We start from the raw sequence: 144179 nt of genomic DNA on the forward strand, positions 1-144179 counted from the left end.
GGGCTCGCCCAGCTCAATCCCCATCTTCCCACCTGTTTCCCAGGGGTTACCCTTCCAAACCGCCTGCACCCCTGACTCTGTCGCAGCTTCTGCTCTTTGGGGCCTGAGATGAGCCACGCCCATTTCCTCCTGTCTCCCTCCCCAGGTGTGTGGCTCTCCCAGGCCAAGCAACATCATCATACCCAGGTGACTGCGCAACTTCCAGGCCCACCCAGGAACACCCACGGGTGGAGCAGAGAAACGCAGAGATGTGGACGGTCTCTCTTCAGAAGCTTTATTCTCCCTGGGAGGGGCACACCTCACCCAGCGAAGGGCTGCTTCTGACTGGACAGAGGGCGTCCGAGATTCAGACATGGGGTGCAGGCAGGAGGGCTTCCACTAGCCCCCCAGGTGGGAGGTGCTGTGCACCCAGGCTCAAGAGGGAGGGGGCCCCAGCCACGAGGGAGGGGCAGGACTTTCTTCTCACAAAGACCTTTCTTCAGTATTCGAAGGTCACTGTCTTGACCCGCAGGTACTCGTTCAGAGCCGCCTCTCCTGTGAGACATCACAAAGGTCACATCAGCTCCCACCACAGGCAGGGCACTGCTCGGGGCTGCAAGTGTCTTATTCCTCAGCAACTGCGTGGGGGCAGCTCTGGCTCACCCCACTTCCAGGTGAGAAGTCGAGGCCCAGCGAGGTCATGTATCTTACCCAGGTTATCCCTGGCAGTGGATAGTGGGCCAGGACTCCCCAGAATACAAAGCCAATCTGAGGCAGCCATTTAAGAATCTTCCCCGGCTCCCACCGCCTTGTCTGGACAGTGGGAAGCCCCTTCAGGTGGAAGTGGGTGGGGAGACATGGCGTTACTGCCCGGACTCACTGGCCCATCTCTTCTCTCATGGCTGCCCCCAGCTACGTCCGCATCAAGCTGTGGCTGGGAAAAGGGGATGCCTCGCAGGGGCCCTGAGGCCCCAGACCTTGGCAGTGCTATGTGGCTGGTGCGTCTCAGCCCCATGACAAGTGTGAGGCCTGGGGCTGCCTGACAGCTCCCCAGCAGCTCTGGCTGGCCCCAGGAGTGGCATTGCCCCGTCCCTCTGAGGTCCTGGGCCTGCCCAGGCAGGCTGCTTGGAAGGCTTGGCTTGTGGGCCTGTCCCAGGAGGGTGCTGGTCCTCTCAGCAGGATATGGGGACTAGGGTTGGGAGGGAGCTGGGGGAACTCAGGGAGGATTCATAAGGGGCCCAGATCACGTCCTGGGGACTTGGCAGCCACAGCCTTCCCTGGGTGGCCATGGGCCTCATGGATTCCCCTGGTGGACACCAGGAAGGTGGCCTGGGAGAAGGCAGGAAGAGGAGGCCGACAGGGACAGAGGAAGCAGGAGTGTCCAGCCTATACATGTATGCATGTGAGTCCAGCCCTGTGGGCACACATGGGCTCCTCTCACAGGCACCCTTGGGGGCTTCTGCAGGGCTTGAAAGATGGGGGCAGGGGGAGGAGAGAAAACTGGAAACAGTGACCACCCTTTGAGCCCCAGCCTCAGCATGACCTTCCCTGTGGTCTCTGGGCTGGCACAGGAGCCTGGAGAGACAGGTGGGACCTCTGAGACAGCATACAGCTTCCCTGGGCCTTGCCAGCCACCCTTGCCAAGCTTGCCCATCAGACCTGTCTAGTCCCCCCTGCTGAGAGAGCAGGACGAGGCCCAAGGCTTGGAGCAGCCCAGGGAGAGAGGGCCAGAGCAGAACTCCACACCACCCAGCAGGCAGAGCACTGTGGGGGGGGGGGGCCTGTGCTGTGTGCTGGGGGACCCCGCCTGCTGCCGCCTCAGTAACTTCATCTCTACTGGGAGACTTGCAACACCCGTGGTGTTCACCCGGGGGTACATTTGGTCCCATGGCTCCTCTTTACACTAAGGACGCAACCTGAGCCCCTGACCACGGCCCATGGGCCTTCAATCTGGCCCCTACCTGCCTCTCAGGCCTCCTCTCCTCCCTCCTGCTCCCCCTTGGCCCACTCCCACCACTCTGGCCTCTCTGCAGCTCCACAACCAAAGCTGTTACCCCAAGGACCTGCTGAAGCCTCAGCCAGAAACACAGGCTCCTGGGTCTTCACGGCCAACTCCTCTCTGCCATGTAGGTCTGGGTAGCACAGGTGCCACCACACCAGAGAGGCCCCCACTGCCTCCTGGCCGGAGTGTCTCCTCCAGGCCACTCTTCTTGCCTTCTTCCCAGCACCACCCCCCTCTGCAAGCAACTTGCTCACGGACTTGTCACAAGTTCCCTCCCAGTAAGAAGCGAGCCCTGACAGCCATCATGTTCAAGGCTACGTCCCTGCATCTGGGATAGGACCTGACACTAAGTGGTTTTGAACAGATGTTTGTTGAATGAATAAATGAAAGCAACCCCACAGGCAGGAGTAGGTTACCTAGATCTTTGCCAAATCCAGACTGCTTGAATCCTCCGAAGGGAGCGGCCACGTCGGTCTTGTTGTACGTGTTGACAAACACAGTGCCTGCCTGGAGCTTGTCACTGACATACAGGGCCTTGTTGATGTCCCTGGTGAAGACACCAGAAGCCAGGCCAAATTCCGTGGCATTGGCCCGAGACAGCACAGTATCCACGTCCCTGGAGAGAAAGTCCAGGAAGAACTCCCTGAGGGAGGTGCAGAGGAGAGCCTGGCCCACTCCACACCCCAGCTGCATAAGACCTTCCGAGGAGAAAACGTGCTGGGCTGCAGCGCCGGCGGCAAGATGGGGTTGGGCTGGGCTGCGAGCAAGGAGGAAGGGCAGAGGCCCATGGGCAGGGAGCCACCACAGGGGCTCCTGGATCATGGGGTGAGCCCTTTATTCCACAGACTGGGAGCAGGGGCCCAGAGAGGGGCTGCTGGGTCCTCACATGCAGAAGGACCCACATGTGCCCGCTGCAGGTTGGGCATTCACCAGATATCAGTGATTTGGAGACTTACTACAACCATATTTATTGGCTAGGTGGCAGTGAAGTCTCTTATTCTAATACCATTGACATACGATAATTTCTGGGGTTTTTTTTGGTAGTTGGATAGTAAAATGTGAGGACGAGGCACGATTTTGCAATTTGCTCCAAGATGCTACGGAGACAAGGGGCAGGCCTGAGAAGTGACAGCATGGGCCTCAGTGGCCCCACTGTGAGTGGAGTACAGTTTTTCCCTTCCAGCCCAGGCTGGCCTGGGTGACTTGCTTGATCAATAGGCTGTGGTGGAAGGGATGCTCTGGGATTCTAAAGAGCTAGATTATAAAGAGGCTTTTGGCTTCCACCTGGCCTCCGAAGGGAACCAGGTGCCTCGGCAACCCTGAGGCTGCCACGCGGAGGAAGCCTCCCGCGAGACCCCCAGCAGCATCAGGATAGCCACTCTGTCGCCCCAGCTGAGGCCAGAAACTGCATGGAGCAGAGATGGGTTTGCCTCATTGAACCTAGACCATGAGTAAAATAAATCTCTGATTATTCCAAGCCACTCGGTGTGGGGGGTGGTTTAGTGCATGGTAACAGACCTTAGAACAGAGCCCAGTGGGCTGTGAGAAACATGCTGGAGCATGTGACAAGGGACAAGGACAGGGAAGGGAGCTGCCTTTGCTCACAGGGGGGACTCAAAGCCCCAGGTCACTGGGCTCTCTTCTCAGGGGTGTGGAGACTCAGCAGGCGGCACAGGCGGGGTGTCCACGGCTTGCACCCTGCCTGAGTTCTCCTCCTGACCGCCCATAGACTACCTCCCAAAGCCCACGTGAAGACCCCAGTAACACGTGGGAGAGAGTCAGGGCCCTTGAGACATCAGCAGGATTCCCTACCCATCAGCAAACCGAGAGATGATCATGACAGGCCCGAAGGACTCCTCCTTGGCTATGAACATGTGGTCCTCCACATCTGTGAAAACAGTTGGCTCAAAGAAGAACCCTGCAAGAGAGATAGAGGCCCGTTGCACATGGGAGACACAGTGCCTGATGGTCCAGCCTCTCCGTCAGCAGGGCCTGGGCCACACCAGCCACCTGCGGATGACCCGACATAAGCACCGGGTTGTGGCACCCATGTGATGGGTGTCGCCACGCTGCAGATGGCTCTCCCACCTGGCTTGTTCTTTGATGTGGGTCTCACCATGCTTTTAACGGAGTGCTGTTGAGGGAAATGGGGCCGCCGGTTGGCAGGTGACAGAACTGAGACCTGATCCCAAGTCCGTCCAATCCTAGTGCCAGAACCCATGGCCGAAGCAAAGACTTGAGCTTTTCTGGTGACAGCTAATCTAAAACCTCCTAGATTCTTTAGCAGGTGAAACCTCCCAGGCAGCTCTGCCACTGACCCTGGTGGCTACAACCCGTGGAGTAGGAGGAGGTGAGAGGGGAGGAGCTCTGGACACTGGGACCTCCTGGGGCTCCCCGGCTCTGCCCTCCCAGGGTCCCTACCAAGGCCCAGCTTCATGCTCTCCAGTCGAGAAGGGACCACCTACTCCCAACCCTGGATGCAGCCCCTACAGACCCTGGTTGCCAGGGCAGAAGCACTTCTGACAACTGAAATGCTTTCTCTGTTTTCTCTAGAGACAGAGCCCTGAGACCTGCTGCACTGAGGTCAATCCTGCCTGACCTCACTGAGATTCAATCCTGCCTAACTTAGGAATAATCAAGAGACCGGGAATTTTCTCACTCTAGTTTTTAGAGAAATAGAAAATTTCAAACCACATTAAAAAGTTATTTAATAAAATGTTCAATATTTTTCATACATTTATAAATGACGTTTTAACACTGATTACAATTCTGAAAATGTGACTCACGTACATGCACAGTGGTTTATGTGGCCTGTGTTTACTCCACAGTCTTGCACCACTTCTGCCAGGGCATGTGAGCCGTGCTGACCACCCCTCTGTCATCCCCTCCTCATCTACCGTGTACTCTCCCCTGTCCCCTCTAGACCCTGAGAGCTGGTCTCCTGGTCCTTGGGCCACCAGAAGGCAGCCCCATCCCATGCTCTGCCCCTCACTGGGCTGCAGGAATTCTGCTCCTTCTCATACCCACTCCAGGGCGGGGTGATGGCTCCCCACTGTTCCTGGTTCCTGGGTGCTGCTCTACCCCTTGCTGGCTCCCTAGCCCTGCTCCTGGCACAGGGCCTCCATCACACTGTCTCCCACCAATCCTGAACCCGGCCATCCTTGCCCTGCAAGGGCCCTGGTAATGCTCCCCCCACCCCACCTGCCTCATGGAACTCACAGTCCAGCGGGAGTGGGAAGAGGGTAAGTGGACAGTGACAGCAGCAATGCAATGGTCACGAGAGCTCTGTTGAGGTGTGCAGTGCCCGGTGCCCTGTGACACGGGCATGCCCGGGCTTGGATGTCCTGTGAGCTGAAGAAGCAGGAGCTCTCCAGGTGGGGACACTGGAAAGCCTCCACTAAGCCGAGCAGCAGCAAATGCATGGAGCCCAAGAAAGCACGAGAAGCCTCTGGAGAGAATGAAATGCAGCTGCAGTGCAGGTCAAGGGCAAGTCAGGCACAGATCATGAAGGACTCTGGCTGTGAGGTCAAGGAGTCTGAACTTGCACTGCAGGAGGGTGGGTCACTGCTGCGAGGTCTTAACAGAGGAGAGGTCACCAGACCCTGGCAGCTGTGTGAGTAAAGGATCAGCAGGCTCACAAGGCCACTTGGGAGGCTGCTGTGACGCTGAGCGAGGCAAGATGCAGGGAGCCCGCACAGGGTCAGGGAGGCAGAGGAGGCCCAGAGTCGGACAATTCTCAGATTTGACAGAATCAGGCCAATAATTTAAATGGCGGTCACAGGAAGCAAAGAGTCAGGGATTCCTTCTTTCCTTCCCTCCTTCATGCCATCAAATTAACTGAGCACCTGCTCTGTGCAAGGCCCGGTCTAGGCACAAAGGAGCTAGGGGTGAGGAAGACAGTCACGGCACCTGTCCCCCAGCAGCAGCGTCAACAGTCCATCCCTGTGGCTGCTGCACTTCTGGCCTGGACTGCTCGATCAGACAGAGGGTCCTGGAGCAGCAGGTGTGTGTGTCTGGGCTCAACTCTGGCTGGGACATTGCAATGACCATTGAGTTTGAAGGGCCTGGGGGACATCCAGGTGGAAGTGTCCAGTGCCGCTGGCTGTGCGGTCAGGAGCTCTGGGTGGGGTGGAGCCTGGATGCCTGTATCTGGTAGGGTCTGAGCTGCTGCAGGGGAGAGATCCTGCAGGCAAACTGTCCCCCATGAGAGGTGTTCCAAGCTAAGGATAGGCAGGGATGCACCTGCATTGAGAGAACAGGTGAAGCAATGGCTGAGAGGTTAACAGCCAGTCAAGTAGAGGGAAAATCATAAAATCTAGTCTCATGAAATCTATGGGGGAGAGACTCTCAAGGCTGCGGTGACAGTAAGGGCAAGTCAGAGTCCAGTTCAATACTGACTAAACCAGCACCGAATAATGCTTGTCCCATTCCCGGGTCTGGCCAGTGCCCAAATAGCCACAGCCCAGTGCATCCCAGGTCCCAGATGGGGCTGCAGCCTGACTGTGCAGGTACCTGGCCTTCAGCTGTCTCCAGTTCAGCTGGACAGGGAACCAGAGGCCATGGGACCTGCTGCCTCAATTGACCCAAGCGGGCCTGGCACACTCTGACTCACCTGGCCGAGGGACTTGATTCCCGCCGCAGACCAGCGTGGCCCCTTCCTTCACGCCGCGCTGGCAGTACTCCATCAGCTTCATCAGGTGGGCATGGTGATTCTGTGGCCCGTGGTCGGTGTCCCTGTCCAGTGGGTCGCCCACCTTCATCTTCCGTACCTCTTCTACCTGCAGAAAGTCCTCCAAGTCAGGCGTGGCTTGTGCTTGTGCTGCCGCAGTTTCTGACAATGATCCTCACCTGACTCAGCTCTCACAGCTGACCCCTGAGGAAAGTTCACACTCTGTTCTAGCCTCAGGGCTTTCTGAATTCTGACTCTAAATCCACCTTCCAGGCTGAAATCCCAAATGGCTCCTATGCGCAGAGGGACAGAAGTCTCCAAGGAGACAGGAGCCCAGCGACAGATGGGCTGGAAATGGAGGTATACAGGGGTGTGGGTGAGGAGGACAGAGGCCGGTGTATTTGACTAGTTGAGATGGGGCTCAGTACAACATGTATCTGACCCTGGTCCTGCACCAGCCTCATGGACCAAGAAGCTGAAGGAACTGTTTGTCCGGGGGACTCCAGGATGTGCGGTAGGTGGGATAGACCAGCCCTGCTGCAATAGTCCTGGTGCCAAAGTGGGAAAGAAATTAAGTGGAGGGGAGGGGCCCAAGGCTCTAGTCTGCTGACCCTCCTCCTCCAAGGCCAGGGCATCTCACATCTCGCAAACTCTGCACCCCCAATCAGCCCTAATCAGACACAGGTGTGACTCGAGCACCCGGAACACCCCTCTGCCCTTCCCACCAGGGCCCACTGTGTGCCTCTGACTGTCCTGTCTCCACCCTGTAGCCAAGCCCAGTTGCTTTTGTTCCTCATTCTCTGCTCCTGTCCTGTCGACCCAAACCGTGCCCCGATCAAATGGCTTTGTATCTTGGATACAAAGAACAAGCAGCCTACTGAGCCTCCTGAGCCTCCTGAACACTGGCCTCACTTCCTTTATTGGGATTGTCACTGTCCTGAGAATTATCCCTGGGACTCTGGCCCTTGCAGTCACCCTTCTGTGGAAGTCTCATGACTCCCTTAAGACCCCCAGACAGGACCTTGTGTGCACAGCTCTGTGTCCCCCCAGCCACACTCCCCCCATGACTGCCACTTTATCTCCAGTAGTCCCTGGGTCTGTATCCCGGTCCTGCTATTCCTGTGCCGGGCCCATCATGGCAGTGGGCCTTGCTTGGCCGGGCAGGCCAGCTCCCCAACTACAGAAGATGAGCTTGTGCCTCCCATCATGTGGTAGAGTCTGTCTCCTCACCCCTTGAATCTGGGCTGGCCTGTGACTTGCTTAGGCAGCACAATGCATGGAAGCAATGTTTCGTGCATTTCAAGAGGCCTCTCAACTTGCGCTCTCACTCTTAGGAGTCCTGCCACTGTCCACATGAACATGCCCCAGCACACGCTGCAGAATGCAGGCCCCCAGGGCAAGGACAGCTGTCCCACGAAGCCACCCGCTGCCCCGCTGCCCCTGAGACTCACTGCAGATGTTTGGGCAAGCTCTGACAAACCCAGCTGAGCCCCAGCAAACCCCAGCCTAGACTTTCACTGCTGCCCACAGAATCATGAGCTGAGGGCAGGGCTGTCATTTCCAGCCACTCTGTGTTGAGGGTTGTTATATGGCAAAAACTGTTCTAGCCCATCCTAGAAAGTCCTTCCTTTTCCCACTCCTTCCGGACTCTGAGCCACCACCCTGGGTCCAGCACCAGCTCTCCTCCAGGGGCCCCTCCCTCACCCCTCCGCTCATAGGCCCTCTTTTTCTCTGGCTTCCCAGGCACCATCTGTCTGAAACCATGTGTGGAGGTTGCTGGTTGTTTCTCCCACATCCCTGCCGCTACCCACTGAGATTAGATGCTGCTCTCCACAACCTGGGGGTGGGGGGGCTCTTCGCGGAAGCTAAGCCAACCTTAGCTTGCTCCCCACCTGGTATCATGGCCTGGATGAAGGATGGCTGGGGCCTGGCTCATGTCAACCCCACAGTGTTTTCTAACAGAGGTGGTGAGGAAGGAGTCATGTCCCACTCTAGCTGCATGTGGTAAGGTAATGCTGGTGCCGTCAGCCCCATACTCCCACCATATCCGAGCTGCTTGGAGAGGATGAAGCCAACCCGCTGAGGAACTGAGAAGCCAGGCATTACAAACCTCCCAAGGGGACTCAGGACAGCCCATCTGTTCCGAGGCCAGCATCAAGCCTACTCTTCCAGGTGTGGCTGAGTGGATAAACCTGGTGGGAGACACTGTCCTGTGCCCACCAGATCCCCGAGGCCATGCAAGGTGGCTGCGGAGCCTGACGGGAGCTACTCTCCTCTACTGGCGGCCCACAGCCAAGCCTACCTGCCACAGGGGCCCACAGCCTGGCCACTTGGCTCCAGGGGTATGCCTGTATAGGGGGATTCGTGCTCCAGGGCCCCTGTCCATGGTCAGGCCCAGGCTGACCTGAGACCAGGCTCTTGCTCCATTCTGTCCGGTCCTCCCCTGGTCCCTTCTCCTTCCAGGCTTCACCCAAGAGTCCATTCTGAGTAAACCACGTGCACTGAATTCTTGCCCCAGGCTCCACTTCTAGGGGGCCAACCCAAGACGGGCCCTTTTTGGTGATGTCAGTTGAGCTACAGGTCTGCTATCTCTTGGCAAAATAATAAAATCCAGTGAAGACTCAGCACAGCTCCCACTGTGGGTTCCCTGACCCCCGGGGGGAGTGTCCTCCAGGAGGAGCCCAGCCTCACTTGACCCTGCCCTGTCTTGCCTCCTCCAACCCCCTCCAGCCAGGCTGCTGTCCCGGTGAACCAGCCGACCGCAGACCCTGGGGCAGGACTTACCACCCTCCGCACAAACTCATCATGAATGGAGTCCTCCACAAAGAGCCGGCCTGCTGCAATGCAGTTCTCTCCTTTGTTGAAGAAAACAGAGCTCATCCCCTTCAGAGAATGGACAAGAACACCAGGTCACTGCTCCTCCTGGGACACCAGCCCCCAGCTCTGCCAGGGCCCAGCTGCCTCTTCTAATTGGGAAAGGAGGCACCCGTGTGTCCTGATCTCCTCCTGTGGGCCCCACTCAATCCTGTCACCTCAAGAGGAGAGGTGAGAGGAACTGTGTGGGAAGTGAAGACGCTGAGGCCCATGCAGTGACAGAGAGACACCACGCCCCAACTCCCACCACTGGAGGACAAGGCTGCCATCCACACTGGCAGAGCATGGGGACCAAGTGGGAGTGAGCCTCAGCCTGCCTGAGACCCTCCTGCACCCTGGGTGGCTCGCTGGGGTGGCCCAGGAGGTGCCGACTCCTGTTTGAGAGTCTACACTCTCGGGAGCTGACAGGAGAGATGCCAGCCGTGTGTGTAAGCACGGAGCAGGAGGTGGGTGACAGGGCAGAGGGTGGGACACAGGCAGGCAGCCCCGACGTGGGTGGGTGAGGGGTGGGGCAGCCCTGGCCCAGGGAACTCCCGGCAGGAGTCCAGAACAAAGGCCCTCAGAGGCCCCAGGCAGCCAGCTTTTTCAAACTCGCCTGCTGTGGGAGACCCAGGGGAGGACGGAGAGCTATAGTCAAGCCTGGCTCTCCTGGAACCTGGGACTGCACAGCCAATGACAGGGCCCCAACTTCCAGCTCAGCACAGGGCCCAGCTAGATCCCAGGGCTGATGGGTTCACCTGGGCCCGTGAACAAGGCCCTTGCCTCCCTCAGTTTCTCCACCAAATGAGGTTGGACTCCCCTTCACACCCATGCTAGGGTGTTAGGCCACCCTCCATGGCACAGTGGAACTCAGATAGGGCCAGGGGCATATTTGGGGACCTGGCTGAACATGGTCTTACTGGTTTGCTCCCACAGGAGTGAGGACAGGACCAAGGCAACAACAATACCAATGGTGAGAACAAGGACCGACACATGTGTCTCAAGTGGCACTTGCCACTAATCTAAGCCCTTCAGACATATTCATTCTGCAGCCACCCAGAAGGTGGGTATCACCATGGTCCCTATCCACAGGTGGGAGCACAGATGCCACAGAAGTTAGGTAACTTGCTCAAGGCTGCCCACTAAGTCAGTGGTGGACCCGCGGCCACCGGCAGAGGGTCACTGTCAGCAGGGCTGGGCTCAAGTGCTCAGAGTTCTGCTTTGCTCTTTTATTTTAAAAACAAACATTTTATTGTGTATATTTAAGGTTTACAGCATGAAGTTATGGACTACATATAGATGGTAAAATGGTTACTATAGTGAAGCAGATCAACACATCTGATTTGCCCTCTCATCAGACAGAAAAGGCTGCCATGTTTATTTCAGAACAGATGGAGCTGTGGCGTGTGTTTCCTGATTTCATATTTATATGTAATACACACACACACGTTATAGGCAGTTGATCTCAGCTATCCTGGCAGCTATGAAACTTCTTGGGAAGTATGTTTGGAGGGCACACGTCATTCTTCCCTAAGCCTGCTGCCTGCCATGCTATGCTTGTGGCGACACTATGGACTCCACCAGGGCTACATGTGTGAGTGTGGCTGTGGAATCAGAGACAGGGCCTCCTGGTCCCCACAGTCCCTGTTCCCGCTCACTGTCCCTGCCCCCTCCAGGCCCGGCCCTCACCATCTGCACAGCCTTGTTGAGGTCACAGTCAGCAAAGATGATGAGGGGTGACTTCCCGCCCAGTTCCAGGGACACCTTCTTCACGTTACTTATGGCACAGCTGCAAGGAACAGATGGCTGGTGGGGCCGGTCCCTCCAGGGCAGGTAGGGGCATTGGGCCCCCAGGTGACAGGGACCTGGGTAGGCCCAAAGCATGCTTTGCTGCAAGAAGCAAGACCCGGCCAGTGCCTCCCCACTCCCCCCAACCCCTTGCGGCTTCACACGGCCACCTGCCTTTCTTTCCTGGCCTGTACACACCGGGCCTGTGCCCCGCTGCCCCCTGGACTGCCCTTCCTGCTGTCCACTCCACACCTCATTTCCTGCAGGCCTGTGTTCCCTTCTCTGGGGTGCCTCCCTGATCGCCCTGTATAAAACCACAGCCTGCCCGTGCACCCCATCTGCTGTCTTTTGCTCTACTGCATGTTGACCTCTGACCCCATCTGCAGAGCATGAGCCTGGCCAGGGCAGGCACGCATCTATCTGGGTCCTATTACAGCCCTGGTGCCAAGCACAGTGCCTGCACGCAGCTGGTGCTGCACAAATTAAGGAATACAAAACAGCACCATCCACTGCCACAGCTGCAGGGGCCCAGAGGCTGCGGCACCTCCCTGTATTAGCGGCAGAGCAAACAGAGAGAGGCTGGGAGTCATGAACACATCACATCAGTGAGCAAGAAATGCACTGCAGGGATGCTGTCCTCAGCTGGACACTCAGTCAACAGCCAGCAGGAAGGAGGCTCCACTGGGGAGGAGAGGCCTCCTCTGCAGAAGCAACCCAGGGAGATGGCACCCATCTCAGCTGCAGCTCTGGGTGACATGGCTGCCTGGGAAGAAGAAAGCAGCTGAACCAGGGATGCTAGGGCAGGAAGCTGCTCAGAGCTCTGCTTTGCTCTTCTTTTTTTTTTTTTAAATAAATTTTACTGTGTATATTTGAGGTTCATAGCATGATTTTTTTTTAATTTTTTGTTTGTTTATTTTGTTTTGTTTTGTTTTTAGATGGAGTCCCACTCTTGTCGCCCCAGCTGGGGTGCAATGGCATGATCTTGGCTCACTGCAACCTCTGCCTCCTGGGTTCAAGCGATTCTTCTACCTCAGCCTCCTGAATAGCTGGGATTACAGGCACGTGCCACCACGCCCGGCTAATTTTTGTATTTTTAGTAGAGATGGGGTTTCACCATGTTGGTCAGGCTGGTCTTGAACTCTTGACCTCAGGTGATCTGCCCGCCTCGGCCTCCCAAAGTGCTGGGATTACAGGCATGAGCCACAGCACCCAGACTTTTTTTTTTTCCCTTTGAGATAGAGTCACACTCTGTTGCCCAGACTGGAGTGCAGTGGTGTGATCTCAGCTTACTGTAATCTCTGCCTTCTGGGTTCAAGCAATTCTCCTGCCTCAGCCTCTAGAGTAGCTGGGAATATAGGCATATGCTACCACACCTGGCTATTTTTTTTTTTTTTTTTGTATTTTTTGTAGAGATGGGGTTTTACCATGTTGGCCAGGGTGGTCTCAAACTCCTGGCCTCAAGTGATCCGCTGGCCTCAGCCTCCCCAAAGTGCTGGGATTCCAGGTGTGAGCCACCATGCCCAGCCTAGTATTTATTGTTTTAAATAAAATGTTCAAATTGAGGTACTTTTGTTTTTTGTTCTATTTATTTATTTAATTAATTAATTTATTTGAGCCAGGCTTTCTTTGTTGCCCAGGCTGGAGTGCAGTGCGTGATCTCTGCTCATTTAGCTTCCGTGTCCCAGGGCTCCTTCCACCTCAGCCTCCCGAGTAGCTGAGACTACAGGCACATGCCACCACACGCCCGGCTATAGCATGATGTCATGAACTACATATCGATGGTAAAATGGTTACCATGGTGAGGCAGATCAACATATCTTGCCCCCCAAACCCTCTGTCCAGCTCTGGAGTACTCAGAGCTGACATTTCCTGAGCCCTCACCCTGGACTTGACTCACATGTGCTCAGACATGACTACAACCTACACACCTCAGAGGAAGAGACCAGCTAGCTTTCGAATTAGGAGAGGCAAACCTGCTGTGACTACTTATAGTTACCCCATTCCCCTACCCACATCACTCAATGTGCAGGTGCCAAAACCCACCCCCAGAAGTTCAGTGTCAGGGCTGGGGCAGGCTCCAGTGCCAGTCAGGGCTCCATCTGTGGTCTGGCCCTGGCTGGCTCTCCCAGCTTGTCGGTGATGGAGACCAGAACCCCTGCACTGTCAAACTGCTATAATGGAATTGGTGGGGGACCCAAGTCATGGGTGTGGCCCAGGTCATATTGTGGTTTAGTGACAGAGTCTGGGAGATGACACCAGTCAGTTTGAGGCCAAAGTCCAAGGATGAAGACATGAGTTGACCTAGATCACTTCTGTCCATAGAAATACAATGAAAGCTTCAAACACTAGCCACAGAGACGATGGGACTTTTTTTGATGGTAGCTACATTAGAGTTCGAGACCAGGCTGGGCAACATAGCAAAACCCCATCTCTACAAAAAATTTAAAAACTTATCCAGGTATGGTGGCATATGTCTGTAGTCCCAGCTACTCGGGAGGCTAAGGTGGGAGGATCGCATGAGCCAGGGAGGCAGAGGCTGCAGCCCTGATCACGACACTGCACTCCAGCCTGGGAGACACTGTGAGACTCCATTGAAAAAAAAAAAAAAAAAACCTGAAAAGAAACAGGTGAAATTAATCCTAATAGTATAATTTATTTAACCCAACTAATCAAGAATATTATCATTTCAACTTGAAATCAGTATAAAAACTTGATGAAGGCAGAGCACAGTGGCTCACGTCTGTCATCCCAGCACGAAGATGGGAGGTCGAGTCAGGTGGATTGCTTGAGCCCAGGAGTTTGAGACCAGTCTGGGCAACACAGTGAGACCCCGTCTCTATGAAAAACACAAAAAATTAGCTGGGCTCGGTGGTGCATGCCTGTAGTCCCAGCTACTTGGGAGGCTGAGGTGGGAGCATCACTTGAGCCCAGGAAGTCAAGGCTACAGTGAGCTATGATGGTGCCACTGCACTCCACCATGCGTGACAGATCAAGTCTCAAAAAAACAACAACAACAAAACAAAACAAAAAAACCCCAAACATCCTATTAATGAGCTATTTCACTTTTTTGTGGGTGCTCAGTTCTTGAAATCCACGCGTGTTTTATACTCTCAGCACCTCTCAATCCAGCCCCTTGCTGGTCTGACAGGGCTCTGCAGGTCTCCGCCCAAGCCTCCCCAGGGCTTTGTCAGAAAGGCAGATGCCTCTTCAGCGTTTGCATAGAGCCCAGCAGGGCCGCGGAAGTGGCTGTGCCCTGGAGCCTGGGAAGCAGGACACAGCTCCTGGGACAGCACTGCCATGTCCCAGGCGCAGCCCACAGCAGCCCCTCCTCTGCTCCACCCCCAGCCACGCACCTTTTCATGATGTGCTTGCCCACCTCTGTGGAGCCTGTGAACCCAATTTTCCTCACGTCAGGATGGTCTGAGAGTCTCTGGCCGACCAGGGAACCTGTGGGCGGGAGGGAGCAGGGAATCAGGGTGGTCCCCCTGGTGCTGGGGAGGCAGGAGCCCACCTCCAGGCCTGCACAGGTTCACTGGGGGTCTGGGGCCCTCAAAATGCTCCCCACATGCTTGATCCCCATGATGCCTGGGGCTCATGGAGCCTCGCTCCCTATTAGGGGCTGAACTGTGTCCCCTAAAATTCAAATGCTGAAACCCTCACCCCCTGTACCTCTGAATGGGACTGTGTTTGGAGACATGGCCTTTACGTAGGTGATTAAGGCAAAATGAGGTCATTGAGATGGACCCTAATCCAATCTGACTGGTGTCCTTCTAAGAAGAGGAGATTTGGGCAACGACCATGTGAGGACATAGGGGGTGGAGAGCCGTCTGCAAGCCCAGGAGAGAGGCTGCAGGAGAAGCTGACGCTGCTGACACCCTGATCTTGGACTTCCAGCCTCCAGAACAGAGATATGATAACAGTCTGTTTCTGAAGCCCCAGTCTGCGAAGCTTTGACATGATAGCCCAAGCAAACCAACCCACTCCCCACATGGCTTTTCACCATCAGGGAGACCCCAAGGTGAGGGCACCAAACCTTCAGCTCTTGCAGGGGCTCAAACAGAGACCCAAGGATGCCTGATCAGGTCCCTGAGGGATGTGGCATCCCAAGCATCACAGACTCTAAAACACCCACTCTCAGGTGAGCCAGCCACAGAGGCCTTGCCACCTGCTGTTCCTCCCAGGGAAAGCTGTGATTCCTGCCCCGTCCCACGCCCCCAGCCCCCACTCCGAGCCATGTCCTGCACAAACCCTGTCCCCAACCTGGCTAAGTCCTCTCTGTCCCTCAGGTCTCCATCTCAATGAGACTTCAGAGTGGGCTCCCTGACGCTGCCTCCTCCCAGACTCAGCGTAGCTCCCCACTTAAGCCATTCTCTTGTTTTGGCTTCTGACTCTGCACCCTCCTAATTTGCCTCTTCCTTCTCTGACGGCTCTTTTTCCATCTCCTTTCTCACCTAAACTGAAAATACCCAGCACCTCTGGCTCTGTCCCAGGCCCTCTTCTCTCCTCAGCTTACACTGCGTGCTCAGCTGATCTCACAGGCTTCCAAGGGCCATCTTCAGGTATGTCACCCCCCCAAATCGGCCTCTCCAGCCAAGCTCCTCTGGGATCCAGATCCATTGGTCACTCCTCTACTGCTTGGCTTCTGCACTTGGATGTCTTCTGGCTTCTCAAATTCAACATATTTGAAACTGAACTCTTAATTGCTCCCCTAGACCTGCTCTTCCTCCAGGGTTCTCCATTTCAGTAAACAGCTTCTCCTTGCAGCCAGTTGGTTCAAGCCAAGAACCCAAGAGTCATTCTTGACTCCTTTCTCCATCCCATGACTCGTTCAGTCCAGAGCTCCTGCACCTATCCAGTCCCTCCATCTTCCACCACTCCCCTGCCTCCAGGCTTGTAAAATTCACATGCCCAGGCACACCTGTGAAGGTTCCAGTTTGGCAGGTTTGGAATAAGACCCTTGTATCCTCCCTCTATATACAGTTAAAGCTCTACCAGTGATTTTGATACTAATTCCATTCCACCACTCCCCATTAAATTACTGTTCTGGGGAGAAAACTTTTGCAAAAGATATATCTGACAAAGAACTGGTGTCCAAAATATACAAAGAACTCTCAAAACTCAACAATAAGAAAACAAACAACCACTAAAAACTGGGCAAAAGACAGAAATAGACACATCACCAAAGAAGACAGACAGATGGCAAGTAAGCACATGAAACAGTGCTCAATGTCATTTGTCATTAGAGAATAAAAAACTAAAACAGCAATGAGATACCACTGCACAGCTACTAAACAACAAAAATCCAGAACATTGATGATGCCAGATGCTGGGATGGATGTGGAGCAACAGGAACTCTCAGTCATTGCTGCGGGAACACAAAATGGCACAGCCACTTGGGAAGACAGTTTAGCAGTCAGTTTAGAAACCAAATGCACTCTTACCATATGATCCAGCAACTGTGTTCCTTGGTATTTACCCAAAGGAGTTGAAAACTTATGTCCACACCAAAACCTGCACATGAATGTTTACAGCAGCTTTACTCAGAATTGCCAAAACTTGGAAGCTACCAAGACGTCCTTCAGAAAGTGGATGGATAAGTAACTGACGTGAATCAGACAAGGGAAATTATTCAGTGCTAAAAAGAAATGAGCTATTAAGTCACAAGAAGCCATGGAAGAACCTCAAATGCATATCACTAAGTGAAAGAAGCCAAATGAAAAGCCTGCATATGATTGTAATTACATGACATTCTGGAAAAGGCATAATGATGGAGACAAGAAAAAGATCAGTGGTTGCCAGGGATTGGAGAGAGGAAGAGATAAAAGGTATAGCACAGCAGTGAAACTACTCTGTGTTACACTCTAATGATAGATGCAAGGGATTACACAGTTGTCAAAACCCATAGAATGTACATCCCAAGAGTGACCCCTAAACTATGGACTTTGGGGGATAATGAGATGTCAATGTAGGTCATCGCTTGTAACAAACATGCTCCTCTGGTGCTGGATATTAGTAGTGGAGGGCTGTGTCTGTGTGGGGCAGGTGGTGTATAGGGACTCTGTACTTTCTGCTCAATTTTGCTATCAACCTAAAACTGCTCTAAAATAAAGTCTATTTACTAGTAATAATAATAGTAGTAACAAAAATAACAACACTCTCTTAGGCTATTTAAGAAATATTTGCAAAAAGGGATCATATATCAGACCACGAAAATTCTCCATTTTAGAAAACAAAATTTTTACAAGCTGTTATGTGTTGGACTGTGCCTCCCCCAGACACTCACTAGAAATTCATAGGTCACCATCCTAACCCCCAGCACCTCACAATGTGGCCTTATTTGGGGATGAAGTCAGTACAGGTAAAATTAGTTAAGATGAGGTCACTGGGGTGGTCCCTGATCCAAAATGAACGGTGTTCTTATAAAAATGGGAGATTTGGGCACAGACACCATACCTTCAGGGAAATGCCATGTCAAGAAGAAAGCACAGATTGGGATGATGCTTCTGCAAGCTAGGAGGAGGCAAAGAAGAATTCTTCCCTAGAACCTTTTAGATGGAGCATGGCCCTGCTAACACCTTCCATCCAGACTTGTAGCCTCCAGAGCTGCACGGCGCTGCCTTGCAGTGGTTTATGCCACTCAGTTTGCAGTGCTTGGTGACAGCAGCCCTGGCAAACTCACATACAGGCCATAGTATCTGATCATGACATAATACAATTAGAAATATAAGAACAGAATTTTAAATTTTAGACAAAAAAACAACTTGGCAATTGTTTTTAAATCTCTTTCTACTTACTGCATTAGAGAGAAGACCAAAACTACAACTATATGATATTTAAGAGTAATAAAAAAAATGAATACAACCTGCTCAAAAGCCATGAGGCAGGAGTGCATTTCTGGAAGGCCAGCTTGAGGAGCCCTGCAGACAATTCCCCAGGGAAACCACTATCCTGGTGAAGATGATCTAAAAACAACCACTTAAACTCCCTGGAAATTGTTCTAAGGGCATACGACAAATGGAGAAACATTCTTCAAGAAAATCTGACTCTCAGTAAGAGCAGGGAAAATCTGCGGCACTGAAGGCACAGTCTGCTCCCTCCCCTTGAGGGAAGCTCCACTCCAGGCAGGTGTGGCCAGGAAGGCAGCGCTCCTTTCCCTCTCAGCTCCCAGCGAAGGAAGCTGGCATCCACCAGGAGGTGCAGGCCACCAAGGCCTCTCATCTCCGCCAACTCTCAGTTGCAGAAGCTAAGTTCTTGGTGACTATGGCTAAGATGCTGGGGCCCCTTCCTCCGCCCAGACCGCACTCATAAGGGGAAGACTCTACCTCAGGTGTGCCAGACAGAGAAGACAATGCATGACTGTATTCAAAGTACAAGACAGAGCAAGTGCAAAGAAAGAACAAAACTGTCAACCCAGAATCTTACATCTAGCAATACTGTGTTTCAAAAAGTAGAGGCAATGAGGATATTGCCAGATAAACAAAAACTGAGATAATCTGTTGTTAGCAGACCCACCTTACAGGAAATACGAAAAGAAGTTCTTCAAGCTGAAAGCAAGTGACTACAGACAGTAGTCAGAATCCACAGGAAAAAGCAAGGAGCACTGTAAAGGTAATTAGGTAATTATAAAAGACAGTATCAATGCATATTTTATTTGCTTTCTTCTCTTAACTGATTTAAAAAGTGATTGTATAAAATGATTATATACATTGTATAATTGTGGGGTAACAAATAAAAATGTAACATATTGGACAATAAAAGCAGAAAGGAGGTAGGTGGGAATAAAACTTAAATGGAGTAAGGAAATGACACCAGATAGTAGCTCAAATCCATAGGACCAGCTGAAGAGGACCAGAACTTGTGAGTCAGACAACATATAAACTCTGCACATAGGGACTTGTTCTCCTTTCTTTTCTTAGTTTCTTTAGTAGATGTAAAATTATATAAAGTAATATATATAGCAATGTATTATTGGGTTTGTAACATATATAGATGTTCTATGTGTACAAAAATACGTGATCCTAGCACAAACAGGGAGAAGATAACAGACCTATCCAGAAGTAACATTTGTACATTTCACTGGGATTAAGTTCCTATAAATCTGAAGTTGATTTTGATAAGTATATGATAAGTCCTAGAGTAACCACTAAGAAAATAACTAAAAATGTATACTGAAAATAAATTATTGAAAGCATTAAAATGTTATGCTAGGAAATATTCGCTTAATGCAAAAGAAAGTAGTACAGCAGGAGAAACAGAGGGAAAAAAGACAGGAGATTCATAGAAAATGAAAAGTAAAATGGTAAACCCACTGTATCAATATTAATGTAAAGTCTCCAGTCAAAAGGCAGAGATTATGAGACTGGATAAAAAATAAGATCTGACTATATGTTATATATGGGGCATATTTTAGATTCAAAAGTATGAACGAGTTGAAAGTAAAAGAATGCAAAAATATATATCATGTCAACAGCAACCATTTGAAAGCTAGTGTAGTAATACTAATAACAGACAGAATTGACTTTAACACAAAAACTATCATGAAAGATAAACAGGGGCATTTATAATGAACGATAAAAGTGTCAGTCACAAGGTGCGAGGTGTTACCAAAACTCTTTTTTTTTGGAGACAGAGTCTCACTCTTGTTACCCAGGCTGAAGTGCAGTGGCACAATCTCGGATCACTGCAAACTCCGCCTCCCAGGTTCAAGCGATTCTCCTGCCTCAGCCTCCAGAGTAGCTGGGGTTACAAGTGCCTGCCACCATGCCCAGCTAATTTTTGTATTTTTAATAGAGACGGGGTTTCGCCATGTTGGCCAGGCTGGTCTTGAATTCCTGACCTCAGGTGATCCACTCACCTTGGCCTCCCAAAGTGCTGGGATTACAGGCGTGAGCCACTGCACCTGGCCATCACTAAAACTTTTTCAAATGCTTTCCTTATTTGAATCAGAAAAAAATTAATGAACTAAACTTTCAACCCAAAAAGCTACAAAAAAAAAAAAATAGAAGAACCATTCAGGAGAACACAGAAGGGAATAATAAAAGCAGGGGAAAGTATAAAAATAGCCATGGAAAAGGTAAGGAAATCTAGGAGCTGTATTTGATTTTTTTAGGGTGGAGGATGGAGACAAACAAGCAATAACTTTTCACCAATTTAATCAACTTAAAAAGAGAGAGAGAAAGGAAAAATATAAAGAATGCATTATAACAATCAAAAGGAAAATCCAAAAAGGAGATAAAAATTATGAGATTATTATAACAACTTCACGCTAATACATTTGAAATCTGCACAAGAAGGGACTTTTCCATAAACTAGACCATTAAACACAACAGAAACTTAAAAAGTAATTCATGTATGACCTCCCTAAATGCTCTAAGCCTGAAATGTTCTAAAGAAAAATTATCTCAAACTTCCAAGGGCAGATAATTCCCAAGTAACAAGTTTATTCCAGGGCGCGCGGACACACACACACACACGCACGCACGCACGCACGCACGCACGCACGCGCGCGCGCGAACACATTCAGCTGGGGCATCTGAAGACAAAAGCCCTTCCAGGTGCAGGTGCTCTCCCCAACAGGAGCGGCCTCCTTTGTCACAGGCTGGCCCCCGCCTGGGCTCTCCTAAGGCTGCTCTGCCCTCACGCCCCTATCCAGTAGGGCCTGCTCTGCCCAATGGCATCTCCAGCTGCCAGAAGCCCTAGCCCTGCCCCCGACAATGGCTCTTACCAGATCCTGGGAGGACGTTAACCACACCTTTGGGAATGCCGGCCTTTAATGTCAGCTCTGCAAACTTCAAGGCTGTGAGTGGGGTCACCTGGGTGTGGGGCCAGGAAAGGAGACTGGGTAAGGAGGTTTTTGAAAGTGGGGCTCTGCCTTCCCTCCCTGCCTTCCTCTCCCAGCAGCCCAGCAGCAAGCAGGGAGGAGTAGCTGCAGATTGTGGCACCAGGAAGACCCCAGGAAAGCCACCAGAGGGGGCCCTGCCTGCCCAGCCGGCGTGCCCACAGCACCAGCTGGGAATCAGGGTGGGCCAACCTCTGGTGCCCTAGCTTCTCCTCCTGGCAGGGCTCCAGCCCCCGGCCAGGCCTGGGTTCCCTTCTGCACAGCATAAAGCCAGAGGTTAAGTTCTCCTCAGAGGGTTGTTGTGATGCTTGAATAAGCAAATGCACGTAAATTACTATCTAATTTGTGATACATGTTGAAATGCCTGAGACATGCCTGACTCAGGGTAAATACTATCAATGTCAGCCATCATTATTGTTTTTCATTACGTCAATGCCCTTGCCACGAAATTACCCCAAAGAAGCTGGCGAGTGGGTGCCCTCCTGGGCACACCATCCCTGCCATGTCATGCACCATCCTGGGAGGCAGGCAGCGGGAAGGCTGTCATTGCCAATGTACAGATGAAGAAACTGAGGCTCACTGGGTGTGTCCTCACTCCCAAGGACCTTCCCAGCATGCCTGGGTGACCCTTGATATCCCGCCTCTACTCCCCCACCTACACATCTCAGACACCACACTGTGTAGCTTCTGTGTGCAAGGATGGGGACCACGAATCCCACCGCTCACCCTGCTTCTCTCCATGACTTCTGGTCTCAGAAGCCACATAAGGGACATGGCACCAGCTTTATGGATAGACTACTCAGGCTGTCTTAGAGCATGGGGCCTGGTTTCTGTTCCATGAATCCAGAGTGCAGAAATCCCTGCCTCTGCTGACCCGAGCAGCTGCAAGTTCCAGCACAGCCAGATGGCCTCAAGCAGCCATGGCTGAAAAAGAGTCTGCTTTGGAGAGCTCTGCCTGCCATATACGCCTCTGCCTACTGAGAGCGGGGCCCGTGGAGGGCAGCTGGCATTAGCAGGACCCTTCTTCCAGTGCCCGTGTGGCCAGGAGAGGCCCTTCCCCTCCTCCCTTATAGAGTGAGTTCCTGATCCTCTCTGTGGCCTGCAGGCCCTGTCCAGAGTGAATCCACGCTCACCTGAGCAGGCTTGATCACCACTGTGTTCCCAGCAGCCAGGCAGGCAGCTGTCTTCCAGGACAGCATCATCAGGGGATAGTTCCAGGGGATGATGATGCCACAAACCCTGCCGCACAAAAGAGGTTGCCCTTTGTCCCTCTTCTCCACCAGGCCCACAGTGGACCTGCCAATTCCCTCCACCTCACTCAAGGCGTGACATCCACTCTCAAAGCCAGGCTTCCTGATAAGGCACCCAAGGTCCCTCTGAGAGGCAGCTCATGCCTGCTCTTTCTGTCCTGGATGCTACAGTAAGGATTGGTCTGGCAGCAGCCCCTCTTCCTAGCAGGGCAGGATGGCATGGGACACTGGACCGTTTCTGATGGAAGCTGTGGAACTGTCTGGGGCACAGGCAATGAGAGAGGGTGATGGCAGGCAGGCACAGGTGAGGACACAGGCCAGGGGGAGCTAAAGAGGGTCAGGGGTCACCAGGGGTGGGTCAGGAGGGCCTGGAGAGGGTCCTCCAGAGTGTGAGGCCAGGTGTCAGTCCTCAAGAAGAGAAGACAGAATCAGCAAGGCAGCACTGATGAGGTCAGGGTGCTCTGTGTGAAGCCATGGTGCCCAGTGCCGGTGCCACCCTGGGTTCTAGAGCGACCCTCTGGCTGGGCACAGGTGCCTCATACTCAGAGCACTGTGGGCACTGGGGAGGCTGCAGAGTCCCAGGGACCAGCAGGCACACTGGCCGGGTATGAATCCTGTGTGGCGCTTCCTTCTCCTCATACAGCACCACTCTGGGTGAGCGCTGGACAGTCAGATGAGGACATCCACACAGAGCCCTGTAGACCACAGGCTGTGCTGTCACCACCCCACCACCATCACAGGGTGTTTCCCCAAAAGAAAGCTGCTTAGCCAGACCCAGGCGGTGGGCAGGACCCACGTGAGGCATCAGGGGGGAGCAGCAGGGAGCACTGAGATAGGGGAGCTGCCCCATACCCCACACGCACCCAGGAGATTGGGAGCACAGCACGGACTGCTGAGTGTTCCCAGGGAGCAGGCAAGGCCATTGGTTACAGTGAACGAGGCTGAGGGGAGCTCAGAAAAGAAAACACATCAGAAAAGCCCCACAATTATGTGCTGAATTGTGCCCCCACTCCCCAATTCGTATGCTGAAGCCCTAATCTCTAGAGTCTAAGGGCATGCCCTTGTTTGGAGACCAGATTGCTGTGTTGTAATTAATTAGGATGTGGTAGCACTGGGGTGGGCGGGCCCCTAATCCAGGACGAATGCTGTCCTCATACAAGGAACACCACATGGAGAGACAGACTCTCACAGTGGGAATGCCAAGAGGGCATGAGGCAGAGACAGGGGCTCCCTGCAAGCCAAGGAAGGCCGAAGGTCGCCAGCAGCCACCAGATGCCAGGAGAGAGGTCAGGACAGACCCTCACAGCCCTCATGCAGAACCAGCTCTGCCCACATCTGACCTCAGATTTCCAGCTCCCAGAACCGGGAGACAAGTTTCCATTGATTAAGCCCTGGATTGGTGGTCCCTTCTACAGCAGCCCGAACTGACGCCCACACTCACTGGTTAGGGGAAAGGCCAAGCCCCAGGACTGGAGTGTGCAGAGCCAGCCCTGGCACCGGTTCAAAGGAGCAGGGCTGCAGGACCCAGGCCCAGGTGAATCCTCCCTGCCCAGATGCTGTGAGAACCGACCTTCATTAGCCTTGCTGCCTCTGATTCCTAGTGGCCTTTCTTAGTGGGAGACTGAGTGGACATCCAGTGAGACAACCACCCCGTGGGTCTTAGGCCCATCCCTCCCTCCCTCGGGGCCATTCTCCTGCTGTGCGGCCCTGAGCCCGTGCCTCCTCTGCCCTCTGACACTCCTGGGGAGCTGCGTGGATGGTGAAGGTGGAGTTCCTTCTCTCTCTTGGGAGCATGGAGCCTGGGCAGGGGACACCAAGCAAGGTTTCTTGGTGTCCCCAAGAAATGCTCGGCTCACTAGGGAGCTTGAGTGGCTGTTGGGCCAGGATGCGGCTGAGGACATGAGGGGAAAGGGCCCCCCACAAGGCAGCTGCAGCCTCACTGCTGAGGTTGCTGTGGCACTGGCCAGGGGAGGAGATGGGCAGCCCCTCACCCTGGCCAGGCCCTCCTCTGGCACCGCATGCAGGCACAGTGAGGGTGGACCCAGGGCTGGGGCTCTCTAGGTCTGATCACTGAGTCATTCTGCAGTATTTATGGGACACTGCAGGTGTGCTGGGATGATGACAGGCATGGGCACAGGGCAGCATCAGTCTGAATGCTCACACAGAGAATAAAATGGGATTATAAATTAGAGAGGGCAGGCTGGGAGCAGAGGTCTGGGGGATGCATCACAGATGAGAGCTGGAGGACAGCTGGTGAGGGCTGGAGGTGGGACACAGGTGCAAGTGCTTAGTGGGGCATGAGTGTGGAGGGCCTAGGATCCATGAGGCCAGCACAGCCAACCACAGTGGACTGGGGAGGGGGCCAGGATGCCAGGCCGGGATTGCATGGCCAAGTGAGGAGTTTGATTCCATGTCAAGGGCACTGGGAAGCCACCCAAGAATTCCGAGTGGAGCAGTGACACAGTCTCTTGTAAATTTCCTAATACAAACATCCGAAAGAGCTGGATCCTGCTCCTTATCAGAACCACATACAGAATTCTCCTCTTAGCCCCATCACCCAGGAGGCCCGGCCCTGCATGGCTCCTTCACCAGGCCCTCCTAACTCCTTCACAGCACGCTGTGCTCTAGACACCTGATGCTCACCCATCAAAACAACTCAGTGAGGACAGGACTGTTTTATTACCATTTGACAGTTAGGGAGACTGAGTACAGACAGGCTGGGAGCTTGCCCTAGAAAGGGGAGGAGCTAGGATTCCAACCTTGGGTTCTGGCTCTAGAACATTCCCACTGAGGCGAGGTCCGCTGTGAAGGTGGGGAGGGGTGAAGCCCAGAGGCCCTGGCGGCCTCCCTGCCAGGCAGAGACCATTAGTTCCAGAATCACGGCCCACCAGGTGCGTGGTCAGCAGTGGCCCTGCCTGCCTGCCTTTGGGGGAGCCCTGGTCTGTGTGAGCTGCTGGGACCAGGCCCCAGGGCAGGATGTGTTCACACTGGGGTGCCGACCGGGCGCCCAGAGTCCCAGGTCCAAGGCCAGCCTCACAGGGTGACACAGGGATGCTTCTGGGTGACAGAGTGTCCGTTTCCTCCTCAGTCTGATGGGGGTGGACACCCCCCAACCCCATGCTGGCAGCTGGGAGGGTGGGCAGCCTCACAGACCCAAGTGTGGCTCTGACCTGTGGCCCTAGGTGGGCCATGACCCACCCTGCCCTGCCCAGCCCAGCCCAGCCCAGCCCCTTTCAAATCACGATAAAGTTCTCTGACCACTGCCCCATAGCAGGGTTTCTCAGCTCCCACACTACTGACATTTGGGGCGGGGCAATTCTTTGTTGTGGGGGGCTGTACTGTATTACCCCCTCTGTTGGGACAACCAAAACCATGTGCAGACCTTGCCCAATGTCCTCTGTGGGGACCCTGGAGGCGATGCCTCCACCTGCAGCCTGGCTCCTCTCTGGGGCTCTAGAGTCCACAGCCCACTTTCCCACAGGAGCCTCCTCCAGCCCATGCTTGAGGACTTGGTTGCTCATCTGCATGAGCTGTCAGTGACACAGGGACATTGGAGCATGTTCTCCTTGCAAACACTCCAACATTCAGGTGGAGCTGAGGGGCCTTTGGCCACGCCCACAGCTGTGAGGTCCCCTACCCTGCAAGGGGCACAGAGCAGGCGGGAATGACTGTGGTGCTGATGCCAGCTGGGCCCTGCTCTCAGGTCACCCTGGCCAGGCTCTCCTGTGGCACTGCGTGCAGGTGCAGTGAGGGTGGACCCAGGGCTGAGGCTCTCTAGGTCCAGTTGCAGGCGCATCCTCAGTGCAGATCATGGATCAGGGCTGTACCAGCACCTGCTGCTCTGGTGTTTGCTGTTACCAGCAAAGCACAGTAGCCATGCACTCTTGGGTAAGCTGCCTCAGGCACGCATGTGAGTGACTCACCAGGACTGGGGCCAAATCAGGACGTATGACCTCGAGTGGTCACTGCCCAGTTTCCTCTAGCAGGGAAAACCCAGAGCCCTGTGGCTGTGTTCCGAGCCCTGTGGCTGTGTCCAAGCCCTTCTCCCCACTCTTGCCCTGGGGTCACTGGGTGGCGAGGTGAGGTGCCTCACGCCAGGTTCATTTCCCACGGCGCCTACATGCTTGGCGTCCAGCAGGGTCCGCACTCCTGCTGAGCGGCTCTCATCCTCTGCCTGTTCCTCCTTTGTTCTATGTTTCCTGTTCCTCAGTGTTGTGCAGGAGTTCCTCATCTTTATGAACACTGACCGCCATACCCATTTTGGACATTTTTGGGGTTTACGCTTTTTTTTTTTTTTTTTTTTTGAGACGGAGTCTTGCTGTCTCCCAGGCTGGAGTGCAGTGGTGCAATCTCGGCTCATTGCAAGCTCCGCCTCCTGGGTTCATGCCATTCTCCTGCCTCAGCCTCCCAAGTAGCTGTGACTACAGGTGCCCGCCACCACGCCCGGCTAATTTTTTGTATTTTTAGTAGAGACAGGGTTTCACTGTGTTAGCTAGGCTGGTCTCAATCTCCTGACCTCGTGATCTGCCCGCCGTGGCCTCCCAAAGTGCTGGGATTACAGGCGTGAGCCACTGCGCCCGGCCTGGGTTTACTCTTGTTTTCCACCCTGGACCTGACTGATCCAGTGTTACTGGGAGATTAAATACAATTGTCCTCAAGTCCTTACAACAGTGCCCTGGCACGGAGCAGGTGCTCTAGAAGCACATGGATGGCTGTTTGATAAATGCACGCACAGGGTGCTATGAGCTCCCGCAGGCTGTGCTATAGTTCTGTGTACTGTGTGGAAAGCACCGCGAGGCTGCACCTCGCCCTGGGCAGGAACTCACCCAACAGGCTCCTTCCTGGTCAAGGTCAGGTTGCGGTTGGGTCTGGCCTGGTTGATGGGGATGGTGGAGCCCTGGAAGAGGAACAGGGGCAGTCACCCAGGGGCCCAGGGTCCACACCCCTTCCCCTCTGGGCAGCGAGTCTCCACTAGGGTCTCCAGGAGGAAGTCAAAGCCACCAGCTTAGGTGTGACCTGAGGCTTGAGAGACAGGCAGGGGGGCAGCCGGAGGGGCAAGGTGTTTGCTCCACTCTGAGCCTGGCAGGCAGAGCCCTTGGGTGGAAGCTGGTCCTGGTACAAGCAAAGCCTCTAGCTTTGATATTCAAGCAAGAAAGGGTGAGGGTGGGGGTGGGGCCGGGTGCTCCCCTCCCCACAGCTCTAAGCAGTTGAGCATGTGTAGAAGGCCCAGGCCTTGGGGGGTCCAGCCGCAGCCAGAAGTTACACAGCAGCAGAGTAGGGGTGGGCACCAGGCAGCCCACCTCCCTTGTTGCTGTCATGCCCTGGTGGAGAGGAGGAACCACGGAGCCCAGATCTGATCTGGCAGAGACGCCATAAGCCCTGCAGGGGTGGATCTCCCTAGGGAGCCTCTACAAATGGCCCCCAGGTTCCAAGTGATGGCAGGAGCCTGAAGATACAGTGACACTCCCTCCTGTGAGGTGTTGACTATCCCTGTTGACCTTAAGGTGGGGACATAGTGCCCATGAGCCCAGAATAACTGCAGGAGCCCCCAGAAAAGCAGGCAGAAGAGAGTGTCACAGGGATCCCAAGCCCGAGAGTGACCTGCTGCCGCTGGGAGATAGAGCGCCCTGAGCAGGGACCTGCAGCCAGGAAGGACCTGCGGCCTCAGCCCTGCATCCACATGGAACTGAACTCTGTCAACACCAGAACTCGTCTGGATGCAGGTTCTGTCCCAGAGTCTCCAGATAAGGCGCAGTCCGGCCAGCGCCTTAGCTTTGGCCTTATGAGACCTTGACATGGAACCCAGCCCAGCCCACCTGGAATTCCCACCTGCCGGACCACAAGCTAATAAACAGGTGTTCAAGCCACCAGTTGTGGTCATTTGCTGTGCAGCATGCAGACGACTGTGCTGCCCTTGGAGTTCCCCTATACGGCTGGGCCAGTCTGTGTGTTCTCACACTGGGTGGGAGCCTGGGCCCCACCTGGATCTTGTCACACCAGCCGGCAAAGTAGCGGAAGGTCTGGATGGACATGCCCACGTGGGTCTTCAGGGCCAGCGTGTAGACGGCACCCGCATCCAGGGCTTCGATGGTGGCCAGCTCCTCCTGGTGCTGCTCCATGAGATCTGCCAACCTGGCCAGGGTGAGGGGAGGCAGGAGGTGGCATCAGGCCTGCCATGGCCTCATCTGCCCTCACAAGGCCCTTCTTCAAGGAGCTGGGGCCCTGCCCTCTACCCCAGGTCTGCCACTCTCAGATGTGTGGACCTCCGTTTCTGATCCGTGCAATGGGCCAGCACCGTTTACTCCACCGGATAGCTGTGAGGATGACACCCTCTGTCCCTCTCTCCTTTCCTCGATCTTCCCTCCCTTCCTTCCTGAAGTATTTGTGGATCCACTACTTTATCCTATTCCTCTGAAATTATCCTGCAGAGGCATTCACCCACTTGCTGCAGACAGCAACGGGGTCACGGCCCAAGAGGCCGCCCTTCCTGTCTTCGGAAAGCTTGAACCAGGAGAAAGTCCGTCTGTCTTTCCAGCACCAATAAACCAACCATTCAGTCCAGGATGGTGGGCGCATGCTCCTGAGGCTGGCATCTCCAGAGGTGGAGAGGTGACCCCATCCCCATCACAGGAGGGCTGACTAGGGAGCAACGTGGGGGCTGGTGCATTTACACAGACTGGCTTCAGTCTGAGCATGCCAAGGTCGGGTTGCCCTCCCTTGATTCTGACGGACGTGCAGCTGTGGGCAGCCTGGGAGTTATGAGGGTGCCCCCTCATCCCCTAAGGGGAGGGTGGACAGGGAAAGTGGAGACCACAGGCCCAGAGCAAACTCAGCCTTGCAGACAGGGCAGCTCAGGCCCAGAGGCAAGTGTGGGACCAAAGCCTGCCAGCCGTTTCTCACACTGCTCCCCTCTGCATCCAGGCACCACGAAAAGCCCACATGCACCCCAGGCCTGCTCCAGTCCTCACCTGCCTACACCCACCAGGACCCGTGACAGCTGTCCACGCCACTCAGGATGCATCTGCAACTCTGTGCCTGGCCGAGCAGCTCCTGGCCATTTCCATTTCATTCTGGGGCTACAAGACCCCAGCCCCTCTGCCTCCCTCCTCCTCCTCACATCAGCCTCTTCCAGGTGCTCAGGTCAGTCAGGCCTCCTGCCTTGGGGCTTTTGGGGGCTGTGTTGTATGTCTGGGCCCTCTTTCCACACTCCCGTTTCTCCTCTCAGCCTTCTGTACTTGTTTCAGACACAGACTCAAATGCTGTACTCTCTGGGAAGCCGACCCGAATCCCCACCCATGTTCTGACTGATTGGAGCTCCCTGTTACATCCTCTGATAGCTTCCTCTGCCTTTCTTCACTCCCCCACCACTACAGTTTGTAACAGACATTCAGGTAGATGATAATTTCATCACGATTTGCCTGCCCACTGGAATCCAGGCTGCAGGAGGCAGGGCGTTGTCTGGTTCCCTGCTCTCTGTGGCGCCCAGCTCCGGCACAGCACTGGGAAGCACTCAGCTCAGGTTTGCTGCATAAAACTGACTGAGCGAGGCCACCCTGGGCAAGAAGAGCCCATGCGTAAATCGGTTCCTGAGAAAAACCGATTTTGTACAGCAAATAGTGAAAACACCACCTAGCGGCCGATAGAGGACTGGGCTCCCCAGCTGTGAAGACAGGAGCTGCCTCTGTTAAATAAATGAGAACCATTTGCTCCAAAGCCTGCTGGCACCAAACTCAAATGTTCCCACTCCCAGTTAGGCTTAAAGTAGCCCAAACAGGTGCGTTTTTAGCCACTTAGGGCCTGCTGCTTTGCATACCCAGAGGAACCTCAACCAGCAGTTGTTGCCCATTGATAAAACAGGGCCTTGCAGTGATAAGGTGAAAGCTGCTACTGCCCTTGGCAGCCCTCAGACCCAGAGGCTCCCGCTGCATCACTGTGTCACCTGGATGTGGAAGCCCACACGGCAGCCTCGGGATAGTCTCACTGCTCGTCTCCTGCAACCCTGTTCAACCCGCAGCCCACTAAAGCTTGTGGTGTGCCATGCCTCCCCTGCTCACATCCTTCTCCTTCATCAGCCCCAATCCTTTGAATCCCCCACATTTCTAGATAATTCCACCTGTGTGTGACATGGCTGTGTCATCAATCCAGTTCCCAGGACACACTTTCTAAAGTAGCCATCACCTGAGTGCACTATTCGGGAAGCTCTGAGAGGCTGCCTTGCAGGACTATTCTATTGTCAATTCAGTTAGGCTGCTGAATTCACACCCTGGCACCCATGCTCCCCATAGCCCGGTCCCTGGGTGCCAGGGTAGCAGTGCAGGAGAAGTGAAGCTGCTGCCATCTCCCTCTGAAGGTCTGCAGGGCAGATGCAAGGGTGCCCAGCAGGCTCAGCTGGCCCTACTGACCACCAATAGCCTGGACCACCATCAGATTCTCGACCATGGACCACAGTGGTATCTGGGCAGAGCCAGCAGCTCCCCCACGGTCTTTCTCAGGAGCTCCTCTTTGTGGCCCCACTCAGAAGCTGGATACGGCTGCTCCTACTCCCTGGAGGTTCTATCCTGTCCACCAGGAGTTCAGGGGACTGCCTAGGAACCTTGTCTAACTCTCCCTCTGGATCGTTCTTCCTAGCTTCCACAACTGTGTAATGTCTGATTCCTGCAGTGAATTTCGTGTTCCCTAACACCCACAGTGGTCCCGCCACCCTGGCAGGGTGCTCTGCAGCCATTTATCTGGGAGCTCCTGTACTGCCCCCTCCGGGACACCTAGACCCAGCCTCTGTTGTGCTGAGCTGAGGCAGAACCAGTAATGGGCACTCCCAGGTCTCCACGGGGCCTGAGAGTTTGCACAGGACAGGAACGGGTCCACTTACAGCTGCCCAGGGTGCCCCCATCACTGTCATTGTGGGTGAGTAGGATCTGTTATGACACAAGCCACCAGATGGCAGCAGAGGCCCAGGGAGGGACCCCACACGCGCTGTTGGCCGTGCGGTCCACCAAACGCGCACGCAGGGCCCAGGCCAGAGGTTCTCCCGCCACCTGTCGTGCCTGTCTCACAGCTCTTCCTGACCTCCAGGAGCTCTAGGGACCACTTGGCGCGGCCAGTGCCTTTCTAGAATTGAGGGGCTTGCAAAGGGGACTGGAAAGGGTGGGCATGCCTGGCCCCCACAGCCCTCCCCACCCCAACCTTAATCTCCATTCAGTTTTGCAAACCATGCTCTTGCAACCCCTCTCTCTAGTTTCCTGCTGCTGGGCTGCCCCGGCTTTTCTGGCCTCTGGAGTATAATAGAAACAGAAGCTATTCTGATCGCAAGGCCAAGGCAGGGTCTCTCCTGCCAGGTGCGGAGCTTCGCTGGGACCACACCATAACATGGCTTCGCACCCCTAGAGGTTCCCAGGACCCCAGTGAAAGAGCCAGGCCCCAAGACACCTGTGTTCTCGGCTCATCTGGCCGCACCCTCCCTTCTCCCAGGAACATCACCCCACCTCTGTGAGGGTGACTGCTCCTTCCCACCAGGCCCTGTGGTTCCAGGGGCACAGCACCTCTCTTCCAGGCCTTCCTCTCACTCTAAGGTCATAAGCTAAAGTCATCATAAGTCCTTGCCTAAGACGTCTGAACTGGAACTAAGGAGAGAAGGCCCCTTTCTCCCTGGCTTAATTTTTTTTTTTTTTTTAATAGAAAATGTGAAACCTATAGATTGCAGTAGTCAGAGCCAGGCTGAGCAAGCAGAGACCAGGCCAGCCCCTCTCTGGCCCTTGCTGTCTTCTGCGTGCAGGAGCTAAATCCTCTCCAGCCCAGGCTGGTGAGGGAAGTGCTTTGCCTGCCTGGGAGGCCCAGCCTGCGCCCACTTTGGAAGCATCCCTTGGCTTCCACACCTCCTCACCTCCACCAGGCACCTCCTCTGAGGCTACTCTGCTGAAATGCCTCCTGTTTCTCATATCCCTTCCTCTGAGAAGCCTTTTCTGAGTCTCAGGCAAGGAGCCCCAGCCTAGTCCATCGGATGGCCTCGGTCCCATAGCCTCCCCAGGACCCAGCTCCTCCTGGCAGGTAAAGGGGCCTCCACAGAAGTGCCTCCCCGCCACCCGGAAGCTGATGGTGGCAGTGGCTGGCAGGTACATGTTGGGCTCCCACCTGTACAGCAGCCGGCCCCGGTCCCGCGCGCTGATCTTCCCCCACCGTCCATTCTCAAAGGCATCCTTGGCAGCGGCCACTGCCTTGTCGACGTCGGTGACTTGGGCCAGGGATACTTGGCAGATGACCTATAGTGGAAGCAGAGCCATGACAAGTTCTCCCTAACCCAGTTGCACACAGACACCCCTGCCTGCTTCCTGGTCTCCTCTTGGGGCCCCACCGAGGTGGCCCCCAGCCACATGGGCAGGTGTGGAGAAGCATGGCCAAAGGACAGCCCTGGGAGGGCTTACGCAGGAAGGGAAGACAGGGGCTTGGGAGAGGGCTGTTTGTGTGTCTACACCCCAAGGTCCCCACCCCGTTCCTGCCCTGAGTGTGCCATCCATGCAGGCTCCCTCACCTCGGTGCCTGCTGGGTGTGGTGAGGGGAGCTGGTGGGGTGTGGTGAGGGCAGCCCAGGGAGGGCAAAGCCAGTGCTTCCTGTCTGCTGCCACAAGACAGCCATGCCCCCTCTGCCAAGGCCCCATCCTCAGCCCCTCCTGATGCTCCATCCCAAGGGCACTGCACTGTCCTGTCTGTGTCCCTAACCCCCTCCCTCTCCCTTTGCAGATGAGTCTTTCATTAACTCCCCTCAAATGACTCATTTTGAGTGTGCTCTCTGTCTTCTGCAAGGACTCAGCCGATTCTATAGGATGGACAGGATAGAAAAATGTCAGTGTGCAGCCATAAAAGCAAGCCCTGCTTTGAAACCTGTGTTTCGGATATGTTCATGTGTCTATCTACCATAGGCGTGCTTTGGCTCATGATGCCACAAGGTCACAGTCAAGAGAGAGTGAGAACACAGGACTCAAGTCGAAGAAGAATGTCCTAATGGTGGAGGGCTCAAGTAGTAGACAAGGTAGTCTCACACTGGGACTACTGCTGAAGTGTGGAGGTGTGGCAGTGGCCTAATTTCTTCCTTGGGGTAGGAGGAACTCTGTTCCCAGTCTCTGAAGCAGGTGCAAGACCCTTCTGAGCCCTCCTGCCACCTGCCACCACCCTGCACCTCCTCTCCACTCCACTACAGTAGGGTGGGCTGGAAATGACCTGGCATTCTTTCCCGTCCCTCTCAAAGGCACATGTCCAAGCAGAGACTCTCAGAGTCAGGACCCCCAGAGGCCAGTGGGGGCAGGGAAGGAAGGACAGGGAGGCTGGGGAATGTGGAGAAGGGGTGCTGGGCCTGCACTCACACTTCCATCGGTGGGATTGATGGTCTCATAGGTCTTGGCGCCCTCGGCATCCACAAACTCCCCCCCAATGAAGAGCTGGTGGGGTATGCGGATGGTGCGCTTGTTCACTGCCATTTCCACCTGAAAGAAAGGCGCCAGTGACAAGCACAAACCCATGCAGGGTGCAGGAGGCATACACAGATGGCCACACAGTCACACACGCGCACTGCCCAGGGGCCTCCTGGGGCTTCAGAGTTGCATGTGGGCAACAGCTGAGCAGGGGAGAGACAAAGGACAGGCTCTGAGGCCAGGCTGCCTGGAGGGAGCCCTGCGCCTCCACCTACTCCCTGTGCCACCTTAGGCTGGCTCCTCAGCCTCCTTAGGGTGGGCTAAGAGGACTCTCAGACAGAGGAAAATGCCAGTGGGTAGTGAGGCCCTTGGCAATCCCCAGACATGCCACCACCCACCACTCACATCCCTGTGGATTAGCAATTCCTCCCTGAATGCAGGCTCCTCTGGGATATGATCCTCCTCCTGAAATCTGTTCGTCAGTCATTTGTCCTCAATCCCAAGGACACCCTGGGGTCCACCTTGGCCCCTTACTTTCTTCACCCACTTTTGTTCCAATCTACCAGCCAAACAAACTATGCCAAAGCCCATTCTTATGGGAGGTGGCAATCTACCAAGATAGCTCAGGGAAGATTTCTTAATCTCCTTAAAAAACAGATTTTCAATTACTTGTCACACTTCCATATACACAAGTTGAATGTATAGGATTATTTGTTTCCTTACTGGGAACTAAAAGTCTCTTCTTAATATCTTGATCACATGCCTTGGGACTCAGAGTTTGGCCCATGACCTGAGCATCAGACAGCAACATCCTCTGGCGAGCTGGCCCCACTGTACTGACATCCCCAGGCTATCCCGGGTGCAGGGAGAGTGTGGGAAACTGCAGGGTGGGCTCCTGGGGCCCTGGCTTTCTGAATGCTCAGTTTCCCCTCTTGTCTTATGTAGTCATAGATGCAGCTGCCTGAGGGCTCTGCAGGGCCTGCTGCAGGGAGGGCCCAGCACTCACGTAGTCAATGCTGCACTCGCCCTCCTCATCGTCCCCTCGCAGCTTCCTCACTAACAGCTGGATGAAGTCCCCAAAGGTGGAAGCCATGTACACATCTTCATTTTCTAACTCCAGGCCATCACACAGCTCCTTCACTTCCTCCACCAGCCTGGAGGAAGGAGATGGAAAGATGGGGACATGGGAGGGGCTCAGCAGGCCTGCATCACTAGCAGCAGTGGCAGTGGGGCCAAACACCCCAGAGAGGCTCCATCCCAGCACCGGGAGGTAGCCATGAGCCCAGAACTGGGGAGAAGGGCCCAGGCTGTGGACTCAGATGGTCCTGGGTCCAAACTCTCGCTCCATTACTTTCTAATTTGTGACCTTGGGCAAATGATTAACTCCTCTAAGCCTTAATTTCTTCACCTATAAAACAGAAATAATAATAGCTGCTCTGTCATTTTGCAATGAGTAAATACGACGACCCACCTAATAATAATAATAATAATTAGCAGATTAATAATAATCTCCAAAAAACTCTGTTAAAAGAATGAAAACATAAGCCACAGATTGGAAGAAAATGTTTCCAAATTACATTATCTGATAAAGGACTTGTATTCAGAATAAAGAACCCTCAAAACTCAATACTAAGAAAGCAAACAACCTAATTAAAAATGAGCAAAAGATTGAACAGATGCCTCTCAAAAGGAGAAATATGGATGGCAAATAAGAATATGACAAGACACTCAACATCATTAGGCACTGGGGAAATGCAAATTAAGACCACAATGGAATATAGCTTCATATTTATTAGAATGTCTAAAATTTAAAAGCCTGACCATTCCCACTATTGGGAAAGATGTAGTACGCTGAGCAACTGGAGCTTACACACACTGCTGGCAGGGATGTAAATGGTACTACCACTTTAGAAAGCAGTTTAGCAGTTTCTAAAGAATTAAATATACTTCCTATTTCACTCTTAAGTATTTATCCAAAAGAAATAAAGGCCTATGTCTAGACAGCAGATGGCAGAACAGGAAGCTCCAAAAATGTATCCCCTTACCTAAATAACTATTGAACTTACATGAATCAAATATGTTGGAACTTTGGGGTCTAGTCAAATGCTTTCAGCACCAAGGAGAAAGACTGGTAAAGAAGCTGGTAAATGTCAATCAATTTCAGTGAATTTCAGCCTCTCATAAGATATTGGCTGCCACCCCCCACCTCCCACCTCTGCCACAAAAAGTTGAAGCAGGGCTGGATCATATTCCAGACACAGCTTGCTGAAGCCAGGGTGGGCAATAAGGACCTTGTCCTCTGACCACCAGCATTGTGTCCTGAGCACTCATATTCCTTTTGATTGCTGAGAAGCTATCACAAAAGCTGGCAGTCATTGTTTCAACCCTTACAGGCTGAAGTAGCTTCTAGGAGATTTTAAAAGGCAATACTTTCCCTCCACTTTGGTAGCCAGACATTTATGGAAATCTTTGTTAGGTCACTGGCTGACTGCAGGAACAATGGAACAGAAAGTTCAATGACAACACACAACAAGGAACACACCTTGCAAAAATAATTTGGAAAAGTCACAAACAGATGGTTCTAGCCCTCAACAAGGAAGATTCAATAATCCCTAATAAGTGGGAGAAATATATTTCCAGAATTACCCCAACATAACACTCAAAATGTCCAGTTAGGACCAAGAAAGATCTACAAAACATATGAAGAAATAGGAAAGAAGAGCCCAGTCACAGGAACAAAAAAGAATTTGAAGGTATCCCTGAGGAAGATCAGATATTGGAATTATTGGTCAAAGACATTATGTCAAATGCCTTAAATATGTTCAATGAGCTAAAGGAAATTATGGACAAAAAACCAAAGGAAATCAAGAAAATGATGTATGAACAAAATGAGAATATCAAAGTGACAGAAACTATAATAACAAGTCAAATAGAAATTCTTGAGTACAATAACTGAAACAAACAAACAAAAAACTCACTAAAGGGGTTCAACAGTAGTTTTGAGCAGGCTGAAGGAAAGATAAGCAAACTTGAAATTATCCAGTCTGAGGAGTAGAAAGAAAAAAGAATGAAGAAAAATGAAAAGAGCCTGAAGGATTTATAGCACACCATGAAACATACCAACATACTCACAGGAGCTCCAGAGGAAAAAAGAGAAAAGGGTTTCTCTAAATATGTATTTGAAGAAATAATGGCTCCAAAGTTCCCAAACATGAGGAAAGAAATGAATATAAACATCTAAGACATACAATGAATGAAGTCCAAGCAGGATCAAAGAGATCGACACCAAGGCACATTACACCCAGCTTGTTGAAATCCAGAGACAAAGAAACAATTTGGAGAGTAGCAAGAGAGAAATGGCTTGTTATATACAAGGGATCTTTGATAAGATTAAAAGCTGACTTCCACACCTTAAAGGCCAGAAAGCAGTTGGATAACATATTAAAAGTTTTGGGGAAAAATGGCAACCAAGAATTCCATATCCATCAAAACTATCTTTCAAGAATGAAAGAGAAATTAAGATATATCTATAAAAACAAAAGCTGAAGAAATTCATTACCAGTAGACCTGCCCTAGAAGAAATGCTGAAAAGAGTCTTTCAGGCTGAGATAAAAGTACCACAGACTTGATGACACAATTAAAAATAAAGAACACAGGTAAAGGCCACTACATAGGTAAGTATGAAAGTCCATATTATTGTATTTTATTGTGGTTTGTAGCTTCTCTCTTTTTCCTATATGACAATAGGCAAGTGCATAAAACAGTAATTTTAAATATATATTAATGGGTATACAATGTATAAAAATGTACACTGTGACAGTAACACTATAAAGGGGAAGGAAAAGAGATGTATAGAACGAGAGTGTTTCTATACTATTGAAGCTGGGTTGATATTATTCAAACTACCTTGTTATAAATTTAAGATGTTGATTGTAATCCCTAAGTAACAACCCAGAAATAACTAAAAACATACAGTAAAAGAAAGAAGGGAATCAAAGTGATACACTACAAAAAAAATTACCAAATACAAAAAAGGACAGTATAGAGAAATTGAGGAACAAAAAAATAAGACATGCAGAAAACAAATGGCAGAAATAAATCTTTATTTATTAGTAAGCAAGTTAAATGTAAATGGATTAAACTCTCCTGTTTAATCTATTTAAAGTTTAAACATGAGAAGGCACAAATTGGATGACTGGATAAAACCCAGCATCCATACATATGCTACAAGAGAATCACTTAGATATAAAGATACAAAAGAGCTGGAAGTAAAAGGATGGATAAAATATTCCATGCAAATAGTAACATAAAAGAGACTTTAAATCTAACAAGTTTACAAGAGACAAAGAAGGACATTATATTGATACAAAGTTTGATGCTGCAAGAGGATATAACAATTATAAATTCATACATACCTAACACAGCCCTAAAATATATGAAGCAAAAATGGACATTTCTACAATAGTAGTTAGATACTGAGATGCCCAACTTTCAAAAATGGATAGAACAACTCAAGAGAATAAGACACTTGAACACCACAAACCAATCAGATATGTACAAAACTCTGCTCAAGAAGAGCAGAACACACATTCTTCTCAAGGTCACATGGAACATTCTTCAGGATAAATCATTTGTTAGGCTACACAATAAGTCGTAATACATGTAAAAATATTGAACTCTTACAAAATATCTTTCCTAATCAAAATGGAATGGGACTAGAAATCGATAACAGAAAGAAAACTGGAAAATCCACAAAGATATGCAAATGAGCTAGCACACTCTTAAACAATTAATGGGTCAAAGAAGAACACACAAGAGAAACTAGAAAATACCTTTAGTCAAAGGAAAATAAAAACACAACATACCAAAACTTATGAGAGGCGGGGAAAGTAGTGCTAAGAAAGAAGTTTACAGGTGTAAATACATACATTAGAAAAGAATAAAGTCCTCAAATCAGTAACCTACACTGTACACCTTAAGGAATGGGATTAAAAAGCAATCTAAACCCAAAACTAGCAGAAGGAAGTAATAATAAAGATTAGAACAGAGGTAAATGAAATAGGACCAGAAAAAAATAAAGCAAATCAACAAAATCAAATTTAGATTTGTTGAAAATATCAACAAAATTAACAAACCTTTAGCTGGACTGACCAAGAAACAAAAAGTGAAGGCTCAAATTACTAGAATCAGAAATCAAAGGGAGACATTATACCAATCTTACAGAAATAAAAAGCATCATAAGAAAATATATGATAAATTATATGGCAACAGATTTGATAACTAGGTAAAGTGAACAAATTCCCAGAAACACACAATCTATCAAAACTCACTCATGGAGAAATAGAAAATTTGAATAGATATGTAACTAGTAAGGAAATTGAATCAGTAATCAAAATCTTTCCAGCAAAGAAAAAGCCCAGGGCTGAATGATTTCACTGATGAATTCTACCAAACATTTGAAGGGAAATTAACACCAATTTTTCTCAAACTCTTCCAAAAAACTGAGAAGAGAACACATCTTCAACTCTGTCCATAAGGCCAGCATTTACTCTGACACCAAAGCCAAAGATACTACAGCAAAAGAAAGCTACAAACCAATATCCCTTATGAAAACTGATGCAAAAATCCTCAACAAAATACTAGCAAACTGATTTCAGCAGCATTTTAAGAATATCACATACCATGACCAAGTGGGATTAATTCTTGGAATGCAAGGATAGTTCACCTACGAAAATCAATCAGTGTAACATACCACATTAATGGAATGAAGAGAAAAACACATGGTCATCTCATTTAATGCAGAAAAAGAATTTGACAAAATTCAATAACCTTTCATGATTAAAAAGCACTCAAACTAAGAATAGAAGGGAACATCCTTTATATAATAAAGGCCATATTTGAAAAACCCACAGCTAACATACTCAGTGGTGAAAGACTGAAAGCCTTTCCCCTGAGATCAGCCACAGAATGAGGATGCTTGCTTTCACCACTTCCATTCAATACAGTATAGTAGTTCCTCCTTACCCATGGGCAGGGTCAGGGGCGGGGGTTGTTCCAAGGCTCCCAGTGAATGCCTGAAACCACACATAGGGCTAAACCTTACACTGTGCTCCTTGACTTATGATATGATTACATCCCAAAAACCCATTATAAATTGAAAATGTTAAGTCATGAATGCATTTAATATACCTAACATACTGAACATCAGCACTTAGCCTAGGCTACCTTAAATGTTCTCAGAACATTTACATTAACCTACAGTTGGGCAAACTCATCTAACACAAAGCCTATTTTATACTAAAGTTTTGAATATCTCATACAATTTATTGAATACTGTACTGAATGTGAAAAACAGAATTTTGTAAGGGTACACAAAGCGTAATTTCTACTGAATTTGTATCACTTTCACACCATCATAAAATCAAAAAATCCTAAGCTGAAGCATCATAAGTCTGGGACCATCTATATATTCTATGCTTTTTCTGATAACACCAGTGGCTACTAAGTGACTAATGGGTGGGCATTGCATACACCATGGATATCCTGGACAAAGGGATGATTCACATATCAGGTGGGATGGAGCAGGACAGCATGAGATTTCATCATTCTATCAAATGGCACTCAATTTAAAAACGTATGAATTGTTTATTTCTGGACTTTTCCACTTAATATTTTCCAACCATGATTGACCATGGGTAACTCAAACTTCAGAAAGCAAAACCACAAATAAGGGGAGACTACTGTACTGGAAGTTCCATCCAGGGCAATTAGGCAAGAAAGAAACATTAATCCAAATTGTGAAGGAAGAAGTTAAATCATATCTCGTCACAGATAACATGATCTTACATGTAGAAATCTTTAAATGGGCCAGGTGTAATGCCTCACCCTGTAATTCTAGCACTTTGGGAGGTTAAGGTGGGAGGATCACTTGAGCCTAGGAGTTCAAAATCAGCCTGGGCAACATAGCAAGACTTTGTCTGTAAAAAAAAAATTGTTTTAAGTTAGCTAGGTGTAGTGGTGCATGCCTGCAGTCCTGCTACTCAGGAGGCTGAGGCAGGAGGATCACTTGAGCCCAAGAATCTGAGGCTGCATTGGGCTATGATCAAACCACTGTTCCAGCCTAAGTGACAGAGCGAGACCATGTCTAAAAAACAGAAAAAGAAAACCTTAAATATTCTGCAGCTCCAAAAAACTGTTAGAGCTAATACAGGAATTCAGCAAAATTGCAGGATACAAAAATAACATGCAAAAAAACAGTTGCAACTCCACAAATTAGCAATGAACAATCCAAAAAGGAAATTAATAAAACAATTCCCTTTACAATGGCATCAAAAGAATAAAATAAAAATAAGTCTAACCAAGTAGCCAACAGAATTGTACAATGAAAACTACAGAATACTGCTGAAAGAAATTACAGAAGATCTAAATAAATAGAAAGCCATCTGTGTTCACGGACATGGAGTCAAGATGACAACACTGCCCAAAGTTATCTACAATTTCTATGCCAACTCTATTAAAATCCCAAGTTTTTTGCAGAAATTACAAAAATCATCTTAAAATCATATGGACTATCAAGGGACTGTGAATAGTTAAAACAATCCTGAAAAAGAACAAAGTTAGAGGACTCACATTTCCTGATTTCAAAATTTACTACAAAACTACAATAATCAAAATAGTATGATACTGGCATAAACACAGATATATAGACCAATGAAGAAGATAGCCTAGAAATAAACCTAAACATATATGGCCAACTAATCTTCAACAAGGTTGCCAAGAATACATAATGGGGAAGCGATAGTCCCTTCAACAAGTGGTGTTGGAAAGACTAGATGTCCACATGCAAAATAATTAAATCAGATCCTTATCTTGCCCCACACATAAAAATATTCAACTCAAAATATATGAAAAACTTAAAAGTAAGACTTAAAACTATAAAACTAGAAGAAAGCATAGGGGAAGGTCTCCATGACATTGGTCTTTGCAATGATTTCTTGAATATCACACCAAAAGAACTGGAAACAAAAGCAAAAATATACAAGTCATATGCATCAAAGTAAAAAGCTTCTGCAAAGCAAAGGAAATAATCAGCATGGAATGCGAGAAAACTTCTGCAAACCATATATCTGATAAGAGGTTAATTCCTAAAATATATAAGAAGTTCCTACAACTCAATAGCAAACAAAACAAATAATCCAATTTAAAAATGGGCAAGGACTTGAATAGACATTCCTCCAAAGAAGACATACACATGACCAACAGGTATATGAAAAGATGTTCAACATCACTAATCATCAGGAAAATGAAAATAAAAACTACAATGAGATACCATCTCATCACTGTTGGGACGGTTATTGTTCAAAAGGAAAGAAGAAAAGGGGAGAGGAAGGAAGATAGGAATGAAAGTAAGTACTGGCAAAGATATGGGAAAAATGGAACCTTTGTGCACTGTTGGTGGGAATGTAAAATGGTGCAGCCTCTATGGAGAACAATATGGAGGTTCCTGAAAAAATTAAAAGTAGAACTACCTATGACCCAGTAATCTCACTGTTGGGTATTTGTCCAAAAGAACTGATCTCAAATTCCCATGTACTTCCACATTCATTCACAACAGCCAAGATATGGAAACAACACAAATGTCCATCAACAGATGAGCAGATAATATGGTCTATCTGTACAATGAAATAGGATTCAGCCATAAAAAGAAGGCAGTCCTGCCATGTGCTACAACAGAGCTGAATTTTGAGGACATCATGCTAAGCATAACAAGCCAGTCACAGAAGGACAAATGCTGCATGATTCCGCTTGTATGAAGTACTAGAGTGGCCAAGCTCATCAGAGCAAAAAGAATGGCTGTTGCTGGGGCTGGGGAGAAGGAAATGGGGAGTGGCTGTTCAACGGACAGAAAGGTTTAGTTGTGCGAGAAAAAGTTCTAAAGATCTGCTGACCAACACTGTGCTCATAGTTAACAATCCTACAATATACAGTTATAATTTTAAGAGGGTAGATGTCGTATTATGTGTTTTTTTGCCACTTTTTTTTTAAAGGACATACACTCTTAACTATTTACAGAAAAGTAGTTTTGCTTTCTTTGCATCCTCAGCTCGGTAGCTGTACACAAGGCATGGCCTGGCCTCTGGACACCATTCTCTCAGGTGTCTGGCATTCTTCTTCTCGGCATATTTCTTACAAAACAATTATTCTAAACTGCATACTGCCTCACAGTGAGTTACTAGAGGTCCACAGTGCCCAAGGTTTCCAAGCACATAGGCCCAACTCAGCCCACTCAGCCCCAACTTATATGCATGGTCGATTGCAAAACTGGTCACAGTGCCCACCCCTGCAGTCACAGCCTTGGCCATGTGAAGGTGCAGCACCTGCTAGCAAGATGTGGAGTTTCTTTCCCCACCCCTGGAAGCTGGACCTGTTCTGTGACTCATTTTGGCCAACAGAATGCAATGAACACGATGTGCTCACTCCAAGACCAGGCCTCCCTGGGCTCCCACTCTCCCTCCTGGAACCCACCACCACCACAGGACCAGCCATCCCCCAGCTGACCTGGCAGATCCCGCCCCTATGTGAGCCCAGCTGACAGCAGCTGAATCTGATGCAAATCAGCTGAGCCCAGCACAAACTGTCGAACCATAGAACTGTGAGCTAACGATATGGTGCTGGTTTAAATCTCAATGTTTTGGGGTGCTTTGTTGCACAGCACAAATGATTGGCACAATACATAACCCTAATTCTCCCTATGAACTCAGTACTGTTCTTCTGAATCAACTCCTCCCAAATTCCTTCCTAGAACTTCCCCACGGAGGCTGCATGCAACTGCACCTCCTTAACATTTGCATAAAGACCTGCAACCATTCATTTGTGCTGCCCACCCAGGTGTGCACACAGGAGACCTGCACACTGGCCCTTCCTGGGTCCCTGGCCCACGTGATCCATGAGTGTAACAAATGGTTGTTTCGTGCTGCTCAGTTTTGCAGAGATTTGTGACACAGCACCAAGTACCTGAGACAGGACCCCTCCACTCCTGGCCTTACCTCACAACGTCCACAGACGCGGCCCCTGACTTGAAGAAATCAGTGGAGTCTTCAACCTCCAGGACATTGGGGAGGATCCGCTGCCAAACACTCTGCAAAGCAACACCTGGTGAGAGGCTGGCCCCAGGGGAGCTGGAGACAAGTGCCACTCCAGGACAGCAACCCCTGAACAGACTTGTGGATGGCCTGGGGCCAGGCTGGGCTTCTCTATGTACCTCCAAGTTGTTGCCTTTTCCCAGGAGGCTTAATGGTCCTGGAGTGACCACCTTCTAGGAAAGAAGGAGCTGCCACATCCCAGGCCCCTCTGATACTGGCTGCTGTCCTCATGCCCACCTCACCTCAACCCCCGGCTTCTCTGGGGTCCCCATGACAGTCCAGCTGGTGGAGGACAGCCGTGCCAGGCCTCTAGGCATGGCTGGGGACTAGGAAGGCGGGGCCCAGCTGCTCCTGAGCCCCACTCACCTTGGTGCTAGCACCCAGGTTCTGGTGTCCCCAGTGTGACACCGATGCCCGGGTGTTGTAGCAGCAGGCTGGAGACAGGGTGGGCCTGAGGGTGACTATGAGGCTCACAGATGGGTTCAGGAGACCTGGGTCTTGACCTCACCAAGATGCTAACTGGTCTGTGTCCTGTGAAGGATTCAGTCTGGGACCTATGGAGGGCAGCAGTGCCCAGCCAGCTGGCCCTGTGGATGCGGGTGCTCAGCTCCCGCTAAGGCACCCAGTAAGGCTGTCCAGCAGTCAAGATGGGACGACTGCTCTCTGGGCAGGCTGCTGGTGAGGCCCAGTGGGGCAGGAGCCAGGAGGGGCCCCAGCAATATCAGGCCAGGTCCCCACTCTCTGGATGAACTCCAGGCCATTGTCAATCATGGGCCCAGGTTGGGGATGAGGCATGAGATGCTGGTCCAGGCCCAATCAGAACCAGTTCCCCCAACCCCTGGCACAAGCACCCCCGGCTCTCCTCTTTCTTGGAAAAATGTCATGGATCTGCCCTTCCCATCCTCAGGGTGACCATCAACACCACACCAAGCCACGCACTGTCTGCCACACACCTGCTGCCTGCCCCTCGAGGCCTCTGCTAGGCTCTCACCTGCTGGCGACACCTTCCCCTGACTCCCCAGCTAATATTTAAGTCCTGGGCATCCTTAAGTGTCCAATTCCTGTGTCACCTCTTCCCCAAAACCTTTGCTGGCCACTCTACTGGCAGGATCTACCTGCCTCAGACCACATCGCTTGGGGCCACCAGTCGTCCACTACTGGATGGCACCTGCTAGCGTCCAGGGCCCTTATCAGATGAGAGTGGAGCCACAAAGCGGCAGTGCGGCAGACTGGTCACTGAGTGCACCACAAAGCCAAAGCCCACCAAGCCATGAAAATGCAGGCAGCCCCTCAGTACTGACAGCAGCTGTGTGAGGATTCTGTGTGTGAGGCAGGCAGAGAGTCTGGACTACAGGGAGAGTCAGCAAACACAATGTTTCTGACATGGGCAGCACCTGCCCAGCCTCAGCTCACGAAGGCATAGGGGGTTGTGGCCCACTACCTGCCGAGCCCACAGCGGGCTCTTGGAGTATTCTCCTGAACAGCCACAGGCCAGGCCCCTCCGCCAACACCGGGGAGCTGCACAGCCCCAGACTGGCCTCCCTCATTTCGGCCATGTCCCCTCTACCCCTTCAGTCTCCGGACCACATATCCTGGAGGCCGAGTGCAGCTGTGAGCAAGAGGCCTAATGATAGCCATCCTAGCGATGGCCTTAGGGGGCTGCACGGTGAACAGCTAGAGGAGGACTTGAGCCCAGCCCTCCAGAGCCCGGACTCCACTCCTCAGGCCTTGGCTCCACAGCTGGGACCTGCAGGTACTGAGGGCACCTACTGCATAGAGTTGTTATCATGAATAAACATGCTGCTCTTCCAGGAGGATCTGGAACTCTGAATGTGCATGGTGAACAAATGCAAACCTGAAAGAGCCAATCCTTCAAGATGGATCCCCAGCAGCTAACTGGGCCTAAATTTAAAACAGAGCCAAGTGGACACTTGCTGTCTAGGGGGTCACACATGTACTCTAGGTTCCCCTAAAACCTGCACCTTTTTATTTTTGAGTCTTTCAGAGCTCACCTGAACCAGCCAATCAGGGCTCAGCTGTACCAACCAATTAGAACTGGTTTCAACCCTTCCTTTGCATGGGAACCTGGGTGAGAGCTTTTGCTATAAAACTCCACCCTTCCCATTGTTCTCAGATATGCACCTTCCTGTTACACCAGAAGCTGCCTTTGGACGGTTTGCAAACTGGTCACTAAATAAAGTCTCTCTTCTCCAAATTCATTTTCTGAGAACTTTTGTCCATAGTACACACTCTAGAAGTATCTGCTCTTCTCATGAGATGCTTAGACGTATTGCCAATGTGTACTGAGTTCCTCGAAGATGCCAGCTACTGAACTAAACCTCTTCATGTGTGTTATCTCCTTTACCAATCCTCCATTGAGGAAGGGCTTGTTATTCCCATTTTACAGATTCAGGACTCGGCTGCAGCTGTTGTAAGATAGCATCTTTTGACAGGTCTCCATCTACAAACGATGACCCCAGCTCATCCCCAGAGCCACTCAGCTGTGGGCTCCAGGAGGGCTGTCTGTCCAGCTGGCCCTGCAACCCCAGGGCAGGCCAAGTCAGGGCCAGAGCAACTGCTCCAGGGATATCTTTGGAATAAACAGGATTTTTTTTAAACAGACATTCAAGGTGTTCCACTTTCAAGAAGGAAGTTGCTGGCTCTCAGCGCCTTTGATCACACAAATGCCTCATGTCCATCCTTGCTGAGCCCTGCCGCGCATGTGCTGTTAACACCCAAGGTCCCCAGCTGTGCCCACCTGATTCTGCCCCTCACCTGTGGGCTCCAGCTACAGTGTCCTCCCATGGTGACTCCCTGAACACAGGGAGGCCTCTGCCCTGTTAGGGCCTTGCCATTTGCTGTTCCTTCTCTCTTGAAGGTCTTCCCCCAGATCTCTTCTCTCCACCCAGGGAAGAAGGATACAGTGGGAGGGAGCATGAATGGTCAGGAAGAAATTCCAGGAAGTGAGCGTGGATGGAAATTCATGTTGAGAAGACTGAGTCTCAGAGAGGAAAGCTCCCTACAGCATCATATTGGGGCAAAGCTGGATTGGAGACCAGGTGTGCCTTATGGGCAGCTTGTGTTGGTCACAGCCCGGGATGCTGCCTCTGGTGCAGTCTTTCTGGAAGGCTCCAGTGCCCACATTCTAATCACAGGGACATGGGCTTGACACCTGACTCTTTCAAATATTCCAGGAGCTTCTGTTTCACTTATTAACTGTTGACAACGAGCCCCTAGAAGAGTCAGACTGAACTGGCCAGATCCCAGGGCCCCAGTTGCAGAGGAAGGACCAGCAAGAAGATAACAGAAAGCTCCAAGACGAGATAGAACCAACACTGCACCTGGGGCCAGAACAGACACCCACAGAGGGCTGGCGCTGCCCAACTCTGGGGAGTGTGATTTGCAGAACATATGTGCACGGCACAACCTGCCCAACTGGATGGCAGCCCTGAAGTTGCCTCTTACCCGCACAGCCTCCGCAGTAACCAGCTCTGCCTCCGTCAGCTCAAGGGCACTGCTGGCTGCCCCCTTAAAGAAGTTCGAGGCCAGGATCATTTTGCCATCCTCCAGCTGAATGTTCTTCACCAGCAGCTGCAAAAGGAAGGATTTCTTTTCTTTTCTTTTCTTTTTTTTTTTTTTGAGACGGAGTCTTGCTCTGTCACCCAGGCTGGAGTGCAGTGGTGCGATCTCGGCTCACTACAACCTCCACCTCCTGAGTTGAAGTGATTCTCCTGCCTCAGCTCTCCTGAATAGCTGGAATTACAGGCACGCACCACCACGCCTGACTAATTTTTATTTGTATTTTTAGTAGAGACAGGGTTTCACCACATTGGTCAGGCTGGTCTCGAACTCCTGACCTCATGATCCATCTGCCTCAGCCTCCCAAAGTGCTGGGATTACAGGCGTGAGCCACTGTGCCCGGCCAAAAGGAAGGATTTCACAGTTCCTGTGGTCGGACCTGAGGCAGTGATGAAGGCATCCCACAAGGGGTGCTGTGCTGGGCACTCCAGCCTTATCTCCAACCTTCAGATGAGGAAGAAGCAGGGAGTCTCAGATTAGTGATGAGTTCAGAGTGGGGAGGCCACTATTCCAGGGACACAGAGGAAATTGCAGAGCTTGTGTCCCCTACCAGCTGCTCGATTTTCCATCACCCACTCCCACCACACTTTCACTTTGTTTTTAAGTGTAATGACTTTATTATTTCTATAAAAAAGGATTCCTACTGAACAAAAAAAGAAAACGTCATTCAGGCACCACATAGAAAGTCAACTTAGAAAAACAACTAATCTTGCAATCACCCAGTAGCTCCCAGAACTGCCACAGAAACACCTGGAGAACATCACCAGATACCTGTGTGGGATACAGAGGTGGGAAGAGGACAGGCTGAAAAAGGGTCTGGCCGGCCCTGCAGTCTGCAGCTTCAGGATAGCACTTCAAGCTGGTCCCAGGTAGAGCCTGCGTCCAGCCATCAGTTCAAGGGGATTCTGGCTGCCAGACATGAACTACCCCCATTGCAGCTCATGACTCTGGAATACTCTAGTGTCTGCCTCAGATTTACTGTATTTAATAACATGTTTGAATTGTTTGGGGCCTGCTTGTTTATCAATAGTTTTTCAACAAATGCTTTTGTTAGGGGCCAGGGAAAAAAACACATGTAAAAAAAGAGTTATGGATAAGCTCATGGATGGGTGCATGTCTCTATGTGTTAAGAGTGGCTATGTAAGAATGGTACCCTCTATGCATGCTCTGCCAGAACTGGAACTGGCCTCTCGGCCTGACCCTCGCCCCATTGCCTTTCAAAGATGTTCTGGAGCTTTCTGCAAGCTAAAGCTCAGCCAGACTCCACAGGGTGTGGCTGAGAGATGCTTCAACCCAGGGTCTTCTGGGTTGATCTGTGGGGAGCAGGGTGTGTGTGCTCAGCTGGTCTCTCATCACTCCCCTGCCACCCTGACCACCTCTGGACAGTGGACAAAGCTCTTGTGAGAGAGCCGGTAACCCCAGCTTCCTCTTAAGACACTTAGTTGCCTTCTTTGCATTGCTGTCTTTGCAGGTCTCTGGGCAGATGCTGTGGGTGCCCTGCTCAGGACCCTGTGGCTGGTGTCCTGTCCTCCAGCTGCAGCAAGGGCTGGATGATAACGGCCTGCACTGTCCCATCCTTGCATGCTGTGGATGGATAAGAGCTCCTTACACAAAGAGGCCAAGGGACTATGCCTAGTGGGTCCTCCACCCCACCCCAGGGGCCACTGAAACCAAAGGCTGACAGAGGTGGGGTCAGGCAGGTATAACTGGAGCATGCAGTTAATACTCCAAAACCCACCCTGGGAGCAGCCCCAGGCTAGACTTCTCCTGAACCTTTACTTTTGCTTTGCTTTCCTCTGCCCTTACTGCCTGGCATGATTTTCCGGAACATTCCCTCAATAAATCACTTGCACAAGAATTTTTACCTTAGATGCTGCTTCTAGGGAACCTGACCACAGACAGATATTCTCTTGCAACTGCATATATCAATCTTGGATACCCAAAACACTACATTGCAGACATCAATGGCAGCCTAGACCTTCTGACAGGGGAGCACAGCAGACTGGACACCAAGAGCAAGCAAAGGCCCATACTGCCACGCCTCACTCCGGTAGGCCGGACACAGCAACACGGCTGGTGGTACCGCGCCCATGGGGTTTGTCCAGACCCTGTCAGTGTGTGGGAAGATCCCTGCCTGCCCTCTCCCTATCCCTGGCTGCTCATGTGAGGAGCAGTAGAGTGCATATGAACAGGAAGCTACCATGGCCAAGACCAGCATCACGGCTTTGGAGGCAGAATTTCAGAGTTTGAATCCCAGCTCTGCCACGGGCTAGCTTGGATGATCCTGGACAAGTTATTTAAATCTCTGTTTGTTTCCTCTATAAGGATATAATATTTATACATATCTCATAGTGCTGTTAGGCAGATTAAATTTAATGCGTATACATTGTTCTGGTATAAAAGGTGCTCCATCAGTGTTTGCTGGTACCATGAGTTGTAGTCTGCTAATAATAAGAGCAGGTGGCCGGCATGGCTCCCAAGGCTCTGCACATGCTAAGTCACCATGGCATCCCGGTTCAAAGAGATGGGAGCTGAGGCACAGAGGCTTAATGACACCACACCCAGAGGTGCTTCTGATAGACCAAAGAGAGGCCCTGAGCCCAGGCTCCCTGGGAGGGCTTCTCTCTGATTCTAAGTTGCCTGACACCCACACAGGGCACTCAGCCTGGAGATGGGTGCCTAGCCAGGAAGGGTAGGGAGCCCAGCTTTCCCAGAACAGAAAAGTGGGTAAACTGCCTCGGACACCCTGTGCTCAGGACCAGCCAGGCTGTCAGGGACAGATCAGGGTCAGTGTTCCTTCCTGTGTCTGGTTTTTTCCATTTTCTCCAGAGGAGCCTAGGGTCTTCCTGTGAGGTCTGAGTCCAAGGAGTCCAAGGACGGGAGCATGGGTGGCTTTGAGCAGGCAAGTGACCCACAGCCGTGCCCTTACCATTTTGTCATCATTCCCAAAGAGGATGAGTCCTGCTTTGGTGACCACCCCTGGCCGATGGGCTCCTGGGATGGGCAAAGCATCTCCCTCGGGCACCAGGCCTGAAGTGTTCAGCGTTGAGTTGAAAAATGTCAGTTTCTGTCGAGGGGAGAAAAACCAGAAGATGGTGGGTGAGAAGAAGCCCCCGAAGCCAGTAGCCCAGGCAGGTCTGAGCAGGGCTGGGAGAGGGAAGGGGGCCAGGGGCAGCTGAGACCTGGGAGCCGGCTCAAAGCCCATGTGACCCCTGAGGCCCTTTCTCCTGGGGCACAAACAAGACCTGGAGGAGCCTCAGTGGCCTCAGAGAGCTGATGGCAGGTCTGCCTCAACTCTGCCATAAGACCCTTCTCCTTGGCCCCATAAGACCCTTCTCCTTGGCCCACGGCCTCAGACCTGAGGTGCACAGACTGGGGGAGAATGTGCTCCAGGCATCATGGAGTGAGGCCACCTGCCCTCAGGGTGCTGCCAAGGAGTGGTTGCTTTGATCAGAAGATGCATTTGCTAGTATTTGCTCTGCATTGATGAGGACAGCAGAGAGGCTTCCGGCCACAGTCTGGGCAGTCAGCTGGGGGTCAGGGGTCTGGAGAGTCTGAGACTGTGTGGGGTACAAGACTGCCCTCAAGGTTTGCACAAAGACCACCACACACAGTCCTGCCACCCCTGATGCCTCACTAGAGCCTGTGACCCGCGAGTCTCCCCATCTTCAGCATCTAGCCTGCCCACGGTCAGCCTGGCCCTGAATGTGCTGCTCCACCCTGCCTGAGGCCAAGTCAGAGTCAGCACTGGGCCTGGGGTCTCCGTAAGCCCAGTGGTGAGACTCAAAATATTTCACCACCATTACAGCGGGCCCCAGGGGCACTACAAGGGCTTGGAGGCCTCCAGCTATGCAGGACATTTATCCTTTAGCTACTGCAGGCTGGGTAGGTCTCTCAATCCTGGGGAAAGGCTGGGATGTTTAGAGGGCACCCAGTGGGAATAGGGGCCAGGGCAGTAGCTATTTATTATACCAACCAGTTCAAACGTGTGTGACAGTTTTATGGCCAGTGTGATACACCAATGCACCTGGCTGGATTCCAGCCATGCAGGGACACACCTGTTCACAGGCCTCTGTCCAGGCTCCCGGCACCTTGTCATTCCCGCGGATCCAGTTGTGAATGGCCTCTGCTGGCTGGTCCCAGTTGATCTGTGGGGAACAAGGTGTGCGTGCTCAGCTGGTGTCTCCTCACTCCCCTCCCACCCTGATGACGTATGGACAGTGGACCAAGCTCTTGTGAGACAGCCGGTAACCCCAGCTTCCTCTTAGATACTTGCAGGAGTCCCTGAGCTGGTGCCCCCAGTTCTGGGTGCTCTCTGACCCTCAGTCTCTCATGGGCTGAGCAGACTTCAGAATGGTTTGGGGAAGATAATGTTCTGTTGCTGTCAAGATGGCCCAGACCCTACACAGAGGCCCCAGCACAATGTGCTCAGGCCTGTCCCATAGGGCCCCACCTGCTTCTCCTCACTGGCAGGGCCCCTGTGGGTCCCCACACAGCACCCCATACTCCTGAGCTGAGACAGCCAACAGGCCTCTGAGGCTCCTCCACCGGCTATTGCTCCAGAGACCCGCACTGTCCCTCACACCTTGCCTTGAAGACTGCTCGCACTATGGCTGACGTTTTGCCCCCTAACTCCCACTCTTATCTCCCTGTGGGCTTTGCCTGCCCATTCCTCCTAAAGAGGAACAGGAAAGCACCTGGAATGGACCCTGTTCGCTGCCCTCCCAGGTGCCAGGGTCCTCCTCCTCCACGGCTGTCTTCATGCATCCCTGACCTGGGCTGCCCTGTCTTCTGGCCTCAAAGAACTACAACCTGCACCATCTGGGCTGAACCCCAGCCTCCTCAGGCTGCCCTCTACAACCCGTCTGCTCACAGGCAGGATGAGGGTGTGGAGGGACCCAGCACTCACCTTGGCCGTCTCCTTCTTCTGAATCCCCTCATAGGTGGCTCCTTCCTCAGGCTGAGGGAGTCTGGGGGCTTTGCCCTCAGCGATCAGCCTCACGGCCTGCACCTGGGGAGATCCGGTGGGTTGCTATCCCCAGCAGTAGGACCTTGCCTTCTTCCCAGCCCCAGGGCCCACATTGAGCCTGCACCCTTCCCCAGACTGACCAGACTTGCCTGGCACACAGCAGGCACCCAAGAAACACCTGCCATATGAACAAGGGAGTCAGCATGAACCTAACTTCTATTGCACAACGGACACAGACCCGTCCTCTCTACCTGGCAAGGGTTTAGATTACACAGATATTACATCTTCTGAGATCTTAGAAGATTATATAAACTGTAAAGCCCTGCAGGTATAACACAGACACAAATGTCCATGTTGCAGTCTAAGCCTTCCCTGCCTTTAAAGAGAGTGGGTCCTGAGCCCCGTGGTGGGCTTGAAGGTGGAAGTTTGGAGGTCTGAGAGGAAGCAGGAAGTAGTTTCTCTGTGACAGGAAAGAGGAAGGTGGTGGGAAAGGAATCACGGGAGAGGGAGAAGGAGAGCCAAGGAACCTGGGCCCACGTGAGTAAGAGCCTGAGAGAAGAGACCGGGAGGTGTCAAGAATGGGAAGTGAGCAGGTGTCAGAGCATCTGAAGCAGGGCTGCCCGATGGAGTCCTCTGTGGTGATGGATGAATTCCAAGTCTATACAGTCCAACACGGTGGCCAGGGGACTCAGAATGTGGCTGAGACTGAGGAACTGAATTTTTCAGTATAATTCATTTTAATTAATTTAATAGCTGCATGTTACCAGTGGCTGCCTTGTTGGACAGTGCAGCTTCAAGGAGTATTTGAGTTGCTTGCCTTGGGAAGCACAGGTAAGCCCCTTCTCTGTAAATCTCCAGCAACTCTACTTTGTTCACTATTTTTGTGAGTTGGTCAATCCGTGGGGAAGACAGGTTTAACACAACTGAAAAATAAAAGGCAATGGCCAGGAGCTGAGGAGGATGAGGGGACGGTGGACACCACAGCTGCTCTTCCTGCTGAGCCCAAACAGCAAGGGCTCCCCAGGGCCTCCTTCCCTCCTGCTGCATGCCTGGAGAGCACCTCTGCCTCTGGCCGTCCCTGCCAGCCCACCCTCGGGCAGGGGCAAGCAGCCCTCACATATGATCCCCAGGCCCCTCCTGCAGCTGTGGGCTCAGGCCCATAGCCCGCCACCCTGCCTCTCAGCAGTATCAGCTGCCCAGGTGACTGAGCCACCCTGCCGCTCAGGCCATGTGACCACAGGTCACGGTCTTCCCAGCAGGAAGCACGTGACTGAGACAGCCTATCAGAGCACTCCATCACCCCAGCTGGTGATTGGCTCATGAGGATCACATGATCCCCAAACTGGCCAATCAGAATCTCCCCTGATTTGTGATTGATGAATTCTGGGAGAAAAAGTGTTTCTCTTCCCCTGGAATCAAGAATTAGAATTCTTGAGCTATAGTGGCTATCTTTCCTCTAATTCAGGGCAGCCAAACTGAGAATGAAGCTAATCACACAGAGAAAAGCAGAATCAACGAGTGAAGGAGAGAGAAATAGAATCCTAACGATGTCATAGTTGAAGCTCCTGGATTCAGCAGGGCGTGACCCAGTCCCTGCCTTTAGCCTTGTCTATTGAACGGGCCCCAAAATGTCCCCTTTTTGCCAAACGCTTTTTGAGTTGGGTTCTGTCCGTTGTGAGCAAGAGTCCCTCCTAACACAATACACTGTTTGTCCTAATCCTGCCTCTGAAACCTTGAAGTGAGAGCTGCTCTCCCTCCAGAATCCTGAATTTGGGGAACAGATTCCTGGCCTCCAGGAGCGGTGGGCTGGGTCTAGGGAGGATGCTTGAGGGTGCGTCGGGGCGGGCAGGGCGCGGCCGGTTCCAGGCCCTCACCATCCCTTTGATGCCTTCCGGGAAGAGGAAGCGGTTGTACAGCGTGCTCACGGTATCGTCCGGGAGCACCTCACACTCCTTCTGCAGCAGCAGGTCTCCAGTGTCCAGACCATCGTCCGCCCAGAAGATGGAAAACCCCCCTTTCTTATCTCCGTGAATGAGGGTCCTAGGAAGCAGAAGAGTGAAACCTGGAGTCCGCGACGAAGGGCCACGGAGGATGCCTGGGTACAGGCCCGTGGACCTGCCACCCTCCAGGAGGCCCTTCTTCCCAGGGGTAGGACTGACACCGACTCCGGCGGGAAACGGAAGAAGGAAAACAGCATGTATTGATAACAACCATGGGCCAGGAATTGTGCTAAAAGCTCTATGTGCCTTATGTAACTGAGTCCTCACAGCAGGGATAACAGGTATACTCGGTTTACAGATAGGGAAACTAAGGCCCAGAAAAGTGAAGTGACACCCACAAAGATCAGAGAGCCTGAATCCCAACAGACCAGTCTGACTACAAATCCACTCTCTTTTCTCAACTCAAATGTCTTCCCTCTTTGACCACCCATCTGCCTTGTCACCCCATTTGTTGTCTTCTTGGGAATTCTGTCACCTCAGACTACCTTGTGGAGGCCATCCTTTGTTCCATCTTTATCTCTTTCTACAAAGTGTGCTGCCCAGAGCAGCGGTAGTGGAAGTTAGAGTAGGACCCCCAGCCCACCGCCTGGGGAGGCACCCTGGCCCCTGCGCCTGCTGGTGCCCTCTCTGTCCCTGCGCCTTCTGGTGCCCTCTCTGTCTCAGCTGGGGGATGAGAACACTGACAGTGCCAGCTTCTCCGATAACTGTGGGAATGCAGAGTGCTTAGCAACACCTGCTCCCAGTGCTCTAGAGCCTTCACTCATCGATAACGTTGCACAGCCTGTTCTGTGGCTGACATCTGGCAGCCACAGGACGGGCACCTGCATGATGCCCACTCTGCAGCCCTAGAAATGCTTTGGGCTAATGGAAAGTGACAAGTCAGGCTGATGCAGGGACATGTATGGGGATGGCCCCCTGTGTTTTTGCCCCATCTCACCAGTTGATGGCCGAGGCCCCTCGGTGCCTAGGGAGCAGTGATGGGTGATAGATGATGGAGCCATGCTGGGGAGCATTGATTATCTCCATGGGGATGAACTGGCTGCAGAAGGGCAGGACGTTGAGCTCGGCCCCCAAAGCCTGGTATTTTGCCACCACATCAGGCAAAGCCTGTCCTTTTGCACGCCACCGGGAGAACTTGAATACTGGCACTCCATCCTTCTCAGCTTCCAGACCTGTGGGACAGTGGATAAGAAACTGGCCCCTCTCTATCACCCACCCACACGCAGCCACCTCTGCCTTCCCAGCAGAGTGGCTCATAGGCCTTCTCTCCATTCCTGCCCCCTCACCCACACCCCAGCCAGGCTCCACTGGGCAACACCGACAGACGCACCAGCCAAGCATGAGGCTCTGGGGACTGCCGTGCCTGCACTCTGACTTCTAATGAACCCCAGGACCTCTGAGTGCCTCCCTCTTCCAGACCCCAGATGGCGACCTCTGCCCTCGCTCCTCTCCTGAGGCCTTGCCATTCCCATCACTGAGTTACTGTCTTCCAGCCCCCTCTACTGCTCACTCTGTGATGGGGACTGCCCCCCTGCAGATGGCATTTCTGCTTTGCCAGCTGTTCCCTGATGAAGGAAGAAGGGGAAGAAGGGCAACAGGGCATCCTCACTCCTTTCTGTCCAGTGGGTTCCTGTCCTGTGAGCCTCCTCCAGCCCAGCTTCTTCATCCCAGTCACAGTCGTTCCTTCTCAGAGCTATGGCTAAATCAGTTTTTCCATCATCTGCAGAACTAGCCTCAATATGCACACATACACACACACACACACACACACACACACACACACACCCCAGAGGACCAGATACAGCCTGAAGGTCCCCTCCTCTTGCCCCGTCACCAGCACACCCTCCTCAAAGGTCTGGATTACAGGCCCAAGCTCCCAAGTTTTTGTAGTTAAAGCTTCTGCCTTTATCTCAGCCTTAGAGTGGGCAGCTGCTTCCTACAGTCACTGTCCCCAATAATTTTGGGCTCTCTGCTTTCTACTCTTCAATACCCAAGGAACACTTCTTTGTATTCAGTTCTCTGTTAGAGCCTCTGGTGTGATGTTTGGGCCCTGACTGGACTGGCTCTCCTCTCCGGCCTCCTCCTCTGTCACTCTGTCCTGGTGTCTGGTAGTTTTGAGAGAGGGTGGGATGTGATGTCAGCAGATTGGACTGCACTTGCAAAAGCTGTCCCACAGTGACCAGAGAAATACTGCTGCAGGACATCTGAGATCAAGGTCAAGTAGGAGTCCCAGCCAGGCCTGGTCTGGGTCCAGGGTCAGCAGCTGGGGTCAGTGGTCACTTAGTGGCTGGGTGTAGGACCCAGGCTGTGGTGGGGTCAGGGTATGTCATGGGTCACTTGTGGTCAGGTCCAAGACTGAAGCCTGGCTGGCATTGGGTGTTGGGTGTTGGAGCTGATTCTAGGGCCAGGCTGCAGCTTCCCCACTGAGGGAGACTGGCTGTTCCTTAACAAACCACACCTCTGTGCCCGGCCAGGCCTACAAGCCCCCTTTCCTAATCCTGGCCTTCTATCCTTAAGCCCTGCCCCACAGTCTGCAGCAGGCCTGAGAAGGACCAGTCAGTGTTCCTAGAGGGTGTATTCATCTAAGCTGAGGCCCCTGCATCCTGTCTGCTCAGGTTCCCAGCTCAAAGGCAGTGGCCCAGACCCGTGATTCTCAAAATGTGCTTCTCCTAGTACCAGAGACACCAGTATCTCCCAGGAACTTGTCCCAGGTTAAAAATTTCACCTAATTCTGACTTTGCCACCCCATTCTGAATCAGAAACTCCCAAGGTGGGCTCAGTATTCTCTGTGTTTTTTCTTTTCTTTTTAAAAATTAAAATGCCAGGGGAGAGTGCAAATGCAATTCCCCATTACCACAAATTATGCAGTCGAGTTTCCCAGATTTGGGGAAATTGCAGGGATCAGCACATCCAGAGTACAATGGAGAAGGCCTCCAGAGTACAATGGAGAAGACTCACCCTGGGAAAACCACCTTCGTGATCATGGTCTCTCCCCTGCCAGGTAAGTAGAGCACTGTGTGTTTTGACGGCAGCCCCAACAATGGTGATGCCGCGCATGCCCACCTTTCAGAACATGGACCCCCAGTTCAGAACATGGAGACCTTCCCAAGCATGGGTGCTGGGTCAGAGAAGCTCTGTGTGGGAACTGGGACCAGGCTGGGCTTCTCTATAGCCCTTCTCCAGGACCCTAACGCCACCTCATGATCAGGTGGGGAGGGGATCTCCACTTTATTCCAGGAAAGCCTACCTTGAAGCCTGTGGGCACTGGAGCAGGATTCAAGGTAGACCACTTATTGCTGCCTCCCAGCTAGAGCACAGGCCCTGCAGACTTCTGCTCCCAGACTCCCACCCACTGCTTCCCTTCTACCTGGATGGGCGGGCTGCCCTCCATCAGCTTCCCTGCTCCATTGGCTCACTCACCCAGGGGGTCGGCCTTTCCATCCTTGTCTGGAACAGTGAACACACCCACCACTTCATGGCCCTCCTTCCTCAGGTGGCAGTAAACTTCCTGGCCAAACAGGCTCTGTCCAATCACTGCAATCTTCATGGCAGCAGGAGGGTTGGAAGGACCTGGAGAAGGAATAAGGCAGCAATTAGACAGAGATTGCTCAGAGAAGCCAGCCCTGGTTCAAGACAGGACAGTTCATGGCACCTGGCCTGCTCTACCGTAGTCCCCTCTGTGGCTGTGTGGGTGGCAGGCCACTGAGGGGAGACTGCCACTGTAAGAGAGACCAGAGGAAACATGTACACATGATCCAATGGATCCCTAATGTCAGAATATTCAATGCCACAGCAGGTGAGCTGGAAATGGATTGTAGAATTAGGGGATTTCTTTTTGAAACCTTCCAAACTGGCATGGAATGTTGGGTGTCAAGATGTTTGATATGTATTTGAGCATATTTCTGTAACTAACCAGTTCTATGGCCTTGGTCAAGTCACACTTGTTCAGGAGAAAGATGCCACATCTCTCAAATGGCTTTCAGCCTACAAATTAGGCTTATTCCTCTGAGCCAGGAGTCACAAAAGGAGCAAAGGGAGTCCCCACCAAAGGGGCTGTCCAGCTGAGCTGCAACAGAAAAGGGGCCTGGGTGGGCAGGCCTGAGGATGAAGGTGGTGGAAAGTGGAATGGGATTCCACTAAGGAAGATGTGTAGAATGAAGCCTAGCTAATCATGCACATTCTCCAAAGACTGGTCATTCATTCCCCTCAGGCATATCTGTAAAACCTAAACTATTATTCACTTAATACAGTTCTTTAAATTGTCCATTTACCAAAATAAGAATTTTTTTGGAAAATATTATTAAAGTAATGTATGCTTCGTACATACAGAAAGTGCACAAATCATAGATGTGTAGCTCAATGATTTTCACAAACCAAACACACCACTGTCAACACCACCAGAAAGAGAAAAACTCTAGGAGCTCCTTGAGCCTCTTCTAGTCACTATACTCACTAAGAATGATGGGACTTCTAACAGCATCAAATGGTTTTGCTTGATATATATATCTCCTTTATATGTATTCATTTTACATAAATGGAATCATGCAGTGTTTTGCAGATTTTCTCCCTCAACGTTATCTTTGTGGTTGCATGTAGTTGTACTGAGTTTATTCTCATTGCTGCAGAGTATTTTGATATGTGGATGACCTGTAGTTCATTTATTCATTCTATTGTTAATGGAATTTGGGTAGTTACCAGTTTAAAGGTATTACAAATAGGACGCTACAAAGATTCTTGCACATGGTCTTCATGGTACATATGTACACATCTCTGTCAGGTATGTACTTAGGGTGGAATTCCTGGGTCATAGGTGTGAAAATTTCCAGCTTTAACAGATGCTGCCAGTTTTCCAGAGTGGTTGTATCAGTTTCCACTTCCATGTGCTCTCCATCTTGGCTTGTGTCTTCATTTTAGCTCTTTTCCTAACATGAAATACAGCTGTCTCATTGGGGTTTAATTTGCAATTCCCTGAAGACCAATGAAGTCGAGTGCCTTTTCCTATGTTTCTTGGCTATTTGGATATCCTTTTGTGGGAATCATCTCTTCAAATCTTTTGCCTGATTTTTTCCATTGGGTGGTTTTATTCTTATTGAAAGGGAGTTTTTTTGTATTGTTGCTCTGTTTTGTTTTTTAATCATCTAGACTATGAGTTCTTTGTCAGATATGTGTATGGAAAATATCTTCCCTAATTCCGTAGCTTGCCTTTTTCATCCTCGTATAATGTCTTTCGATGAACAGATGTTCTTAAACTTAATATAGTACATTTTATCAAACATTTCCTTTATGTTCAGTAGTTCTTGTATTCTATTTAAAAAATCTTTGCCTACTCCAAGTTCATGAAGATGTTCTCCTTGTCGTTCAAGATCTTTATTGTTTTGCCTTTTACGTTAGATGTGCAATCCCTCTGGAACTGATTTTTTCATACAATGTAAGGTAGAAGTCCAGAATTTTTTTTCCATATGTATATAAAATTAACCCAGCACTAGTCACTGAAAAGACATTTCTTCATTGAAAAGGATCATACATGTATACATCTATCTTTGAACCTTTGGTCAGTTTGTCTATCTTTGCATTTAGTATAGCTTAAAAATGTTTTTTGTTGTAGTGGTGAAGATACATAACCTAAAGCTTTATTGTAGCTGATCTACCTAGTAGTTGTGAAGTGGTGTTTCATTGTGGTTTTGATTTGTATTTTCCTATTGAATCATGATGTTAAACATCTTTTCATGTGCTTTTTGGCCATTTGTATACCTTCTTTGGAGAAATGTTTATTCGAGTTTTGACCCATTTTAAAAATTGGTTTGTCTTTTTTGTTGCTAGCATATAGAAATACAATTGATTTTGTACATTGATATTGTATTAACTAGCACCTTAATTGCTTCACATATAAATTTTCATACTGTGTAGATTCTTTGTGGTTTTCTAAGTATATAATCATGTTATGATGTTGCTTTTAATTCTTTCTTTCCAATCCTGAAGTCTTTCATTTCATTTACTTTCTTATTGCACTTGCCAATATATCCACTACAATATTGAATACAGATGGTGATAGTAGTTCCTGTCTCATTCCTGTGACCTTGGTAAGAAACCATTCAATATTTGACCATTGGTTAGCTTTGGGGAATTTTGGTAGATAGACTAGCATATTATGAAAGTTGTCTTATTAATATATTTCTGGCTGCCAATCATGACAAGGAGTTGACGTTTACCAAATGTTCTTCCTATAGGTCATGAGATTTTTATCTTATTGTGGTGGATCATAATGATTGATTTTTAAATGTTAAGCCACCTTTGCATCCTTGGAATGAATACCACTTGACCATGATGTATTGCCTTTCTATATATCTCTGAATTTGAAGAGCTAGTATTTTATTTGTTTTTAAATCTACGCTTGTAAGAAATATTGATGTGAACCAGTCCCAGTTGCTCATGACTTCAACCCCAGCACTTTGGGAGGCTGAGGTGGGCAGATTTCTAGAGGCCAGGAGTTCAAGACCAGCCTGGGCAACATGGTGAGACCCCATCTCTACAAAAACAGAAAAATAGCTGGACATGGTAGTGTGTGCCTGTAGTCCCAGCTACTTGGGAGGCTGAGGCAGGAGAATCACTTGAGTCTGGGAGGTTGAGACTGGAGTGAGCTGAGACCCCACCACTACACTGCAGCCTGTGCAACAGAGTGAGACTATGTCTCAAAAAAAAAAAAAAAAAAAAAGGCAAGGCAAGGCCGGGCGGGGCGGGGCAGGGCGGGGTGAGGCAGAAAAGAAATATTGATGTGTCAAATACTTCCTTGTAACAAATGTCCTGTTCAGGTTTTGGTGTAGCTTTCTCTTTCTTTCAACTTCTATTTTAGAAACGGGGGTGCAGGTGCAGGTTTGATATATGAATATATTGCACCCAGGTAGTAAGCACAGTACCCAACAGAGTTTTTTCGACCCATTCCCCTACTCCCTCTAGCGGTCTACAGTGTCTGTTGTTCCCATTTTATGTGCATGTGTGCTCAATGTTGAGCTCCCACTTACAAGTGAGAACATGCAATATCTGGTTTTCTGTTTCTGCCTTAATTCACTTAGGATTATGGCCTCTAGTCCACCCATGTTGCTGCAAAAGACATGCTTTCGCTCTTTTTATGGTTGTGTAATATTCCATGGTGTATATGTACCACATTTTATTTATCCAGTCCACCATTGTTGGGCACCTAAGTTGATTCCCTGTCACTGCTGTTGTGAATAGTCCAACGACGAACATACGAGTGCATGTGTCTTTTTCATATAATGATCTATTTTCCTTTGGGTATATACCCAGTAATGGGATTGCTGGGCAGGATGGTAGTTCTAAGTTCTTTAAGAAATCTCTAAACTTTTCTTTAAGAAACTTCCACAGTGGCTGAACTAGTTTACATGCCCACCAACAGCGTATAAGCGTTGTTTTCTCTATAGCCTCACCAGCACTGTTGTTTATTGACTTTTTAGTAATAGCCATTCTGACCAGTGTAAGATGGTATCTCACTGTGATTTTGATTTGCATTTCTCTAATGATTAGTGATGAGGAACATTTTAATATTTTTGTTGGCTGCTTGTATGTGTTTTTTTGGGGAAGTGTCTTGTTCATGTCCTTTGCCCATTTTTTATTGGGGTTATTTGTTTTTTGCTTATGGAAGGGATGTTGGATTTTATCCAAAGCTTTTTCTGTATCTATTGAGATGATCATATAGCTTTTGCTTTTAATTCTGTTTATGTGGTGAATCACATTTATTGATTTGTGTATGTTAAACCAGCCTTGCATCCCAAGAATAAAGCCTACTTAAGCATAGTATATTAACTTTTTGATGTGCTGCTGGATTTAGTTTGCTAGTATTTTGTTGAGGACTTTTGTGTCTATGTTCATCAGGGATATTGGCCTGAAGTTTTATTTTTTTGTTATGTCTCTGCCAGATTTTGGTATTAGGCAGATGCTGGCTTCACAGAGTGAGTTAGGTAGGATCCCCTCCTTTTCAATTTTTTTGTAATACTTTCAATAGGATTGGTGTCATTACTTATTTGTATGTCTGGTATAATTCAGCGTGAATCCATCTGGCTCTGAGCTTTCCTTGGTTGGTAGTTTTTTTCATTACTGATTCAGTTTCAGAGCTCAGTATTGGTCTATTCAGCATTTCAATCTTTTCCTACTTCAGTCTCGGGAGATTGTGTGTTTCCAGGAATTTATCCATTTCCTTTAGATTTTCTCATTTGTGTGCATATATTTTTTCACAGTATTCTCTAAGAATCTTTTCTAATTTCTGTGGATTGGTTGTAATGTCATCTTTGCCATTTCTGATTATACTTATTTGGATCTTCTCTTTTTGTGTGTTAATGTAGCTAATGGTCTATTGATCTTGTTTATTTTTATTTTTTTGAAAAATCAACTCTTGGTTTCATTGATCTTTTGTATGGATTTTTGCATCTCAATTTCATTCAGCTTTCTAATTTTTACTTCTTTTCTTTGACTGGCTTTGGGGTTGGTTTGTTCTTTTTTTCTAGTTCCTTTAGGTGAAGTTAGTTTGTTAATTTGAGATCTTCCTATCTTCTCGATGAAGCCATTTAGTGCTATAAACTTTCCTCTTAACACTGCTTTAGCAGCATCTCAGAGATTCTGGCAAGAGGTTCTCCATATTCAGGGTTTCTTCTACTTTAAACTGCACCCCTCCTCCTTCTCCACCGGTTCAAAAACTGCTCCAACCAGTCAGACCTCCTCTGCCATTCTCCCTCTCCGGGAAGTGGCCAGGGTTAAAGGCATTGCTCATATTCAAGTCCCCTTCTCCATGTCTGATTTGTGGCATATAGAACAGCTTCTGGGATCTTTCTCTAAAAATCCCTCTCATTATCACAGGGAATTCCTGCACATAACTCAATCCTTTAATTTAACTTGGCATAACATTTATATAATTCCAACCTCCACTCTTACCCTTAATAAAAAAGAGTGCTCAGCTTAATTAAAATGGATATCCAAGAAAGGATATTCAAAAGGCCTTTATGTTTTTCTTTTCATAAATCTTGTTTTCCTGAAAAAAGTTTTTTTCTCAGTCAAAATTACATTTCTCCATGCTGTCTTGCCACTTTTAGTGCATGTTTACAGAAACTTAACAATGTCTTTATTAATAATTTTATTGTAAAATTTCATAAACCATGTTTTTCAAAATAAATTTATATCAAATCCAGGTTCCCAAAAATGCTAATAGTTAAGTATGTCAATGTACTAAATAAATCATTCACTTGTATCCATGGGGAAAATTTAATATTACTGCCCTTCACAGTGAAAAAAAAATCTTTCATTTAAAAAATTAAATTTAAAAATGTTACATAAGTTGGCACTTCAGTAGTGTATACACTAGCATTAGTTTATACACTACTTTTGCCACTGGGGAATTCAAGTTAAAATGTCCCTCTGTCATATAGCTCTAAAATACATCTTTCATTCATAATTTCTGCTCATATAATTAAATAGTTTGGGTCATTTTCATTTATACTATAAAACAAAAGCAAACTAGTCCAGTTTAATTTTTTATACTTAAAATACTGCACATTTTCTATATATGAGTCATTCAGATTAGTAACTACATAGGTTCAGTCAAATCCAACCATAAATTCAAGTTATTATACTATATAAGCCTATAAAATACATAGAAGTATTATTACTTTGCCTTTATAACAAAACCCAAGAGTCTGTTTCAATGTATAAATTCAGCATTTAAGCAAAAAGATTTTAGTTCCCAAAGTTCTAAAACAATGACAAAACAATAAGGAAAAAAGGAACCAGGGCTTAGTGCCGCGTATTTTTCCCTTGGGGTTGTAAGGTAGTCTCCTTCTTTTCAGAACACTTTATTATATTTCACTTATAGACCTAACTTTCTGTGTTGAAGTATAAGTCTCATGCTGAAGCTCTAACCTAAAAAGGCAAAAAAAGTTGTCTTCATTGTACAAACATATTCATCGCTTTAACAAGATAATAAGGGAACAAAATTTAGAATGCAAGCTAAGTAAGAATGCTATCTCTATAAACATGTCCCTAAGATAAACCATAATTGGCAGCTAATTTACCTGTCTAGAAAATCTCAGTTCCCACCAGTAAAAATATCCTCAGTGGCTAGTGCACCTTAAGAAAAATCTGGCATACTAAATAAATAATGTTCACGTGGGAGCCAGAAGCTGGGTAAGCCTTGCCTTTAGACTCCTCTGTGACTACAACAATAAAGCCAGCACTTTTAAAACTAGGAAGCCTTCACTTGTCAGTATCATAAAGAGTATTGCCCAACTAAACTTTGCTCCCACCTGTTCAGTAGTTACTTATTTCTACCTAAGCACTCACCTTGCGATTTTACCCAAGTGTTTAAAATTGAAAAAACAGCATTATATTTCAGAGCTACTTCGCCCAAATTACAAAATGAGTCAGTGTTTTTCGTTTCAAGTCACACACAAAAAAACTTAACACATTTTACATTGAAGTTAAAAATTGCTAAAAGTTACCATTATAACATGTAATTAAAACTGCTAAGCATGGATTTGCATGCAAGGTGTATAAAAACAGTAAAAAGTGTTTTTAGTTAAAAATTATGAAAAGGCATAAAAATGTACATTTTGCTGAAGAATAATAAATTGTCTTAAAATTAAATAAAATAAAGTGAAAGGTTTAAGCAAATTGTAAAAACATCATAAAAATTAATTCTGCAAAGAAAACTCTGTGTGTTAACACATTAACTAAACTCAAAAGGGTATTATATGTTCTTTTTTTCTGTAAATTAAACACTAAAATAAAAGCACCACAAGATTTTCTTAAAATGCTAATCTACTCTTTAGCAAAACTTGTCAAGGGTTATAATGGGCATATAAAAATCTCACTTCATGGTCAAACTCATTAAAATTAAATAAAATTATCTATAAGGTTTCATTAAAATTAAAGTTAACATTAATAGCAAACTAACGAAAGGGTAAAATTTAACTTTCTCTCTTAAACAAAATTTTCATATAATACAAAAGGCTAATAAATGGTTTTTGCTTTTCCAGATTGTTATCTCATCATTTTAGCAAAACAAAACAAACAGAAAAAAAACTTAACGGTAGTCTAAAATTCTATTTCATAATATCGAGGGTTTTAAATTTTAAACATATTTAACAGTCTTCCCCAAATCAAACTTTAGTCTCGAGGTTGTCTTTCCTAACCCCTGGCTTTTCGGTGCTGCACAAAACCCCTAAATCATCCAAAAAGAGGTAAACAGAATTATTTAGCAACATAAAATTTCCAAAATACTGTCTAATAGGTTATATTCTAAGGAATGATATTAACATATGTTCCAAAACTGTATGAGATGTCTAAGGTTCTTATGTCTAAATATGTGCTATTAATCACAATTAAAATTGTTATGTTGGGTTATTGTAAACCACAAAAATAACCAAATTTCTTTGTCAATTGTGTTTCTAACTGTATCCAAATTAGATTTTTTTTTTGTTATTTATAGACAATTTTTATTTTGTTTTAATTATCTTCAAAACATGGTTTATACTCAAGCTGTGAAACTTTAACAAGCGCTCTCAAAGGCAGGTTTCTCACAACAGCAACAACAACAACAAAACATACGGAACTCATGAAAAGCTAAAATGTTTATAAATATCAAGCAAAACAACAATTAAAAAAATGCACTAAACTAATAAAAAACAAAAACAAGTTTTTACCTTTTCCTTAGAATGCTGCTAATCTTTATCTTATTTTTCAGAGTCAAGAAAACTTGTCTTAAGCTAGCTACAGCCTTTAACAACTAAGTACACTCCTGTAAATAGAATTTAAAGCGTGTTTTTTCTCTTTGCCTAGTTCCTCTAGAATTTAAAAACTAGTTATAAGTGTTCTTAAAGGACAAACACTATAGTTGTTTGCATCAGTGTAATAAGAATCTATTTTCTTTTGTAACAGAATACAATTGGAAAAACTGGTTATTTTCCCAAGGCTTTGACTGGAATGGTGTGCTCTCCTCTAAGGAATCAAACTTAAGAAGCCAATGAAACCCTTGGAAAACTGGCCTCATATTTTGTGTGCACAGTCCCTGTACAGGGTTTCTGATGTGTGGTAAGTAAAGAATGTCACTTTCTGACAGGCCAGGAACCCCAACTTATCTTAAAACCTCAAAAGACAAGGAATTCACCCAACTCATAAGTATTTAATGGTACAAATCCATGGCTGAGCTTGGCTTTAACAAGTCTTATCTCAAATTCCTTCTATATAACAAAGTTCCACCAAAGCAGATTTAAAAGGCCTATGTAGCAAATAATTATTATTGCTGCACTGTATACAAATAATTAAGCCAAGTATAATAAAGCCAATCAGTCCTATCATAAATTGTCTTTTAATAAAAATAGGAAACTGCAAAGTAAAAATTATGTTTCAAAAACTATAGCACACCTGTTGTTAAATTCTAGTCTTGCCTAATGTTTTTCAATTTTTATTATCTTTTACAGTTTAAATTATATCCGTTACAGAAATCAACTCCTGGATACATCACGTTCAAGTCAAAGCCTAAAGAGCTGAGAAAGCAATCCCTAATAGCCCAAAAAAAGTCCTATTAATGTAAAAAAAAAAAAATAAGAAATCTTAAGCTAAAAATCATAAAAGTTAAGTAACTAAGTAAAAATTGCTCATCTTACTCAGTCTCAACCCTACCTCACCAAATACTTTTTGTCGTTTCTACCTCTCCTTTTAAGCCAACTATTAAAACCTTTTTTAATGAAAATTATTTACTATGACACACTTGCGGGAATTGCTGTACTCACTCTACTATTTGCAGTAGGACTATTTGCACCCTCAGAGTGGAATATCGGACAGAGAATCTCAATTACTGTAGCATTTTGCTTAATTATTATCCTCATAGCAGGAATAACAGTTACTAACAAAAAATAACACATGAGTCTTTCCAAACATGCACCTCTGCCTGTTATTAAAAAAAAAAAAAAAAAAGTTGCTTCTGTCTCAACCAGTCGGGCCTAATAAAAAACGCTGCTGAAAAGCCTAGGACTAATGTTTTTACTCTGCCTAATTAACCTTTTTCAAAAATTTTTAACTGACAGAATCATGGCCATTTCACAACTACCCAAAAATATCTACAAATGGTGTTGCTCCTACAGTCAATCCAAGACCAAAAAACTCTCCACCCCCACATCAGAAGGAAGTAGCTAGAAAGAACGTCCCCTCTTGTCCTTTTATAACCATAGGGTCTGGAATGATAGAGCAGGAGCACTGTCATCTCAGACAAACACTGCCACTTTAAATTCCAGCTCCCTTTAGCCTCATGCATTTCAAGGAAATCACTTCTCTTCCAACTACAAGCAGCCAGAAAGAGCAGACAGTAAAACAGGATAAGACAGCTGGGACACAAAGGGAAGGAGGGGGGAAAGTATCTTGGGTAACTGCCAAACTTCACCCTCCTACAATGGGCCCCAGTAAAACAGTGAGCCTTAATAATAAGGAATAAGCACATTCCTTTTCCTTCAGGGGCACTAAGATAGGAAAGCTAAAAGCAGACTCTTGGCTGGGTGCGGGGGCTCACGCCTGTAATCCCAGCACTTTGGGAGGCCGAGGCGGGCGGATCACGAGGTAAGGAGATCAAGACCATCCTGGCTAACACGGTGAAACCCCGTCTCTACTAAAAGTACAAAAAATTAGCCAGGCATGGTGGTGCATGCCTGTAGTCCCATCTACTCAGGAGGCTGAGGCAGGAGAATCGCTTGAACCTGGGAGGCGGAGGTTGCAGTGAGCCGAGATGGCGCCACTGCACTCCAGCCTAGCGACAGAGCAAGACTCTGTCTCAATAAATAAATAAATAAATAAGTAAAAGCAGACTCAGGGACTATACCTGCAGCTGCAGGAAAAATGTATGAAAACAGGCACACAACTCTCCCTCCCAGATAAGCACAACAAAGAGACACAGAAGCAGTCCAGGCCTCTGATAAACTCTCCCATCCGGAATCCTTAAAAACTCTTAGTCTGTAAGAGAGTGTGCCTCTGACCTAACTCGGCCAGAAGGCTCCTTTCACGTTGATTTTCTCTAAAATAAATGTCTTAACTGGCAAGCCAGCTTTTGTATTTCTTTCCTCTTTTTAAATTCTTACAGTTCTCACAGTAAGGAATGGAGAAAAATCCCCTTCTGTTTTTGGCAGGAGGCAAGGAAAGCAGTCATTTTTTTCTCAACAAATCTACCCTCATAGAAACTATTATACCAGAGCCTAAGTGAATGGACACCCAGGGCCTAACTAACCTAAGTGATGAGGAAAAACCCAAATCCAACCCCTCTAGCCTTTCTCATCACCTAAAAGGGGTAGGACTGAGAAACACTTGTGAAGGTCACAGCCCAGGGGTGCAGGCTCACTGAAACAGACCTAATTGTAGGACTGTAAAACACTTCCCCGCACCAAAACACCTTACCACTACATCCACAGGGCTCCAGTATAGTAACAAGGGGATTACGGATAAGAGAACTGCAAGCCAGAGCCTATTTAAGGAGTTTCTACGAAAACCCAAAGACAACAGGGTAGACAAAAACAAGAAGATGAAAAGAGAAAATTATATCCTCTGACACCCACAGCTATAGCAAATAGTAAACACATTGTAACTCCTAGACAGGTAAATATCAAACCTCACACTAAAAGCCTATCTGCCTCAGTACTTTTTACCCAATACATTATATCTGATTTTCCACAAAACAATTACAAGATATATAAAAGACAAAAACACAGTTTGCAAAGATGAAACAAGCACCTAAACCACAATCAGATATGGAAGCAATGTTGGAATTTTCAGATGGAAAATTTAAAACAATGATAATTAAAATGCTAAGAGCTCTAATGGAAAAATGTGGAGAACATATAAGAACAAATTGGTCATGTAAGCAGAGAGATGGAAATTAAGAAAAAAATTTTTAAAAGTCTAGAAATAAAAATCATGTGATCAATGCAAAGAATGTCTTTAATAGGTTTATCAATAGACTGGATACAACTGAGGAAATAATCAATGAGATGGATGAAATATCAATAGAAACTTCCCAAACTGAAATGCAAAGGGAAAAATAGAATAAAAAAGACAAAACAATATCCAAGAATGGTGGAACAATTGCAGTAGGTGTAAATCCTTGTAATAGGGATATCAGATGGAATAAAAAGAGAGAAAGGAATAGTAAAAATATTTGAAGTGATAATGACTGAGAATTTTCCAAAATTAAAGACAGATACCAAACCAAGATCCAGGCAGCTCAAAGGAAACCAAATAGGATAAAGATCACCCCCCACCCCCCAAAAAATCTATACTTAGGCATATCATATTCAAACTGCAAAAAATAAAAGACAAAGAGAAAATCTTCAGTGAAGCCAGGGAGAGGCAGGGCACGACACCTTACCTATAGAGGGAGAGAGATGAGGATTACATCATACTTCTCTTCATAAACCATGCAATCAGGAATAGAATAGAAAGAAATATTTAAAGAATTGAAAACATTCCATCAACTTAGAACTAACTAGATTCCATCTGTGTGCAGTAAAATTGTCCTTCAAAAGTGGAGGAGAAAGACTTCTCAAACAAAAATTGAAGGAATTTGTCACCAGTAAACTGCCTTACAAGATATGTTAAAAGAAGTTATTCAGAAAAAAATGAAAATTAAACAAGTCAGAAACTCAAATCAACATACAAAAGAGTATTAGAAATAAAGGTGAAATAATTTTTTTCTTATTCTTAATCTGAGAGAGAACAATTTGTTCAAAATAATAATTTTAACAATGTATTCAGTGATTGTAGCTTATGGATAAGTGAAATGAATGATAACAGTAATAATAAGGCATGGGAGGGAGGAATCAGGAATACTCTGCAATAAGGCCCTTACACTACCCATAAAGTGGTATAGTGTTATTCAAAAGCAGACTTAAATTAGATTTAAGTGTATATTGCAAACTGTAGGTCAACCACTAAAAAAGCAACAACAAAAAAGTAAAATTGATATGCTAAGAAAGAAAAGAAATTGGAATCATACAAAATGCTCAGTTAAGATCAGAAAAGGCAGAAAAAAGTGTGGAAGAAAAAAGAAACAAAGGGCAAATAGAAAACAGTAATAAATATGGTAGATATTAATCCAACTATATAAAAAATCACTTTAAATATCAATGGTCTAAATATACCAATTAAAACATGTGACTATCTAGAGTGAATAAAGAATCATGACCTAACTATATGTTGTCTACAACAAACCCATTTCAACATAAAAACCAGATAGATTAAAAATAAAGGGATGGAGAAAGATATACCCTGCTACCACTAATCAAAAGAAATATGGAGTAGTTCTATTAACTTCAGATAAAGCAGACTTCAGAGAAAGGAAAATTATTAGGAATAAAGAGGAGCACTAAATAATGGTAAAGGAGTCAATTATCCCAGCAGACATAATACTCCTCAGTGTGTATATGCCTAACAACAGAGTGCTAAAATGTGTAAAGCAAAAACTGATAGAATTTCAAGGAGAAATAGATGAATCCACTATTACTACCGTTGGAGACATCAACACCTCTCTGTCAGTCCCCACTAACTTTTTTTTTTTGAGGTGGAGTTTTGCTCTTGTTGCCCAAGCTGGAGTGCAGTGGCGCGATCTCGGCTCACCGCAACCTCCGCCCCTGGGTTCAAGCAATTCTCCTGCCTCAGCCTCCCGAGTAGCTAGGATTACAGGCATGCACCACCGCGCCTGGCTAATTTTGTATTTTTAATAGAGACGGAGTTTCTCCATGTTGGTCAGGCTGGTCTCGAACTCCCGACCTCAGGTGATCTGCCCACCTCTGCCTCCCAAAGTGCTGGGATTACAGGCATGAGCCACCGTACCTGGCCAGTCCCCACTAACTGATAGATCCAGCAGGCTGGAAATCAGTAAGGACCTGAATAGCACCATCAATTAAGTGTATCTAATTGGCATTTATAGAATACTTCATCCAACAGCAGCAGAATACACATTCTTCTCAAGCTCACATAGAATATTCATCAAGACAGACCACATTCTGTGCCATAAAACACACAACAACAAATATCAATGACTTCTATGATGGAGATTACTCAGATCACAACAGAATCACTAGAAATCAATAACAGAAAGATATCTGAAAAACATTTTAAAAATGGAAACTAAATGACACACTTCTAAACAACATGTAAACAAATCAAAGAATAACTTTCAAGAAAAAATTTAAAATATTTCAAACTAAATTAAAATGAAAATGTAACATCAAAATTCATGGGATGCTGCTAAAGTACTGTTTAGAGGGAAATTTAGACCACTGAATGCATATATTATTAAAGAAGAAAGAGCTAAAAGCAAGTTTCCAAATTAGGAAACTAGAAAAAGAAGAGCAAATTAAATCCAAAATAAACAGAAGAAAGGAAATAATAAAAATTACAGCAGGACTTGTGAAATTGAAAACACATTGTCAATAGAGAAAATCAACAAAATCTAAAGCTGGTTCCTTGAAAAGATGAATAAAACTGATACACCTCTAGCCAGGTTAACTAAGAAGAAAAAGAGAGAAGACTCAAATTACTAATATCAAAAATGAAAGAAGGGCCGTCAATACTGATCCTATGGTCATTAAAAGGATAATAGAATACTAGTATGAACAACTCTATATCAACAAATTTGGTAAGTTAAATGAAATGAAACAATCCCTTGAAAGCACAAAAAACTCACACAAAGAGAAATAGATAATCTGAATAGGCCTATACTGATTAAAGAACTGGAGCCAGCAACCAGTAGCCTTCCAAAATAGAAAGCACTAGGGTTAATGAATATGACCAAACATTTAAGAAAGAAATTATGCCAATTCTCTATGATCTCTTTCAAAAACTAGAAGTAGAGGAAATTCTCTAATTTTCTTGGGTCAGAATTACCCTAGTACCAAAACCAGAAACATTACAAGAAAGGAAACTAACAGACCAATATTTCTCATAAACATAGATGTTAAAATCCTCAAAAAAATCAGCAATTGAATCCAACAATGTTTAAAAAGAATTATACATAACCACCACATGGGATTTATTCTAGATTAAACATTTGAAAATCAATTACTGTAATCTATCACATGAACAGGCTAAGGAAGAATTATATGATCACATCACTAGATCCAGAAAATGCATTTGACAAGACTCTAACATTCATTTATGATAAGAGCTTTCAGCAAACTAGTAATAAATGGGAACTTAACTTGGTAAAGAAGATCTATGAAAAACCTACAGCTAACATCATACTTAATGGAGAGAAACTAGAAGCTTTTCCCCTAAGATCAGAAATAAGGCAAGGATGTTCCCTTTCACCCTTTCTATTCAACATTATACTGGAAGTGCTGGCTAATGTAATTAGAAAAGAAAAGAAAATGAAAAGTCTATAGATTGGGAGGGAAGGAAGAAATAAACTGTCCTTGTTCTCAAAAAACATAATTGGCTATGCGGAAAATGCCAACAAGGCAACAGAAAACTGGAAATAATAAGTTATTCTACCAAAGTTGCTGGATGTAAAGTCAAGGTTAATATACAAAAATCGATTACTTTCTTATATGCTAGCAATAAACAATTGGAATTTGAGATTAAAAACACAAAACCATTTATATTAGTACCAAAAAGTGAATTATTTATACATAAATCTAAAATATGTCAAGATTATTATCCATGTGAGAATAATCGTAACTGATGAAAACATAAAAATACGTATAAATAAATGAAGAGATAGTACATGTTCACGGATAGGGAAACTCTATACTGTCCAGATGTCAGTTCTTTCCGACTTTATCTACAGATTCAATGCAATCCCAATCAAAACCCTAGCAGTTATTTGTGGATATCAACAAACTGATTCTCAAGTTTATATGGAGAGACGAAAGACCTGGGATAGTCAACACAATACTGAAGGAGAACAAAGTTAGAGGACCGATACTGCCTGTCCCCAAGACTTTACTATAAAGCTACAGTAATCAAGACAGTATGGTATTGGCAAAAGAATAGTCAAATAGATCAATTGAACAGAATAGAGAGTCCAGAAGTAAACTCACATCAATACAGTCGACTGAACTTTGACAAAGAGACAAAGGCAAGACAATGGAGAAAATCTGCACTGCACAAAAATCACACAAATATCTGTACACTGATGTTTACAGCATCTTTATTTGTAACTGCCAAAACTTGGATTTGACTTTTTAGATACAACAACAACAGCACAATTCATGGAGGAAAAAAAATGGTACATTAGACCTTATTAAAATTTAAAACTTCTGCTCTGCAAAAGACACTGTTAAGAGAATGAAAAGACAAGCCATGGTTGGGGAGAGAAGACATATCTGGTAAAGCACTGTTATCCAAAATATACAAAGAACTATTAAAACTCAACAGTAAAACAAACAACCCAATTTTAAAATGGGCCAAGTAAATTAACCAACACTTCACAAAAGAAGATATACAGATGGCAGATAAGCATTTAAAAAGACACTCAACACTGTAAGTCATTACAGATTGCAAATTAAAATATAACAACGAGATACTACCATATGCGTATTAGAAGAGTTAAATTAAGAGCACTGACAACAAATGCTGACGAGGCTGTGGAGCAACAGCAACTCTCATTTATTACTGGTAGAAATGAAAAATGATGCCACCACTATGGAAAAAGATTTGGTAGTTTCTTATAACACGAAACATACTTTTACCATGTGATCCATCAATCGCTCTTGATATTTACTCAAATGAGAAGAAAACTAATGTCCACACAAAAACCTGCACACAAATGTTGATAGCAGCTTTATTTACTGCTAAAACTTGGAAGCAACCAAAATATCCTTTAGTATGTGAATGGAGAAATAAACTGTGGTACATCCACATCCATACAACAGAGTATTAGTCAGTGATAAAAAGAAACGGGTTGCCAAGTCACAGAAAGGCATGGAGGATGCTTAAATGCATTTTGCTAAGTGAAAGAAGCCAGTCTGGAAAGGCTACATACCATATGATTCATACATACTATATGACATTCTGGAAAAGGCAAAACTACAAAGGCAGTAACCAGTGGTTGCCAGGGATAGGTAGAGGGGTTGGGGGATGGATGAGTAGAGCACAGGAGAGTTTTAGGGCAGTGAAACTATTCTCTATGATACTGTAACACTGGATACTCCTCATTATATGTTTGTCCAAAACCATAGAAGGTACAACACCAAGAGGGAATTTTAATGTAAATTATGGACTTTCACTAATAACATTGCATCAATATTGGCTCGCCAAGTATAACAAAATTGGCCAGGCCTGGTGGCTCACACCTGTAATCCCAGCACTTTGGGAGGCCAAGGCGGGCTGATCACTTGAGGCCAGGAGTTCAAAAGCAGCCTGGCTAACATGGTAAAACCCTGTCTCTACTATTATAAAAATACAATAATTAGCTGGTCATGGTGGTGCACCTGTAATCCCAGCTACTCGAGAGGCTGAGGCCCAAGAATTGCTTGAACCTGGGAGGCAGAAACTGTAGTGAGCTGAGATTGTGCCACTGCACTCCAGCCTAGGCAACAGAGCAAGACTGTTTCAAAAAGAAAAAAAAAGGTATAACAAAAATATCCTATCAATGCATGATGTTAAAAATAGGGGAGGCCAGGCCTAGTGGTTGATGCCTGTAATCCCAGCACTTTGGTAGGCCAAGGCAGAGGATCACTTGAGCCCTTGAGTTCAAGGCCAGCTTGGGCAACAAAGTGAGACCCATCTCTACAAAAAAATTTTTAAATTAGCCAGGCATGGTTGTGCATGCCTGTAGTCCCAGCTACTTGGGAGGCTGAGGCATGAGAATCACTTGAGCCCAGGAGTTCAAAGCTGCAGTAAGCTGTGTTTGTGCCACTGCACGCCAGCCTGGGCAACAAAGTAAGACCCTGTCTCAAAAAAAAAAAAAAAAAAAAAAAGAAAGGAAAAGAATAGAAAGAAAAATAGGAGAAAATGCACAGGAAGGGACAGACTGAGAATATGGGAACTCTGCACTCCGTCCTCAATTCTTCTGTAAACCTAAAACTGCTCTAAAAATGTCTACTAATTGAAATAAATAAATGAATCTAGCCCTATAGTTCACATCTTACTCTAAAATACAGTCCAATTGGGTTAAAAACAAATACTTGAAAATCAAATATAAGAAGAAAACATTAAATTATTAGAAAATATTGGTAAATATTGAGTTATACAAACCCGACACTGTCAAAACACCCAACAAGTAACAAACCACAATAATTTTGTAAGGCTTAAGTTTGTGTGTGTGTGTGTGTATGTGTGTGTCTGTGTGTGCATGTGTGTGTTTATCTGCAGGGTAAAAGCCTAGAAGAATTTACACTGAAATGTTGAAAGTTACTGGGTAAAGGGTTTTGGGTTTCAGAGGTTTTTGAAAACTGTAATTATTTTGTTTTCTTAACAGAATGTTCTTTTTTATATTGTACATGATTACTTCTGAAAAAAAAATAAAAGAGTACGTCGTTCCCCCCCTGCAGGGAGGCAGAGTCCAGGTGGCCACCAAGGGGCCGTTGTCACAGTCCAGGGAAAGCCAGAACGGCAGGCACGGGAGCCTTGGGAGGGGCCTCAGTCAGGCTTGCCCTTTGGTCTCAGAAAGAGCAGGGGCCTCCAGTGAAGCCCATAGAGCCCCTTGTGGGCCCTATGGGCCGCCTCCAGGCCTCCGCCTCCTCCCCCAGTCATGGCCGCTCAGTATCCTTTCACTTGATGGTGTGGGGACACTGGGAGGCTTCCTGGGCCCCCCAACCCTCCTACCCAATTCCCAGCCCAGGCTTGGCTCTCCAGGACCCAGCTTCTAGTCCCTGTGAGGCTGGGCCACCCTGCAGGACTGCAGCTCTGGGCCCTCTGTTCTGGTGCTAGGGCCCTGGGGCCCATGAATGCAGCTCTAGCACTGAGCAGAGGCTCAGCCCAGAGGCCAGCAGTCCGCTGCAAGGTGTCTCATTTCCCCGCTGCCCTTTGGAGGGCCCAAGGCCGACCCCTCTCCTGCACTCAGCCTTTTTGGTCTGGCACTTGGCAGGAAGGCCACTTTGTCCCTTGGGGGTCATGCTCTACCCGCTTTCTCTCCCACAGCCCTCGGAACAGGCAACAGGACGCATCCAGAGACCTGGCCCTCTGGACCTTAGGCCTCAGGCCAACCCTGAGTAAATCCATCTCTGAGCCTCAGTCTCCTTTTCTCTATAAGGGACGCCACACCATTTTCTCCCCCCATGGCCGTGAGAGTTAACGCTAACAAGAACACAGCAGCCAGCAGGGCGTGACAACTCACGCCTGTAACCTCAGCGCTTTGGGAAGCCGATCACGAGGTCAAGCGATCAAGACCATCCTGGCCAACATGGTGAAACCCCGTCTCTACCAAAAATACAAAAATTAGCTGGGTGTGGTGGCACGCGCCTGTAGTCCCAGCTACTCGGGAGGCTGAGGCAGGAGAATGGCGTGAACCCGGGAGGCGGAGGTTGCAGTGAGCCGAGATCGTGCCACTGCACTCCAGCCTGGGGGACAGAGCGAGACTCTGTCACAAACAAACAAACAAACAGACAGCAGCCAACATTCTCCGAGGGTTTCCTAGAGCCAGGCGCGGGGCAGTCTCATGTAATTCTCAAGCAACCTTGGGAGGCAGGCACTACTGTTCATTGCCCCTCCCGATTTTAGAGACAAGAAACTAAGATTCAGAACACAAGAAACTTGCCCAAGGTCAAGGAGAAGTGGAGGCGTGGGGAGGAAACAATGTCACCTGACACCAGAGCCCATGCCTCCAAACTCCAAGTCTGGGACTCCTGATTAAATTCCGTCTCTGTCTGCACTTTGGGAAGATTCTTTCCTCTCCTAGGCAAGTGCCCGCGGGGCCTGAGCTCTCGATAGCCGGGCCCCAGGAGCCACGTTGTGGGGTCTGCTATCCGGCCTCCCTCTGCACGCGACCGCCCACTTGAGCGCAGTGGCTGGAGCTGGGACTCCAGCACAGCCCCTGAGCGCGCACGTCGACCCCTCCAATCACAAGAGGCCCTCGTGCCAGGCCCCCAGATTTGGCCAATCAGGGAAGACCTTTCCCTCTCACATAATGGGGTCGAGGGGCCCAGGAAACAGGTAGTCCCCAGTCACAAATCATCGCATCACCTTCGACTGGTCCCTTTCTCTTATCGAGCCTCAGTTTTCTCTTCCATAAGCCGGGCCAGCATTGCCTACCCCACAGGATGGCGCCGGCTCCATAAGGGCCCTACCACCGCGGCCGGCCAGATCCTCGGCGGGCCAGTCCTGGGGCTGCGGTCCTTTAGCCTGATGACCCCTGGCCAGGTTCAGGTTCAACTGCTCCAAAGAACTCCGGACCCGTACCCCGAGCCCGGCGTCCCAGCGGCGAAGTTCATGGGCCCCGCAGGAGCCCCTGCGGTGAGAACCGAGTCCTGGAGCCCCCGGAGCCCCCGGAGCTGCAGCCGGGGCAGCCTCCCTTCCGCCGGGCGTCCGGCGCTCTCGAGAGCCCAGAAACTCACCGCGCGCAGGAATTGGTGCGGGCGTTCCGGGCAGGCTAGACTTCTGTGAGCCGCAGCCCCGAAACTGAGGTTGGTGCAGACCCGTCCTGGGAGCCAGGAGGTGGGACCTGTCCCCGCCAGTCCGCGAGCTCTGGTTAAGGCCAGAGCCCGTGAGGGGAGGGGCGCGGGGCGGGCGGAGAGTCAGCCGAGTGGGGGCGGCGCTCACTGGTGGTGGAACTGGCTGGAGCGCCGCGCACCCTCTCCGGGCAGGTCTATAAATGCCATGTAAAAGCCTACCCCGCAGGGGCCTGCGCTCTTTCCCGCTTAGGTCAAGAAGACTTACTGTGGACCCTTGGAGAATTCCCAGGGCTTTGAAAAGGCCCAAGCACCCAGCAGGGCTGGCAGTTCTGAGCGCTGGCAAGGCTAAGTGGGTCAGAGGAGACCCTCGCCAAGCAGGTGACTCACTCACTCGCTCACCCTCGCTCACTCTTGATGGGCCAAGTACCTGCCATGTGCTACGGACACAGCAGAGCCAAAGGAGACGCTGCCCTCCGGGAATTTGCAGCGGCTTGCAGAGGCGGCCCCTTAGACAGCAGCTGCGCATCCGGGTGGATAGCGGCCCTTCTGCCCGCCCAGTGCCTACCCGCCTCTCCTAGAGAAAAACAGCCCCTGGTTTTCTCTCTGCAATTCCGCTTCTCCACTCTCCCTTCCACTCAGTCCTGGTGCCGCAGACCCCTCCCCCTGGTTCCCAGGGATCCTGGCCAGCCCGGTCTCAGGCAACGCCATGTAGAATGCCGGGAGTGATAATTGCCTATTGTTTCTTGACTGCAAGCCTGTGTCCAGGTGGCTCCTTTTCCTGGAATGCCCTTCCCACCACACCTGCGGCCGCACTGCTCCATGCCCTGCTAAGCCTCACTTCTTTTGAGGCGTCCCTCTCGCTGAGCCCCGACCACCTGGCCCTCTCTCTGCTCAGTGCCTGAACACATCAGGCTTGCTGCAGCCCCTGCCTTTACCTCTCTACTTGTAGTGTTCTTTCAGAGCCTGCTCCCATATGGTATCACATATCAGATATCTGATGCAGAGCCTTAGAGAGGCTGTTCCAGGTCACACAAACTAAGGAAGTCCCTCAGCCACTCCCTGCCACATCACCCTGTTCTATTTCCTTCACAGCACTTAATTGTATATCTGATATTTCCTTGTTTCTTTGTTTGTTCATTGTCTGTCTCTCCCACTAGACTGTAAGCTCTTCAAGGGCAGGAGATTTGTGAGATGCGTTCACTGTTGTATCCCCAATACACAGCGGTGGCTTGTAGCAGTTGCTAAATAAATGTTTGTTGAATGGCTTAATGCATGTATTTTGCTCACATAAGCCAGTATGGGCACCCAGGATTGAGGTGGCCTGTGCCTGCCAATCCACTTAGCCTACTTTCAGTCACTGTCCCCTTGTTCTTTAGGCTCCAGCCTGCAGGTCTCCCTGCTGTCCCTCATATCTGTGGAACTTCTCGACTCATAAAGTTTCCATGTGCCATTCATCTTTGTCCAGAGAACCTCCCTCTTTCTTCAGGAAGTTCCTACTAAAATGCCACGACTTCAGGGGAGCTTTCCCTAGCCTCAGCCTTATTAGGACAGATTCCTCCCTTATGTGATCACAGAGAGGCCTGAAATTTTTCTTCATGAACCTCTCTCAACTGTATTTTTTTTTTTTTTTGAGGTAGAGTCTCACTCTGTCACCCAGGCTAGAGTCCAATGGTGCAATCTCGGCTCACTGGACCCTCCACCTCCTAGGTTCAAGCAATTCTCCTGCCTTAACCTCCCAAGTAGCTGGGATTACAGGCATGCACCACCACACCCAGCTAATTTTTGTATTTTTAGTAGACGTTTCACTGGGGTTTCACCATGTTGGCCAGGCTGGTCTCAAACTCCTGACATCAGATGATCCACCTACCACAGCCTCCCAAAGTGCTGAGATTACACGCATGAGCCACTGCACCCGGCCTTCAACTGCAATTTTATCACTGCTTCTGGGATTGCTTGATTAACATGTCTCTGGACAATGATGGTGAAGACTAGCTTATTCTCCTGGGAAGTCCCCAGGGCCGAATGCATGCCCTGTGTGTGGAAGGTGTGCCATACAATCTGTAGGATAACTGGCTGAGTGTTAGGGGCCTGCAATGGGAAAGTGGTGTGTTCTGAACTTGGGAGTTAAAATAGAGAAGGCATATGGGTGACAGGAACCACTGAACAATGGCTTGGAGGTTAGACACCCCAAAAACATGTATTAGGAAATCAGAGAGGAATCCATACTCTTAGAGGTATGGAGCCGGAGAGGAGGGAATTTTAAGCAGAAAGTGTTCCGAAATCATGTGGAAAGTAGAAAAAGTACCAGATGAACTGGGGGATCTTGTTAAGAAGATTGTTGAAGGTGCCTCCTTCTGGCTTCTTCTTGCTGCTTATACTAAAATGTGAGAGAAGGGACATAAGTCAAAAGAAGGATTGTTAAATAAAAAGGAACCAGAACTTGGGTTGTGAAAATGTCCAGCTTCTCCAGATGTCATATGATGCTAAAACTAACAAATGGCTTCCAGGCAAAGAGGAAATGCAGCCCAGAGCAAGGAAGATGGCCTAAAGATGAAGCCAAGAGTGTGGCCATGAGATCTTGTGTAAAATCTTCAAAGAGAACAAAGGGACACCTCAGAACGTTTTGTTAAATAGTAGGATTTCTAAGATGCTTACAGCTGTCCTTGACAGCAGTCTCAGCAGAAGCCCAAGAGAGAGACGGGCTTTTCTCAAAGAGATGTGTGGGTTTGACAGTTGTCTAAAGGCATGAACCTCAGTGAGATCTATAGGAGACATGCAAAAATTTTAAAGGAATTATATTAGCAAAACAGTGTAGACTTGGACTGAAAGGGTCAGAGACAATATAAAATGAAAAGAGACCTCTAGACTCCCCCAAATTCTGGGAGGAAGCAAGCTGAGAAACTATACAGATATGAACCTGGGCTGCATTTCATGGAAAAGAAGGGATGACTTGGGGAATAGAACAAAGAACCCAAAGGGTGGAGCCAAGAGCGTGGAGAATCACTTTGGGGCCAGAGTCAGACTGAGTCCTATTCAAGAAACTTTCAGGACCTGCCCAGGAAGATTTTAGAATTGCCGTGGACTAGTGACTCCTGCATGCCTCCTGTCCTTCTTCCCTTTGGAGCAGGCATGTCTACAGTGGTTATCCAATGCCTGTCCCACCAGTTTATGTTAGGTGGGTGCAGGGGGGAGGCGCGGTTAATTTGTCTCTGGAATTCCTAAGTCTGTAGGTTGAGAGCAACTCTACTCAAGGAGCTACACTTGAGGGAATAATACCCCAGGTGCTTCACCCACATCGAAGCCTGATTTCGATGCAGAGATTCTGGACATTGAGCTGATTCTACAGTGGGATGAGGCTTTGAGGGGATGTTTGGAGGGCGAATGTATTTTGCATGTGGAAGGATGTAAGTAATTTGTGGCCAGTAGGTGGACTGTGGTCATTTTAAAACTCTCTGATGCTCTTCCATTCAAGGAATGGCACTTAATTCCCTTGGCTTTGAATGTAGGCTGAACGTAGTGACTTCCTTTTAACAAATGAAAGGTGGTGGAAGTAACTGTGTGATTTCCGAATCCATCCTTTCATAGACCAGATAGAGAAGCTGAGGCTTGAGGTCAGACAGTGGCAGAAGCCAGCTTGTCCCTGTCCCAAGACTATATGATACTCTCTGAACAAGTCCCACTGAAACCCTCCTTTGCCAGTTCAGTTCACTGTGCCGGGAATGCCCTGCTTCTTGAAGCCACCAGCTGAGCCCTGCCTGTGCCCCAGGGATGGGCTTGTGCATCTCCTTTGGGAAGCCTGACCCCAGCCTTCTCCTTGGGAATTCCCTCACTCACAGCACAGACCACACTCTAATGCAACTATTTATATGTGTGTCTGTCTCTTTATCAACTGCAACACCTCTAAGGGCAGGGACAGGGCCTGTTTCATCTGTGTATCCCACAGCCCTGCACAGGCCCTGATCCAGGAGAGGCACCTGCAGTGAGAGTGGCTGGATAAGCCCTGCAGAGAGAGCCTCTGCCCAGGCTTTCCGCAGGGCCCTGGTGGCTAAGTCCTCCCAGGGAAAGCAGTGTGCACTTACACAGCCCAAGTCTGGGTAGAACAATGGGGGCTACTGCTCCAATCCAGAGGCAGGTTAGAAGGCGAGCCTGGCTCAGGGCTGTGTGAATGGGGGATGGGATAGAGATGGGTTCTCTTTCTGTTGTATAATGATGATTCAGCTTGTTTTTGGGGAATCAGTAACTGGGACTGTGTGTACGCTGCAAAGGAAACATTAACTTGAAGGTCATAGCCTGTGGGAAATCAAAGCGGGCAGGCAGAGTGACCTGGGCTTGTTTTTGTTTTGTTTTGTTTTGTTTTAAATTTGGAGCCAGTGTTTCTCTTTATCTCCTAGGATGCCTTGTTCAGATGCTTCTACCCTGCCTTGTGAGTTACTCACGATGTCACCTCATCCCCACCCCTTAGAACCTCTCCCCAGTGGGAACCTAGAATTCAAAATGGTTTTCCCCATATTTCCCCTTTAAAGGGCCTGCATGCAATTTTTCATATAGAGGTGAAGGTAGGGATGAGACTTAACACAGCTCTGTGCCACGCACCAGAGCCCACCTGAGGACCTACAGACACAGATGGAATGCTTCTGGGCCACAGAGCTTACAGCCCTGCTCCTGCCAGGTCCTCTCCAGCCCCATGCCAAATCTAACCTGGCGGTGTTACGTGTTTGCACCCCCATGCCTGGACAGCACCTGGCTGGCACATGGCCCCCAGAAACTCACTGTAGAGGAATACATGAGCAAAGAGGAGGCAGGGATGGTGTCTCTACTCCAGATGCTCGCACCTCTAAGGGGGAGATGAATGCACAGGCGGCAGATATCAAAGGTGGGAGGGGATGGGAACCATCACAGAGGGGAGGCATGAAGAAAGGGGGTCTGGGTACTTCAGGCTCCACCTTGGAGATAAGGCCCAGTAAGACTGTGATGAATTTAACCAGCAAAAAATAAGAAACGTTCCAGTTGGAGAGAATGTAAGAATGATGCATTGGTGCATGGAGGTGGGGACGTGGGTTGTTTTTGAGGAATCAGGAGAAAGCATTGCAGCTGCAGGAGAGAAGCTGGCGAAGTCAGGGGTCACGAGGCCACAACATGGGGTGCAGACTGTGGGTTTCCCTCTGTTGTCCAGTGGTAACAAGATGTTCTGATTTCATAGGCCAGGGCAATTTCAACAGCATTCCAGTAACTGACATTAGATTCTCATTTTCTTATTTTGCAAAGTAAAAACATCTTTAAAAAATCAATATCCTGGAATATTATTCAGCCTTAGAAAGGAAGAAAAGTCTGACACACATTACAACATGGAAGAATCTTGAGTAGTTTATTCTAACTGAGTTAACCCAGCCACAATAGGACAAATGGTTCTGTTTCTATGAGGTCCCTAAACTAGTCATGTTCATAGAGACAGAAAGTGGAATGGGGGGTGCTAGGGGCTTGGGGAGGGTAGAATGGGGAGTTCATGTTTAATGGGGACAGAGTTTCAGTTGAAAAAGTTCTGGAGATGGATGGCGGTGACGGTAGCACAACAGTGTGAATGCTCTTAAAAACATAGCACTGTGCACTGAAGAATAGTTAAAATGGTAAATTTTGGGTTATGTTTATTTTACCACAATTAAAAATAATAACTTTAAAAAATCAGTTTCCATCAGCCATCACCATAATTGCATTGGAAAAGCTCATGTAGCATCAGAAAGCTGAAAGGAGCAACTGGGCCTTGTTGGAAGCTCTGTTCCTGATGGCCCTGGGCCTGGGCTGGCCTCTGAGTGTGAGGAAATCACCCACCCAGGATCCAGCGCAGGCCAGAGCCTGGCACGTGCAAGACAAGTGAGCAGAACGTGGCACTGCTTGGGGAGCACAGGATGGTGCCACGGCCCAGGGCCAGGGACAGCAGGGCCCTGACCCTGACCCTGAACCTGACCCTGACCCTGACCCTCAGCCTGAGCGCTTGGGGTGTGGAGCACTTCATGGAACCCAGAGGAGTGCAGAGTGTAGGGGCTGCTTGGGAGACGTGGCAACTGTGATCATAACAGGGAGCAGGGAAGACCCGGCTCCTTCCCTCACCTCATGTCCTTCCAGGAGCCTCCAATGGCTAAGTCTCTGCAAGTCAGAGGTAGAGAGGCCTGGGGCTGCAGCCCTCCCAGGTCAGACTCCAAGCACCAGGCCCCGTGAAGGGTGGGGAGTGGACCAGAGGGACCCGCAGATGAGTGGCACTGTCCAGTCAGTGGAGAGCCCACCTCACGTTGCTCAGTGGAGAGAGCTCCACGTGAAGTAGCTGCAAGAGTGCTGGAAATGCTGCAGGGCAAAAAGAAGTGGTGAGGCAGCTGGAGATCAGCAGTGGCACCAGCCGCCACCACCTGAAGCTGCACGGACGCTGGGAGGGCAAAGTCACTGTGGAGCTCTGAAGTTGGAACCATCCAGGAACGGGCACTCAGGGCTGCTTAGGGGGAGCGGGGATGGAGGAGAGGCTGCTGCCATTCCTGGAGCACACACTGCGAAGTGTTTGGCTGGGAAGGGGAAGATAACAGGAGAAGGTCATGGTGGAAATGGGGAAAGGCTGTGATGAGAGAGACTTAAGAGTGTAAAAAGCTCTTGAGAAAGACTCAGCCGAGAAGGAAAAGTTAAATGTACAAGAAAGAAAGGGGAGAATCAGTAGTGTCTGTGGTTCCTAAAAACGGGGGGGAAGGGAAGATGTCCAAAAGCAGATTCCGAGGTGGCTTGAACAGCATCATAACCAGAAGGAAGGAAGGGAGAGTGGGAGGATGGATGGGTGGGTAGCTAGATGGACAGTGGGTTTTCTTTACCCATGGTTCATGTTGGTACAAGATCCCCCCTCGTGGCTTTCCTTCTCTCTCTAAAGAGTGGAGTAAGGTCATCTCCTGAGGTGGGATGCAGGAGAGGGAAGCTCTAGCAGTCCTTGTGGGATTGGGGAATGGGAGAGCGGTGGAAGGACCCTGGGCTGTACTGAAGGCACACCTCGGTTTACAGTGGGGCCAAACTGCGTGTTTGAGACCCCAGAAGCATCAGACTACTCAAGAAGCAGGCACGGAGGAAAAGGAAACCCATCTCTGAGTTTACCCAAGACTGACCCAGATGGTTTCAGTGAAAATCAAAGGGCAGTCGTGGACTGCAGATTCTGAGCTGGATGAGGAAAATGCTGGTGAATTGAGGGAAACTATCAAGGGCCCTTTAAGACCAATGAGAGGGTCGTGCTGGAACAGTTGAACCGGAGACTAAAAGAGCAGACCCAGAACAGAAGGTGGAGGTGGGGAGTCTGAACGAGAGGTTCGGGTGACGACGGCTCTGTCAAAAAGAAAAAACCTTAAGCAAGTTTAAACTTGTCAGAGTTTATTTGAGAAAAAAAAAAAAAAATAAAGATTGTGAATTAGGCAGCCCTCAGAACCAGAACAGGTTCAAAGAGCTTCTGGCTGCTACACGGTCAGGCTGCATTTATGGACAGAAAGTGGAAGTGAGGCAAAAAGAACAACTTAATTGGTTGCAGCTCAGCATTGTGTCTCACTTGAAGCAGCTGGCTGCCTGTTACTAACTGAAAGTCAAGTATTTGTGACATGAGTATACATTTGATCCTTGGACAACGCAGGTTGGACCTGTGCGGGTCCACGTTTGCAGGATTTTTAAGATACATACAGTCGGCCCTCCGTATTGGCAGGTTCTGCATCTACAACCAAATACAAATAAAAAATACAGCATTTGTGGGATGTGAAACCTGTGTATGCAGAGGGCCAACTTTTCATATTCATGGGTTTCACAGAGGCAATTGTGGGACTTCAGTTGTCACAGGTTTTGGTATCTGCAGGTGGTCCTGGAACCAATGCCTTGCAGATACCGAGAGACCACTGTGCTCCTAAGTTAGTTACATTTAGCATGAATTACTCCATATTGGCTTGGTCTGTTGGGCCCAGTAAAGGAGCTTTCTCCAAATCAGTAGCCTCCTGCAAATTTAATTTAACAACCCCTTCCTTTTGGTCAGATCTCACCTAAGTAAGAATGTGAATAAAACTTAGGGCATCAGCGCTACTCCGACTTACCGTCATTTTAGATATTCGGCCTCAACGTGTCATTTATTCATAGTCCTCATGATCATACTTTTGAGGATTTTTGTGATTCCAATAAAAAGATATCATTTAATGTTTAACAGATAGCTGCATGCAAACATTTAAAAATTTTTGAAAGAATACAATGCACCAGGAAGACTACTATTACGACTATTGGGAGCATAATACCAAGAGTTTAAAGTATGTCCCTTACCCAGGGTCCCCATGAAACAAATCAACTACAATCGAATAGATCAAACAATACACCAAATGAAGAGTGCACCCATCTTAACCAAATAGCCTGTTTGTTGTTTTTTTGTGACTGAGTCTCTACAGTACCTGATGTATTTATTCATATGCAACAAAAAGCATCAGCACTGACTCCTCCTTGCTCAGCTAATAAGCCATCTCACATCCCATGACTGGGCCAAATCAAAGCAGGAGTTTTGTGGGCCAGAAGTCCAGCTCTATAAAAGGGACCACAAACACAATTTAAATAGGCAGTTGCATTAGGGATGTTGCTAAAGTTAATCACTAAGTGAACTAATGGATCCCTTAGATCATGTAAAGTTCTGGATTAGCAGAAAAAAATCCAAGATTTTGTATTTATGGTGAAGTTCTAACTACAGCAGTATCCTTCCAAGTAAAAAAGTAGGCATAAACGAGGAAAGCTCAACAGGGAAAGCGTCTCATTAAGAGAAGAGTTTAGTTCCCACGTATTGGGAAAACTGTTCATATCTAACATGTCATCTGCTTCCAGGAAAATTTCCCCATGGCCAGCTTTACCTTAAAGTCTACAACAGGTGTGCAGTTCCAGGAAACTTGAGAGGCCCTTTGAGTTGTGAGTTGTGGACCCAACCAAGGTTCAAGGCCCCGAAGCTTGGCTGCAGTGTGGGTAGTGAGAAGAACTTGCTGTGGTGCCTACCCACAGGGTTCCAGGGCAATCTTTCTTTGATGTCTTTTCCAGAAGACCTTGTCTTCAGGTTCTAAACTGTGAAGGACTTGAGTGTTCTCAGTTGGTGGATCATGGAAAGTTTCTTTTATCTGGTGAAAATATACTTTGGCATAATACATGAAAGCTTTACAGTATTTAGTTATATCAGAATTGAGGAGAGTGGGAGATACATGAGGTTCTATTTCTAAGGGCACAGGCCTCCAATAACTATTACATAAAAGTTCAGTCTATGTTTCTGCTGGGAGTGAATCTGATTCCCCGCAAAGCCAATGGTAGTGCCTTTGGCCAAGGCAATCCAATTGATTCAGTTGTCAATTTCAGTTTCTTAAAATGCCATTTGTTCTTTCAACCTTTCTAGAAGATTGAGGGTGATGGGGACAATGATAGTGTAATTGTGTTTGCAATACCTTGTTTAACTGCTTTAGAGTTTGCCCAGTAACATAGATTCCTCTGTTGCAGGAGATTCTTCTCCAGGGGCGCCCCAGAAAGGAAACACATTTCTAATAACATATTAGCAACTGTCCTAGCATCAGCTTTCTTACATGGGAAAGCTTCTATCTGACCAGAGAACATGCAAACTATTACAGTAACATGCTGATATCCCATCAAGGGTGGAAGTTGAATGAAGTTCATCTGTAAATATTCAAATGGTTCATCATGTGGTAGAAATAAATACACCACCTGAAGCTTTCATTGTTTTCCCAGGATTATGGGTTTGACAAATCAAACATTGGCTATAAACTCTTTTAGCAATTTTAGAACAATCACCCCACCAATATTTTTCATAATTTGGATCACCGTAATGAGCTATGGAGTGCAGAGCCCTTAACAATGGAAGCTTCAAGGACTCAGAGAGGACCAAGTGGCTATCCAGGTCCTCCATGGGTCCACACTTCACACTGAATTTACATGTTTTCAGATACCAATTTTGTTTTTCCAAATTGGTGCACTGCACTGTTTATTAAGTAAGTCATCATAGAGGAGCTGACTTTGATCAATCTTAAGGAGTTTATTGAAATTACACATCCTAACAATTTTAGTACTGGCTGACTTAGCATGAACATCTGCCAGGGCATTCCCTTGATACTCAGGTGCAGTTTTATAAGTAGGTGTTTTGATTTTAATAATGGCAATTTGTGATGGTAACAGGATGGCAGAAAGGAGTTCATTTACTTGGAGTTCATTTTTGATGGGGATCCCACTGGAAGTGAGAAGCCCCCTTTGTTTCCATAACATGCTGAAATTATGAAGTACTTCTAAAGTATATCTGCTATCTAAAAATATCTACTGATTTATCTTAACTGCGTGACAATCTCAGGTAAAAGCAAAAAGCTCTGCAGGTTAGGCTGATTTAAACTGGGGAAGAGTTTCCTTTCCTATTAATTCATTTTGAGTGGTAACAGCATACCCCACCTGACATTTTCCTTCTGAGTTTTCAGCCCAAGACTCATCAACAAACAAATGTCGCCTTGGGATTAGCTAATGGAGTGCTTCATAAAGCAGCATGCTAGACCACTGATTGAGATACCACACTCACACTGTAATCAGCCAGAGGTAGCAGGGTGCAACATCTTAGATGGAGATTGGGAGGCAAAAGGATTTCATAAGATAATAATCTACTTGCTGAAAAATGCTGAATTTGACTGGAATTTAATAAACTTTCCACAACACGTGGGGCTTGCATAAAAGTTCATTCCCTAAGACTAACTCAGGTTAAAACTCTACCGATATGGCAGCTGTGGTTACTGCTTTTAGCGGTGAGGATGTGCCTCCGCTGTGGGGGCTGACTGCCGGCTGTAATGTGCAATGGGCCTATTGTTTTCCCCCATGCCTGATTGCCATGTTCATGAGTGAACAAGGTGAAAAGTTTAGTGCAATGTGGAAGTCCTAAGGTTGGGGCTATGGTAAGGCCGGTTTCTGCCGGTGAGAAGCCTACTCCTGACTGCCCTCCCATGGTGCACGCTCTGGTGCTGCATTCTTAGTGAGCTCATACAATGGTGAGATGGTTAAGGAAAAGCTTGGAACCCAGGATCTGCAGTATCCTGCAAGTCCCAGAAAACCTCTTCACTGTCTTTTAGCTGTAGGCCAGGGAAAACCTTGAGTGGTTTTTAGTTTTTTGGAAACCCTTTCCACAGTCAGGTCATGCCTTAGAGTGAAACTTTCTCCTTGAAAACTGAAGGCTTTCCATCAAAACTTTGTGACCTTTATGTGCAAGTTGCTATAAGAGGTAAAGTGAGTCAATTTCAGATTACACTTTAGTGGGACAGCAAAGCAAGAGATAATCTACACGCCAAATGAGGGGAGAATTTCAAGGAAATTGCAAGGTTGTCAAGTCCTGGTGTAATGCCTGGGAAAAATAAGGAGGAGCTTCAGGAAACCTCTGTGGCATTATAGTCCAGGCATACTTTGATTTTTCTAAGTAAAAAGCAAACAAATACTGACTCTCTTTCTCAGCTAGAATGCTAAAGAAAGCTGGACAGGGGCTTATGACTGTGAGCCATTCTGAATCAATGGGCACATTGGACAATCAAGTATTAGAGTTTGGAATCACAGGAAACCTTGGTATTACGATTTTACTAAGTGCTCGTAAATCTTGAACAAATCTCCCTCCTTGTGCATCCTTGTCCCTTGATTTTTTAACTGGTAGGATTGGAATATTACAAGGACTGATACACAGAATAAGTCCTTGTTTAATTAAATCTTCTGCAATTGATGAGAGTCCTTGAATTGCCTAGGCCTCAGTAAATATTAGGATAATTTAGGTAAAGGTTTAGAATGATCGATTTAGACTTTTATAGGTACCATACTTTTAACCCTTCCTATATCAGTAGGGGAAGAAGCCCATAAACATTCGGGTATTTTAGAGAGATCAAAGATATTGCAGGCCTGAGTTTTGATCTTGTCAGTTTCTGCCTGTGGAGAGCACAACAGATCTCGTTCAGGAGGTCAGGAAACTCTAACATTAACTCCTGCTCTGCAGGAAACTTCATATGCCTCTTTAGCTTAGCAGATAAGTCTTGCTCTAGCGAGTTACTAGAATAGTGTCACATAGGAAAAAGGTTCACTTTTCTGAAAATGGCCCCAGCATCAACTGGACAGGTTCAGACATGGATACTATTGTGTCTGATTCAAAATCCCCACCACAGAAATGACCTTTCCACTTTCAGGGATTTGTCAGCTTGTTAAAAGAAAAACTTCAGCTGAATTAAATTTAAAGGAGTTTAATTGAGTGATGAATGATTCGTGAATTGGGCAGCCCCCAGAATCACAGCAGATTTGGAGAGACTGCAGAGATGCCTCAGGGTCAGAACAAATTTATAGACAAAAAAGGGAAGTGATATACAGGAATCGGAGGTGAGGTACAGAACAGCTGAACTGGCTACAGGTTGGAGTTTGCCTTATTTGAACACAATTTGAATGCTCAGCAGTGTGTGAGTGGTTGAAGTATGGCTGCTGGGATTGGCCAGGACTCAGCGACTGTTACAAGTGCATACTCCTAAGTTAGGTTTTCAATCTTGTTTACCTACTAAGTACGGTTACAGTTCATCCACAAGACTCGAATATAGAAGTATGGAGCTCTTCTCAGGCCATATTTAGTTTGCTTTAATAATTCCCCCTTTTGGTCATTTTCTCAGTTTTGAGAGATTGACCAAAACTTTAGTCATTGATGTCACTATCACCATTGTAAATGTACTTATTTTGTCTGAAAACCCACTGAGAAACAGTAGAACAGTGGGTTTTGCAAAGCTAGGAACAAGGATTGAGTAGAGGGTACCTCCTTAATGCTGGAACATCCTGTTTATAAGAGAAAAACAGATCTAGTCTGTTCTAGTCTAGGATCTGTGTGCTTCCTTAAAGTCTTAGCTCAATTATATCACATTTAGTATAAGCAACTCCATTTTTGTTTGGTTTGGTCTGTTGGGGTCTAGTGCATGAGCTCAGCCCAAAACAATGGCCTCCTATAATTTTGTTTATTTAAAAAAATCCCCCTTTTTCTGGGTTCTCACTTAAGTGAGAGTGTAACCAAAACTTAGGGTTAGCACCACTTTCAGTTACCATCATTTTGGGTTTCTGGTCTCACCATGTCATTCAAAGCTTACAGTGTCCTCATGGTCCCATATTTCTTTCGGCTGGGCTCAGGAAGGACAAGGCAGCCATCCTGGTTCTCCATGAGTCCGTGCTTAATTAACATTAGAGTTATATTCTCTTGAATACCAGTTGTTTTTCCAAATTAGGTCCATAGCACTGATAACTGATGGGTCATAATAGGCAATTTGAAGTAGATCATGCATTTCATTCAAATTGTATAACTAAAAAATTTCAGTATTGGCTGATTTACTGTGAAAATCTGACAAAGTATTTTCTTGATATTTAATTAATTTTTGTTCTACTTAGGTTAGCAATTTTATAACCTAGTCAGTCTTTTCATTAAAATTCCAGGAATTCTTACCCAATTCGAATGATTCTAAAGTTATTAGAAACCTGCATTCCAGAGTGCTTTTTAGGGTCCATTTCATCCTTTCATGAGTCTCGTAAAAGACACCATATTCTAGGATTTTACGTGCTTGTGAAGTTTTCAAAAACTGCGTCAGCATTAAGCAATTAACTGTGGAAATGACTTTAAATACTTATAGTTAAAGGCACAATATAAATAGTAATTTGGTTATTTCTGTGGTCTACAGTAACTTAACATAATAACCATAATTATGATTGATAGCATATACTCAGACATATTAGAATTTTAGAAATCCCATACAATTTTAGAACATACATTAATATCATTCACTAAATATAATCTGAAGAAGGTTAAACATTATTTCTTTGACAAGGCTTCCCATGTAATAACATGTCAAATAATCCTGTTTACCTCTCTTTTGGATGCTTCAGTGGCTCTCTGTAGCATTCCAAAGTTAAGGTCAGAAAAGACTATTTTGAAGCTGAAATTTGATTTTGGAAAGCCTATCAAATATGTTAAAGGTTTAAAACACTTGGTATTATGCTTAATCAGTTTAACCATGAGGTGAGATTCTTATAAACCTTTTATCACCCTTTACAATTTTTGTAAAAGAGCAGATCAGTGCTTTAAGAAAACCATTTGTGCTTTTATTTCGATGTTCAATTTATGGAAAAACTGAATAATACCCCTTTAAATTTAGTCAATATGTTCAAACACAGAATATTTTTACCAGATTAATTTTTAGAAACCTTCCACAACTTGTTCAGACCCTTAGCTTCTTCTTATCTAATTTGAAACAATCCTTTAGCCCTCTAAACTAGGCAAAAATTTACATTTCCATCCCTTCTTATAATCTTTTACCAAAAACACATTTCACTCTCCTCACACACCTTGCATGTAAAACTATTTTTTTAGTAGTTTCAATTATATGTTACAATGGTAACTCTTGGCAACTTTTACTTTTGGTGCATAAATTTCCTTTCATGAATCCTTTCACAATGTACACAGACCATCTACAACATGCTAGGACTTTCTGACTTGTCCTAAACATCCCTCTTTTTAAACAGCCAGTTATTTTATTTTAGGACAAGAATTTACCATACAAGATCCTTTCCTATATAAAATCTCTTTTTTGTACAACCTTCTTTGCATAGCCAAGATGCATGGCTAATTCCACATGTCCCCAGGCCTTATCTAGAATCTAATGTCTCCGAAGTAGGTAAGTTGAACAATTTTCAAAAGTCAAAGCAGTTTATAACCTTAAAGCATTTAGCAAATCTAATATCTGACCTGTCTATATTAGACCAAATATCTTTATTTTACCAATAATCTTTAAAGCTGTTTTTATTTCCCAAAGATCACTAAAGTTATATAAACTAAGATATTACAGATTTACTTTCCTGACAAAATATTTGATTTAAGCACATATTTTTCTTTAGGCCAATTAATTAGAGCTCTCTTATATAAACATTACACACTCAATACATATGTAACTACACAGGCAGAACAAAAGAACACCCAGTAGTTTCTCAACAGGTGCTGGAGAGGATGTGGAGAAATAGGAACACTTTTAGACTGTTGGCGGGACTGTAAACTAGTTCAACCATTGTGGAAGACAGTGTGGCAATTCCTCAAGGATCTAGAACTAGAAATACCATTTGACCCAGCCATCCCATTACTGGGTATATACCCAAAGGATTATAAATCATGCTGCTATAAAGGCACATGCACACGTATATTTATTGTGGCACTATTCACAATAGCAAAGACTTGGAACCAACCTAAATGTCCATCAATGATAGACTGGGTTAAGAAAATGTGGCACATATACACCATGGAATACTATGCAGCCATAAAAAAGGATGAGTTCATGTCCTTTGTAGGGACATGGATGAAGCTGGAAACCATCATTCTCAGCAAACTATCGCAATAACAAAAAACCAAACACCGCATGTTCTCTCTCATAGGTGGGAATTGAACAATGAGAACACTTGGACACAGGGTGGGGAACATCACACTCCGGGGCCTGTCATGGGGTGGGGGAAGAGGGGAGGGAAAGCATTAGGAGATAAACCTAATGTAAATGACAAGTTAATGGGTGCAGCACACCAACATGGCACATGTATACATATGTAACAAACCTGCACATTGTGCACATGTGCCCTAGAACTTAAAGTATAATAAAAAAATAAAAAAAAGAAGACCCAGTAGTTTTTATGTCTCTTAATTGGATTACTGGGTTTAGGGTGGAGTCCTTGGAAGGACAGGGCCAGGAAAGCATGCAGTTTCTAGGGCTTAATATAATAAGCAGTCACAGCTGGAAGGCAAAACTGACCTTCAAAAATTAAGGGTCTCATTTTTATACCATTTGATCTGGTATAAAGATCAGAGCCTTAGATTTTGAGAGGGATCTATCCTTTTCCAATGCCAGGGGTTCCATGAACAAAACAGGTTTTTTTTTTTTTTTCCAAAATGGGGTCTCTGGCACCTCTTATTTTTCCCAAAGAGCCCAAGGCTGTTAGAGCTTGAATATCTGCTTTTAATTAAGCCGACTTTTAACCATAGTGCTCTTTCTAAAAACTCCTTTTAAATTTCTTATTCCCTGACTTTAGCCAGGCCAAATGGCCAATATTTCTGGCTTTTGAACTTTACCAATGGTAACCTTACAGATGAAACCAACAAAGCTCAACTAAGGATATGACTTAACCACAAGTGTACTAGGTATTTTCAAAGAGGTGGTAAGCAGTTTTTACAAAATCTGGAATTTTTAAAGGTAGCTCAGAGAAAGGAAGATTTAAGAAGGGAAGCTAGAGGTTGTTCATGGATGGGAAGAAAATCAGGAAGTGGTAAAAGTCACACAGGTGTTAACCAGAAAGTACTCATTCTCTAAGTTTGGAATCAAACCCAGGCCACCAACGTGAAAGGACAAAACCTTAGCTACTGAGCTACAACACTGGGCAGTCTCCATTGCCCTTCCCAGAAGGAGTCTAGAGTAGTTAATTTTGAGCTTGCAAAGCGTTTCAACTACTCAAGACAATTTTTAGAGTTTGCTGTGACATGAACCCTAAAATTCCTGTCCCCTGGAAGGCAGAGACCAAGAGAAAGTACCGCCACGTAGTTACAAGGTCAAGCTACCAAGGACATAAAACAAGATGGAGACCTAATCCAGTTTTTGTTTGTTTGTTTGTTTCAGGGACCTGCCACAACACAAAAGAAAAAAAATTAATGCAGTTTAGTGCATTTGTTGTTTATTTGGAATGTACCACTGTAAGTTATCTTTAGTAACATTTCACCATCTCTGTTAGACTTTGCTGCCTCCCGGGCCTAATGTATGAGCCAGAAGGAACTTGGTTTTCCAGAAATTAAGGATCCCATTTTTACCTAAAACATTGGCTTTACTATCAGGTTTTCTAGATTAACTTAGCCAATGATTTTTTTTTTCCCACCTAAACGCACAAGAAAAATGAAACAAAAGAGTAAAATACAAAAATCCCTGCAACTTTTTAAAAGCCAAATTTTACACCCCCTGCAATATTACCATTTATGACCAGTTCCTTTCTGACCCAGTCAGATGTAAGAGTCCTCTAACTGGATCCAAGCCAGGTAACTCCCAGATCAAATCCATTCCTGGACCCAGTCCAGTTTCCATCGTGACTTCCAAACCCAGCTTGGATCAGAAATTTGCTCAAAGAAACTGACAGCTCAAAACACAAATCCATGGAGCTCCGAAATCCGAGAGAGAACTTACCCATGATCCCCAGCCACTCTGAGAGATCAATGGACACAAATAAGTCCTGCAGTTACCTTGCTTGTTCACTCAGTACTCCTGGGGGTCGCTAGAAGCTGTACTTTGGATCCCGCTTCTGACACCATGTTAAAAGAAAAACTTCAGCTGAATTAAATTTTAAAAAGTTTAATTGAGCAATGAACGATTCACAAATTGGGCAGCTCTCAGAATCACAGCAGATTCAGAGAGACTCCAGGGTTGCCTCGTGGTCAGAACAAATTTATAGACCAAAAAAAAAAAAAAAAAAAGAAAGTGACTTGCAGAAATCAGAAGTGAGGTACAGAACAGCTGGACTGGTTACAGCTCAGCTTTTGCCTTATTTGAACACAGTTTGAACACTGAGTGGTGTATGAGTGGTTGAAGTATGGCTGCTGGGATTGGCCAGGACTCAGCGACTGTTACAGGTGCATACTCCTAAGTTAGATTTTCAATCTTGTCCACCTATTAAGTTAGGTTGCAGTTCATCCACAAGGACTCAAACATAGAAGTACAGAGTCCTTCTCAAGCCATATTTAGTTTGCTTTAACAGCTTATTAAAGCAGGGTTTGTGAAAGATAAAGTAGCCCCAATATTCACCAGCATGGTACACTTTCCCTGCTTGTCTTAGCCTCTGTTTCTCATTATTTATCAAAAGGCATCACAGGCAACAGCTACCTGGAGGGTCCCTCCTGCAACCAGGCTGATTGTGATCTCATGGGCTCCCTCTAGTGGGCAGACCATCTCCGCTGAAAGGAGGAGGCTCCTTGGTGGACTGGGATGACTGAACAGCCTCTCTCCCAGGGCCCTGGCTGTTTGTAATGTAGGCAGCCATCCTGGGGTGAAGGGTTTCTTACTCCAGGTTCTTTAGGCTGTGGTTTAAAACAAGGACAAGATGGTCCCTTTGGCTTTGGCCCCTGTAATTGTTGCAATTGAAGAGACATAAGCTTATTAGCTTTTTGTGCTTTTTCTTATTCTAGAGTCCTTTGAAAATGCTCAGCTAAAGCCACGAATTCAAACATGTCTGTCATTCCCCATCCAAGTTCATGCTTCTTAATGCAACTGCTAAATTCGGGACAATGTTTGTTTATAAATAGAGCAGTTAATGCCATTTTAGTCCCTACAGGAAATTCTCCTTGCTGTCTTTTGAGTGCAGAATGTTTCACAAATAGTGTTTCTAAACCAGCTCTGCAATATGAAATGGGTCCGTCCTTTTTTCACCTGCAAGACTGTCTGACAGATGGATCCTTTTTTTGTGGAGAAGACTTAGGAACTGAATTTAAAAGGTTTTCAGTGTTCTTCCAGCTTGTTGTAGCAAGAAGGTTTTTTAGGGTCTTTAATATCCCCTAGGGTTCTCTCTCTTCTGCTGCTTTCATACACCTTTGAGCTTTACCAGGTCCCAAAATCAAGTGAATAAATTGATAAAGTCAGAAGTTCCTGGATCATAAGCTCCTATGGGGATTCTAAATTACTAGGTAAACATTTGAGGATTTTCTTTTGCATCAGGAAAGTATCTTATGAAGGCTCTAAGTTCAGCTTCAGAGCATGGAGTAAAAGTGGTTACAGCAGGCAGGCCTAGGTGTTCAGAGGGTCTCACTTTGTAAGACAGTTGTCCAACCTCTCCTTTTCATTTTCCTCAAGATGGAAAGGTACTTGAGCAAAACAATCAGTGGACTCAGGGTATTGAAGTAATGGCAAAGACAGCAAGGAGCAGTCAGAGTTAATTCAATGAGCGTGCAGTCCTCCTTTCTCTGGTCCTCAGTTTGCTGATTAAGCTTTTTATTTGTCTCCTGGGAAGAAACCTTTAAGGCAGACACTCTTTGTTTTATCTTTTACATGTTTCTGCATACCAATTAAAAATGCATTCCGTTGTTCTTGTGGGTTTTTTATCTTTCTAATTTTTCCCTGCAAATAAACAATTTTATCCAAATTAAAACTTCTCGGCCGGGCACGGTGGCTCATCCCTGTAATCCAAGCACTTTGGGAGGCTGAGGGGGATGGATCACTTGAGACCAGGAGTTCAAGACAAGCCTGGGCAACAGGGCGAAACCCCATCTCTACAAAAAATACAAAAATTAGCTGGGGGTGGTGGTGTGCACCTGTAATCTCAGCTACTTGGGAGGCTAAGACAGGATAATCCCTTGAGCCCAGGAGGCAGAGGTTGCAGTGAGCCGAGATCACACCATTGCACTCCAGTCCGGGTAAAAGGAGTAAAACTCTGTCTCATCAAACAAGCAAACAAACTTCCCCACTGTGGCTGCTGTAACCCTAAATTATTTTTGGTAAGGTTCACCCATTTCTCCAGAAAAGCCCTGGTTCTGGGTCCATAGTTCATACTCAAGAAATTGACTAGAGTCCCAGATGGGGGAGTTCTAAGCTCCTTGGATCCCAGTGAACCCATGATTCCCTATCTCCTAGGAACCCTACCTACCACACCCAGTTCAGTTTCTTCTTGACCCAGCCAGATATCTGAAACCTCTATAGGATCCAGTCCAGTTTAAAGATTTCTGAACCCAGTCTGGATCAAATTTCTCAAATAAGCTCAGAGAGCTCAGAACCCGAATGAGTGGAGCTCAGAATCCGAGAGGGCTCGACCTACCATCCCCAGTTCCAGGGGATCAGTGGGCACAATGGGCCTGGTGGGTGCCTTTGCTTCGCCACCCCCTGCTCCTGGGGGTCACTATACTCCTTTTTGAGTTTCTTCACATTCGCTGATCTGTTAAAAAGGAAAAACCTCAGGCAAGCTTAAATGTATCAGGTTTATTTAAGGGGAAAAAAACTTGCAAGCTGGGCAGCCCTTAGAACAAGTTCAGAGAACTCCTGCCTGCCACATGGTCAGACAGCATTTATGAACAGAAAACCAACATGGAACAAAAAGAACAACTAAGTTGGCTACAGCTCAGTGTTTTATCTCACTAGGTCGGCTGACTGCCTGCTATGACATAAAGCTCAAGCCTTAGCTAACCAAAACTCAGCTATTTGTTGCCTTAGTATACTCTTAAGGAAATTAGTGACACTTAGCATGAGTGACTCCATATTGGCTTGGTCTGCTGGGTGCAGGAGAGGAGCCTGATCCAAATCAATGGCCCCTACAAATGTTACTGAAGAGTTCTAAGGAGGGGTCCTGAAGTGGCTGTGGCCATGAGGGCCCGCTTGAGGCTGAAGACGGCAAGCGCACACATTCTTATATTCTCCATTCTCTGCAGTTGGTGTTTGCTTATTCCTGGGCTGGCCACCACCTTTTGTAATTGCTGTAGCTTTTTGCTTTATTTTTCAAATTATGTTATTAAAAATTAACTATGCACTCTTTGACCCAGCCATTCCACTTCTGTGTATTTTACCCAAGAGAAATGAAGATATACATCCACACAAAGACTTGTAGAATGTTCACAGCAGCCTATTCACCATAGTCAAGACCTGAACACAAGTCAAATGCCCACCAATAGGAGAATGAATAAAAAAATTAATACTTTTATACAGTAGAGTATTATTTATTAATAAAAAGGAAGGAATACATGCAGCAACATTATGTTAAGTGACAGAAGCTAGACTCAAAATAGTACATGCTGTATGACTTTTCTGCAGGATGTTTGAGATCAGATAAAACTAATGTATGGTAATAAAAGTCAGCACAGTCATTGGGTGAGGGTGGGGTTGACTGGAAAGCAACCCCAGGAGATTTCTTGGCGCAATGAAATGTCCTCTAGCTTGTTTGAGATGGTGGCTGTACAGGTTGTGAAACTGCCAAAACCCATTAAACACAACATGTAAGATCTGTAAACAGAAATTATTATAAAGTTAAAATTAACTACAAAATGAATATGTGCTGCTTGGTATAAAACACAAAACAATCCAAAAATGAATAGAGAAAAAGTTAACAACCCACTCACCCTCTTTGGACTTCCCTGAGGCAATTGCTATTACTGTTGTTTGTGTACAGAACTGAAGGCCTGTTACTATCCTGCAAAAACTCTTGTTACTATTCAAGCATCACGCCTGTAATCCTAACACTTTGGGAGGCCAAGGTGGGAGAATCACTTGAAGCCAGGGGTTCAAGACCAGCCTGGGCAACAAAGTCTCTACAGATTTTTTAAAAATATATTAGCCAGGCATGGCAGCATGCAGCTGTAGTCCTAGCTGCTTAGGAGGCTGAGGCAAGAGTATGGCTTGAGCCCAGGAGTTTAAACCTGGGTGACAGAGTGAGATTCTGTCTCTAAAAACAAAAACAAAATGAAATTGATATTGAAACTTTCAGTTCAAATTTAGGCTTGTAACATTTTATGTAGCTCCTTTGGTCTCAATAAAAAAAAATTTGAAAACAAGAAAGATTCTAGGAAGATAATTAGATAAGTGAAATAATGACATTCAATAGGTTTGAAATATAAAGTTAGAAACACCTTCCAAAAATTAGATTAAAATGATGAATAAATGGAAAATAACATAAAAGATAAAAGGTTTAGAAAATCAACCCATAAAAGATGAAAGGTTTAGAAAATCCACCCAGGAATCAACCCAACATTGAACAATAAGTGAAGTCTCATATATTCTAATTGACTTCCAGTTACTGTGTGAAACTATTCTTCATTTATTAGACATGTACGGAATAGACTGACCACTGAACTGAGACATTCTCAGACAATCACAGCACTCAATCACAGACAATCGCAGACATTCTCAGACAATATTCATGAGAAAGGGAAAGGAGAGATGCTGACAACCACATCCACACAGCTCTTGGACAAGGAAACTAGGATGCAAATAACAACAGCATCTTGGAAAAAGGAGGTGCTGCACTCGAAAGGAAGATGGGAACCCACTTTTAAATATTTTACTCCCAACGAAACATGAGACAATGAAACAGGGGCACTTGTTAACTCAAAAGAGGACTGAAAATATGCCCCCTTCCTCAAAACTCTTTTTTAGAAGCTACTGGAGCACGCGATCCAGAAAAAAACAAAACAAAAAAACAAACAACAACAACAACAAAAAACAGAACAAACAAAGGAACAGCAAGATCTGGATGCAGGAGCCGGGGGGGTACTGGTACAGGACATGGGCTACAGTCAGTCTCAGGATGCCTGCAGCCTGGGCAGCCAGAGGCCCCGTGCAGCAGGGCGGAGGTGATGGGGCACAGTGGGGTTGACAGAGTCTGCAAGATGAGGCACCTTATAAAGGATATGGCCATGTACTTGACAGGTCTAATGCAGCATTTTGAAAAAATAAATAAAGATCAGTGCAGCAAAATCAAGCAAATTTTAAAATGAGGTCATCACTAACTCTAAGCAAAACAAAAAGTTGGACTAGGAAAAAAACCCACCATATACTACTATTGTGTTTGCAGTGTAGTACATAGTCTTAATAGACTACTAATGTATAATAGACTGTAAAATTTATCAATATTTTACCACATCCATACTGGGAGATTGGAGGATTGGGGAGAAAGGGAAAATGCAGACAAGGGGGCTGACACAAGGAATAAATCTTTATCTGTCCTGACACACACTCCACAGGGCATATCAGAAATTACTCATTGGGCAATAGCTGTGCAAGCGTATCATTTGGAAGCACTTATTAATGTGTTTGGTGTTTCCACTCTTGTTGGATGTGTGCAGCAGTCCCTCTTCAGGTGCAGAAGGGGAGGTCTATTGTCTCATCGTTGTACACCCAGCACCGCCAGGGTGTCTGCAGAAGGCAGGGCTTAGTGAGCTAATGAACAGGCAAACACATACACGTCCTTGGATATCCCTCTGCCAAATTCGGGGAGCAGGGGTCTGTGTATAGGGAACCTGCTCCTAAGGCAGTTGGCTGTTGTCTACCCCACCCACCCCACACACACACCTAGGCTGGACTTACCCTCTCAGGCCCCAAAGGTCAGGCCAGGTGGGGCTGGGACAGCCTCCCTAGCAGGCCCTGATGGCTAAGGAAGCAGGAATGTAGGCTGAGAAAGAGAAGGAGGGAGACACGGGTGTTGCAGGCTCTGGTTTCAGGTCCATGCTGGGGCCCTGATGGCTCATGCTGGAGATGGGTATCATGCTTGCAAAGTTCTACAGGAAACAGGAACATGGGCACCGTGTCCCTGGGCTGCCTGGGTCCTCCCTGCCAAGTCCAGGTCTGCTTAGACTCACACGCGGCCATCTCTCCATTTATAGGGTTGCTCCAGTGAGTTCAGTTACAGCACTGATTCTCTGTGCTGAGGGTTCAGGACAGGCAAAGAGCTGCCGTTGACTTCTGGGATTCTTAGGTTCCCCTGGCACTGATACTGTGGACTTGTGAAATTTCATTTCTGATAAGATTGCATAAATCCCAATGAGGTCACTGTATTAGTCCGTTCTCGCATTGTATAAAGAACTACCTGAGACTGGGTAACTTATAAGAAAAGAGGTTTTAATTGGCTCATGGTTCCACAGGAAGCATAGCTGGGAGGGCCTCAGGAAACTTTCAATCATGGTGGAAGGCAAAGGGAAAGCAGGCACATCTTACACGGCCAGAGAAGGAGGAAGACGAGAGAGAGGCAGGAGGTGCCACACACTTTTAAACAACCAGATATCATGAGAACTCACTATACCAAGAGCAACAAGGGGGATCTGCCCACACGATCCAATCACCCCCCACCAGGCCTTTCCTCCAACATTGGGGATTACAATTTGAGGTGAGATTTGGGCGGGGACACAAATCCAAACCATATCAGTCACCTTCTAATGAAATGCTTATTAATGAGGTCGAGAGCTTTGCAATTGGTGTAGAGGGCATACACCTGGGAGAGTTTTTTCTATAAGGGTTTTTCGCTGAAGCTTCCCGAAAGTATTGGTGTCTTTATGTTGTAATGGGTGGGCCACTGAGTTCAACCAACATTTAAACAAGCACTTGCTATGTATTGGCCTGGATGAAAAAGGCAGAGTCCCTGTGCTCCAGAAGTTCAGAGTCAGGGAAGGGAGATGGATGTGTCCAGTCCATTCATTTTCTTGATAAATGTGTACTGAGCATCTAGGATGTGTTGGACACTGTCCCAGACACTGAGATATAGCAAAGAACAAAATTTCAAAAAAACACCACATAGGACTTACATGTCTGGGAACAGACAGTAAGCATAATAAAGATGGGAATTATCAGCTATATGAAATGGAGAAGAATAAAGTAGGGGAGAGGAGAGGGAGAGTTGAGGGAGGTTGCATTTTAAACAGAGTAGTGAGGGAAGCTTCATGATAGAGTGATAACTGAGCAGAAACCTACTGAAGGAAAGTGAGTCAAGTACACCCAGGGGAAGGGCACACCAGGGGGAGGAGCATCTGGTGGGAAGGGCACACCTGGATGAAAAGTACAACGGGGGGAAGGATGTACCTGGGGAGTGAGTGTACCTCAGGAAAGGGTGCACCTGGGGAGAGGGAGCGCCTGGGAGAAGGGTACACCTGGCAAGTTGGTACACCTGGAAGAAGGTTCACCTGGGGAGTGGGTGCACTTGGGGAGAGGGTACATCTGTGGAGAGGGCACAGCTGAGGGAAGGGTACACCTGGGGAGGTGGTGCGCCTGGGGAGTGGGTGCATCTAGGAAGAGGGTGCACCTGGGGGAAGGGTGCACCTAAGGAGTGGGTATACTTGGGGAAATGGTGCATTTGGGGGAAGGGTACACCTGGGGAGAGGGTGTACCTAGGGAGTGGGTGCACTTGGAGAAAGGGTGTTCCTGGGATGTGAGTGCACCTGGGAGAAGGGGGTACCTGTGGAAAAGGTGTTCCTAGAAAAGCTACACCTAGGGGAAGGGTGTACCTAGGGGAAAGGTACACCTGGGGAGTGGGTGCACCTGGGGAGTGGGTATACCTGGGGAAAGGGTATACCTGAGAGAAAGGTATACCTGGGATGTGGGTGCACCTAGGAGATGGACACACCTGCGGGAAGGGTTCATCTTGGGGAGGGATTGTCTCATCTCCCTATCCTTTCCCTCCCCTTGTCATTCAAACCTCTAAAATACAAGCTTTTCTCAACTTGGGGCTTGGGGACAAGGTTCATAGAGTCAGTAACCATTAGAAGCAGTATGTAATCATTTGTGTGTACTGCATACAGTGGCATTTTTCTCTAGTAAGACAATTTGTGACTTTAGATTGAGCTTTTTCCCAAAGATTGAGAATCCTGGGATGTTCATTCAATTTCACTCATGAATGCAACGGTTTATTAAAGAATACATTTCCAGAGGAAGTGATGGTCAGAGACACTTGCTAAGCTTCTAACAGAAGCTTGCAGCCCTGAAGGCTGCCCGCCTCCTCCTGGAGATCATACCCAGATCTATGCTGGACACCCAGGTCGTGCAAAGCTCAGAGGTCAGCAGGGCTGCCTCTGCCAGCTCCTTTCATGGAAGCTAAGGCACAAGCCTGACAACTTGTTCACTTGCAGCTGACTTCATGCTTTTTGCTTTAGCACATAGTTGAGAGAACGTTTCAATTGGAGTCCAATCAGACCAGCCATCCTACCTTGCCGTCTTATCCCAACCACAGCACATACACAGGAAAATTTCAGCAGTTCAACAGAACATTTTTAGTCATTTGGCAGAAGCAGTATGCCAATTTGCAACTTTGCTGGAAATTTCCCAATATGCAATCTCTGCTAATGAGCTCATTACAAAACGTCTCACAGCGTTTACAATCCTGGGGGATTGTACTAGGAACTAGATGTATCCAAGGCACTAATGTTGTTTCTAGATATTTTATTTTTATTGTGATTGTAAAAGAGATATTTGTTCACTTTATTTTGTAAAGGGTTATTGCAAGTATATATAAATGCAGTTTATCACTGTGTTTATTTTATATCCAGCCACTTTATTCTCTTACTGTTATTCCTAAATACTTGCTACGTCTTTGAGGAATGCCCATATTTTTCTGCCCTGTGGACATCACTTCTTGACCAATAAATTGGGAGTTCAGTGCTGGATTCTGAGCAGGGAAGTGATGTGTGCCTTCTAAGCAGAAGCTCTCTGGGTATCTGTTACTACTTTTAAAACCATCCCACTGTAATCCCAGCACTTTGGGAGGCCGAGGTGGGCAGATCACGAGGTCAGTAGATCGAGACCATCCTGGCTAACACGGTGAAACCCCGTCTCTACTAAAAATGCAAAAAAATTAGCTAGGTGTGGTGGCGGGCGCCTGTAGTCCCAGCTACTCGGGAGGCTGAGGCAGGAGAATGGCGTGAACCCAGGAAGTGGAGCTTAGAGTGAGCCAAGATCACGCCACTGCACTCCAGCCTGTAAGCAAGACTCTGTCTCACAAAAAACAAAACAAAACAAAAAACAAAACAAAAACACCATCCCAACACAGAGTGGCTTAAAATAATGGTTCATTATGATCTAATGGCCCTGTGGACTGGGTGCAGTAGTTCTTTCTTAGGTTTCTTATGTGTCATAGTCAGTTTCTGGCTGCGGCTGCACACCACCTGAAGGCTCAGCTGGGCCAGATGTCCAAAATGGCCAAGTCGCACAGTGAGCAGTGGATTCTGACTGTCACCTGGGGCCTCAGTGGGGGCTCTTCACTGGAGCACTCACATATGGCATCTCCACATGGCTTGGGATTCTCACAGCCTGACAGCTAAATTCCAGGAGGGAACATTATCAAGAGATCCAGGCATCTTACAAGCCCAGCCTCAGAAATCCTAGAATGTTACTTCCATCACAATCCATTGGTTAAGCAAGTCACTAAGGTTAGTCCAGACTTTGTTAGTAAGACAAAGGCAAGGTTCCAGTACTTGGTGTAAGAATCATCCAGCACATACAGGGAGGAAAGGAATTGATGGTGACTGTCTTTGGAGACTATCCACACCAAGCTTTAAAAACCATCACCTGGTTCTGCAAGCTCTTTTCCTTGGCCATGAGGCCAGCGTGTCCCAGGTAAGGGCTGCTAGAACTCGTTGGACTGATTCGTTCATTCAGGCATGCATTTTAAGTTAATAAACACTTACTGAGTTTCCACTGTGTGCATACATGATGGAATCAAACCAAACCAAGGCCCTCTTCAGCTATACCCACGTCTGGGGCATAGGAGGGATAGTGGGGGCAGGCTGTGCTTGTTAGGCAGATGAGTTCAGAACTACAGAGTGATGAAAATATTAACACCTATGTAGCACTTACTGTATGCCAAACACCATTTTACATACTTTACACATCGTGCTTTACAGCAGAACCTGAGAAACACGCTCATCAAGTCCAGGAAATAAATAGAGGTATCAGCTGTCACTTTTTTATTGTAAAATTTTTTAGTAGTGCAATAAAATAAAAACAAAATAGAATACATAATTATTAAGAGAGAGGACATAAAACATTACTATTTTCAGACACAATGATTTTGATCTGCAGAAGTCTCAAGAGAATAAACAGAAAAATTCCTAAAATTAGTAAGTAAAGCCCTATCTCCATCACCTACAAGACTTACGAGCTTAAATCACTCATTTCCTCTCTCTTCTCTCATCTGAACCTCTGTAGGGCCCTGGAAATGGGGGATCTCCTGCCTTGACAGCTCATCAGTACGTGTGAAAAGCCAACAAGAGTGGATATGATAGGAACTGCAATCACACAGCACTTTGGAGAGTGTGAAGATTGGTGCTCACAGCAGAAGTTAACACACTGATGCTGTGATCACTGTTCAGTAGGTGGAATGGTCCTTAGTGATCCTTGAAGAGTAGCTGTGACTGGAAGACACAGAATGGAGAGGGTGGATCACGCAAATGAAAAGATGGGCTCCAACATTCAGTGGAAGGAACTTATGGTTGGTTCCCCCATTTTTTTGTTGGTGGTGGTGGTTTATTTTCATTCCCCATGCCCAGTCCTTCTGATGACACTCACTGATTTGGCTCTAGAGCACAAGTCTATGTTGCATGCAGTCCTGGTGTGACAATCAATTGAGGCATTTCCTGGGCGAGGAGCTAGGACACCGACCAAGCCAATCAGACTCTGGTTCCCCCAGGACGCTGAGTCTTAGTGGAGCCATGCCAAGATGGAAACAGCTGACCTGCTGTGCTGCTGCCACGGCTCCCTAAGGAGTGTCCCTCAGTTCCTAAGAGGGGACTGTCTACACGCTGGCTCTTATGGGTTGATTTTGCACTTTTTCTTTGATTCTGAGAGCTACCCACATCCTCTCCAATTCTTGCTCCAGTCAACCAGACACAGTTTCTATTGCTTGCAGTGGAAGAAATGCCCACGCAGAAGGCGTCAAGGCTCTTGGGAAGATGGGGAGTGGAACATGTTCTCATGGTGTTCACAGCTGCACATGGGAAACACCTCATTGCCTTCGCACGACAAACCCAAGAGGGAGGGGGTTCCTTCCCCCATTCTGCAAATGGAAAAACTGAGGCTCAGAGGGGAAACTGATCGCTCAGTGTCACAGCCAATGAATGACAGAGGGAAAGTTGTGGTCCAGGGCTGAGTCCGGGTTCCACAGTGTGTAGACGAATTTCTTCAACCCCTTCACCATGTGACGAGAGCCACAAGGTCTCCAAGCCTCCTGGACACGACAGGTGTTTGCTCACAAACTGAAAATTTCTCTGCTGGGTCACACCCTCCCCGCCCATCCCTATTCTTGGTGCAGGGCGTGAGCTGGACTCTGGAAGACCTAGGGGTATTCAACTTTCAGAAAGCCTTGGCGAGGTCTAGTGATGAAATAATTTTGTCGTTTGGCATGTTGACACAAAAAAATTTGAACTTTTTGGCCATAGTTTCATTTCCATAAATCACTTCTTTCTTATCCTAATCCTTCCCCAACTGTTTGTCAAAATTCCCATCAAATATCTTTCCACTTGGAAGACTGATTTTTAACACCCATACCCTACCCCCACCAGGCCACGGTGTGGACATTTTTCATTCTAAAGTCAGGAGGCCAGAGACATTTCCAAGAGAGATCAAAGCACTTGCTGGCCAAGTTGGAAAATGAGAAGGGAGGATAAGGGTGTGAAGGGGCATCCTGCCTCCAGAAGGGACCCCCTCCAAGTGAGTTAAGAGATATGGGCCAGGAGGGCTGAGCAGTAGCATCCACTGGGAAGCCCTGGGCTCCAGGCCCAGCCCTGTAGCTGCCTCACTGGGCAAGCCCTTCCTGCTGGCCGAGGAGGACATGGACCATCTTCCCGGGCTTGGCTGTGTATCCCAGTGGCACCATGGAGTAGCCAGGGCCCTTGGCCAGGCCACTAAACTACACTGTACCCTCCTTGTCACCTGTTGCATGCAGGCATCAGAATTTACCTTTAAGGAAGTGTTTCTCAAACTTGAGTCACTTAGTTTTCATGGCATATTTATACACTATATGTGCAATTATTAAAAGTTTCCTTTAAATCAAATTATTGCCTTTGTTTAACTATCTTTCTTTAACTTGCACGTATCATCACTGAAGATGGAAAACCAGTATCACATGCCGTAAACAAAGGGTAACTAAACAAAATAGCACAACTATAAAATAGCACAGCTATAAAATAACAGATTTCGTATGTCCCCTAAAATCAACTTGTGTACTATCAGTGATATGTATACCCAATTTTGGAAACACTACTTTAAGGGGGTTGGGATATGAACTCAAAGGGGGTTGAGATATGAACTTTAAGGGGTTTGGGATATGAACTCAAATACCTCCAACTCTAATATCCCCAAGTCCTTCAATTATCAGGGGTTTCTATTTCAAAATTTAAAAAACAAGCAGCCTGAATCCACGTTCTACATGTGATGGCAAGTCTCCTCCCACCTATTTCTTCTTCCCTTAGGAGACTTTTGTGGATTTCCAAAAGGTTCATGTTTTTCAGGAACGAACAAATGGCCAAACCGTAGTGTGGTGGGGGTTGAGGGGTGTGAGCTACCTCCTTCCCCACAGTGCCTAGCTGCTCACTGGCAATCCATGTTCCAATGATGCCCAGATTTACACATCAAGCCTCTCTCCTGAGCTGCAGATGTGTGCACCTGACCACACACTTGGCAATTCCCTTTGGCTATCTTGTGGACTCCTCAGCTTAGCACACTGAAGACAGAACTTCAGACCTCTGCCCTGATCCTGCTTTCCCCAGGCTTCTCTGCCAGGGGGAGTGGCCATTCCCCAGGTCCTCATGTTTCCACAGGGGCAGAGACCACGTCTGTCCCATTCCCTGCTCTATGTCCTATGCCTGGCCAGAGTAAGAGCTTGTATGGGCCAGCTTAAGCTGTCATACCAAAGAATAAACGACCCCACGTCCTAAGGACTTCAAATAACAAAGGTTTATTTCTCTTGCGTATTTATGCCTCTCTCAGCATGGCTGGGTCTCTGTTCCATGTCAGCTTCATTCCAGAATCAAGGCTGATGCAGCAGCCCCTACCGGACGTGCCAGGCTGCTGCCAAGGGAGAAAGAGCGACAGTGCAGCCACCGATGGCGCCTGGAGCTGCCACACCTGCCACACCGCTCACTGCCCATGGCAGAGACTGAGTCACGAGGGCGGGGGGAAGCTCCGTCTCCAGGGGACAACTTGGGAATAACTGCACAGCCTCCCACAGTGCTTGACAGATACTGATTGGATACTGATAGGATAAGGTGTCACAGGCAGCTTCCATCATGATCAGCTTCCATCATGCATCATGAAGTTCACATGAAGGTTAGAAAGTGGGCTTCGTGCTTGGGTGGGACACAGAGCTCACCCACTGGCCGAGATATTCATTTCTCACACAGGTGAAGTCAAAGGCCTTACACACAGGACCCCAACACCCATAGGCCTCACACTTGGCCCTGGAGGCTGCAGGCTGGCAGCCCAGTGTGTGGGGTCCCCCTGCTAAGCCCCTCCAGCCTGTCCCTATCCACACCCGGCCTCAGCCTCTGCATTTGACCTGGCTCCCACATCACACCACTGGGGGCTCCTACCTCCTGTAGGCCTCACTGCCTAAGAGTCTTTGAACCTCTTAGTCACTCTGAGCTTTCCATGGTTTGGTCCTTGGAAACCAAAGGCTCACACAAGGTCCCATCTAAGGGGCCTGCCAAGGAGGCAGATCTGGTCAGTCAAGTCCTCCCTCAGCAGGAGTTCCCTGCAGGCAGAGACTCAGGGCTGCAGAGCCAGGAAGTCAGGGCCACAGGACTTATAGCCTGGGCAAGTCTCCAGGTAGTTGACACTGGGTACACCGCCATGGTGGGGCTGGAGGGTCAGCGGGCGGTAGGTCAGGATGTCAAAAACAGGAGAGATTGACCCTATAGATACACCTGTATGAGCACAAAATGGCAAGCACACAGCCCAAGTTCCTATCCACAGGGTGTCCGTTGAAAAGATCATGGGTACACCTGGGAGCACTTGAGGCGGATGTCAGAAAGAATGAAAAAGCTCTGTGCAGGCCTATGGAAAGGGCTCTGGGACTGAGGAAGGAAGAAGGAGAGGGGGAAGGGAGGAAGGGAGGAAGGGAGGGAGTGAAGAAGGAAGGAAGGACAGAAAGAAGGAAGGAAGGACGGAAGGAAGGAAGGGAGAAGGGAAGGAAGAAGGAAGGAAGGAGAGAAGAAGGAGGGAGGAAGGAATGAGGGAGGGAAGGAAGAACAAAGGAAGGGAGGAAGGGAGGGAGGAAGGGAGGGAGGAAGGGAGGGAGGAAGGGAAGGAGGAAGGAAGGATGGAAGGAGGGAAGGAAGAAGGAAGGAAAGAGGGAAGGAGGAAGGGAGGAAAGAAGGAGGGAGGGAAGGAGGAAGGGAGGATGGAAGGAGGGAAGGAAGAAGGAAGGAAAGAGGGCAGGAGGAAGGGAGGAAAGAAGGAGGGAGGAGAGAGGGAAGGAAGGAACGGAGGGAGGAGAGAGGGAAGGAAGGAACGAAGGAAGGAAGTGAAGGAAGGGAGGAAGGAACAAAGGAAGGAAGGAAAGAGGGAAGGAAGGGAGGAAGGAATGAGGAAGGGAGGAAGGAATGAGGAAGGGAGGAAAGAAAGAGGGAGAGAAGGAAGAAGGAAGGAAGTAGGGAAGGAGGGGAGGAGAGAGGGAAAGCAAGAAGGCGGGAGGAAGGGAAGGAAGGATAGACGGAAGGAGGGAGGCGGGGAGGGGTACACAACAAGGGCAGCCTACGCTCCCCTTGCTGTGACAAAGAAGCGGAGTGGCCCCGCTGCATTCTTTTGCTGGTATTTGGCATAAGCCTGTGATAGATAAAGAGCAGAAGTTGCCTTTAGGGGGCACCGAAGAACAGGGTCGATAGGGCTGGGGGAAAGCAAGTATTTCAAAGCAAACTTTTCCATCATTTTTGTGTTTGAACCATGTAAATGTATTGCCTGTCCCCCTAAAATGAATTAATTGAGAAGAGAGCGAGACCACGCCGAGCCTCGGGTCATCACAGCCTGAATGGGAAGCAGCGAACCCCGCTGTGACGGCCTCAGGCCCCGGCGCCTTGTGGGGGGTGGGGGAGTCGCCCTTGGGAGGGGCTGGGCCCCACCGCCGGCTCTGCTTCTCACGGCAAGGGGGCCCCCAGGAAGGGACAGGACAGGGAGCTCTGTCCCGCAGCGAACGGGGGGAACGCGGAGGCCCGGCGTCTTGCCTCCCCACCCTCCCGCGCCCTCTGCGGCCTCCGCGTCCGCCCTGCGCCCTCGGAAGGCGCCGCCCGGCGGCCGGGGCCCTTCGCCGCAGCCAGAGTGCTTTGTCCGAGCTCAAAAGAGCCGTCTCCACGGAAGCGGCCCTTCCACTCGGAGCCCGGCGGCCGGGAGGAGCCCGGGTAGGGATGCGAGGATTCCGCCCCAGTCCCAGAGGACGCGGCGGAGAGCCTGGAGAAGGCGCTTTGAGAGTCGAGGTCTCCCGCCCGCGCGCCTCTCTGGCGCAGACCCCTTTTAACTTTTTGGCGTAGAGGGCGCGTCCTGACGTGCCCCCTGAGCTACAGCTTACTGAGCTTTACTGGACTCGCCGGAGCAGCGGTCCCCAGGTGGAGGGACCGCGCGTCGCGCGCTGCCCGGGCCTCGCAGGGCCTGGCGCCTGGAGCCCTTGAGCCGCTTTGGGGCGAGGGGATCACACCGCGCGCTCCCGGAGCTTGGCGTCTTCCACGCGGCGCTGTGGGTCATCCACGCAGTGTGCTCTCGCTGCCGTGTCCAGGTCACTGCAAGGGTGAGCCCCGCTTTATCTACCCCTTCTGCTGTTGATGGGCACTCGTCTGGGGCTAGAAGGGATAAGGTTGCTGTGAGCGCTCTCGTGTGTTTTTGGTGAAAGTGCACACACATTTCTCTGGGGTGCAGACCTGTCTAGTAGTGGAACTGCCGTTTCCCAGCACTTTGGGGCGAAGCCCTGTTGCAGTCTGAAGCGGAAGAGGCAGACGGGCCTTCGATGTTCGTGATTCCAGCCAGGCACAGAAGGGTAGGACGGAGAGCAACCCCGCGGAGGCGAGAAGGGATACTGGGCGCTGCTGTCCCCTCTCCTCAGGGGCAGCCACTCCTCTTGTGGACGCAGGTGCGGTCACCAGAAGGGAAGGACAGCAGAGGACTCTTCAGGGACCTTCCTGGATCCCCCTGCAATGGGAGTGGCCTACTTGCTTGACTTGAGGGTGAGACTTGGTCAGCCCTTGACTGTAGGGGCAGGACCATGGGCTTCAGGGGGGCAGCACCCACGCCCCACGCCTCTGCTTCCATTCCCTGCTTGCTGCCCGGGCCTCTGGGCAGGGGAGTCTAGTCTGTCTTCCCAGGCTTCCAATGCCTCGCCCCTGCTGTGGTAAGGATTCACGCTGGTCCCTATTTATTAATCAGGGAACTTGGGGTTCCAGTTTTCTCCCCTTGTCTGCATCTAGTCCCTTTGAGAGCCCCCTGGAGCAGAGGATAACGCACGAGGAGACCTGGCTGTGTATATTTTGATAATAATATCAAAATACTATCAAATACTAAACGGAAAAGAAATATGAAAACACTGAACTTTATTAAAATGAACTTCAAAAGACACCATTAAGAATAAAAAGATGACTCACAAAAAAGTTGCCTTTTGTTCAGTAAACGACTCAGGACCAGAAAATATGAAGAACCCCTACAACAAGAAAAATATAGATAGCTCAGTTAAAAATTGACAAAAGACTTGAAAAGATATTTCACAAAAGGAGAGATCCAGACAGTCAATCCACACACGGAAGGGTACTTAGCATCAGGGAACTGCAAATAGTGACATTCGATTCCATATCACAGCCACTGGATGGCTAAAATAGCAACGCCAAATGCTGATGAGAATGTGGAACAACCAACTGGGCTCTCATCCCCTACTGATGGAAGAGTGGATTGGAGCAACCACGTGGAAACACCTAATGGAGGTAAGCAAACCCCTGCCATAGGAACCAGTGGTGTATATCCAAGGGAACCGAGTGCTAGGTTCCTGATCATGGTCAAGATCGCCTACAGCAACTTTACTTATTTATTTTAATCCCCCAACAAATGTCTTTAATGTCTTTAGAAAGATTAATTAAATGGTAGTATTTTAAGAATGCAATGGTATACTGCACAGCAACAAAAAAATAACAAACTGCTAATAGTTGCAGCAACATGGATAAATCTCAAAGTATTGAATGAAAAGATACAATAGAGTGCATAACTAAGGATTTCATTATATAAAATACAAAATCCAGGCAAGACTGATCTACAGCGTTAGAGGTCAGAAGAGAAGTTTGGAGGTAGTTGCTTGGGCACCAGGATACTGCGTGGGGAGCTGTGAGTGCTGCATATCTTGAGCTGCATCCTGCTTGGAGTGCATACTCTGTGAAAATTCATCAACTGTGCACTTAAGACTTGTGCACTTACATTGTCTTTCACGAAAAAGAAAAGAAAAATATGCCAAACTTTACCCTTCACCTTCCTCCTCAAAATGGTCAGGTTTCAGAGCTGTGGTAGAAACTTCTAGTACTGACAACAGCCAGTACCCCCCTGCTTGGCAGCTAAGACTATGGGACCAGTTCTGGCCAATGGAATGTGAGGGGAAATGATGGATGTCAATTCCAGGCTGAAGCTTTTAGTCGCCAGTGCCAGGTCCTCCAGTCCTACCTTTCCACTGTGGCAATCCCTCTGAAGTCTCAAGATCCAAAGCTGACAGCTGAATCCTTGCATGGAGAGTTGCCTGGACCTGCAGTGGACTCTGGATGAGGGAGTGTACACCTTAACTGTATTAAGCCAATGCTGTTTCAGAGTGGTTAATTACCACAGTGTAACATGCCCTATCCTGACTAAAATGAATGTGTAGGAGCTCGACAGAGGAATAATTGTCCTTTTGGTCCCCTGAGCTTGTTCTTGGCCTTGGCCAGGTAGCAGCATATTTAGCATCAGACCGCCAAGAGTCCTATGTCTACATTTGGTGGAACACATTGTGGTGGCCCCTGGGGTGACATTACAGCAGAGGGGAAGCACTGGCTTCCTGCACTCTCAGTTTCAGCTAGCTCTGCATGCCATTTTTCTCAGTGACAACATTCTGTGTAGGTGTTTGCCCACTGCCAGTGCTGGGTGACCTACAGTGGTACAGTGGGGACTACAAGGCCCTTTTCTTGGGATGCTTCCTTTACTACTTTGAACTCTTGGCTCTTGGCACTGGAATCCCCTAGCATTTGGGATTACCAGAAAACAAGAGTTGGCAAAATGGTGCAGTAATTTGAACCCAGCCCCATGTTGAAGTGCACGACTGGGGACGGTGCAGTGGGGAAATGAGAGCTTGGGGCCAGGAAGACTGCCTGGGTTCTAACCCTGGTCCCCTCACTGGCCACCTACGACACACTGGCAAATCACTTTTATCCCCAAACCTCAAAAGTGGTCTCAAGGTTTCCAAATAGAGGTGTTTCTTTTCATTTTCTAGAAAAGTGAGCATAGTGGTAGAGCCCCTGAAGCTGCATCCTTCCGGGGTAAGGCAGAGCCATCTCACAAACCACACCACCTGATGGCATCTATTTCAAATGTCAGATTTTGTAGGCTGAAGTGACCAAGAGGCCATTGGGAATGAGCAAAGTTTTAAATTGCTGGAAAGAATCTTCAGCAAACAGGAAAATACCTTAAAATTTTAGGTGATCTATCACTGAATAATTTGAAAGGTCTTCAAATTCTTGTACTGTGAATCAATGCTGTAGGCATGAAAGAGTGAGCAATGCAGGCATAACATTAAAAGAAGACTGATAAGGAAATAAAGATGAAGAACAGAAATAGCTCCAAAGACTAGATGTAAGCCCTTGGGGTTGGGATTATCTGGAGAGAGATGGGAGCTCGGTTGTCAGAATAAAGCCAAGTAGCAAGGTAGCCTTAAATGTACTCCAATTTTCACCGCTCAGGAGCAGGAGCCAAGCAGAGGCTGCTTCCCTAGACCCTTGCTTATTGGACACCACAAACTTCCTGGAGGTGCTAGCACATAGAGGTGAGGTTTTTTTTATAGATCCTTTTGGCTCATCATGACAAAGGGAGACACAGGTTTTGGTGTTATTCCTTCCAACCTGAAGGCTGAACAGACAACAGACAGACCCTGCTTCCCAGATTCCTCATCCTGACACCAACAAGATAGTGAAAAATGGTGCAACCACAAAATATTAATTTTCCCTTCCTGGTCCCACAGTTTTATTTAATAATTTCACTGGGCATGAAATTTTACATCAGCCAGCATAAATACTAACAGCAACCAGAGAGACAATGCTAGGAATCAAGAGAGTGTCTATAGCTTGCTGCGGGCAAATGTCTAGCCTGAATAGATCTTGCCTTGTTCAAGGTTGTAAACAACAGTAAAAAGGGGACCTATAAAAATATTTTACAATTTATAAGATGTAAGTGTTCATGGTATTAAAAAGGCAGGGAGGTATATTTTTCAACATTGTTTTATTACCAAGAAGAGGGGAAATTTTAGAAAGCAACTGCTTTGTAGTAACCGTAAATCTCAACCATACATAGGCTCTTTAAAGCAAGAAATAAGAAGGGAAGGTAAAGTGGTATAGAACCAGATTCCAATGAGCCTGAAAAATAGCTGAACTAAGAAAGAAAATAAAGAAGTTATGGGCAAAATGGTGAGGAAATTAAAAGTGCAATACTAGAAATAAAATATGCAATGTATCAGTAAAAAAAAAAAAATACAGCAAAACAAAAATAAATGGAAAACTAAAACATTGCTCATTTAAGAAACTTTTCCAGAAGCAAAATAAGTAAACAATTAAATAGGGACAAAGAATTTTAAAACGTGAGAAGAAAGATAGTAGATATATGGAGGAAGAAAATGGCAGATCTAACATATGGGTAATTAATGTTCCGAAGAAAACACATGCAGTATACACAATAATACAGTTATAACAGAAAAGTTTCCTGAGCTATAAAAATACCTGAATTAAAATTTGGAGCACTTATATTTACACACAACTATGTGCAATTTTTTTATTTCAAGATTAAAGGAAGTATAAGCATCCAGGTAAGACACACATATTCTCTTTTTAAAAAAAATTCCCTTCTGCAGGGGTTGGGTGGACAATAAAGAATACAAATTATCCAAAAAAGAAAAAAATTTCAAACAAATTTAAAAAACCCCCAACAGTTTTTGCAACTTTAAAAGTCAATAGAGAAATACCTATAGAAAACATTGATGAAAAAGTCTGTAAATCAAAGCTTTTATTCAGGTTTTATTCAGATGAGAAAACAACAGAAAGACACTGTCAGATATACAATGGTTCAAAAATAGACAATAAAACCTAAAGGAAAATTTTACTTGAACATATGTCTTGATCAATCAAAAGCTAATTAAAAATAAATAGCTCAAGGACTATCATAAGATATAGAACATTCAATGGATTGAACATTGAAACTGTTATGAACAGAATAAAGTGCAAGTAATACTTGGAAGTAGAGTTTTAAAAGAAAATGTGACTCCTGACAAGTAATTATAGCACTAGATGACACGATACTAGAGGCAGAAACAATAAAGAAAAGAGGAATAGATTTGATTGTATGATGTTATAAAACTTCTATATGTTAAATATATATAATGATAAATTTGTATATATCTTTCATATGCCATCAACAAAACTAAAAGGTAATTTCAAACTAGGAAAAATATTTGCAAAATATGACAAAGTAAATATTGTTAATTTACAAAAAATGTTTCAAATTAATGAATGGACAATCAACACCAAATGATCATAGAATGTGAAAAGGCAATTCTCAAAAATAGGAAGAAAGGAGAGAAAGAAGGAAGGAAATAAAACAATACTCAATCTTAGAAGTAATCAAAGAAATGCAAATTAATGCAACATTTAGACTTTTTTTTAAAAGAACACACCAGTACAATAGTATGATGGTGAACAACCAGGGTCTATTATTATGGGCTGGAGTCTGTGTTAAATTGGTTGTAAAACCTCTTCAATTTTATGTCTTCTGTGAAAAACCAATAAAACATGAAGTCACTACGAGATGAAAGAAGGGACAAAAAAGTTACAAGATCAATAAAACAACTAAAATATCAATACCAAGTCCTTCCCTATAAATAATTACTTTAAATGTAAACAAATTAAACTCCACAAACAAAAGATACAGATTGGGCTGGGCGCAGCAGATCATGCCTGTAATGTCAGCACATAGGGAGGTCAAGGCAGGAGGATTGCTTGAGCCCAGGAGTTTGAGACCAGCACTGGCAACATAGTGAGACCCCCATCACTATAAAAATTTTTAAAAATTAGCCAGGTGTGGTGGTGCACACTTGTAGTCACAGCTACTGGGGAGGCTAGGTGTGAGGATTGCTTGAGCCTGGGAGATTCAGGCTGCAGTGAGCCACTGTCTCACCACTGCACTCCAGCCTGGGCAACAGATCAAGACTCTGTCTCAAAAAAAAAAAAAAGATTTGCTAAATGGATTCAAAAACAGGATACAATTATATGCTGTTTACAAGAAACTCACTTTAGATCTGAAAATACAATAGCCTAAAAGTGAAAGGATAGAAAAAAGATTTCATACAAATATTAAGCAAAAGACAACAGGAATTGCTACACCAATATCTGGCAAAAGAGACTTTAAATCAAAAACTGTTACAGGAGACAGAGAAAGACATTGTATAATGGTAAAAGGGTCAATTTACCAAAAATATATAATAACAAAAAATATTTATATACCAAACCAGAGAGCTCCTAAACATATAAAGCAAACTAACAGAACTGAAGGGAGATAGACAGAAACACAATAATAGTAGGAGACTTCCATACCTCACATTCAATAATGGATAGAATAACTAAGCAGAAGATCAGTAATGAGTTAGAAGACTGAAATATTTTACATCAATTGGACCTAACAGACATACACAGAACATTCTACTCAACAACAGCAGAGTATATAATCTTCTCAAGTGTGCAGGGAACATTTTCCAGGAAAGACAACATATAAGGTTACAAAATAACTCTTAACAAATTCAAAATGGTTGAAATTACACAAAGTATCCTTTCTTGATCACAATGAAATGAAACTAGAAATCAATAGCACAAGGAAAATTGGAAACTCCACAAACGTGTAAATAAATTAACACGGTCTTGAACAGCTGATAGGTCAAAGAAGAGGTCACAGTGGAAAATAGAAAATACCTTGGGACAAGTGAAAATGAAAACACAACATACCAAAACTTATGGGCTATAGCAATAGCAGTGCTAAGAGGGAAGTTGATAGCAATACATGCCTCATATTAAAAAGAAGAAATATCTCAAATAAACAACATAACTTTACATCTCAAGAAAGCAGAAAAAGAACAACTAAAGCTAAAGCTAGGAGAAGAAAGGAAATAAAGATTATAGCAGAAATGATTAAAATAGAGAATAGAAGTAAAATCAATGAAACCAGATTGGGTTTCAAAAAAAAAAAAAATCAACAAAATGGACAACCCCTTAGCTAAATTAAGACAGAAAGAGACATGATTCAACTAACTAAAATCAGAAGTCACAGAAAGGACATTACAACTGATGCCACAGAAATAAAAAGGATTATAAGAACAATTATATTTCCACAAACTTGACAACCTGAAGAAATGAACGCATTCCTAGAAACACACAACCTACCAAGACTGAACCATGAAGAAACGAAAAGTCTGAACAGACCAATAACGAGCAAGGAAATTGAATCAGTAATCAAATACCTTCCAACAAAGAAAAGTCCAGGACCAGATGGCTTCACTGGAGAATTCTACAGAATATTTAAAAATAATTAACACCAATCCTCCTGAAACTATTCCAAAAAATTAAAGAGGAGGGAATACTTAGGTTACTTTACAGGTCAGCATAACCCTGATACCAAATCCAGACAAAGACGCTACAAGAAAAGAAAACTGCTGACCAATGTCCTTGATGAATGTAGATGCCAAAATCCTCAACAAAATACTAGTGAACAATATTCAAAACACATTAAGATTATACACCATGACCTAAATAAAGTGGGATTTTCCTAGAATGCAAGGATGATTTAACTTATGAAAATGAATCAAAGTTATAACACATTAACAGAATGAAGAACAAAAGCCACATGATCATTTCAATTGTTGCAGAAAAAGCATTTGACAAGAGTCAACATCCCTTCATGATAAAAACACCTCACAATATAGGAATAGAAGTAAATCACCTCAACATACTAAAGGCAGTTTATACAAGCCCACAGCTAACATCATACTCAACAGTGAAAAACTGAAAGCTTTCCCTCTAAGATCAGGAATGAGGCAAGGATCTCCCCTCTCACCACTTCTATTAAATATGGCATTGGAAGTCCTAGCCAGAGCACTTGGATAGTAAAAACATATAAAGGGCATCCAATTGAAAAGGAAGAAATAAAATTATCTCTGCTCACAGATGGCATGTTTTTTAATGTAGAAAACCCAGAAGCTTTCACACACAGAAAAACTATTAGAATTAATAGACAAATTCAGCAAGGTTGCAGGATTTTAAATCAGCAAACAAAAATCTTGCATTACTATACAGCAATAGTGAACAATTTGAAAAAGGAAATTAAAAAAAAATCCTATTTACAACAGCATTGAAAGAATAACATATTTAGTAATAAATCTACTCTAAAGAGGAGAAAGACTTGTACACTAAAAACTGTAAAATATTGCTGGAAGAAATTAAGGAAGACTAAATACGTAGAAAGATAGTTTGTGTTCTTAAGTTGGAAGACAATATTGTTAAGATGTCTGTACTAACCAAAGTGATCTATAGATTCAGTGCAACCCTTATCAAAATCCCAAAGGCATTGTTTGCAGAAATAGAAAAAGTCATTCTAAAATTAATGTGAAATCTCAAGAGATTCCAAATAGCTGAAACAATATTTTAAAAGAAGAACAAAGTTGGACTCACAAGACCTGATATTCCTGATGTTAAAACATACTGCAAAGCTACAGTAATCAAAACTGTGTGTTATCAACATAAAAACAGACAATTAGACCAATGGAATAGAAGAGAGGACCCCAAATGAACACTCATGTGTATGGTCAAATGAACTTCAGCAAGGGTACCAAGATCATTCGATGGAGAAGGGAAAGTATTTTCAAGAAATTGTGTTGAGGAAAAAAAACTGGATATCCACATGCAAAATAATAAATTTGGACCCTTATACCATATACAAAAATTAAGGTAAAATGGATTAAAGATGTAATACCTAAAACTATAAAACTAAAGTAAACTACAGGGGAAAATCTTCATGACGTTGTACTTGGCATGATTTCTTGGATAATGACACCAAAAGTACAGGCAACAAAAGCAAAAATAGACAAATGGGACTATGCTAAACTTTACAAATGTTTATCAAAGGACAAGATCAACAGAGTGGACAGGCAAATCATATATCTGATAAGGGGTTAATAGCCAGAATTTACAAAAGAACTGTTATAACTCAACAACAAGAAATCAATCAGATTTAAAAATCAGCAAAAGACTTGAATAGATATTTCTCCTAACATTATTTACCAATGGCCAAGAAACAAATGAAAAGATGGCAACATCTCTAATCATCAGAGAAATTCAAATAAAAATTACATGGAGCTATCACCTCATACTCATTACAATGACTACTATTTAAAGAAAAAAGAAAAAAAAGAACAAATTGGAAAGGATGTGGAGGACCTCATGTGTAGTGTTAGTAGGAATATAAAATGGTGCATCTGTTGTGGAAAACAATACAGCAGTTCCTCAAAAAATTAAAAATAGAATTACCATATGATCCAGCAATTCCAATTCTGTGTAAACGCCCAAATGAACTGGATGCAGTCCCTCAAAGAGATATTTGCATACCCATGTTCATAGCAGCATTATTCACAACAGCTGATAGGTGAAAGCAACACAAATGTCCCTTTATGGATGAATAAATAAACAAAATGTGGTATGTGCCTACAAGGGAATATGATTTAGCCTTAAAAAGGAAGAAAATTTTGTCTTGTGCAACAACATAAATGAACTTTAAAGGACATTATGCTAAGCGAAACAAGCCAGTCAGAAAAAAGATGAGTACAGGTTATCACTGACTTATGATGGTTTGACTTACAATTTTTCCACTTTACAATGGTGCGAAAGCAATATCCACTTAGTAAAAACCATATTTGAAATTTAGATTTGGATCTTTTCCCAGGCTAAGGATATTCAGTACCATGGTCTCTTTCAACGCTGGGCAGTAGCTATGAGCCACAGCTTCCACACTTGTTTGCCAGTCAATTTTGCCCAACTGTGGGCTAATGTAAGTGTTTTGAGCATGTTTAAGATAGGCTAGTCCAAGCTATGATGTTTGATAGATTAGGTGTATTAAATGTATTTTTGACTAACCACAGGTTTATCAACATAATTCCATTGTAAGTCGAGGAGTATTTGTACTGTATGATCCTGCTGTAAGAGCTATCTAAAGTAGCTGGATTCATAGCAACAGAAAGTAGAACGGTGGTGACCAAGGGAAGAAGGGAAGGAGAGAAGGGGAGTTGCTGTTTAATGGGCATAGACTTGCAACTTGAAAAAGCTCCAGAGAGATCTGTTTCACAATAATGTGAATAGATGTGACACTTCAGAACTATACACTTAAAAATGATTAAAATGGTACATTTTGTGCTATGTATTTTTTACTACAATTATGTGTGTGTGTGTGTGTGTATGACATGTATCTCTATAAAGGGGAGAGCCCCATCGTCACACACAGTCCCCCAGGCTTCCTTCCCATCCCCATCTCCAGTTCCACCGTAACCGGCATTTCAAGTTTGGTCCACAAAATATCCCACAACTTTGTTTTAAAAGCACAGATAAGCCTTATACATATGTGGAAAATATTTAAGTGGTATTATATTGTATATCAGTATTTATCTATCATGTTTTGAAAAAGAAAAACTCTCTATGAACCTAATCAAACTTTACAAAGTACATCAGGGAAAACAGAATTTAGCTAGATTGGGGTTAACTTATGTTAAGAACAGCAGGTTTCTCCAAGACTCTCCAAGATGGATTCTTATCACATTCTCAAATGCACAAAGGAAAAGAGACAGTTTGGTGACTCTGGAACCAGAATGGGGGTTGTGGAGGCAGTTGTTTGCCCTGTGGTCTCAGTTCTTTATGGATCTAAGAAGAGTTGTTAATTTTCAGTTTGGTTTTGCTTTCTTCTTATTACAACAATGGGAGTGAAGACCAAGCTCCTTATATTTCAGACCAAAAACCAGAAGTCCCAAAACATTTTAAAGTCTAAATACAGTTGATACTTTTCACAGAAAATATAAATGACGAAGAAGTAGTAGAAAAAGTAAATAAATCAATAAATATTCATGGCATGGAAAACCCCTTTAACTTAAAAAGTGTCTGTCACAAGCCAACAACTTACGACAAGTTGAATGATTAAACTCTAGAGGCAAACATATGCATTATCCATGATCTAAGATTCCAGAAACCCTTTAAAATCCTTGGGATCAATTAAATCTCACAATCAGGTTTTTTTTCAGATTTCTCAAAGATAATGTCATACATATATTATACCTTGGAAAACAACCCCAATAAGGACCGGAAGGACAGTCCATAATCGAGCACATTACTGCCTAGGCCACCAAATGCACTTGCCCCAAGTTGTATACTTGAAGAGTATAAATAGTCCGCATTGGTTCAGGTCAGATTTTGTTACCCGAAGAGTTTGCCACAGACCTTAGATTTCAGAGTTTTTTGGCATTTAGGAATTACAGGTGAAGTGCTGTAAACCTATAACTATCAATCAAAGTTGTTCATAAAATTCTAGACAACGCAATAGGACAAAAAAAAATAAGCTTAAAAACATTGGAAAGAAAAGAGACAAAATTGTCATTATATTAATTGTCCATTTCTAGAAAATAAGAAAGTACAGAAAACTAGATTTTAGAGTGTTTTTAATTCAATATTTTCTATATACATACATATATGTGTGTGAACATGTGTGTATGTTTGTGCATGTATGTAAGAATGGGTAACACCCTTCTTTTCACCCAGATGGAGATTGAGGAGAGAGAGTAACTGTTCTTGGCAAATAATTTAATCCAGTCTTTTCTAGACTGTGCATTTCTAAGGCTCTAATTGTGTTGCTAAGGGAGAGGTGTTTATAGCAGGTTTGTGGCTGCTTTCTTACCCTGCTAAGCCTGAAAGGGAAGCAGAAAAAGAACAGAGAACTAAATACCACTTTGGATGATGGTATGATTTACTGATTCCATGGGAGGAAGTGTATTCTTCCTAATTAAGAGTCAGTTAGGAGACATTTTCTTCCTTGCTGTGGCAAGAACTAATATTTGTCCTTAAGAAAGACATGTTTGTGCTTAAGTCAACAGACACTCTGTACCATGCACAGATTCATTTCCAAATGGACTAAACATTTAAACATGAAACATCAATAAAATTATTTCAATAAGATATAGAATAGTAATCCTAAAACCTTGGAATCGAAAGTGTTTTCATTCTCAGACGTCCAAAAGAAACAATTTGACTCATTTAACCATGTAAAAATATATAATTTTTATGGTAAAAAAAAAAAACACCAAAAATCTTAAAAGAGGAAGTCACTGGTAAAAGTATTCACAACTAAAATGATCACAGAGGGTGTAATCGTTGAATTGTGCTCCTCAAAAAATATCTGTTGCACTCCTAACCCCAATACCTCAGAATGTGACCTTATTTGGAAACAGGATCTTTTCAAAAGTAATTAAGTGCCTCATATGAGGCATTAGGGTGGGCCCTGATCCAATATGACTGGTGTATTTGAGTATTTGAAGTGAGAGAATACTTGATGCCAGAGATGGGAGGCCAGGAAGAAATAATAAATTTACAATGCACAGCAAATACCATCTTTTAGGGAGAATTCTGGGAATATGGTAACCTGAGCTCAGATCCATTTCCTTCATTCCCACATGTACCTTTTCTGGACCAATCAGCTGCTGAGACTCTGGGCATCTATCTGGGTGCTCATGCAGCCTGGGCTTCTATGAGCATCTCAAAAAGAAGACCTCTGTGGTGCCTTCTCCCCAGTAGCTCAGTGGCAGGTGCCTGGAAGTCAACACTGGGGAGCTGCCAGGAAAATCCTGGGAAGCCTTGGGGGAAGTTCCCATCAGCCCCATGAACCTGCCTGGTTTCCCTGGTCAAGAAGATACTAAATGTGGGTTGAGTCCTCCTGACCCTGCAGCTAGGGAAATGCAAAGAGGATGGAGGAACAAGGGTTTCAGCACATGACCTACAGTCAGCCTGCTGCAGTGTCACCCACATGGAGGAAGAAATCTCTGCACCTTCTACCACCTGTAGAGCTGCCGCCATGCAGGGAACACCAACAACCAGACTTGAGCCCTGATGAGCCAACACCTAGCCCACAGGATCATGGCAGCCAGAGGGTAAGATTATCCCACAACAAATATAACTCACACCTGGAGAAAGAGAGCGGCTAGAGGACAAGGGTGCAGCTGGAAGAAAATTGGAGGAGGTGAAGAGGGAAAGGACATTTAAATGGATGCAAACGCAGTACAAAAGGGTTTCTGGAGCTAAAAATAAACATAATTTTCTGCTCCAAAAATTCAGTGGATGAGTTACAAGAGAAAAGAGACACTGTTGAAACTTGAATTAGAATTAGCATTCTGAATATTTACTGCTTATTGCTGTAATATCTCAGAAGATAGCAAATATATCAAATATCTCAAAAATATATCAAATGTTTCCTAAAATATAGCAAATATATCAAATAAGACAGAAATATATTAAATAAGATAGCAAATATATCAAATAAGACAGAAATCATCATAAACAAATATATAAGGGTTTGGAGCAGTGCATGCCAAGGATGAGACAGTGGGAGTGTCCACCCTCAGCTCAGACAATAATGTGTGCCTTGTCAGGAGATAATTTAGAAAACCAACTAAAAGAGAGTTGGTTTTCTATGATCACAATGGACTGGCAATACTCAACAACGTTAGTGATACAATAGTCCTCAAAAAAGTCTTCTTTTCATCTAAGATGTAAACACTTGCTGCAGTTACTGGTTTTTTTAAAAAATTAACTTTACCTTTTAGAACAGTTTAAATTGTCAAAAAGATTTAAAAGATTGTATAGAGAGTTCCCAAATACTCCTTCATCCATTTCTCCCTAAAATTAGTATCTTTCATTAGTATAGTTTATTTGTTACAATTAATGAATCAATACTGAGACTAATATCTAGAGCTTATTCTGATTTTCTTAGGTTTTACTTAACATGTTTTTCTGTCCCAGGATTCCATCCAGGATACATTACATTTACTTGTCATATCTCCTTAGGCTCCTGTTGGTGTGGCAGCTTCTCAGACTTTCCTTGTTTTTGAAGATTTCAACAGTGTTGAGGATTAAGAATTTTATAAGATGCCCCTTTTTTGAAATATCTGATATTTTTCTCATGATTAAATGTGGGTTATATGTAGACCACACAGGTAGAGAAGCAACGTTCATCACATCATAATAATATTACATGCTATCAACATGATGTGTCACTGTTGATAATGACTTTTTCAAAGATCAGTCGACTATTTGTGTGGGTCTATTTCTGGGCTCTCTACTCTGTTCCATTGATCTCTTTGTCTATTCTTTTCCCAGTATCACACTGTCTTGATTACTGTAGCTTTATAGTAGTAAGCCTTGAAGTTGGATTGTGTCAGTCCTCCAACTTCTTTTTTTTTTTGAGATGGAGTTTCACTCTTGTTGCCCAAGCTGGAGTGCAATGGTGCGATCTCAGCTCACTGCAACCTCTGCCTCCCAGGTTCAAGCGAGTCTCCTACCTCAGCCTCTAGAGTAGCTGGGATTACAGGCATGCACCACCATGCCTGGCTAATTTTTTTTTGTATTTTTAGTAGAAACAAGGTTTTACCATGTTAGCCAGGCTTGTCTTGAACTCCTGAGCTCAGATGATCCACCTGCCTCGGCCTCCCAAAGTGCTGGGATTACAGGCATGAGCCCAGCCAGTCCTCCAACTTCATTCTTCTTCAGTGTCGTGTTGGCTATTCTAGGTCTTTTGCCTTTCTGTATAAACTTTAGAATTAGTCTTTGATATCCACAAAGTAGGTAGCTGGGATTTTGATTGAGCTGCATTGAATAAAATTAAGTTGGGAAAGACTCACATCTTAAACAATATTGAATCTTCCTACCTATCCATGAACATGAGATATCTTTCAACTTATTTATATCTTTGATTTTTAAAGAATTTTATTTTAGGTTCAAGGGTAAATGTGCAGGTTTATTATATAGGCAAATTGAGTGCCACAAGTGTTTCATGTACAGATAATTTCATTACCCAGGTAATAAGCATGGTATCTGACAGATAGTTTTTCTGATCCTCTCCCTCCTCCCACCCTCCACCTTCAAGTAGGCCCCATTGTATGTGGTTCCCCTCCAAATATCCGTATGTTCTAGTTGTTTAGCTCCTGCTTATGAGAACATGTGGTATTTGATTTTCTATTCCTGCATTAGTTTGCTAACAATAATGGCCTCCAGCTCCATCCATGTTCCTGCAAAGACATGATCTCATTCTTCTTTTGTATGGCTGCATAATATTTCATGGTGTATGTGTACCACATTTTCTTTATGCAGTCTACCATTGATAGGCATTTGGGTTGATTCCATGTTTTTGCTATTGTGAATAGTGCTGCAATGAACATACCTGTGTGTGTGTCTATAACAGAATGATTTATATTTTTTTGGCTATATATCCAGTAAAGGGATTGCTGGGTCAAATGGCAGTTCTATTTTAAGTTCTTTGAGGAATCACCACACTGATTTCTGCAATGTCTGAACTAATTTATACTCCCACCAGCAGCGTATAAGCATTCCTTTTCCCTGCAACCTCACCAGAATCTGTTATTTTTTGACTTTATAATTATAGCCATTTTGACTGGTGTGAGATGCTATCTCCTTGTGGTTTTGATTTGTATTTCTCTAATGATTAGTGATGTTGAACATTTTCTCATATGTTTTTTGACCATATGTATTAATATGTCTTCTTTTGAAAAGTGTCTGTTTATGTCCTTTGCCCATTTGTTAATGGGATTGTTGTTGTTACAAAAAAATTGCTTGCACATTTGTTTAAGTTCGTTATAGATTCTGGATCAATAAGGATGTATAGTTATACTTTCTCCTATTCTGTAGGTTATCTGTTTACTCTGTTGATAGTTTCTGCAGAAGCTCTTTAGTTTAATAAGATCCTATTTGTCACTTTTTTTTTTTTTGCAATTGCTTTTGGTGTTTTTGTCATGAAATCTTTTCCAAGTCCTGTGTCCAGAAAGATATTTCCTGAATTATCTTCTAGGGCTTTTATAGTTTTAGGTTTTACATTTAAGTTTTTAATATATTTTGAGTTGATTTTTGTACATGGTATAAGGTAGGGGTCCAGTTTCAATCTTCCGCATATGGCTAGCTAGTGATCTCAGCACCATTTACTAAATGGGAAGTCCTTTTCCCATTGCTTGTTATTGTCAACTTTGCCAAGTATCAGATGGTTGTAGGCATGTGGCATTATTTCTGGGCTTTCTATTCTGTTCATTGGTGTATGCATCTGTTTTTGTACAAATACCATGCTGTTTTGGTTACTGTAGCCCATAGTTTGAAGTCAGGTAACATGATGCCTCCAGCTTTCTTATTTTTGCTTAAGATTGCTTTGGCTATTAGAGCTCTTTTTGTGATTCCATATGATAGTCTTTTCTAATTCTGTGAAGAATGTCATTGGTAGTTTGATAGGAATGGCACTGAATCTGTAAATTGCTTTGGGCAATATGGCCATTTTAACAATAATGATTCTTCCTATCCATGAACATGGAAAGTTTTTCCCTTTGTTTGTGTCATCTCTGATTTCTTTGAGCAGTGTTTTGTAATTCTCGTAGAGATTTTTTGCCTTCCTGGTTAACTATATTCCTAGGTATTTTATTCTTTTTGCACTATCATGAAATGGATTGTGTTCTCGATTTGGCTCTCAGCTTGGATGCTGTTGTTATATAGGAATGTTATTGATTTTTGTATGTTGATTTTGTATCCTAAAACCTTGCTGAAGCTGTTTATCAGATCAAGGAACTTTTGGGCAAAGACTATGGGGTTTTCTAGATATAGGATCATGACATCTGCAAATAGGAATTGTTTGACTTCCTCTCTTCCTATTAGAATGCTTTTATTTCTTTATCTTGCCTGTATATCTTTGATTTTTTTAATTAGAGTTTTGTAGTAAAACTTGTAAAAGTTTTGTTAGTTGTATACTTAAGAATTTCATTGTTTTGGTGCTAATGTAAGTGTTCCTTTTAATTTCAGAAACACAGATGTATATAGGAAAGCAATAGACTTTTCTATATTAATCTTGTATTCTACATCTTTGCTAGAATAACTTATTAGTTCTAGGAGTTTTATGTTGATTCATTAAAATTTTCTACATAGACAACTATGTCATCTGTGAACAAAGACAGTTATATATCTTCTTTCCAAATCTGTATACTTTTTATCTTCCTTTCTTATCTAACTGCACCAGCTAGAACTCCTAATATGTTGAATAGAAGTGGTGAGAGGGGACATCATTGCCTTCTTCCTAATGTTAGTGGGAAAGCTTCCAGTTTGTCACCATCAAGTGTGATGTTAGCTGTATGTTTGTTGTAGATTCTCTTTATTAAGTTGAGGAAATTCCCCCCATTCCTAATTTGCTGAATCTGTATCATAAATGGATATTGGATTTTGTCAAGTGCTTTTTTTATATGTATGCATATGATCACATGATTTTTTTCTTTAATCTGTTGATATGATAAATTACATTAACTGATTTTTGAATGTTAAACCAATATTACATACCTGGAATAAATTCCACTTGGTGGTGGTGTATAGTTTAGTGCACTGTTGGATTTGATTTGCTAATATTTTGTTGAGGAGCTTTACATCCATATTCATGAGAAATATTGGTGTGTAGTTTTCTTTTCTTGTAAGGAAAGTCTTTGTCTGCATTTGGTATTAGGGTGATGCTGACCTCAGAGAATAAGTTAGGAAGCCATTCCTTGGCATCTGTTTTTTGAAACAGATTGTAAAGAATTTTTATTGTTTTTTCCTTAAATGTTTTGTAGAATTCACCAATGAAATCATCTGGGCCTGGTACTCTCTGTTTTAGAAGATTATTAAGTATTCACGCAATTTCTTTTTCAGTTTTAGAAGACTATTGAGTATTCGCTCAATTTCTTTTTCAGTATAGACCTATTAAATTAACTATTTCTCTTTGTGTGAGTTTTAGTAGATTGTGTCTTTTGGGTAATTGGGTTTTTTCCCCTAAGTTATCAAATATGTAGTGACAAAGTTGTTCGTAATATTCCTTTATTTCCCTTTTAATACCCATGGATTAGGAGTGATGGTGGGCTATCTTTTATTTCTGATATTAGTGATTTGTGTCTTCTCTCCTTCTCTCTCTCTCTCAGTTAACCTGGCTGTCCAAGATCAATAAAATAGATCTTTTCAAGCAAGTTTTTTGATTTTTCTTGGTTTTTATTTATTTTACATTTCATTAATGTTTGCTCACTTTTTTTGATTTTTTATTTTCTTCTGCTTAGTTTGGATTTAATTTGTTCTTCTTCTTCTTTCCCAGCATTAAAGTTTAGATGATTAATTTTGAGATCTTTCTAATTTTCTAATATTTGCAGTCAATGTTATAAACTAAATTTGTTCTTGGACCCCTCTGATAAATTTTTATTTCAGTTATTGGACTTTTCAACTTCAGTATTTCTATTTGGTGTCTTTATGTGATTTCTATGTCTTTATTGATACTCTCTATGTGATGAGACACTGTTTTCCTGGTTTCCTTTAGTTATTTGTATGTGGTTTCTTTTTGTTTTTTGAATATATTTTAAATAGTTGATGTACTGCCTTTGTCTAATAAGCCTAATATCCAGGTATCATCAGTGCAGGTTTCTATTCATTTTTTAAATGTATATAGGCCATACTTTCTTGTTTCTTTGCATGCCTTGTAAGATTTTGTTGAACATCAGACATTTTGAATATTATAATATGGAAGTTTTGGAACTCTGATTTTCCCCTGTCTCCAGTGTTGCTGCTTGTTGTATTTGTTTTTTCCTTCTTTAGTAACTTTTCTGAACTAGTTTTGTAAAGTCTATATTCTTTGTCATGTATAGCCAGTGAAGTCTCAGTTCCTATTAGCTTAATAGTCAGCTAGTAATTAAGCAGAGATTTCCTTAAACACCTGGGAGGAAAATCTCCCAGTCTAAAGATGCTCTCTGTTTGTGTTTTGTGTTTGTGCCTCCACCAGGCAGTTTACAACTCTGCCTTAGCCTTCACTTCCTGCTTACACAGAGTCAGAAAGTCAGCCAGAGGTTAAATCTTAGGGCCTTCTCAGGTCTCTTTCAGGCATGCAGTCAACCATCCTGGGAGTGTGCATAGACTTCTTGACTCCCAGGAGCTTTTCAAAGACTTTATTGCCCCAAAGCATTTCATTCCTTAGCCTTTCCTCCCAAGCTTATTGATTCGTCTATTGTTTCTCCTAATTGTTATCCTTTGGGTGAGAGGGAGTGATTTTAACATTTGCCTTTAAAAGTTTCTGATAGAATGTTGAAAGCCCTGGTATAGTTCTGAATTAGGAGAAATAAAGGCAAACCCATTGATCCCTTCCTTTTGGGAGCCAACATACAGGTCAAAACAAAAAAAAATGCAATTCTTTAAAGATAAGGTCTACTGTGCTCCCTCCAGTACTAGGTACCTGTACTGTGAATGCCAGCTGTTGTCTCAAGGTCACCATCAAGCCAGGAATGGAACCAGGATAAGTTAAAATGCCGTGAATTTCTTTTACTGAGATTCAGCTGGTTTTTCTTAATTAAACATTAGGCTTTGGATTAGTTTCTAGCCTTCCTAAAAAGTTGATTTTGGCAGTTTTTGCAGTTAGTTTATTGCTTTTGTGGAGGGACAAATTTTGATGTTCTCTACTGTGCCACTTTTGCTTCTCTACCCTTTCACTTTTAACCTGTTTATGTCTTTATATTTAAGTGGATTTCTTGCAGTCAATATACAGTTTGGTCTAATTTTTAATCCAATATGACAATTTTTGTCCTTTAATTTGTGTATCTGGACCATTTAGATTTAAAGTTATTATTGATATAGTTGAATAATGCTAACATGTTTGCAGCTTTTTTCTATTCATTTCACTTGCTCTTTGTTTCTTTTTTTCACTTGTTCTTTTATTGCTTTCTGTGGTTTTAACTTAGCATATTATAATATTTCATTTTCTCTCCTCTCTTAGCATATCAATGTGGGGAAAATTGATATTGAGTTCTCAAGTAATAGTAGGAATAAAAGACTAATGTAGAACCTTAAATAAACAATGGGAAAATTAAAATAAAGAATATGTTTAAAGAGCAATCATGTAAAATAAATAAAACCAAGTCAAGATGGAAAGAATAAAATCAAGATTAAAGTCACCATACCAAAAAAAACCCAAAATTGACTAAATTCTTGTGCCATAAATACACACAATTTTTATTTTTCAATTTTAAAAAAAGTTTTTTAAGAGACAATTTTAAAAATAAATGCTTACCTAAACCTTGCCCATCTCCTGTCAAAGAAGCCTGCAACACTGTGGTGCTTCACCCTCAGAAGGGGCACACTGGCATGTTGAAATGAGATTAAGTATTCCACATTTTTAACCTCCCTAAAAATACAGAGCCTGCCATATTGAGTTAAAAAATAAAACATAATTTGTTTTTGGAAGAGTTTAAACACTCATCAAAGTGGTAAGAAAACATTGCAAATAAAGAGGCAGATAAAGAGATAATAAACAAATATAAGCAAAAAGGAAACAATGTCAGTAGGAACACCAAACTATTGATTAAAAGCACTAAAACAGATAAATATAAATACATTTTCCCTAACTCCCCAACTTGTTAAAAATGTATATTTTGTAAATATACAAAGCATAACTTGTAAAGAAGATACAACAGTAGTTAACCTATATGCACCAAATATAGCTGTTTAGTACATAAAAATAATTTATTAGAAATGCCAGGAAGCTGTGTCCATTTTCTACCCAATAGCATTTTCCTTTCTTGCTCATGAGAGGTGCCTGATTTTGCTGCAGGCTACAATGTGCCCAATTAACAGACCACATTTCTCAGGCTTTTTTTTTTCTGCCACAATGATCATGCAACTAGGACCAGGCTAGTAAAATGTGAGCAGATGTGTTTTGTGGAACTTCTGAAAAGGTCTCTTTGAGATCACTGACTATCTCAGAAAAGTGCCTTTTGCCTGCCTTCATTCTTCCTTCCTGAATAGGACACAATGGTTCCAGAAGCTGTCTTAAGAAATGCAGGTGGACCCATGCTAAGAATGGTGGTGCAAACAGATACAAGAAGCCTGGTTCTTGTAACTTAGTGGTGCTACCACATCAGCCTGTAGTGTCCCATCTCTAAGCATTTTTAATGTAAGGTACTAAATATTCTGTGTTTAAAATATTTTCAAGCCTAGGCAACATAGTGAGATTCAGTCTCTACCAAAAAATTAAGAATTTATGAAAGTTAGCTGGGCATGGTGGCCCATGCCTGTAGTCCCAACTACTCAGGGGGCTGAGTTGGGAGGAGTACTTGAGCCTGGGAGTTCAAGGCTGAAGTGAGCTGAGATCACACTACTGCACTCCAGCCTTGACAAGAGAGAAATATCCTGTCTCCAAGATCTATATATATATATATACAATCTAGTTTTCTTCTATTGTATGAGCCAAACTTAATCCTCACTAATACAAATTGGTAAACTTACAAGAAGAGTAAGACTTCAATGTATTTCTACAACAACAGGACAGATGTCATAGTCAAAAAAGTAAGTGAGAATTTTGTGCATCAAGAAACATTATCAAGAAAGAAAAAAGCGGCCAGGCGTGGTGGCTTGTGCCTGTAGTTCCAGCACTTTGGGAGGCCGAGGAGGGAGGATCACGAGGTCATGAGATCGAGACCATCCTGGCTAACATGGTGAAATGTCATCTCTACTAAAAATACAAAAAATTAGCCAGATGTGGTGGTGGGTGCATGTGGTCCCAGCTACTCAGGAGGCTGAGACAGGAGAATGGTGCAAACCTGGGAGGTGGAGCTTGCAGGGAGCAGAGATTGCGCCACTACACTCCAGCCTGGGTGACAGAGTGAGACTCCATCTCAAAAAAAAAAAAAAAAAGAAAAAAAGAAAAAAGGAAGTCTACAAAATGGGAAAATATATTTGTAAATTATATATCTAATAGGGGTCTAATATTCAGAATATATAAAGAACTCTTGTAAGTCAACAATGAACATGCAAACAACCAAATTTATTTTTTAAAAATGGGCAAATGAGTTGAGTAGGTATTTCCCAAAAGTAGATACACAAATGACCAACAAGCACATGAAAATATGCTCTACATCATTAGTCATTAGTGAAATGCCAGTGAAAACCACAGTGAAATACTACTTTATAAATAGTAGGATGGTTATTACCTTGAAAACAAGCACACACACAGAAAGTAACAAGTGTTGATGATGTGGAGAAATTGCAACCCTTATGCATTGCTGGCAGAAATGTAAAATGGTTCAACCACCATGGAAACAGTTTGGTAGTTCTTCAAAAAGTTAAAATGGGACCTATCATGTAACCCATCAAATTCACCCTTAGGTACATACCCAAGACAACTGAAAACAGAAACTTGAGCAAATACATAGACACAAGTGTTTGTAGCAGCACTATTCACAATAGCCAAAATGTGGAAACAATCCAGAGTTCTCTCAGTAGATGAATGGACAAACAAGTTGTGGTATAGCCATACAATGGAATAATATTTGGCCTAAAAATGATTGAAATACTGGTACATGCTACACGGTGGATAAGAAGCAAAAACATGCTAGGTGAAAGAAGCCAGACACAAAATGTCACATGGTATGATTCCATTTATAGGTGTTGTATTAGTCCATTCGCACACTGCTATAAGGACATATTCAAGACTGAGTAATTTATAAAGAAAAGAGGTTTGATTGACTCACAGTTCCACAGGGCTTGGAAAGCCTCAGGAAACTTACAATCATGGCAGAAGGGGAAGCAAATGTGTTCTTCACTGAGTGGCAGCAGACAGAAGTGCAGAATGAAGAGGATAGGAAAGTCCCTTATAAAACCATCAGATCTCATGACAGCTAACACACTATCATGAGAACAGGACGGGAGAAACTGCCCAATGATTCAATTGTCTTCATTTGGTTCCTCCCATGACACATGGGGATTATGGGAACTACAATTCAAGATGAGATTTGGGTGGGGACACAGAGCCAAACCATATAATTCCACTCCGGCCCATCCCAAATCTCACGTCCTCACAATTCAAAACAATCATGCCCTTCCAACAGTTCCCTAAAGTCTTAACCAATTCCAGCATTAACCCAAAAGTCCAAGTTCAAAGTCTCATCTGAGACATGGCAAGTCCCTTCCACCTATGAGCCTGCAGAATCAAAAGCAAGCTAGTTACTTCCTAGATACAATGGGGGTATGGGCATTGGGTAAATAAGCCCATTCCAAATGGGAGGAATTGGCCAAAACTAAGGGGATGCAGGCTCCATGCAAGTCCAAAATCCAATAAGACAGTCATTAAACCTTAAAGTGTCAAAATGATCTTCTTTGAATCTATGTCTCACTTCCAAGTTGTGCTGATGCAAGAGGTGGGCTTCCATGGCCTTGAGCAGCTCTGTCCCTGTGTCTTTGTGGGGTACAGCTCCCCTCTTGGCTGCTTTCATGGGCTGGCTTTGAGTGTCTGTGGCTTTTCCAGGTGCACAATGCAAGCTGTGAGTGGATCTACCATTCTGGGGTCTGGACGATGGTGGCCCTATTCTCACAGCTCCACCAGGCAGTGCCCCAGTGGGGACTCTGTGTGGGGGGTCTGACCCCCCCTTTCCCTTCCACACTCCCCTAGCAGAGGTTCTCCATGAGGCCTATACCCCTGCAGCAAACTTCTGCCTCGGCATCCAGGCATTTCCATATATGCTCTGAAATCTTCAAAGAGGTTCTTAAACCTCAATCTTTGACTTCTGTGCACCCACAGATTCAATATCACATGTAAACTGCAAAGGCTTAAGCTTGCACCCTCTGAAGCCACAGCCTGAGCTGTACATTGGCCCCTTTTAGCCATGGCTAGAGCAGCTGTGATGCAGGGCACCAACTCCCAAGGCTGTACACAGCAAGTGGCCTTGGACCTGGCCCAGGAAACCATTTTTCCCTCTTAGGCCTCCAGGCCTGTGATGGGAGGGGCTGCCATGAAGTTCTCTGACATGCCCTGGAGACATTTTTCCCATTGTCTTGGTGATTAGCATTTGGCTTCTCATTATTTATGCAAATTTTTGCTGCCAGATTGAATTTCTCCCCAGAAAATTGGTTTTCTTTTCTACTGCATCATCAGGCTGCAAAATTTTAAAACTTTTATGTTCTGCTTCCTCTTGAACACTTTGCCAGTTAGAAAGTTCTTCTGCCAGATACCCTAAATTATCTCTCTCAAGTTCAAAGTTCCATAGATCTCTAGGTCAGGGGCAAAATGCCACCCATCTCTTTGCATATCAAGAGTGACTGGATTAGTCCATTTTCATACTGCCATGAAGAAATACCCAAGACTGGGTAATTTACAAAGAAAAAGGTTTAATTGACTCACAGTTCCACATGGCTGCGGAGGCCTCACAATTATGGCAGAAGGCAAAGGAGGAGCAAAGTCACATCTTACATGGAGTCAGGCAAGAGAGTATGTGCAGGGGAACTGCCCTTTCTAAAACCATCAGATCTTGTGAGACTTATTCACTACCATGAGAACACCATAGGAAAATCCCGCCCTCATGATTCAATTAGCTTCCACTGTGTCCTTCCTACAACACATGAGGATTATGGAAGCTAAAATTCAAAATGAGATTTGGGTGGGGACATAGCCAAACCATATCAGTGACTTTTACTCCAGTACCCAACAAGTTCCTCATCTCCATCTGAGACCACCTCAGCCTGGACTTTATTGTTCATATCACTATCAACATTTTGGTTAAGGCCATTCAACAAGTCTCTAAGAAGTTCCAAACTTTCCCACACATTCGTGTCTTCTGAGCCCTCTAAGTCTATAGGAAGTTTGAAAGTTTCCCACATTTTTCTGGTCTTCTACTGAGTCCTCCAAACTGTTCCAACCTCTGCCTGTTACCCAGTTCCAAAATTGCTTCCATATTTTCAGATTATCTTTACAGCATTTCCCCATTACCTGGTACCAATTTACTGTATTAGCCCATTCTCATGCTGCCAGGAGGACATACCTGAGACTGGGTAATTTATAAAGGAAAGAGGTTTAAGTGACTCACAGTTCTGCAGGGCTGGGAAGGCCTCAGGAAACTTACAATCATAATGGAAGGGGAAGCAAAAATGTCCTTCTTCACATGATGGCAGCAAGGAGAAATGTAGAGCAGAAGTGAGGAAAAGACCCCTTATAAAACCATCAGCTCTCATGAGAACTAATTCACTATGATAAGAACAGGATGAGAAAAACCTCCCCCATGATTCAAGTATTTTCACTTGGTCCCTCCCATAACATGTGGGGATTATGGGAACTACAATTCAAGATGAGATATGGGTGGGGACACAGCCGAACCATATCAGGTGGAATATTCAAATCTATGGAGACAGAAAGCAAATGGGTTTTGGCCAGGTGCTGGGAGTGTGGGGCAGCTGAGAAGTGACTGCTCACAGGTACATGGTTTTATTAGGGATGATGAAAATGTTTTGAAACTTGTACTAAACATACTAAATGTCATTGAACTGTACACTTTATAAAATGTTGAATTTTATACTATATGAATTTCATCTCAATTTTTTAAATAAAAAATAGAGGAATCAAATGTGATTATACATACATATGTGTGTGTTGCATCCTTGTGTGTCTATTTATATAGATAAATAATCTTACGTCTCTAGAAGGGAGAATGTACTTTTTCTATATCCCTTAAACATTTATAGGAATTTACCATGAAATCCTTGTGTCCAAAAATAAAAAAGAAATTTTGTTGATCAGGATTCAATAATATTAGCAACAACTAATAAAAATAGGACCAAAAGTAATATATATATATAGAAATTTAAAAACATGCTCCCAGCTGACCTTGGATCATGGGGGTGGTCAGAATAAAGAGTGCAGACTAAAGAAAAGCAACCCAAAGGGGAGCACTTCATAACAACATCAGAAAATGAAAGAAGTAAGGAAGGACTCAGCTGTAAACTCCAGAAAAGAGAAGAAATAAGGAAGAGAGAATTGGTAAAAATGAAAGATGAGGCCAGGCATGGTGGCTCATGCTTGTGATCCTAGCACTTTTGGAGGCCAAGGCGGGAGGATCACTTGAGGCCAGGAATTTGAGAACACCTAGGTAATATCGTGAGACCTTATCACTACAAAAAAATTTAATTTAAAGATAAAATTATTAAAACATGACATAGAAATAAAAATAAGAGAAGACAGTCACAGGAGAGAGAAAAAGAATTATAGGTGAAAGCTAAATATACACCCATGGCACAAATTTCAAAATCTAGATGAAATGAATGATTTCCTAGAAAAAAATAAATTATAAAACTTCATACAAATGAAGTGGAAATGTTGAATAGAAAACCACCATAGAAGAGACTGAGAATGTGATAGGAAATCTCTCCTTGAATAAGGCACCAGAGCCAGGTAGGATCAATAAACACATAATTCTAGTGCTATTTAAACTATGTCAACCTACATAAAAAGGGAAAATTTTCCTATTCATTATAACAAGTCAGCAGAACTCTAACACCCAAATTGTATAAAAGAAATATAAGAAATTTATACACTAATTTTACTTCTGAATATAGATGTAAAAATTCTAAATAAAACATTAGTGAAACAAATCAGTAATGTTTCAAAAAATGGTACACTATCAAGCAGGGTTTATTCCAAGAATGAAAAAGTGGCTTAATATCAGGAAACCTAAGAAATAAAAGCATTATTTTATTAGCACAAGCTGAAAATGCAGTTAACCAAATTTACCAGTTGTTCTTAATAAAAACTCCAGGAACCAAGGAAAACTACTTAATAAAGATGGTCCACCAAAATTAATAGCAAATATTATTTTGAACTACAAAACACTAACATCATTTTAATTAAAACCATTAACTACAGAGGGATACTCATTCTCACCATTATTTAACATTGTCTTGGAAGTTGTAGTGAATGCAATGAAATAAGAACATGGAATAATTTCTATAAGCATTGTGCTATGGTTTGGCTGTGTCCCCACCCAAATCTCATCTTGAATTATAGCTCTCATAATTCCCACGTGTTATGGGAGGGACCCAGAGGGAGATAATGGAATCATGGGGCAGTTTCCCCCATACTGTTCTCGTGGTAGTGAATAAGTCTCATGAGAGCTGATGCTTTTATAAGGGGAAACCCCTTTCACTGGGTTCTCATTCTTCTCTTGTCTGTCGCCATGTGAGATATGACTTTCACCATCTGCCACGATTGTGAGGCCTCCCCAGCCATGTGGAACTGTGAGTCCATTAAACCTATTTCTTTTGTAAATTGCCCAGTCTTGGGTATGTCTTTATCAGCAGCATGAAAATGGACTAATAGACGTTGGAGGCAGAGATAAAATAACCTCTGCTCAGAATGATACAATTATATACAGAAAACCAAGAACCTATTAAGGAGGCAACAGTGTAGAGACAGAGAGCAAATCAGTGCTTGTCTAGACTGGAGTTGGGAACGAGGAAATGCAAACTGGATTGGAGTGATGTTTGTGTAAATCTGTAAATTTACTGAAAGTTATGAACTGTACATTTTAAATGAGTACATTTTTTAGTAGGTAAATTATGCCTCAATAAAGTTGTTATAAAAAATCTTCTAGGTGGAATAAGAAAATTTAAGATGGATGAATATGATATTAAATAAAACTACTCTTTTTCTTAAAAAGTTTCAAAAATTTAGGAATGTACTTATAAGAAAAGTATAGAAACTATAAAGAAAATTAATAAACCTTATTGAAAGGCATAAAGCAAGAACCGAACTAATAGAAAACAACCATATTCTTGAATGGGAAAACTGAATAGCATCAAAATGGCAATTGTTCTAAAATTAATATTAAAAATCAGTGCAATTCTAACTAGAATCCCAACAACATTTCTCTCTCCATTGATTAAGATGATCTTAAAGTTTATGGGGAAAAACAAATACCAAGGATGGCAAATGAAAGTTATAAAATAGATCAATAACAATGAGAAGATTTGCCTAACTAGGAACCAAAGCACAGGGTAAAACCGTAATCATTGAGACAATATGGCCTTAATGTAGGAATAGACAAATGGGTCAATGAAACAGCAAGTAAGATCCTAATATACATACATATATATGTGTATGTGTGTGTGTATACACAGACGTAGAATTTTCACACATGACAGAGATCGTTGTTCAATTTTGTGGGAAAATGGGAAATTGTTTAATGAACGGTACTGGCACAACCAAGCTGTCCATTTGCAAAACAATTACATTGGACTCCCACCTTATACCATATAGAAAATTAAATTCCAAATATACTAATGACTTAAACTTAAGAAGCAAAATAATGGAAATCCTGCAAGAAAAATTTATAAGATTACATGACCATCCTAGAGGGCAAGGAAGAACTTATTAATTAATACTGGAAACCAAGAGGTTAATTTTTTTTTTTTTTTTTAAAGAAAGATACTGGAATGAGAGAGTTCCCTGACCCACTTGCAGGGTGTACAACAGGGGTGTGGCTTATCTGTTCAGCCGCTGCCACTACTCAGACCCCTTACAGGAGGGGGAGCATGCAGATGGGTAGGTGCAGGAGCCAGGGTGAGTGCTTTTGGGCTTCAGCCCCATGGCGGCATCTAGGGATGTTTGCCTAGACATGTGGAGTGACTCTCCAAGCCCCAGTGGGCATGCTACAGTGCTCTTTTAGCCCTACCGTCTGCAGACAGCTTAAGTGTTAACCAGCTCAATGCCCTCTCGGTACCCAGCTCCTTGTCCAGCATCTAGGAAGAATCAGGTCACACATGGACTTGAAGGATGGTGAATGTGGGGATTTTACTGGGTGATGGAGGTGGCTCTCAGTGGGATGGATAGGAAGCTGGAGAGGGGATGAAGTGGGAGGATGATCTTCCCCTGGAGTTTGGCCATCCAGTGGCTGATCTTCTCTCCGAAGGTCCCCAGCTGAACTCTAGATGTTCAGATGCTCCTTCTCTTCTCTGCTTCTTTGCCTCACTGTTCTGCCACTTTTCTGCTCTTCTTTTCATCTGCTCTTGGAGTCCGGGGTTTAGGGTTTATATGGCTACCAGATAGGGGGACATGGCAGGCCAAAAGGCAACTTTTGGGCATGAAAACAGGACTGCCTGTTCCCATTTAGGGCCTCGGGTTTCTAGGCTTGAGGGTAGGGCCTTTGCTGGGGAGCCACCCTCTTCTACCCAGTATTTCCCTGTCACCTGTCCATATCATTTCCCCCCTCTCAAGAGGCATATCTAACTGCCCTTAGAATATGGACGACGACCAGTCTTAGCTACTTCCTGCTGACAAGGGGCATTGTTTGGAGAAAATGACAGTCTGAGTCCTCCCAGAGGTCTATCTAAGGGTCCCCAGCAAAAGGAAGCCATTGTCCGAGGCTTCGGTTGCCTGACCATTTGGAGTTTTGATTGCCTTTAGGTGAGAGAGGATAAAAACATGTTTCATAAGGTTAAGTATACATGGGTTAAACATGTGTGTTATACAAGGAAAAAATCTAGTGCCAAAGATTACAGAAATAAGAAGTGAAATATACTAACAACTTTGTACCCCAATCTGTCTCACCCTGGTGAAAGAAATTAAACCTTGTATGGGAGCAGTTAAATTTTATGAGAGAGCTAACTGTTCTCACCACATCTGTAGCAGTTAACAGGTGCACTTTGGGAATTCTGGGGTTTGTGGGCTTGCGTGGTGTCCATTAAAGCTTCTGCCTCTTTCCTGTGTCTCCCTACCTCCATTGTAAAAAACCGAGGTGGCCACTTTCAGGAGGTTCTCTAAAGTACTATCTGGTCCCAGGGCCAGTTTCTGCAACTTCCTCCTAATATCAGGGGTTGCTTGAGTAATAAATGTCTCCTTTAGGATTAGTTGTCCCTCGACGGAATCAGGAGATAGAGAGGTATGCCTTATTAAGGCCCTATTAGCTTCTCCAAGAAGGCAGTGGGATTTTCATTAAATCCATGGTCTATCATGGATAGTTTGCTATAATTGAAAGGCTTGGTCCTAGTCCTATGTAAGCCCTCCATTATGCACACCTGAAAGTATCTCCTCTTCCAGCCTATATCTCATCACTGGGAGCCCAACCAGGGTCAGTCACTGGTACTGCTTCTCTTCCAGTTGGATAAAGTTCGTCCCCTTCGCTGAGCTATATGTGATACAAAGCTCATCCCCAAATCTCTCTGCAGCTTGCAGAGCAGCCTGCTTCTCAGTGTCCATCAGGGTCTGATTCTAAAGTAACACATGTCTCTCCAGGAGAGTTCAAATATTTGGGTGAAATTGTGGAAAGCCTCTACATATCTGTCAGGGTTATCTGAAAACTTGCCAAGATCCTCCTTAATTTACTTAAGTTCTGTAGAGAGAAGGGGACTTGGACCTTACTGGGGCCAAATTCACCAGGCATCTGTTGGAGGGGCAAGAGTGAGACTGGGCTTGTCTGGAGTGAGGATTTCTAGGAGGGGGTAAGTGAGAGACTGAAGCTGGATAGGGAGATCAGGGTGGACCCAGAGGAGCAGGGTTGGAGGGAACTGGCTCCTCTGCTGCGGGTGCGTTTGGGATTCATTTATTTAGTTACCTGGGATTGTTTCTTGCAGCCTCTCCTGAGATGGCAAACAGGAGGTCTGGATCAATCCTACAGTGTCGGCAAAGGTCTGGATTACCCTGCAAGGTAAAGAAAGCCTGCACATATGGGGCCTCAGACCATCTGTCCTCATATCTACAGAAAAGTTCCAACTGCTGGATGGTATTGAAATGAATAGTTCCTTTATGAGGCCAAGCCAGTCCTTCATAATTTGGCCAAACCTTTGTGCAGAGGGCAATGAGGCATTTTTCTTCCAGACTCTGAGGGTCAAAGCAGTGCCAGTGATTCAGGATGCACTCCAGAGGAGTATAAGCTGGGGGTGGTAAAAAGAGCTGGTTGCCTATTCTGAAAGACGGGGAAATAGAGGCAGCCCTCATTTCCCTTTTTTCTTCCAATGAAAACTTAGGATGTGATGGAGAGAAAGCAGGGCATCCCCGCTTTCCCTTCTGTCTTCTTATCCTTGAGTTCTGGCAACCTTAGACAGATGCCACCCATGGATGCTATTGTGCCCTGCACCTGTGAAGCAGGGAGGGCGTAGAGAACAGGAATTATCCATCCTCATCTACGTCTCTATCCACCCTACTGTCAGCAACCTTTGGGTTCCTTGGGTCGCATCTATGCCATGGACCATGGCCTCCTTCCATGAAGCAGGGCTTTAGTCAACAGGAATTTGCCTCTGCCCATTTACATTGTGCCTGTTGCCTGGCTTTGGATCCCTCAGATCTGGTTTTCCTTTCTAGGGCCTCAGCCTGAAGCTTGGAACTGAGTTTGAGACCAAAAAAAAAAAAAAAAAGAAGAAAAAAAAGTATTTCAGGGGCCTGCGTGTATCTGTTTAGATTGTCTCAAAAGGGCCTTGCCAGATTTGCAGTTATCAGCCAGCAGGGGTCGCTTCTCCGTTGTTTTTCCTAGCATAAGCAGAGGGCTGGGGCAGGAAAAGAATCCTCTTGCACAGAAAAGGGGGGGGGGAAAAAAAGCTTAAGGGGCAAAAGACGGGGGGTGGGGGGGTCCTGGGGGAAGAACCTCTTGCTTTGTGAAAATGGATTCCTTTAATTATTGTATCTTTCCCCCAGTTCAGACCAGTGAGGATCCTTCAGCCACTGGGGGAAAGGCTCTGCTGGCACAGCAACAGCGAGCAGGGGGCGCCAGCCAGCCAGCTGGCCGTGCAGTGTTCCAGCGGCAGCCGTAGTTTTCTCCCACCTCTCATGGACATTGAGTGCAGCTTGTGTATGCTATGGACATGCCCAGCCGCTGGAGATGGGAGGGGAGGGGGTAAGAAGGGAAGCCATTGTGCCGGGACCCTGAGGCCATTGAGGTGGGGTTTGGTATCTCACCAAACGGAAGCCACATTGTTCTGAATTGCACCTCTGATGGCTAGGCCAAATGCTCATTCTGTTTAACATCATTGCTGCAGTCTGTAGCAAAACCCTTAACGTTACGAAGGAAGAGATAGAGCCTCCTCAAACCGTGAAAGGAGAAGAGATACCACAGTTAAGTCTGCCTGTCTTGGCCAACGGAGTTCAGTCTTGTGCTTTCCAGGAACAAAAGATGCCTTCAGTTGCCCCAGGGTTTTACTCCAGTCCCCGGCAACAGTTAGATCTCCATGAAGGGAAACAGCCAATATTTTTTTTACTTGCAGGAAAGGGAGGCATGACAGCTCCACATCTGTATTCACCCTTGTGGATCCCGGGTGAGACTCCAGATGAAATGAGAGAGTTCCCTGACCCTCTCACAGGACATGTGACAGGGGTGTGGCTAGTCTGTTCAGCCTCCACTACTGCTCAAACACATTATGGGAGGGGGAGCATGCAGATGGGCAGGTGCAGGTGCCAGGGCCAGTGCTTTTGGGCTTCGACCCCATGGTGGCATCTAGGGGTGTGTGTCTGACTCCTGAAGCCCCAGTGGGTGTGCTTCAGTGCTCTTTTAGCTCTGCTGTCTGTCAGGCCTCTGAACCCAAGCTAAGCCATCATATCCCCTGTGACCTGCAGGTATAAATCCAGACGGCCTGAAGCAACTGAAGAACCACAAAAGAAGTGAAAATAGCCAGTTCCTGCCTTAACTGATGACATTCCACCATTGTGATTTGTTCCTGCCCCACCCTAACTGATCAATTGGCCTTGTGACATTCCTTCTCCTGGGCAACGAGTCTCATGATCTCCCCACCCTGCACCTTGTGATCCCCGTCCCTGCCCACAAGAGATAACCACCTTTAACTGTAATTTTCCACTACCTACCCAAATCATACAAAACTGTCCCACCCCTATCTCCCTTTGCTAACTTCTTTTTCAGACTCAGTCTGCCTGCCCCCAGGTGATTAAAAAGTTTTATTGCTCACACAAAGCCTGTTTGGTGGTCCCTTCACATGGACTCGTGTAACATTTGGTGCTGAAAAACCTGGGACAGGGGATCTCCCTCGGAAGATCAATCCCCTGTCCTTGCCCTCTCTCAGTGAGGAGATCCACCTACGACATCGGGTCCTCAGACCAGCCCAAGCAACATCTCACCAATTTTAAATCAGGTAAGCGGCCTTTTTTTATTCTCTTCTCCAACCTTTCTTGCTATCCCTCCACCCTTCAATCTCTCCCTTCCTTAATTTTGGTTCCTTTCCCTTTCCTTTTCTGGTAGAGACAGAGGAGACACATTTTATCCA

General features: G+C 45.5%; 1 protein-coding gene, 1 long non-coding RNA gene and 1 pseudogene across 4 annotated transcripts; 1 reads left to right on the top strand and 2 right to left on the bottom strand.

Moving 5' to 3' along the window:
* Positions 1-260: 260 nt before the first annotated feature.
* On the bottom strand, positions 261-95394 carry ALDH1L1 (aldehyde dehydrogenase 1 family member L1). Of its 3 annotated transcripts, XM_054480771.1 has the most exons (23): positions 78005-78149; positions 57891-58040; positions 55408-55642; positions 54345-54510; positions 52411-52512; positions 51560-51649; positions 50431-50568; positions 47388-47513; positions 43827-43918; positions 34787-34934; positions 33733-33852; positions 32508-32635; positions 28361-28511; positions 27206-27276; positions 22263-22368; positions 21016-21103; positions 14645-14738; positions 11193-11292; positions 9435-9533; positions 6594-6759; positions 3794-3899; positions 2398-2597; positions 261-534 (listed from the first exon to the last, which is right to left on the bottom strand). In XM_054480771.1, exons 2-23 carry the CDS (start codon positions 58015-58017, stop codon positions 479-481), a joined length of 2709 nt encoding a protein of 902 aa, XP_054336746.1. In that variant the 5' UTR covers positions 58018-58040; positions 78005-78149; the 3' UTR covers positions 261-478. The 3 variants fall into 3 exon arrangements, with proteins under 3 accessions (XP_054336746.1, XP_054336745.1, XP_054336743.1); XM_054480770.2 differs by lacking the exon at positions 78005-78149 and adding an exon at positions 95373-95394 and having other exon boundaries at positions 261-2597; XM_054480768.2 differs by having other exon boundaries at positions 261-2597.
* LOC134739163 (uncharacterized) lies at positions 6754-12158 on the top strand. Its single transcript, XR_010125691.1, has 4 exons — positions 6754-8822; positions 9381-9970; positions 10440-10476; positions 11180-12158. It is a non-coding gene; the product is annotated as an uncharacterized LOC134739163 (long non-coding RNA).
* On the bottom strand, positions 57293-57479 carry LOC129034474 (U1 spliceosomal RNA; annotated as a pseudogene).
* Positions 95395-144179: the final 48785 nt, after the last annotated feature.

Source organism: Pongo pygmaeus, chromosome 2 (assembly GCF_028885625.2).
Source record: "Pongo pygmaeus isolate AG05252 chromosome 2, NHGRI_mPonPyg2-v2.0_pri, whole genome shotgun sequence".
Lineage (NCBI taxonomy): Eukaryota > Metazoa > Chordata > Mammalia > Primates > Hominidae > Pongo > Pongo pygmaeus.

Coding starts and splice junctions, on each gene's coding strand:
- ALDH1L1 (XM_054480770.2), bottom strand. CDS start 58,017: ATGAAGATTGCAGTGATTGGACAGAGCCTGTTTGGCCAGGAAGTTTAC. Junction 51,650..52,410: donor AGAAGAAGGAGACGGCCAAG/GTGAGTGCTGGG, acceptor TGTTCCCCACAG/ATCAACTGGGACCAGCCAGC. Junction 22,369..27,205: donor ACCAGGAAGGAGCCTGTTGG/GTGAGTTCCTGC, acceptor TTTGTGCGGCAG/GGTTTGTGGCATCATCATCC.